This window comes from Vicugna pacos, chromosome 19 (assembly GCF_048564905.1).
Source record: "Vicugna pacos chromosome 19, VicPac4, whole genome shotgun sequence".
Taxonomy (NCBI): domain Eukaryota; kingdom Metazoa; phylum Chordata; class Mammalia; order Artiodactyla; family Camelidae; genus Vicugna; species Vicugna pacos.
This window is the reverse complement of record NC_133005.1, coordinates 25,670,663-25,792,558: the sequence shown is the minus strand read 5'-3', so window position 1 is coordinate 25,792,558 and position 121,896 is coordinate 25,670,663. Positions and strand designations below refer to the sequence as shown.

Sequence of the window (121,896 nt, the reverse complement as noted above, 5' to 3'; positions counted from 1 at the left end):
CTAACAGAAAAAAACCTACTCCCAAGGGAGACTTCTGACACTCATATACAGACTTGTTAAGGAAACAATCTAGTGGAATAAGACAAAGCAGATTTCATTGCTCTGTTAAATCTCATGTTAAGTAAAGTTTTGACTAGTCATTTGCAGATCTGATTTCTGGAAACGCTGAGAAGAAAGCCAGAATCACTAGGAGATAAATCTCAATGATAACATTAATTTACTTACACTCAAGATAACTCTCTAAACAGTCACAGTCCAATTTTATAACCAGATGTGCAATAGGCAGAGAAGGAAAAGGACAAACATTGCAAATAAGTTCTTTTCCTTTGGCGGTGCAAGTTCTCAGAAGTCACTCTTGTCCAAATCCTTCTGTTTCTTCAATGGCAAATAACAGCTTTTCCTTCAGTTGCTCATAGCTCTTATAGGGTGGCAGATCCAGGCGGTTAAAACTAAAAGTAAGAATTGTTAGCTTGAGAAAAGGAAATATACAAAGACTCATATGGGCAGTATAGTATATAACAACACTGGTTTTGAAGTCAGGCAAAATTGGGTTCAAATCCTAACTTCTGTCACTGGGCCTTCGACAAGTGCTTTTTACCTTTCCATTCCTTTGGTAAAATGGGAACAACATTTACCTCTCAGGATAGAGTGAAGAAGAAACAAGCATCTGTACAGCACAGTACCTGGTGCTCAGCAGTCACTAAGTCAAGTGTTAGATCTCTCAAGATCTCCCATCCACCCTAATCTAGATCACAGGACAGCAGGTTTTTTCTGTAAAGGGCTAGACAGTAAATATGGCTTTGTGGGCCATAGGTCTCTTATCCAAAGATTTTCAGTATACCACATTAAGATTAAAAATAATTTTCTGTTCTAATATCTAATATTCTGATCCTACTCAATTTCTCTGTCCAATTTTTAGCTGTGAGTTTTTAAAAGGCATCTTCTAATTTGGGGCCACATTAAGATCACCTTCACAAGGTAATAGGCAGTAAATCTGCCCTGAAGCCTTGGCCTTCTGCTGTATTTTTAGGATAAAGTGTAGGCAGATGTTTGACAACAGAAGAAATAATGCTACCCACAAAGGGAAAATAAATTTACATTTATGAAAATGAACAAAAGGAAACATGGAACTTGAAAAAGTAATGAGGCAGGTTTTCATGTATGACTGAGATAAGCTGTTCACAATTACATAATGGCACAGCCTATTCCAAGTTTGAAAAAAGGGACAAAAGATCAAACCAAAACACATGTATACAAGGTGAATGTACAAAAATCAACTGTATTTCTAAACAACTTTATACTGTATAGCACAGGGAACCATATTCAGTATCTTGTAGTAATCTATAGTGAAGAAGAATATGAGAACAAATGTATGTTCCTATGTGACTGAAGTATTGTGCTGTACAACAGAAACTGACACAACATTGTAAACTGTACTTCAATAAAAGCATATTTTTTTAAAAAATCAACTGAATTTTTATACATTAGCAATGAATAATCTGAAATGGAATTAAGAAAACAATTCCATTTATAATAGCTTTAAAAAGACTAAACTACTTAAGAATAAATTTAACAGAAGAAATGCAAGGCTTGTATAATGAAAAGTACAAAACATGGCTGAAATAAATTAAAGACAACCTAAATAAATGGAAAGACATCTGATGTCCATGAATCAGAAGACATAATACTGTTAAGATGACAAGACTCTCCCAAATTAATCAAAGCAATTCGTATCAAAATCCCAGCTGACCTCTTTGAAGAAATGGACAAGCTGATCCTAAAATTCAAATGGAAATCCAAAAGACCCAAAAGACCAGAAACAGTCTTGTAAAAGTTGGAGAAAGCATACCTAATTTCAAAACTTACCGAAAAGTTATAGTACTCAAGACAGTGTTACTGCCACTAAGGATAGACACATAGATCAATGGAATATAATTGAGAATCCAGAAATAAACCCATGTACTTATGGTCAATTGATTTTCAACGAAGGTGCAAAGTTGCTATTTTTAAAAAGCTATGTGTATGACAATACAAAGGAACAAACAATAAAACAAATAAAAAGGGCAGATAGGGAAAATAAAGGAGTATCCAGCAAGGTCTATATATGACCACAGAAATGTCTCACAAAATAAAGTTCAAATATTGTTGACAATAGGTTGAATTTCAACATATTACACTTAAGATTAGGGTTGATTTTTAGTTTTGCACATTTTTGCAAATGTGGTTAAACTACATTTATAGTTAGAAAATACTATTTCTGTTGCCATGTTAAGAGTAGCTCTCCGTATAGCTATCTAGATGTGATTTCTTCCTCTGCCTGCAAAATTTTAAGTTTTCTAAATATGACATTAAAAAAAAAATTCAGGGGTAAGAAAGGGGACTGACTATAAATGGGCCCAAAGGATTGTTCGGGGGTGATAGAAATACTCTAAAACTGGATTAACAAGATGGCTACTTCTCTGTAAATCTCCTACATATCACTGAATTAAAACGGGTAAGTTTTATGTTACATAAATTATACCTCACTAGAGATGTTAAAAATAATTCAGTATAATGGGGGAAATATTTCATTTCTAATCTCCAACATATTTTAATAACTACAGGATAATTGGGAAAAGGATATTTTTCTATATACTCTTCCTGATTTTACTTACCAGGTATGACTTCTGGGTAACCAGTTTTCTTTCCCAACTTTTTCAATGCAGAATTTCTGTGGTCCATTGCTCCCTAAAATATAGTGAACTCATCAACAGTGTGACAGGGCAATGGTTCTCAAATTGTTATCCCCAATCCAGCTGCAACAACATCACCAGGGAACATGTTAAAAATCACCCATAGGCCCTAACGCAAGCCTAATGAATTCAATCAAAACCTCTGGGGGTGAGGCTCAGCAATATGTGTTTTAAGAAACTTTCAGGTGATTCTGATGAGTGATAGAAGTTTGAGAACCATTTTGTTAATGTGTGCCCAAGAGAAAATGCAGTTTTATCCAGTATTCCTCAGAATAACAGTACTATAATAATAGCTCACATAAGAGAACACATACAAAACTTATTTTCAGTTTTAAACACAACAGGGAAGGGGGAGGGTATAGCTCAGCTGGTAGAGTGCTTGCTTCGCATGCATGAGGTCCTGAGTTCAATCCCCAATTAAAATAATAAGTAAATAAATAAGAACCTAATTACCTCCCCCAAAATTAAAAAAAAAAAAAGAATAAACACAACAGGGAAACTACAATCACCATCTTATACAACAAAACTTGACTTAAACAGAAAATCGTTAAAACTCTAGAAAATGTAAACAACCTGGTAAATATTAGTAATGCTTGCGTTTACTGGCCCTGTAGGGCGTACGTACCCTTACGCATACACACACCCAACTCTTGCCTCTCACTTACTCTGTGTTGGAGACAGCTGTGAATGGGTGATCTTTAAATACTGGTTTTCTAAAAAGTCACTACTGCTCCCTAGGAAGCATTTATTGGTAGGACTTTTTATTTGAGAAGGGGCCAGGCACGCAAAATGCCCTGCAACGTGTGCGACAGTCATTCCCAAGGAACTTTCTCATGTCCTACCTGACTAAACCCAGTACAAATATAAATTGGTAGTACTTTTATATCTAGTAACATCGAAGTGTTATCACAAATAGTTTTCACAAATGTGAAAAGCCAAGTAATATAGGAAATGGTCATTATGAAAAGAAACAGTTAAAATTATTAATTAAGCTTGAAAGTATTAAATAGTCTACTCACTCTGCACACTCTGTTTACTCAATGCATCACAGCATTTCTAACCACACAGGTGGAGAGTTTCATTTAATAGTTAATATGTAACAGCAGAGTCTGGATTGCTTTTAATAGACTTAGAATCGAATATTACTATCATCCTGGATGCTTTCTAAAACCGCATGGAATTTGAAAACTTCAAGTTGTAGACATTATATACCGAAAATAATTTTAGGTTGCCTGTTGTTTTCAATCTTACTTTGACACTGTCCCTACACCAAACAACTTCCATTTAGACTCTTACACCTCTGTTCCTATTGTCAGCTTGTTTCAACTTTCAAATTATATGGTCTCTGTTGCCTTTTCCCATATCAGAGCCTTGGCCTGTACTGGAATTTCATAATTAGACACTGTACTTTAAAATAAGACCTACCTCATTTTTTCTCTACTTTGATCACCTATAAATTATTTTGGCAGGCATACTATCCCTAATTCATTTAGATTATTTCCCTATTTTTCTCATATTTATTTAAATCTATTATTTGTTACCTTTTCTATCTGTTCTTTCATATTCCAGTGCTTCTTATACAGAAGGGCTTCTGACCTTAAACCCAAAACTTTCAAGTAGGTACAAGTATCTAGCCACTCACTTGTTTCTTCTAACATAGTTGTTCCCAAATATACAGGTATTGAAATAAACATTTCAGTGTAAATCACTTTGGAAAAAATTTCTTCTTTACAGTAAGTGTTATGTATCTGTATTTACTGCAGATTGTACATATGTGACTTCACATCTACCAATTTCATTCCAGAATATTAGTGAGGATATTCTGTTATTCAATGGGATGTTAGATCTGATAAGGTTGAGAACCACATTAAATTATTATATACATCACTCTTACAACTTTCTCCTCCTATACTTGGTGGAAGACTGAATCCAAAGTCCTCTAAAATTCTATGAACCACAATCTTGCTGTCTCTGCCTTCTACAGGTATCCTTCTGTGTTGTTTTAGACAGCTCCACCCAACCTCAAATACTATTTCCAAGAGCAGACCTAGTTCTCATTTCCTTAATAATCAGATTTCCAGTTTATACTGAGAAGCATATACCAATTTTTGTCTCATTTTGGTCACTATTCCTTACTTCCTCAATTCCCAACATGGTTTCTCTTTTTCAAATTAGACAGCATTCTCAAACGTGTCCCTCCCCAAAAACTTACTTAGAAATTATCCATTTGAGACCTCTCTCTCAGCAGCACTGGATAAAAATTTCCCTTCTATATTACCTTAGAGAGACTAGAATATTTATTTCTCCTCTTCTCTCTCTGGCCTGGCCTTTTAAGTCTGCCTCTAGGCTATTCCTGACTAATCCCTAAATACAGATGTTTCTAAGCATTAGCTCTCTACTCTTCTCTGTATTCTATTTCTGCATAAGCCCATCCATTCTCACAGTTTCAAATGTCACTGCTTCACTGCTCTTATGACTCTACTTTATCTCTCTCCTCTTACTTCTAAACTCATACTTTAGTTAACACCTGTATAACTGTCCCCCCATTGACGTTTCCTACTTGGTTGTCTGATAGTTACCTTAAACTCAGCAGGTTCCTTACAATTCACGCTTCACACTTCTCAATCTTTCACAACATAGTAATAATATTTTTGACATTCTTCCTTTATATTTTAATCTTATAATCAAGTCCTGTTTCTACCTTTGGAACCTCTCTAGCATTGATCTCTTCTTTTCCATCCTACTTCCATTTCCTAAGATCACATTCTTATCACTGCTTTAATAATTTATTTCCAGGCTCTCCCTATCTTTTAATGCACACTATACCTTGCTATCAAATCTTCCTAAAATACAGCTTCAACAAGTTCTTCTGTCTTCAAAAAGTTCCCACAGCTTCCAAAACCCTGAGTAATGTCCAAATTCTTTTGATCTGACTTTTGATATCTTTTAAACTGGTTCCACACTGTATCTAAAATTGCCTACTTGATTCTTTAACTCTCTCTGCTCTGCAGACTTAGGGATCACAACAACTCTTCTAACCTCCTACTTGCATAGTGTTGTTGTTAAAGACTCGAATTTACTTAACTTATTATTTAATCACAAAATAATATTCTTATGGTGATTGATTTCAAAACAACAGACATTTTAATCAGTGACTACTATGTGAAAGGCACTGTGGTAGGCACCAGAAATAAAAAGATTAATACATAGATCTGCATGTAAAGGAGCTCCAGGTATAAAAGGGAAAAGTGGTAAATATATCATTAAAACATAATACAAACAATGCCTGGCTCCTAGGAGACACTAAAATGTTTACCAAATGATTGAATGAAGAAACAGATTTACATACAGAAGACCACTATCCTACTGAGTTAAAATGTGGAGTTTAGCCTAAAACTTAATAATTTTTAAGGACTACAAAATTTAAAATTTATATAAATGCAGGATAACTGTTGACTAGTTAAGAAAATGGCTATACATGTCTTTGTTATTTCTGACACACTATATACACATTATATACATTAGTGTATATAGTGTGTCAGTGTGATGAACAACTTTCTATATAGCGAAAGTGATCCTGCAGACATACCCATGAGGTCAGCAAATCCTCCGACTGGTAATCGGCAGGTTCCAGTAACAAACTGCAAAAGTCTCATTCTCTTCTCATTATCGATTTCTTTAACAAACTGTTAAAAGCACATTAAAACATATAATATGTTTAGCGTACTAAAAAGGAAAGAAAAAAATCATTTTAAATCTTAACCATGAACTTCCGGGGTCACATGCACTAGAAAATGACTGTACCCACCACTGTGGATAACAGAGATTCTCCATGTTTGTCAAAGCCCACCAACCTTTCCCTATAAAAATCTTAGTAGCATATTCTTAATAGGAAGACAGAAAAAGAAGAGCACCCTGGGCCCAAGAGCTCCCTACTCAAACAGTCTCAAGATCATTTCTTTTAGAGCAACCCATCCTTTCCCCTCTATATCCTGTCCTATAGAATATTCACGTAGTTACATAGGACAAAGAGTTTGAGTCAGAACAGCCTTTTTGGTTTTACAAACCAATGATATACCAAGCTCACAAATTCTGATCCAGATATATATTCTTCTCTCAATGTTGTTTATGTTTTGGTGTAGCTATATGTTGTCAGAATTATTTGGATTTTAACTCCTACAATTCTGGCTCAAAACATTAAATTTCTGGAATATGCTTCCTAGCCTATAACACAAGTATTTTGGTTCAGCCAAATTTTTTTTTTGGTAAATAATTTTTATCCTTCTGTACTACTGTCAAGTATTTTAAAATGCTAATCGTATTCATTAAAGAACCTCAGTCATCTAAGTTTCCTATGTACTTCCTTATACAAATAGTAGGCATTAAACATTTTTTTATTGTGCTAAAATATATAACATAAAAATGCACCACTTAACATTTTAAGTGTATAATTCAATGGCATTAACTACATTCACACTGTTGAGTAACCATCACCACTGTTTCCAGAACTTGTATTATTTTCCCGAATAAAAACTCTGAATGCATTAAACTTACCTCCTCACTTCTGCCTCCTTCTCCCCGGTCCCTGGTAACCTCTATTCTACTTTCTGTCTCTATAAATTTGCCTATTTTAGATACCTCATAGAAGTGGAATCATGCAATATTTGTCCTTTTTATGGCTGGTGTATTTCACTTAGCATAAAATCCTTAAGGTTCACCCATGCTGCAGCTTATGTCAGAATTTCCTTTCTTTTTAAGGTTGGACAATATTCCATTTTATGTGTAATACCAAATTTTGTTTATCCATTCATCTGTTGATGTACACTTAGGTTGCTTCCACCTTGTAGCTATTGTGAATATTGCTGATACGAATATAGGTATACAAGTATCTGAGTCTCTGCTTTCAATTGTTTTGGGTATACCTAGGAGTACAATTGCTGGATCATATGATTCTATGTTTAACTTTTTGGGAGCCACCAAACTGTTACATCATTTTATAATTGCCACCAGCAACGTAGGGGAGTTCTAATTTCTCCATATCCTTACCAAGGATGATTATTTTCCATTTCTGATAACAGCCACTCTAATGAGTGTGTATCTCATTGTGGTTTTGATATGCACTACCCTAATGATGAGTAATGTTGAGCTTCTTTTCATGTACTTATAACAAGACATTTTTTAGGAGACACCATTATGATGTCAAACCAAGTCTCTCAAGTTTTGTCTTCTAAACATTAAATAATTCTTAATGAGATATGAATGATGAAAACCATACTTCAGACAGTTCAAATGCAGGGGAATCTTATCATCTGGACTTCTTACACTCTGGCCAAAGGTACAAGGTGTGTGTTGCTTACTTGGAAACAAACTTAAATGGATACTGTTATGATCTGTACTTATTTATTATAACAAATAGAACGGAATGAGGGGCCTCAACAAACTGGTACATTTTGTGCTGTGACTCTTTTCCATATGCAGTATAGGCAATTTCTTAAAAACCATGGTATGTCTGCCAAAAGAAATAAACTGAGACAAACCTGCCAAAACCACAAGATTTGTTTGCTTGTCCTAGTGTAATGACGGTAGATGGCATGTCTTTGCCAGTCATTCAAATCAATCTCTTGCATTCCACACAGAAGGACCTTTAGGGAAGGAAAAGACAAATGGTTTTTTCTTTAGGTAACTGTACAACCTATATAAAAATGCCAAACATAGGTAAGAAAAGACAAATATTAAACAACTTTCAAAAAACTTACGCAGGAGGCTTTGGCTTTTAAGCTGTGCATTAAGAATTTTATCAAAATTTTATCTATATTACTTGTGAAAATTGAGTTTCCATGTTTGGTGTCATATTTGCAAATATTCAGATAAATAAGTCACTCATTGGACAGAGGTTTTAATACTCTTTTTTTGTAATCCTTTATATATTTGGATAAATTATGGACTTTTTTTTATTAACCACTGAGGATGCTTCAGAAACATCCTGCCAGAATGAAAAATACTATTGCCATTGGAAAGATGGTAAAGTGAGCTGACAGCAGACACCTGAAGGCATTATTTACAGCATCATTCAGAGCAAAGAAGAAAAACTCATTACCTCTAATTCCTTTGCATCAAAATATTGCAAATACTGCTGGGGAAGAATTTCGTTAAAGCCCTCAAAGAAAGCTTGTGTCTGTTCTTCAACACCACGAGACAACCTCCATTCAGCTACCATTCTGGCAAATAAATATAAAAAAAGCTATAAGGAAGTTTAGATTTTACCTTTTAAATTCTAAGTATAAAAATAATTTTTTCAAAACTTCATTTATTAAAAATACCAAATACATAAGTAAAATAAATAAACCCATGTACGATATCTCAGCTTGAATACAATACCAATCTTATTTCATTATGCCCCATCCATCCCTAGATAGCATATGAATTCATTTTAAACATAAACATTTCAGTATACATCTCTACAAGATGAAGTCTTATTTTAAAAACAGAACTATAATTGCAACATCACACAAAAAAGTGACCAATAATTCCTTTATATCAAATATTCAGTGCTCAACATCTTACTGACTGACTCAATTTCCTCCACACTGATTGAATCAGAATTGCAAAAAGATTCATACATTGCAGAAGTCTCATAAGCTTCTTTTAACTTATAGGTTTCCCCCTAGAAATTTTTTTTTGAATGAAAAACTTCTACTAAACATACTAGATTTCAACTTTGACTTTCTTCTAATCTTCATCTGCATAGATGCATATTAACAGCATTAAAATTACATCAAATAACAAACTTTTTTGTTTTATTACAGAATATTTACTTTTTAACAATTTTAATGGGCAAACAAACGTATATATTAGGGACCTGATTACCTGTTGACAACTTAAGACAACTAAAGTCCTAAAGTTTATTAGAAGTCTGAATTTTGGAAAATGGCAATGTAGGTTGTATTGGACTAATCTTCCTGGTGACTTCAATTATAAACACTGGGCAAATTATAAAAAACAAATGTTTGAAGGCATCAGAGAGACACCAATTCTCGAAGGATGAAGGACACGAATTCTTGAAGGATGCAGGATGAGGATGAGGACAAGATTCTTGAAGGATGCTGGCATACTGGAACAGATCTGCATTTACTAGGTACTTCCCCATTTACACAGTGTACAGGGAAATGGAACTTGAATGAAAAGCAACAGTATTATTGGGCTGTGGAGACATGAGGTTGGGAGCTTCAAGCTGCCAACGCGGCTACAGAAAAATCGCTGAAAGAAAGACAAAGACAAGGAGCTCCCAAATCTGCAGACATTTACTTCAAACCCTTAGCTGACTCCTAAATATACATGTGGAAGATGATGAGATTCCAAGGAACCCTATGCAAAGCAATAAATGGAAAGCCAAAAACCCAAGCAGAAATTTCAGCAGCCACCTAGTGCAGGAGAGACATAATTAAATTTGTAAATCTGTACCTCACAAAGGTACATGGTAAAACACCTTGGGCTTTCTTTCCATTTTAAAGAATATGATCCATATTCTAGGAATAAAGGTTACATTTTAGAATTCAAAGCAAAATGAAATAGAGGAGCTCTAGCAAGCTTTCACACAATCAATGTGATCTGCCCTCAATTTCACAGCCTGTCAAAACAAAATTCTTCTTCATAGGAAACAAAAAGAATTCAGAGTCTCTACCATGTATCATTCACAATAAAAAAAAAAAGACCACATATGCAAAGAAGCAGGAAAATGTGACCCATAATCAAGAGAAAAAAATCTGTATGAATAAGGCCCGCCGACAGCCCAATGGTGAAGTTAGCAAACATTTTTTTAAAGCTATTAAAAATGTACTAAAGAATTTATAGAACAAGATGAACAAAATGTATGAAGCAGTGAAGATTCTCAACACATAAACTCTTAAAAGAAACAAACAGAAGTTAAATATCTGAAATGGAAATTTAATTGGATGAGCTTTAAGTGCAGTGAATTCAAAGGCAGATCAATTGAAATGGCCCAAACTGAAGCAAAAAGAAATATAAATAGCATCTGGGATATCAAAGGTTTAATATACATGTAACTGAAGTCTCTGAAGTATGTAAAGAGGGAATGGGGAGATGTATAGCTCAAGTGGTAGAGCGCATGCTTAGCATGCATGAGGTCCTGGGTTCAATTCCCAGTACCTCCTCTAAAAATAAGTAAACCAAATTACCTTCCCCCACCCCCACCCCTAAAAAAGAGCAACAACAACAACAACAAAAAAAGAGGAAATGAAACAAAAGGAACATCTATAGAGAAAAGGCACAAAAATTCTGCAAACTGCTGAAATAGAATTAATCACAGATAGAAGCTCAGAAAATGCTAAGCAGGATGAATACAAAAGCAATCACAATTAGGTACATCAGAGTCAACATGCTAAAAAACAAAATTAGAAAATCTTTTAAAAGCTACAGAAAAAAATTCATTCAGAAAACAATAAAAACAATGGTTCACATCATCAAAAAGAAAAGAAGCCAACAACTGAGTATTATTGGAAGAAAGTGCTTAAAAAAAAGAAAGAAAAAGCTATAAATCTACAATTCTAAATCTAGTGAAAATGTCCTTCAAAAACTGAAGGTGACATAACAGACGTTTTCAGACAAAAGCTGAGAGAATTTATTACCAGCAAGCACACACTAAGAGTAATGGTACAAGGAAGTTTTTAAAGCGGAAGGGAAATGATCCTAGATGGAAAAAATGGATCTGCAAGAAGAAATGAGGAGAACCAGAAATGGTAATGTGAAATTTAAAAATCTACTGCTTACTTAAAGCAAGAATATGGTATTATGGGGTTATAAACATAAGAAATAAAATGATAACAATAGCATAAATGGCTGAAGTGAAATAAACAGAATTATACTATTGAGCTTCTTATATTGTACAAGCAGTATAATAATTATGTTATAATGTTATATATAATATTAATGTATATTAATTATACATAAGGATGTATATATTCATTAAAGCAGTTGCTAAAATATTAAAGACATGGAGCTAAGGAAAAACCCAAAGAGATAAAACTAGAAATTACTCTTAACTCAAAAGAGGGCAGAAAAGGAAGAAGAAAGGAAATTGGGAAAAATAAGAAGCAAAAGCAAGGTGGCAGACTTAAGTTCAATCATATCAGTAATGACATTAAATGTACTAACTGCAATTAAAAACTGAATAAAAACAGTAAAATCTAAGAATATGCTGCTTGGGGGAAGAGTATAGTTCAGTGGTAAAGTAGCATGCACAAGGTCCTGGGTTCCATCCTCAGTACCTCCATCAAAATAAATAAATAATCTAAGTATCCCCCCCCAAATGCTGCTTATAAGAGACATAAACAGAAAGTCAGGGGATTGAAAATAAAGGATACAGAAAGATATACCATGCAAACTAATCACAAAAAAGCTAGAGTAGATATATTAATATTTAAAAAATATAAAACTAGGCAAGAGATTGAGAAACTGGAACTCAAGCAGCAGCAGCTATGTGAAATCTCAACCTGATCTGATAGAACTGGTCTTAAGAATATATGAAAGAACTAATAACTCTTGAAAATAAAAGTATTAACTAATGCAAAACATGAGAGAATAAATTCATAATCACTTTACTTGTAAATTTTACCAGATCTTACAATATTGCCCATGAAAATACCTGCATATAAATTTGAGATTCTTTTTAATGACACGATGTTACATGTTTAAAAAATTGGTATTTAGAAAGGTGATCTAGCAATACTTCTACCTTTGCAACTCCCACTTTTGGAGAGAAATTTAAAGTTCCATATGACCAAAATTCTTTTCTATCACTTTATAAATCTTCAAAATTCCGGTTAAATTTCAGTATTTCAGAAAGTGGGTATAAAACTCATTCGTACCCATGAGACTAATTCTTTGTAAGATTTTCAGTTTGAATTTATCTGCAGGATAGTCCCTCTAACCCTGCTGCCTCCACAAGAATCTGTCCTACCTCTCATGGTTTTACAGCCAAACTTGGTGAAAAAGAAATTTAGACTATGTACCGAATTTAGTCCTTAATTTCTTGTAACCTGGCTTCCGTATCTACCACTTGGCTATACTTCTATTTTCTTAAGGGTTATCACACTTATCAGCCTCCGTATCTTCTAAAGACTTCATTTTCCGTGGCTTCTGAAGAGCAGGACATGGCAAAATGGGCTGTAAACTCTGAGTTAGTTGCCTGACAGCACCACACACCAAGGCAACTCTTCTCTTATTTTCTATCTGTGACTTGTGCTTTCCAGCCTCCCTATCTTGCTCATAACTTTTGCTCTTATTGCTACATGACTGAATCTTCCCCAACCATCAGGGCTCAAAGTAACTATCATTAGATACTTGCTCCATGATAATAACTAAATGAAAGGATGTCTCCCATAACACTTTCCTTGTTCCTCTCTCAATGCACTAATAAGGTAGGAAGTGGTCAACTGTGTCCTTAATAATACACAGTAAGTTCTCATAATAATTAGTAAAAAGGCAAATATTTTTTGAAATACTGTCCACTAGCATTACTAGGCAATTATCAACATGCTATATAGTCTAACAGAAAGGCTAAACTATATCAAAAGGAGCATTCTCTTACCTGATATATTCCTCTTTATTTTCTTCTGTTACAAGAATATTGCCGCCATTGGGTTTCAAATCATGACTCTTGATTTCACCCAAAATTTCTTTATCGACGGAAAAATACATTTCCAAACCACACTCCTCAATATTGTTTTCTCTGCACAAATGAAACGAACAGTCACACTAATTCAATCATGTAAAAGTTTTTAACTAAAGGACAATGTTCTTTTTTTTTTTTGATGTTGAAAGGTTTATTCTCTTTGACACATAAAATTAATTCAATTTTATTTATTAGAACATGAAAATCATGTATTTTCTAATTCTTTTATATAGTTAATTTGCCACAGACGGATGGGTTAAGCACAAATTTCTCACCACAATGTTTTGGTAATTTTTCTCTTATTATTTTTCGAAGATTTTATTTATATTTCACAACGTGCTCTGTTTTCATTTGGTATTTAGTGTTATTCAGGATTTAAAAAATCTAATGTCAGCCTGACTTTTATCCAATTGTAGTCAAAAAGGACTATGTTCTTAGATAATTATTATTAAACTATAACATCAGAATTAGTAAGAAAACTGGAAAATCATGTTCTAAAGTCATATTTTCCTTAAGATCTCAGATGTATTTCTGTAAAATTTAACATACTGAGTAAGGTTTAATGTAGACCATTTAAATTCAATAAACCAATTACATGCTTACAGTTTGGGTAAGTTACCAACACCATAATGAAAGCACAGATGATATTTTAATAAATTAAAAGGAAACAAACTTACTTTACCCAGATGAGAGAATTGTAAAATTCTGGATCAATAGATTCTAAATCCTTGAGCCCAACTGGTTTGTTCAAGATACGCTTATAGAATGGCAAAGAAAAACCTGTGTCTATGAATTTCCCATGGAACAGAGCCTATGCAAGAAAAAAAAGTACCATTTAAGATAATTTTCTAAGAATCATTGTATTTCAGGAAGTTAGATGAGTCACTCAAAAGAAAAAGAAAAAAAAAGCTCCCCTGTAATATGATCTATTACAGCATATTTCTGGGAAAAGGGCAGGTATAACAAACCCAATCTTGGACATGGCTTAGTGATGAGAACATTTCAAGTAAGAAAGTTAAAGAAACAGTGCTTTAGTATTGCTGAATTAGCAAAGTAAACTCAGTTCTCCACCTGCACTTACCATAGCAATAAACCTGCCAATAAAACGAAAATATTTCAGGTGATCCGGATTGATGTAAGAAGCAGGATTTATCTGCAGGCAGTAGTTATCCTTCCCTGCATATTCAAACAGGCAATACATTGGGTTCAACACCTCATGTGACAAAAGAAAGAACCATTCTCTGAAATCAAAAGAAAATTTAGGATGAAAAATCCTGTAAGTAACAAATCATCGAGCAGTCCTACAAAGTTCACAGGAATCTATACTCCCCAGATGGTGATAGTTCTCTAATCTCATGGTGATTTTTACTGCTTCTGTTCAAACTGACATCTATTTTACAGATATTTACACACTGCTTATTATATTTCAAAGAATCTAAGACATCATCAACTTTAAAGACAAAATTATTTGATGAACTACTAAAATTTTTTTCCAATTATAATTGTGATATACATCCCAATCTCAGAGATGTTAAAATACAAAAATTTGAGCCTTAGAATCAATGAAATACTATATGTAGGTAAGTTTAAAATTCACTGTTGACTCATGTAGTCAGAGTAGCTAAAACAAGTTAAGCATTATTTCACCAATTAGTAGGCCCCTCAGTGATGCTCATTAAGTACTAGTGCACTCTAAATCTTAAATTAAGTAAGAAAATTTCACAGAGGCAATAAAACATTTAATTGAAACCACTCATTCATCAGGAAAATACTCTCACAGCTCTACTTTAAGTGCTGTGAAAATACAAACCAACATTAGTGTAAGATTATAATTACTAACTGAGTAACATGAGTGGGTCTGGCAGCAGAGTAGGGAGAGCAGATCTGGGGCAATACATGTGGTATCAGCTTGTGCCTGAGATTTCTTTTCCTGTTAATTCATGGCCTCTGGTGGTAATGTTGCTTACACTTTAATACTGCTAGTCAATTTTCTAATTAAGAATGAATGATTGTGTGCTTTACATTGGAATTTGACACAACATTATAAAGTGACTATAACTCAATAAAAAAAAGTTAAAAAAAAAGAATGAATGATTGCCTGCTTTCTGAATTAAAGACCTTTAACTTGTATACAATTAAATGTTTCCATAAACATTTACTATTTACTTGTGATTACTTCATACATTTTGAAATGTGAGCTGTGAAACACAACCTAAGGAAAAATCACTAAAATGCAGCCACCAGTTAGTGAGCACATGAAGACTCAGGGTCTCAACTAAGATATTAATAAACAGTACTTCTACTCTTCACGAAAATCCTAGAAATGTAAATAAGACTACTCTTTTTTGCAGATGAATATATTTTCCCCAAGACATACTACTGACTGCAGAAGAAGGATCGAAATCCAGTCTTGGCTGACCAAAGTCCTTGGCTTTCTGTATTGCCACTGCTGTGCAAATTTTTAACCTGGTATGATATATTGTTATGGAATAAGCAAAGAAATTTCTCACTTGAGTCTTCCTTCTAGGATTTGATTAGAACCTCCAATGATAAGAAAGCATAATTTAAAATTTCAACTCCTATTTTATACAACCTATTTTGTCAAAAAAAAAAAAAAGAATACATATATATAAATCTCTGCTGGGAACTGAATGACTATTATCTGTATGAGGAATCTGTGATGGGGAAAATGACCTGAACACTTTCGGTTGTTCTATGCTCCATGGAACAGATACAAGGTGGTGAACTGAACACTGGCTCTTGGTTTGATGATGCAAAGCTCACATCCAGGCTCTACAACTCAGTTACGTATGTCTTTGGTGGGTGGCTAAACCTATTTATTATCTGAAAATTGTCTCACAGGTTATCCTGAAGATTAAATGAGTGATGTGGGTGAAATCAACTAGCAGTACTTTAGAGAGAAAGTGCTGAACTAATGTTTCTTGAAATGTTATCGTTTGAGCACGAATAAGGAAAGGTATAGTAATTTGCTACATTTCATTTCCTGAAATATAAAATTGAGAAAATAATACTTGCAAGCAAAGTGTAATGATACCTTTGGAAGAAAGGAACTAAGTTCTGAGTATTCATATTATCACTACCTTGCTATACCTCCATAATCTAAACCTTCTTCTCCTGAAAAAATCACCCACAAACGTCTTCGCAGATCTTGGGCACTGAAGCTCATTATCTACAAACAAAAAAAGGAAAAGAATTGGTAAAAGTAGAAACACCATTCTACCACTTACTTCCAGGTTTGAAATCTCCTTCATTGTAAGTAACTTAAATTTGCCATGACACAGAATGGTCACACATAAAGAAAATATCTTAAAAGTTTCTTAATATTTTACAAATTATACATATATTCATTTCTATATACTTTATACATATGTAACTTTCTTTTAAAAGATTCTACTACTGACGTAAAGTTGCTTCCCTTACTTCCTTAGAGATAAGTAACTGTAGCCATAGGCAGAGGTTAGGTGCTTCAAGGGGTGTATGCGGGTGGGGTGGTTTGGGTAGGTTTAGGTCTTGCTTTGTAGCCAAAAGATACAATAGCCAATGGCTAACCTGGAGATGAAAAATAGATGCTGCAGAGAGAATACAGTTAACCTGAAAACTCAGTGGAAACCTGAAAAATTTTGCATTCTATTACAGTGGTTAGTAAGATTAGCTTCATATTTGAAGGATAGTTTCATTACTGAGCTACAATGAACAGGTCATTTGGGTTCTTCCTTTGTAAAACTATTTCATTACTTGCCCATAATTGGACTGATAGAACATTATAAATATTAATTACTCTTAGGGAAAAAATGACAGAGCCTAGGGGAAGAAAAAGAGAGAGACACAGAGAAGTCCATACAATGCCTCTACTTTATGAAAGGATAAGAATGAACAATCACATTTAAATATCCAGAGAGGCTCATTAAGTAACCTGGGCTAGGTTAGGGCTGTTTCAGTCCCATGAAACAGATGTATCTCTCACGAATTCATACCAACTCAAACAAGAAAATCCTAGATCTAACAAAAAATTCAATGCTTTATGACATGCTTATGACAAATATTCTAAAAACACTAAAGGCTGGATACATAGCAATGCAAATGAGAAATGTTACAGGCTAAAATTATGTTTTTTGCTTGTTCGTTCTGACTATTCTTTGTCCCTAAGGCTGCTCCCCAAGCCCTAGAGCTGTCCCTGATCTCACTTGCTGTTCCCATTAAAAAAAATCTGTTTAAATAATACCCTTTAACAAATGCCTAATAGGAAGGAAAAAAATGAAATGTTTCTCCTGCATCTGCCCCCATAAGCAACTGTGCTATGTCAACAAAAACACTATTCCAAACAACTTTATCTAACAGCTATGAAGAAAATCTGATTCTAATTTTGCTATAAGATGTATCACTCTTCCAAAGCAACCAAATTTTTCTTTTGTCTTTATTCCACATTTATTTGATGAATGTCAAGTCTAGGGTGAAACTTTTAAACAACTATTTTAAACAGCACCATCTAGCCTGTCATTCTGCAAAAAACTTTAGAAGTCAAAAGATAAAGGAACATTTAATCATATTTTGCATCTTTTCAGCACTGCTACCAGAAAGTTATATTCCAAGAAGCTGGCCAACCCAAGACTGACTACTCAGTGACTGCATACTGGTTATGAACATGAAAATTAGAAATAGGTAATGATTGGGAATGGCCTTAGTCAAAGTTTTCTACTAAAAAACTATCTGTTCCTACTTAGCAGGATGCCAACTGGCTTTTCCCTTCAATGTTAATAAATGAGGTTCCATTAGGAAAGAACGTTAACTGTTTCTGAAAGGAAGCAAACAGGTACGTACTGTCACCTGTCTCAAACAACCTCTTTTCCCTTTGCATTCAGTTTGGCACTTCTTGAAGCTGTAGCTACCAAAATTATTTTAAGGGCTTGATAAAAAAAGAATCACATCCACATCTGGCCATAAAACAAACTAGATGTTTGCACTTTAAGACTTTTTTTTTTTCTGGTCATTTTAATATAAAAAAATCATTTAATACTTAGCTGCAGTTGGTTGGTAAACAAAGTTGTAAAATAAAGGTAAGCACTAAATTAACTCAGGTTATGAGGACAATTTAAAAATTTGTTGGCTACTTTTTAAATTGAAGATTATATAGTGCTTTAAATTCTATAGTGAACAATTTTCAAAAGTTTCACACACGTTTCATATAATCCAAAAATAAGCCTTTTTCTCCCCTCTACCGCTATATTGCCTCTCCCCACTTCCCTTTTCCTACTGGGAACGACTAGTTTGTTCTCTATATCTGTGAGTCTGCTTCTTTTTTGTTTTACTCACTAGTTTTATTTTTTAGATGCCACATATAAATGGTATCATACAGTATTTATCTTTCTCTGACTTATTTCACTTAGCATAATGTCTCCCAGTTTGGAATGCATTGCTGACTACTACTTCTGAAAACATTTTTTAAATTATTTATTTATTTTTAATGGCAGTACTAGGGATTGAACCCAGGACCTCATGCATGCTATGCATGTGCTCTACCACTGACCTACACCCACCCCTCTAAAAACATTGTTTTTTAGATACTGTCATCAATGACAAATTACATTTTTTTGCTACATGTTTTTTTAAAATTGTAAGAGCAGTATATACCTACTGTAAATATGCAGGTAATACAGAAATATAAAATCTTCCCCTCTCCTCTCCTAACTGTATCCAATAATGTTCATATAGATATTTCCAGACTTGTCTACCAAAAGCCTATTTTCTTACTTAGGTATTTTTTTTTAATTTTATTTATTTGGGGGTGGGATTAGGTTTACTTATTTATCTGTTTATTTTTAGAGGTGACACTGGGGATTGAACCCAGGAACTCATGCATGCTAAACATGTGCTCTACTACTTAAGCTATACCCTTCACTGAGTATCTGTTTCAAGGCAAACACTTAGCTTAGAAATGGAAACCCGAAATTCAGTAATCACTAGGTTACTCTGACAGTTCAAAAGCACAGAACATATACATACACAAAATTCACATACAAAACTATCTGTATTTTTCTAAATTTTAAGTACTAAGCCACTCAAGTAGCTGGCAATGAGACTAGACTTAAAAATTCAAGGACTTTAACTCAAAAAGTTCTAAACTGTTTAAACTACCAGCACCAAAAGATGGTTCTGGGCTGGAATCCAGGGGGCAAACCATTGAACCATTGAGTGGATCAAACAGTACCTGCTGAAAAGAATCCTCAAACAATGTTTTTCTTGTCACGGTAATCTTTATATGCTGTGGCATGGCCAGTTGCTGAAATATAAGAATGTCTTAAGTCAACTCTCACCATTAAAATGGCCTATCAAAAGACCCAAAGGGTAAAGTTTTACTTATTTTGCTTACAGAAACAAGTAAACTATGGATATGAATTTATATTCAATAATGTTTAACTATGCATGTGTGAGTATTCATGCTAATTATATAGATCATTTGATATGTAAGAAACAGAAGGAAATAAGATCTTGTATGCACAGAGATTAATAAGTCAAATAAATCTGCTTAATTTTATTTTCAAAAACCTAATTCAAATTCTTTTTGCTTTCATGGGCCCAGTTAATTGTAAGAGTTTGAAGTTTAAAAATATTCATCATAACACTTTAGTGCATTAATTTTGTTTAGAACCCATAAAGAAATCATTAATTCAGTAAATCTATGTCAGAAAGTTGATCATATCTTCTAAAAATACTCTGAATATAACCATATATATGTACATATGTATTTACCAGTGTGATACATATATCTATGGACCTATCAAAGTCATTTATATCAAATGGTAGATATGAAACGGTTGGTTACAATTTATAAATCAGAAATGTTTTAATGCACTGAAGACTTCTGCCATCTGAAAGTAATGAGTACTAAAATGAGTAGCAATGTTTTCTTATTCAAATGGCTTCAAATTTATTCTTTTGGACAACTGAAGCCACAAATAATCTAAATGACAAAATCTATTTCTTTGACCTAAAAATAGAAGAAGGATATTCTAATGCTTTCATTTTATCAGTTTGTCTGTGGGTTATTTTCACAATTACTCACTGTGTAAGCAACATAATAAAAGAAAAGGAGTACAGAAATGCAGTCCCAATACTAACCTGACACCAGAACCGGAAATACTGAACCTTTGCCTTGAAGTCCCGTACATAGGCTATCTGGGGTCCATTGTCTCTGAGGAAGAAGGTTAACATACACAGCTGCATGTAAGATGAAATATTGAAAGAAAACACAATACCACACTCCTTAACTATTTACCAGTCAGCTACAAAAATACCCTACTACATCACATTCGTAACATCACTTTATAAAAAAGTATTTCCCAAGACTGTTTTTAAGAGACAGAAATAAATTTTTATCTTTTTGAAGCCACTATTGACATTTTTCTCTTACAAAAAAAAATCAAACATAACAGGGCTAGCTAATGGAGGTTCTGTCTGAGAATGGTGTCTATCCCCAAATCCATTCTCTCCTACTGTCCTTAAATGAGAATCTTGAAAATTGGGCAGGGCTGCTATCTAGGATAAAGACTACATTTCCCAGGGTGGCTGTGTGACTTAACTACGGCTAATAAGCTGTAAGTGGAATGGTTGGATAGGACTTTGAGGAAGGCTTTTTTAAAGAAAGAGCTGAGATAGCTAGAAGACTTTTTCTCCTTCCAATTTGTTCTTCCTCCATATCCCACCCTGGAACATGACTGTGATAGGTTAAGGTTCAGCAGCTATCAGAAACTATTAGGTGACCTTAATAGGGATGATGGTTTGGGATGGTAGAACAGAAAGAAAGAAGCCTAGATCACTGATGACATCATTGGGCTTCCAAGCATACCCTGGTCTTCACACCACTGGATTATTTGCTTTTTCCCCGGACTGCTAATTTCATTTTCTAAATTTCAATGCAGAAATACAATTGATTTTGTATATTGATTTTATATCCGACAACACTGTTTAATTCATTTATTAGTTCTAGTAGTTTTTTTTTCTAGATTCCAAATGATTTTTTATACAATTATGTTACCTATGATCTTTGAAAAGTAAGACAGTTTTTACTTCTTTCCTTCCAATCTGCATATCTACTTCTTGCCCACCTCACAGGACTACTAATACAATGTTGAATGGAAGCAGTGACAGTAGATATATTTGTCTTATTCTTGATCTTAAGTGGTATTTCATCATTAAGTGTGATGTTGGTCTTTTATAAGTACTATTTTTCAGATAAGAAAACTCCAGGGCAGCCGAGAGTTTATCATAAACTGGTACTGTATTTTGTCAAATGCTTTTCTGAAATGATTATGATTTTTCTTCTTTAATCTGTTAATGTGGGTGAATTACACTGATTTTTGTACATTAAATCAATCTTGCATTCTAGGGATAAACTCCACATGATGATACTGTAGTTATCCCTTTTATATATTGCTGGACTCAATTTGCCACTATTTTGTTGAAGATTTTTACCCCTGTGTTCATAAAAATATTAGTCAATAATTTTCTTAGACTGTTTTTTGTCTAATTTTGGTATCAGGGTTATAGGAGCCTCATAAAATAAGTTGGAAAGTAGTTCTAATTTCCTATATTTTATGAAAAAATTTGAATAGGATTGATATTACTTATAATTTGATAAAATTTACCAGTATAGTCATCTAGGCCAGAATCTTCTACATAGGAAATCATATAAATTCAATTTCTTTACCAGGTATAGAATTATTTAGATTTACTATTTCTTCTTGTGTCCATTTTTGTGACTTGTGTCTTTCAAGGAATTTGTCCATTTGATCTAAAATATAAAATTGATTGCCAAAAAGTTGTTTAAAATACACCCATCATTTTCTTAATGTCCATAGGATAGGTATAGGCTATCCTTCCACTTCCATGTTAGTAATTTGTGTTTTTCTTCCTCTCAGGTTAACTAGGGGTTATCAATATTATTAATCTTTTGCAAAGACTGAACTTCTATTTCTATTTTTCTATTCTTTATATTTTTGATTTTTCTATTCTTTTATTTCCACTTCATGATTTCTGCTTTTATTCTTATTTTCCTTCCTGAATTTATTTTGGGTTTAATTAACTTTTCTATTTCTAGCTTCTTATGGTGGAAGCAGGGATCAATGATTTTACACTTTACTTTATAATCTAGTCCTTTAAAGTAATAAATTTTCCTCCAAAGACTACTTCTGTTATATCCCACAAATTGTGATATGTCATACTTTTATCATGAGATACAAAATATTTCCTTATTTCTAGTGACTTCTTTGAGTCATGGATTATTCAGTAGTGTGCTATTTAAGTGCCAGTGGACTACTTTTAAATGATAGAGAGAAATATACTTCCATCTTATAGAAGCCACTACTGTTTTGGGGTTTTCTGTTATATGTACCCAAACTTAATTGTAACTAGAATGATACAACAGTATTTGTTTATAAGTTATTACCATACCTAAATCATGTTTAATTTCATTAATACCTAATTAGTCTAAACTCCCAGTTTTCTGAAACATGAACATTTTTAATATGCAGAAAATATAAAGTTAAAAAGTAATGAGAATCCAGCAGTGTCCTGATTATCAATGCCAGACAAAGATTCTACAAGAAAACAAAACTACATTATACAACTAAAACATTATATGTCAAGTATAACTTAATGACATTTTTAACAGTATGTTTACAAAATGCTTAACAAAATTTAAAAAAAGCATGACAGACTAGTATCTCTTGTGAACATGGATACAAGAATCCTCAAAGAAAAAAATACTGGCAAAATGAATTCAACAGTATATTAAAAGGATTAGTATCTTAATCCTTTTGACAAGAGGAATTTATTCTTGGAATGCAAGGATGATTCAACATATGAAAAGTCAATGTAATATGCCACACATTAATAAGGGGAGAATACAACGCACTATAATCTCAACTAGTGCAAAAAAGCAACTGACAAAATTTCATGATTAAAAAACATTCAACAAAGTAGAACTAAAAGGAAACCAATTCAGCATAATAAAGGCTATATAGGAAAATCCTACAGCTCACATCACATTCAATGGTGAAAGAATGAAAGCTTTCCCTCTAAGTCCAGGAACAAAGCAAGGATGCCTGCTTTCACCACTTCTATTTAACACAGCATTGGGAGCTCTAACCAGAGCAATTAGTCAAGAAAAAGAAATAAAAGGCATCCAAATTGAAAAGGATGAAGTAAAAATCATCTCTGAAGATGACCTTATATATAGAAAACCCTAAAGATTCCAGACCAAAAAGAACCTGTAAGAAGAAAATTGTAAATTCAACAAAAGTAATCTACAAAACATGCAAAAATCACTTGTATTTCTATACACTATCAACAATCTGAAAAAGAAATTTCAAAATTCCAGCAACTATACTTCAAAATACTATGAAAAAAATTCCATTTACAAACAGCATCAAAAACAATAAGAGACTCAGGAATCAATTTAAGCAATGGGGTCAAAGATCTACACACTGAAAACTACAAAACGTTACTGAGAGAAAATAAAGAAGACAAATAAATACAAAGACAACCTATGTCCATAGATTAGAAGACTTAATATTGTTAACACTAACCAAAGAAAACTTCAATGCAATCACTATCAAAATCTCAATGACTTTTTTTTTCCTTGCACAGAAACAGAAAAATCCATCCTAAAATTCATACAAAATCTCAAGGGACCCTGAAAAGCCAAAACAATCTTAAAAAAGGAGAACAAAGTTAGAGGACTCATGTTTCCTGATCTCAAAATTAAGTAAAAGCTACAGCAGTCAAAACAGTGGTACTACAATAAAGACAGACATACAGACTAATGGAATAGAAAGCCCTGGAATCAACCCTCGCATATATGGTCAAATAATTTGCAACAAGGGTGCCAAGACCACTCAACAAATGGTACTGAGAAAACTGGACATCCACCTGTGAGACAATGAAGGCAAATCCTTATCTAACACCGTTTATAAAAATTAACTGAAAATGGATCCTAGGCCTAAATGTAAGAGTTAAAGCTATAAAACTCTTAGGCAATGCACAGAATGGGAGAAAATATTTGCAAATGACTATCTGATAAGTGATTAATATCCAGAACATATAGAGACCTTCTAAAACTCAACAGCAACAAAAAACAACCTGATTCAAAAATGGGCAAAAGACTGAAATAGACATTTGTTCAAAGAAATAGAATAAGCACATGAAAAGATATTCAACATCATGAATGATTAGAGAAGTACAAATAAAAACCACGATGAGATGTCACTTCACACTAATTAGGATGGCATTATATAAACACATACACAAAGTAACAACTATTGGCATGGTTGTGGGAAAACTGGAATCCATCGCACTGCTAGTGGGAATGTAAAATAGTGTACTTACTGTGGAAAACAGTATGGCAAAACTTCAAAAAACACAGAATTACAATTTGATTCAGCAATTCTACTTTTGAGTATATAGACAAAAGAGTTAAAAGGACTTGAACAGATATTTCTATACTCATTCCACAGCAGCTCCATTCCCAATAGCCAAAAGGTGGAAACAACCCAAATTTCCATGAACAAGATGAATAAAATGTGGTAATACACAAAAGGATTATTATTCAGCCTTAAAAAGGAATGAAATTCTGACACAAGCTACCATATGGATGAACTTTGGAGACACCATGCTAAGTAAAATTCAGTCAGTCACACAAAGGACAAATACTGTATGATTCCACTTATATGAGTAGTCAAATTCATAGAGACAGAAAAAAAGAGTAGTAGTCATCAGGGGCTGGGGGTAGAAGAGAGGTTAGAGAGTTACTGTTTATTGTGTATAGAGTTTCATTATGGGATGATAAAAAAGAGTACTACAGATGGATGGTGGAGATGCAAAAAATGTGAAGGTTCTTAATGCCACCTACCTGTTCACATAACGAGATGTCTTTTTGGGGACGGTGTGAGGGGAGTATGTATGTAGGTATGTGTTTGGAGATAACAGGGATTGAACCCAGAACCTTGTGCATGCTACGCATACACTCTACCACTAAGCTATATGCTTCCTCTAAACTGTACACTTAAAATGGTAGACTTTGTTATGTTTCTTTCACCACAATTAAAAAAAAGACAACCTAAGCAAACGTATTAAACAAATCAACAAAACTCAAAGTTACTTTTCAACAAGGGAAAAGAAAAACAAAGTAATGGGAGCTTTTAAGTTGAAGGGTGACAGAAAGATTAAGTAGGTATGAGTTGGTAAGCAGTATTGTACTGATAATTTCTAAATAGTCACGTTTAGTGTTGTCTGAAAAGATGGTAACAAAACAGGAAAGGTCTCTAGGAGAAAATAATCAAGAAGTTAATAAAAATACAAAACATTTAGTGATCCGAGACCTATGGGCAAATCAACTCAAGAAATAATAAGTATTGCACTCTTTGATAATTGAGATCTTTATATCAAAGTCTTAGGAATCAATTTTACCGTCAATTAAAACATGAGAAAACTTACAAGGCAGATTTTCCAGTGCGGGGATCTATATAAGTGGTTGTTCTTCTATTGTGGTCCACAAAATATGGAATTCCATCCACTGTAAATCTCATTTCCCAGCCTTCAGGTAAGGGCTTTTCATTTAATTGACTATATAAAACATAGGAAAATACATAACAAGTAAATGTTGAAGACTTGCTTGTTTGCCAAGTACAAAAAGTAAAAATAGCCATAAATGCAGTAGAAACTTCCAGAAAACCATTTAGTCCAGTATTCTCAATTGTTTACTAATCTAGATATCCTACAAGCATATTAAACATGTCAACAGGTCCATCAACCGTCATTCTTCTCCCATTTACTCAGCCTGTCACACCTACCTAAACATTTCATGGTAACCAAGTTCTGCCAATTCTGCCTTAGAAGTCTTCATAACCATCAGGATTTTCAATCCCCAGTACCATTCTTACTCTGCCTTTATTCATCTCTCGTCTAAACTTTCACAAAGGCCACCTAACTGGTTTTCCTGCTTCTGATCTCACTCTGGTCCTATACTTTTATTTCATTATTGCTGACATAGTACTACAACAGAGATCTGAACACTATAACATTATTCACAACTACCAATGATAAGATCTAAAGTCCCTGATTTGTCACTTGCTCTGCCTCTATACTCTGTGCCTTCAATTTTCCCTTTCAGTTTTACCCCTGCACTCTACCTCCAACTTCCTTCCGTGAACCCTGTGATTTCATAGCGTATGGCTACTCACTATTTACTTACCTCCAAGTGAAGCCTTTCCCCTTGTTCAGAATCTTTCTATTTTACCTCCGTTAAGGCAACTCAAGTGTTTTTTATAGAGTATTCCTACCCACTACCTTAATACATCTTTAGACCTTTCTTAATCTCTCTGAACTTCAGTTTCTTTGCCCATAAAATGGAGATAAAAGATCTACGTAACAAGACTGAGGACAGAACTATAAAAGACAATTCAAGTAAAAACCTGACATAGTAAGTCCTCAAATTGTAACTACTGTCATTTCTCCTTACATGTATTGAGTATTTTCTTCAGGTCTTTCAAAGCATTTCCTTCATATTGCTAGCACAGCATTTATCAAGTATTTCAGCTTGTGTGTGTGGCGACAACTTCCCACTCTGCAATTGTCATGTAAGTTTTAAAACAAGAGACGTATAAATTTAGACTTAATTTGTTACATATTAAAATTGATGCATTAGCATAAATATTCAACATAACTCACTTGTAAACCTAAGAAATTTTTAGATTTCAAAATATTACACCAGAATGAGTAAGGAACTACTGAACACATCCTTTGCAATCTGTGTATTCTGCCATGATAGCAGCCAGTCTTGTTAGCTGGTTAGGTGTACTGAGTGTTTCAAGTTTTATCCACATTTGCCAGTTCATTTTTCCTCTATTCTACAGTTTCAATTTTCTCATCTGATAGGTCTGGTGAGAAAACAAAACAATGGAAATGTTCAAGTTCACAACAGAAAGGAAGAAAACGAGGGGTTGGAGGCATTCAATCTCACTGTTTTAGAGAGCCACTATTGCTGACAAGAGTGTCACTTTCCTTGAGTGTATTTCAGAAAAAAAAAAAGGCTGAGAACCATTGTCTAGAACACTATTTTGTGAATTATGTCAAAAGGTTAAGAACATTTAATTGTATTCACAGAACTAAATAGAAATGTCAGATAAAAGAGACTACCTAAAAATTTTAAAAGATAACACTTCTCATTTGTTGTAATCATATTTGCAAGTCAGTAATAAGTTGTCTTGAAAACAAATTGGAGAGAATAAGGTCATCTGTATTATTTATTAAAATATGGTTCTAAGTTTAACTCTAAAACTTTAAAGGTCCAAGGGGGAACAAAAAATGGTAGCAAATTACAGAAAGGTGATGTGGTCTATTCTATCCTTTGAGATAGAATTTTAAAGAGAAATCAGAAACGTTACCTATCAAATTCTTAATTATTTCTTCTTGAGAAATTGAATACATTAAGGTTAAACAACATAACTCCATAAAAAATGTTGCAATTTGTTGGTACCCCGAAAGATTTTAAATTTTAAGCATACCTTTAAAACAGAGGTTCTTAAAACTATGAATCATGGTGTATGTAAAGAGAAGAATTAATCATTTTAATCATACCTAAAGAGGGTCTGATCTTTGGCCTCAGCTACTGGGAGAGGATCTCTAGGCCTTTGGAATGTCCTGCCTCTCAAGAGTATCTTTGTTTGCTTGGAGGCTCTGAACACCAGAGTCAATAATGTGATTTATGATGGAGGCTTTAGGATATGCCATATCAGCTCTGACCTCTGGAGTAATGGGAAACTAATGAGAAACTAAAGGTATTAGCCTAAACTCTGGGGAAGGGCTGGAAATTAAAGGCTAGCCACTCGGGCAGTATATACTGGAGCCCCAATAAAAATTCTGGATCCCAGAGACTAAGTTGAGATTCCCTGGTTGGCAATACTCAACACATGATGTTCGTCATCGATTCTGGGCATTTGGAACCCTCCCAGACTGTGCCTTATGCATCTCTTCTGTTGGTTCTAATTTGCATCCTTCCCTGGTAATAAAGGTGGCGGTGAATGTAATAGTTTTCAGCAAGATCTAGTCTCTCTAGTGAGTTACTGAACCTGAAAGTGGCTGGGAAGATCCTGTAGCCAGACAGTCTGAAATGAGACTAGTCCTGAAGACCTCCCAGCTTGTGGATGATGTCTTAAGTGAGGACAATTCTGTGGGGACTATGCTTTCTGACTATATATTCTCTGCAGAATGGAACCATCTGGCAGTCGGATAAATACATAACATTACATATTGTTACAGGCTAAATTGTGTCAACACACAAATTCTTATATTGAAGTCCTAACCCTCAGTACCTCAGAATGCAACTTTATTTGGGAACAGGGTCATTACAGATGTAATTAGTTAAGATGAGATCAGGCTGGAGTAAGGTGGGGCACTAATCCAGTATGACTGATGTCCTTATTAAAAGGGGAAATGTGGACACTGAGATTTGCACACAGGAAGAATGCCACATGAAGACTGGCGTTATGCTGCCACAAACGAAGGAACTACCAAAAGCTAGAAGAGAGATCTGAAACACATCCTTTCCTAGAGCTTTCAGAGGGAGCATAGCTCTGCTGACACCTAGATCGCTGACACCCTGCCTGATCCAGCCTCCTGAACTGAGACAAGTTTCTATTGTTTAAATCACTCAATTTGTGGTACTTTGTTAAAGTAGTCCCAGCAAATTAATACATACGCTATCACATGTTTCAAAGAAATTATATATACACATAGTAAATATTACAAAGACAACCTTGTGATAAATAATGTATCTCTTTAACAGCATATTAATTACATTCTTATAATGTTACAGATATCTCAAAATATTGTTTACACGTAACTGCAGAATGATACAAAAAAACGTGATTTCTACTGATGGCCAAGACCTAGGCATTATTAATTCTACTAAGGTTGCAGCCTACAATCATAATGGAAGAACACTCAGTTTCAGGTAAAGGTTAGTGAAACTGAATATGTATTTTTCTCCTCTAAGTCACATACTCCCTGAATTCTATCCAGAGTCCCAGGTGGTAAAACCTTGCTTTAGAATTACTAATCTGGTCTAATAATAAGTAGGTTTTTTTGAATATACAAGTGTATTCATATATACAAGTGAGGTTTTTTTCCCCCTGTACTCAAGCCCACATCCATTATACGAAAGTAATAGTATAATTTTTTCTCTTTCTAAAGTTTAGGGGTGATTAATGCTTAAGGCCTTTGGGAAACGAATAATTAAGTTTGACCTTTTTCATAACAGAGTCAGAAATAGGGTACAATCTTTACGAGGTTATCTATATACTAATAACTGAAGGTTCTTACCCTTGATTTCTGGGGTCCTCCCATTGTGTAATACGAGTGTTGTGGTTGACAAAATATACTCTACCATTGCTGTCCGTTCTCTTCTCTTCAAAAAAAAAAAAAAAAGCAAAGCATTAGAGTTGGCATAGTCTTCTTCCTCAGACTAAAATAAGATGAGCTGACTTTGCCATTTCTCATTGCACTGTTGATTTTGTAGCTTTTAAATCACTATTTTGAAAGGTTCAATTTAATCTTTCACTATTAAATTTGCATACTTACTACAGTTACAAATATATCATTATATCCTAGAAGCTAAATAGACTTAATTCACAATATCCTGCATATAGGACCTTTCTGCTCATTCCAACCAAGAATAATTAACTGTTTTAACTTTGCACACATGTTCCATGGAATAGGCAGTTTTCACATACTTTAAAAATAAGGAATTTCAGACAGGTTGAGTGATCTGCCCCAACTTGCAAAATTAAGTAGCAGCTATAGGATGGAAACTCACATCTCCATTCAGAGGTTTTTTTCACAACACACCATCTCATTTTTAAAAAATGTAACGGGGGTGGGGGATATAACTTAATTGTTTCTTTGTTATATGCTAGATGTTATTCAACTGGAGAAGACACTATTTCAAAAAATATCTTGTTTCTTAATACAACCAGTTCCTAAATCCTAAGTATCTATAGTAACTTTCTACACAAGAGATGGGAAGCAGGGCTCAGCTCTTTAATTTACTGCATCTGAAGCAGCTGTTAGTTTCCTCACCTGCCTCTTGCTTTAGGATTCTCCTTGTTTTCTTATTCCCAAACTACAAAATTTTCCCTGCTTCCATGAGCTTTCTCATTAAGGTTGAGAAGGTGTGTGGATATCATTTTCTCTTTTAAAACCAAATGGTTTTGAAATTTTAATATTAACATTAGCTAATGCACTTAGGATATTAATTCTAATGTGAACTTTTAATATTAACATTAGTTCTGTTGTTTTGAACTATTGACGTCTCTGTTCCACTACAAATTAATTCAAATTCTCTAGAAGATAGGTCTCTTCATGAGTCTGAACTTTTAAAATTTGGCCAATATGTCTCAAAATGAATAACTGAAGTACTCAAGATTATAGAACAGATTTCAACTTTCTACAAAACACAGTTTCTAAAAATAGCAACTTTAAACAAAAATTTAAGCTTAACTCCATGGTGATAAAGCCAATTTTTATTCTCTCTGTTTCGAAAAGTTGGTATCTATTTCTCCAACAACATTTATTTAGATCCTTTGGATCTTTAAGTAAGATACTGCAGAATAAGTGTTAGGCCAAATTATATAGCCTTGTCAAATTAGTGTTCAGTACTTTTTAACTTATCCCCAGCACTGAATCCATGATTCCAAGTAGCAGTGATGATACGGGGAATCAAGAGGGGATATACTGGTGAGTATCATAAACCTGCTCCTGACATCTCAGCTACTTTCTACTTGAGCTGAGCCTAAAATTGAAATAGAACTTCTGATGTATATAATACACAGAAAAATGGGTGGCATCTTGTGACACACCCTGAATATTAACAGTGGCTTTCCCAGTCATGACATCTTGAGTGTGGGAACATGTAACCAACTTTAAGGTTGTCTCTGAGGCAAAAAGAAGCACCCACAGTGCTACAGCTAGCTACATGATAATAAAGTAAGTTAATGTTCCTGGCAATCACATTAAATTTAAATTTTAAAATATACTTGCAATCTGTAAGTTTCTTATATACACATCATTTTTAAATAACTTTTATAATCAAAAATTAATATCCTAAGTGCATAGCTGAGCATATATTCCTCTTTTAACTGCCATGTAAATTCAGATTTCAGGGCCTGATATGCTCTGTTCAAAAGCTAACGTGAGGGAAGATAAGGTTAATAGACAACTTATGTCTGTGCTAATTCTAAGTATATACTGCTGATATCAGCATTTCTTCGAAGAGGCTGTGAAAAACAAATTTTCAAAGGTAGATGCACTTGCAAACTAAAGGCTTATGTGCTTAATGAGAAGTACTGTGACTATAAAGCTGAGTTTTCACTTTGTTGAAAAATTACATGATAAACAATTCTGAAATTACTGAACATCAAACTTGTATGCACATCAGACCACTTCCTGACATGATAAGTAAAACACTACAAAAACAGAATCTTCTTGTTATTCTATGTATTCTTTCATAACAGCTCTGAAAATGAGAAAACAGCTTTACCCTTGATGGGTAAAAACAGCTATACAAAGCCCTTTTAGACTACATTGTTGAACCCAAAGCATTCTTTGTTCTCCAGCCTCTATGATTTGCATGTGTTAAAATTTCTTCACTGTCAGCTTATAAAGTGATAATGTCTAGTCCTAGCAAATAAAACTCTTAAACGGGTGAAGAAGTTGAATTTAAATATATATGGCATTACAGAAATAATGCTGACAATTTCAGAACATCAACACAGTAGGTTAACTAGGATTTTATTTCCTGGGTCAATCCTGCAGGTGTAGCAAGTGGTTCTCATCTGTTCTACTACCACTGCTGTCACTAGCTCCAACAAATAAAGCACATGCCCCAAAGACAGAGTCATAAAGCAGTGCTCAGTCTGAATACTAGGATGATCATGAACTCATTTAGGAAGAAGGACACTTTTCAATTCCTGGACTATGAAACCTAAAAATAAGCAGAATGTGAATAAAATAAGCAAGGCAAGATTCTGATAATGCAGATAAGCTGGGATTGGGTCTTTAGAGGAAATAGGGAGGTGGTGTTGGCTAAAGCAAAAATAAAAAAGATTCAGATGATGAGGATAATGATAAGCACAAAAGACAAGGATCAGGTTTACAGGAAAAGCTTTTCAAATAAAGGTGACATAGCCTGCAATTCATGCTTCCGTAAGCAAGAAGCAATTTTTCTTAAAGCTGCCCTGAAGAAGGAGTAAAATAGTTTGCATTTCTAACAAAAGCCAATCAGGTCATGGTTTTTCTGCAATAAAATTAAAAGGATAAATACATGACCTTCAGGTATATCCTTTCAGTGTATCAATTACTCCTCTGTAACATGAATGTAAGACAACTCTAGCAAGAAAGCTGTTAAGATCATCTATGTCTGAGAATGCAATCTCACAGCTCCAGTTCAGTATGCCTCATAAGAGCAATATCCCTCCTTCTAAAGTACTTCATACCAACCATACGCTTTCCACTCTAAGGCTCAAACAGAATCAAAAGGCTCTTTACCAGACTGCCAGACACTGGTGAAGACAGAAATTCACAACTTTCATATGCCTTCCCTTTGTTACAAGCTAGCAACAATAACAGTTCTAAGTATGAATTACTACATTTTTTACCTCTTTGTCTCACAGGAATGTCAGGGATAAATAACCTTAAGGGCAATGGGGTAACTGAAAGGCAGGTAAACTCACAGCCATTTATGACCCAGATTCATGTGACCTTGACATATCAATTTCATCCAACATTCTTCAGTATGTAATGCTAGAGCAATCTATCTTGGAGATCAATGCTTCCCAAGACTACCCAGAAATATCACTTTCTGACTTAACCCCAATATTATAAAATATCTGCAGCTCTTAAAGACAAAACTTACACTAGTTCCATAAACAGCTTTACTTTGCTGTTTTCCACTTTCTGTATTCTTTTTCTTCCAAGCAAAACTGTTTCTATATTGCTATATTTATTCTAGAAACTTGCTACAGCTCTATGACTTACATAATGGCTATAAAACAGAATCTGGTAGGGAGGCCTATCTTAAAGTCTATTAACATTAACAAAGTTTTAATAACTAAGGTCCTTGATAACCTTAACAAGCTCCCCCCTTCCACTGATCTTTCAGGTAACATCAACTCAATCAACTCAGCAACTTTAGAAGAGTAAAATTAAACTTTGGGGAAATTTAATGCCAATTTGGTACTGTGAATTAAGCAACACACCCAAAAAGCTTCCTAGAATTTCACTCAAGCAAGAGCAGAGTGTACCATCTACCCATAAACACCTGATCATTAAAATAACTGAATTCAATTTTAAAAATTCATGTGACTTACCCCATCCAGGTGGCAGGGGACCGAGGGGATCAAATTCTTTATTTTGTGATGTAGCAAACAAATCTTGATTCTAAAAAGAACAGCAACAACAACAAAAAAATGTGAAATAATGAACAACTTAAACAGATAACTCAAGAGCAAGCCTTATGAGTTCTGACATGCCTTTCCTGGCCATGTGCAACAAAACACACTCTTAACAGAGTTCTTAAGAGAAGTACTGCATAGTCATGGATAAATGCCAATACACGCTGGTGGAGAAAAAAATCTTCGTCAACATTTGAAATTATTTGAAATTCAAATATTACAAATAATTTTACACCCAGATGACCATTTTTTTCCTTCTTTAGCTACAAATCAGTAGATTAGAGAAATATATGACACTTGCCCAAAAGTCACTTATAAATAACAGTATTGAGCCATTAGCTGGCTAAGAAAAATCTTCTATTACTAACTCAAAAAGAAAGGATCATATACAGAATATGGGATATACAAAGAATTGTGGGAAAAGAGTTGGAGCAGGGAGAATAGGCTGTCAGATGAGTAACAGGAAACAATTCCAGTTGAAAGGAATTGACAAGCCCAGTACTTTACAGGAGACTTCTTAAATTTGTTTGCAATTATCACATGCATAGAGAGAGGTTTGGTTAGATAAAAGGAAAGTAGGAGTAAACCATTAGAGAAAGAGAAGTAAAAGTCATACTGACTGTGCATGGTGTAGGAATAATGAGTGCGTTTTAATTTATATGCATAATAAAGTGGGGAGTACTTTTTGGTCTCTCAGTAAGATGTAGTTATTAGCCCTTTCCTCTTTAGAAAGATAAGGCAAGTAGATTTTTTTTTTTAGGGAAAAAATACACAAGTAAAATAGGACAGTGCACCCCATATCCTCAGCACCAAGATTCAACAATTATCTAAAATGCCATATGTCTTATCTTTTTCCCCTATTCTTTGAGGAAGCAAAAATCAGTCATCATTTCACTCCTATGTATTTTAGTATGTCTTTCCAAAATTTGTGAACATTTTCTTATACAACCACAATATCATTATCACACTTAGCAAAGAATCTGTTAATTTTATCATCAAATATACAATCCCTAATTAAATGCCTCTAATTGTTTGGATTCTGATTTGATCCAGTAAGCAAAGTCCTCACATTGCATTTGGTTTAGTCTCAAGTCTCAATCTATAACAGCTCCCCAACTGTCTCTCTCTTTTTCTCCATGTCACTAACTTATAGAAACTGAGTTAACTAACTGAAAAAGTTTTAAAAGCGTAAGAGATATTTCATTTCTGATTTAAAAGTTCTTGGAAGATACGCTTGTCAAAAACTGACCTTGCTCCTCCCGATAAACACAATTATGAAAAGGAGAGTAGGGAAGACAAGGCGAAATACCATACAAGGTTTGAACCCTGATTGTAGAACAGGTCTGAGAAGTCTGGTATATAACAAGCTGCTCTGAAAACTGTCTAAGACCTAAGCCTATCCCACTGGCTCACTGTCCCCAGACAGATAAGGTTGAGACAGGCACAATGAAGCCATGGGCCACGAAGAGCCATTACACACGATCCATCATCAACTACATCCATTCTGAAGTTAAAAATGCTAGGCATATGAGCATCTATTGTCTTGTAACCAGGGTCAGAACAAAGCCCACTTCATATTCTCAACAAAAAGACATTCTAAGCAACACCCACCACTTTTTAAGTAGCTGGTATTAAGAATGTTTAATTCAGAATAAGGCTTCAAACCAGGTATGAGATCTTTTTGAAAACAGGGAGGTAGATATATGAAAGAAAGAGAAAGGGGGCGGGGGTTGGGGGAGGAAGGAAAAAAGAAAGTTCAATTCATTCACTTCAGTTCATATTGCTTGCTATATTATGCTAAGGGCAACTAAAATATGCTGTTTTAAGTTATTTATGATTTCAAAGCATCCTATAACACAGAGTAAGAATTTGGATGGGGGGAGGGAGGGAGAACATGGATGGTGAGTAAAAGCTGCAATTCAAGAAAAGTGCCAAAGACTCTGAGTACTGAATTGGTCGAGTTTACAAAGAAGCAATAGATATTCTAGGTTCTCCAGGAATTTGCTAAATCTGTCTTTAAAAAGAGCATTTTAAAAGATTGTGTACTAGACATACAGATGGCCAACAGGCACATGAAAAGATCTTCAACATCATTAATCAAAACCACAATGAGATATCACCTCATACCTATCAGAATGGTTATTATCATGAAGATCACAAATAACAAATGTTGGCAAGGATGTGGAGTAAAGGGACTCTTGTACACTGTTGGTGGAAATGTAAATTGGTACAACCACTTTGGAATACAGTATTGTGGTTCCTCAAAAAACTAAAAATAGAACCACCAAATGATCCAGCAGGTCCACTCCTGGGTAGACATCTGAAGAAAATAAAAACACTAATTCAAAAAGATACAGGCACCGCAATGTTCACAGTAGCATTATTTACAATAGCCATGATATGGAAGCAACCTGAGTGTCCATCAACAGATGAATGGCTAAAGACGATGTGTATATATACACTATGGAATACTACTCAGCCGTTTTTTAAAAAATGAAATTTTGCCATTTGCACTTGGAGGGTATTATGCCTAGTGAAACAGAGACAGAGAAAGACAAATACTATATGATATTATTTAAATATCATCTAAAAATACAAAAAATGAATGAACAAAACAAGAAGATTCACAGATACAGAGAACAAACTATGGGGAGTGGGGAGAGGGAAGGAGAGAGGGGCAAGATAGGGGTAAGGGATTAAGAGATACAACTACTATGTATAAAATAAACAAACTACAAGGATATATTGTATAGCACAAGGAATATAGCCAATATTTTATAACTTTAAGTGTAATATAATCTGTAAAAATTCTGAATAACCACATTGTACACCTGAGACTAATATAATATAAGCCAACTATACTTCAATAAAAATAAAGTAAAAGATCATGTATGGTAAAACTGAGATATAGTGCATCCCTACAATTGTGGATATGAGGGAGAAAAAAGATGAAAACTAACATTTCTATGCATCTAGCATGTGCCAAACATATTAGGAACTTAATTTTACAGAATCCTAAAAAAAAAAAAGAAAAAAGAAAAAACCCGCTGAGGTAATTATGTAAATATACATAAATTTTTTTTTAAATAAGGTAAATGAGTCTTGAGGAGTAACTTACTCAAAGTCTTATAGAGAAAGTAACTGTGGAACCAGGATTCGAACCCAGATGTGTCTGACTCCAAAGCCCATGCTCTTTCCACTGGACACCCATGTGGAAACTAGCTTTAAAGAAGGCAGGCAAGCCAGGCATTCACACCTAAAAGAAATTTGGCCAGGCATACCAAAGGTGATTATAATTTAGAAAGAAATGAAGGTGTAAAACAGCACTGGAATAAAATACGAAAAGGGTAAAGTAGATGAGACAAAAATTAATTTCACCTCTAAAACCACTGGAAATGGGAAGATAGTGACAGTTGTCTACAGATGGTGGCAGGAAAAACTGTTACATGAAAAAAGTTACCTTAACCATGATCAGGTGGTGAAGGAAAAGCGGCTGATAAAGGTGAAATTTGTCTACATCAGTGAGTGATAATTATTATGGTGGCGTGGTGCAAGAAATAGGAAAAGGGAAAAAAGCAAAAAAGGCAATGCCTAATGAGGACAGTAATTTACCCTGATGGATTCTAATGGGGATGATATTGATGGTACTAAAAGGGAAGAGGTGGCAATGGAGAGGGTCAGCTTCTTCTGAACTCTTGGAGAGTTGGTTTTCTTCTCTTTAAGTTCTATGTATTACCTAAACAAATCCTCCTTGTTTGGCACACAGAGTCAGATTTCTCCAAGGACTATTTGCCTCTCCTTAAACAAAGATCATTGATACTTCATGATTTGAGAGACTATAAAATTCCCAGCACCAACAGTGGCATAACAAAACAATACATTTTGGTGTACTTATCACTATTACTGCAACATTACGCTAAAGGAAAATGTGTGTAATTTAAACCATTTCCAGCAAGGAGATGTTTTTATATCAAAGTAATATGGTATTGAAGCCAGAGTAATATATTTAACATAATCCTATAAGAAAACAAGTTTCTTTAGTCTCCAAGGGCACTAAATAATTTATTAGATAAACTTTACATTTATATGTTACAAAATGATTCAATTCTATCATCAGTTCTGCACAACCACTTGAGTCAGGTGCTGTTAGACCCAAGCCATCTAATGTTCTGCTGAGTTGGACAGAATTAAATTTAGAACTGTTTTAAATTCTTTTCAAACTACTTGGATTTGTTTTTACTATTCTTTTGTAAATGAATTTTAAGTTGTCTTAACTGTTTTATTTTTGATAGTAACAAAGCAAAGGAGGTTGAACTACAGGAAATTTCAAAAAGAAAAGATCAATCACCTTACATAGAAAACGAGACAAGGTCTAAAAATAATATCTATTAACAGCAACAACTGGGTTGACATCCTACTTTTACCTTCTTTTTAGTGCTTTACACTTCATGTTCAGGAAAAGGTTAAAAATCAAACACTCCTTAAGTTTATAATGCAACAGGCCACTCACCCCATAAATGAATCTCTGGTTAAACTGCTGCATAGCTCCTTGAAGCTGACTTCGTTGGAGCTGCCATTGTTCATAGTTCCGGACAGATTCCAATGTTGGCCTCTGCCACGTCGTTGTTCTTGTGAAATGGTCAACGTAATAAATACGTCCCATGTTGTCAACCCGCCGTTCCCAACTACACCAGGACAAAAACAACCAGATTCAACAAATACTTGTGAAATAGGTAAGAATTAAACAGGACTTCATCTGAGCCTTTGTGCAGGTATTGTAAGATTTTACCTTTTAAAGCTACTTTTGGTTTACCTCAAGTCTTTGACGTACTTTAAAATGGTCTATAAGTGAACTTAAGAAGAATGTTTCTAAAAATTTCTTTCTTAAAAGTTAAGATCTATCTGTCAGGTTTGTAAAACAATGTATTTTAAGTCTCAAACAGTTATTAAGACAAAAGCTATAATTTTCCTTCCTCCAAATGTTCTTTTAACTGCTGCAATCCTTAAAGGGACACATTTGTATACGTAGCTTTTCACAGATGTCCAAAAAAGCACTTTTCCACAAGAACACAACTCATTCATCATTTCAAGTGGGTGTATAACATATAACACTAGGTAAATGTTGATAAAATATATTGGTGACTTCTACCTAGTTGATTGTTTAGGGTTTTTTTCAATATTCTAATAAAGAAATAGTTTCAGGACACCCCGGATTCTCAAGTCCCTTTTATAAAATGGCATAGTATTTGCATACAACCTATCCACGTCCTCCACACATCCTCCTGTATACTTCATCTCTAGATTACTTATAATACCTAATATGATATAAGTAATATGTAAATAGTTGTAAGTATAATGTTAATGTTATGTAAATAGTTGCCACGGCTTGGCAAATTCAAGCCTTGGCAATTTTTTTTTTCGTTTTGTATTTTGCGCTTTGGAACATCCCCAAAATTTCAACCTGTGCATGCAGAAGGCCAACTGTACTAAGATAATAAGCACGTTTTATGTAACAAAAATTTTTTTCTTCCTTTGCATTATTTCTTTATGATAAATTTGCTGGAGAGGACTACTAAGGGTATGTGTATTATTACAGTTACACACACTTTTTCTGTGAGAGCTGTAACTAATTTACACTGCCACCAGCAATGTTATGAGGTAAAGTTCCTCCACAACCTCATCAACACTGGATATTATCTGCTAATTTAACAAGTAAAGTTGTACCTCTTAGCTATGTATTTAAGATTACTGGCAAGATTAAATACTTTCCTTCCCATGTTTACTACTGACTTGCCTTGAATAAAAACTTTTTTCTTCCAATTATTTTTAGATAATTGAAATGCTAAATGCTTAACAGTATGTATTACTATATCTTTTATTTCCTCAACTATTTTGCAACAACTTCACTAGTATATATTAGCTTTTTATAATAAGGACTTTATCCTCATATATATGATGGGGCTATATAATTCTTATTCAGTTAAAAGAAACTAATCTTAAAAACCCTGCGGTTTGAGCCAGGTAAATGTTCACAAAGGAAAACTTGGAAATAACAAGACCTATGGACTCTTTAGATCAGAAAAGAGTAAAAACAGAAGTCACTCATCAGTGTCAATCAGTTCCCTGACTCTCTTCTTTCTAGTCTGCACCTACACCAAAAACAAAGTAGATAGAGAAAAGACTGACAGGAAGAGGAAAGCAGGAATGTAGGGAAGATTCTATACAGATAGAATCTATATTCTGAACAATACTTTTTTCTTCTTTAATTCAGATTACTTACCCAGGAGGTAGAGGTTCTGGTCTATCCCATGTTGTTCTTTTTTCAATATGATCTACATAGTAAACTCGTCCATGCTGGTCCACTCTCTGCTCCCAACTTAAACACAGAATTTAAAAGGCTGATATGGTACTTGTATGAGTAGCTTGGCTGTGGTTAATCCTGTCTTTGTCTTTTTCTCTTATATAACCATGTTACAGAAGTGAAACAAACAGGCTACTATATAAAGCAGATACCAAAAAAATTTACGAATAAAGTCGAGAAATGTAATCCTGAGAGTGACACACAGTGGATGAGATTTTTCTGCAGAAGTATGTGCCCTGAGAGATTTCTAAAGAGGCTTGAGGCAACGCACTGAAGAGACAAAGTCTATCTCAATTTCATCAGGTATACAAAGGACTTAAGTGGAAAAGAAAACCATAATCTATGTTTTAAAACCTGAACAAAGACTGAGTTGTTAACTGAAGGGCAAAGGACAGTTTGGATTCTGGAAAACCAAAGAATAAAACTTCATCAAATGTGTTCCTGCATAGTCTGATGGACAAGTCAGTCTCTAGTATTCTAGTCTCCTTGATGGGTTTATCCCCAAAATGAAAAAGACAGGAATAAATCATCAGAGTTTACAAGATACAATCATTTCTAACAGCACCCACTCAGTTTCTCTTTGCTAATCCCTTGTACAAACAACTTTCGAACCTGGCTTCAAATGTAGGCTTTCAAAAAGGAAAATGGCCTAACTACCCACATCAGTAATACAGTTTGTTCAGCAATCAAAATTCTCATCATGAAAGTTTCAATTAATTTTGATTAGCACTCTGAGCTCTGGATTAAATTGAATGTCACAATGTATATACATATATAAACTATTAGTATGCTATTCATTTTAAAGATAATCAGAGGATTTAAATGGGATTGAGAAGTAATTTTCTTAGTTTCCTAAATTATCATTACTTTGCTATGACTTTATGATGGAAAAAAAATTTAAGTGATTTTTCCCCCCTTCAAAGAAAAGGCAATCTGAATTAGGTAACTATTTTATTACTTGGCCTTGGTTAACTTTCTACGGCTCAGAGTCCTTCAATTAAAGTAAAAAAATTCTTCCACTTTGCTCTGAAAATGGAGAAATTTTAAATGTGGCAAGTATTTTTTTGTTCATTTTCACTTTAGACCTCACCACCACCACACACACACACATACATACACACACACACACACACACTCTCTCTCTCTCTCTCTCTCTCTTAATTATAAAACAGTTTTTAAAGAATGGAGTTCAGTACTATTTTCCTTATTAATAAATACATGCAGAAGTCTCAAAAAAACAAATGTTAACCAAAAACAATTACTCACCCAGGTGGGAGGGTAGCTTGAGGTACAGGATTTAATGGTCTAGGGCCTGAGCCTCCAGATATAGTAAGAGGAATTATTAATCCGGATGTTGCTCCTTCAGATGTATTTGAATTTGTATTCGTTGGTGGCAGAGAGCCCGTACTAGAGCCATCACTTTCAGAAGTGGTAGATGGTGAACCATTGACAGATGCTTTAAGATTTGAGGAAAATAGAAAAACAATCTCTTATTTTCACAAATCTACATTCAGGATAGAATTTTAAGTTAAAATAATAAAAAGGCAGATGACAAATGTAAAATTTAAGACATGGATATGCAGGTGAAAATTATTTAAATAAAATAAATAATGGGAAATAGACAATGGTTCCACTTAATAGGCTTCTTTACAACTTTTTAGGTTCTGTCTATCCTATTTCTCATTACAATACAGATGCTGATTTCCTGATGCTACAGGAAATAAAAACTTTTAGAATAGAAAAGTGCTGGTATCCCTTGGCATAAGTCCATATAGTAATTTTCCAGATCCTTAAAGTTGTCTTTCCTAAGAAACCCTATAGGTGTGAGACTACTTTTTTTTTTAAATGTAGGTACTGTAAGTACATGCTCTACCACTGAGTTATACTCACCCCCGATCTGAGACTAATTTTTGATGTTAGCTGTAGTACTGTAAGATCTGACTGATAAGCATAATATTCTTACAAACAGTTATTAAATTAAGTACATATTACATCTTCTAGAAATACTTGTTGACAAAACAATTCCTGGAGGAAGGAATCAATATTATGACAAAGTAGTATATGATCTTAAAGACTGGGAATATATTGTTAACACAATTATCTACAGAAAAAAGGGGAAGATGTGTAATTAAACACAGTCATTTAATAAAATGATCTGTGGACAACCAATTTACTTTTCTAATATTTGGTTTACTTAATTTACATTCCTGCCCACATACTAACAGATGAAAACAAACAAAGATTAAAGATTTATTCAGGCTAATCAGGAAAAATTATTTAAACTGTAAATGTTTATATTTTTACTATTTCATTTAATTTGTATACGGCTTTAAAATCTGAATAGTGTTTAGCATTTTTGGGTTATTTGTCATTTACTGATTTTTTTTAAAAAGATATAATGAGAATATGCAACCAGATCCCTCACTCTGAAATGCTTAGATCCACATAGTTACAAATCCTGACAGAAAATTTAACTATTATCTGTACTGCCTATAGTTTATATAGCACACATGTGATTTTCATTCTAAGTAGAGCATTTGCCTCAATAACTTCACCCCTAAGGGAAAAGCTTAGGGAAAGCACGTCTTGACCAAAATCTTAAATGTAGAAGTATAGCTAGAAAACCAACCCAGAAGGGTCTCCCGACACCTACTTGAGGATCAATTCCCCAACAGAATATTATTCACAATCACAGTACAGTGTGCTACATATAACCCTAGTATATGGACGGAATACATACCTGGTCTACGTGGGGTAGGTGGAGGTGGTCGTGAAGGTCTTGGAGGCCTAGAAGGTTTAAAACTGCCATTTGAGAGTGATGGAGAATTGTTCCCATTGACTCTCCTATTTTCACCAGACCCTGCATCCTCAGGTTCGTCAGATCCATTTGTGTTCATTCTGGGTAAGAAGAGGTGGAAAGAAAGGGAAAGGGGAAACGGGAAAAAAGTTCTTTGAATTTAACAAAAAGCCAGCAGGAAGAGCAAAAGTTTAGGAGCTTAAAAAAAGCTCCCTAGTTTCTGGCCAGCTTTCTCAAACACATAAACAGCCCTAAGGTGGAGTCTTACATACAGCCCTTAGAGCCCATTTAGAAATAGAGTGAGGGGTTACACAAGAGCACAGAAATCCTGGGGCCATTCAAAACTATTAGGTATGCTGGTTCAGATTTCAATAACTGCAGAGGTCCTTACACTGTATAAGCAGAAATAGTCAAATTCTCAAAACTCCAAATGCCTTAGAAAGGGCACTATTTTATCACAAGCACAGATAACTTAACCATCATTTTCTTAGTTCCCACTGGTTCTTAATATTATTTAGGTTTGAGGCAGGGATGACAGTCTGCAGCAGGAGAAAGAAGTACATTTATTTCCCAGGGACTGGGTGCTCTTCCCCAACCCAGCAAATGGTATACAAAATGTTCAAAGTTAGTGATCTAGAATAGAGGTGCCAACAGACTCTTTTTTTTTTTTTTTAAGGAGCTACCATTTCTTCAAAGCAGTGACATCAACTGAAGTGAAAGAAATTGGGTAAAACATTAACAGAAATGTCAGACTGAAAGTTACTACTACTGTCAGTTAAACACAGTTGATTCCTTCTCACAGGAGGATCCAGTCATGGACTAGAAGGCAGAGCATGAGTTAGCCACTTTGGAGATGCCTCAGGTAATGCTAATATCTACTACCTGGTAAATGGAAACCATTACAGAATATTAATCCATACTCCTAGACCTTCACAACAAGCCTAAGCAAAATCTAGTAGATTCAAGAAACCAAAACAGAGGCAATACCATGGATTAAATCATTTTCAAACTATGTTCCCCAGAAGTCTTTTGGGCTTTTCTACTCAAAGTATGGTATTTGGAGCAGAAGCAAGGGCAATACACAGTACCTTGTTAGAAATGAACAATCTGGGATTGCACTCCTGACCCCACTATATCAGAACAAGCATTTAACAAGATCTCCAGATAATCTGTGTGAACAGTAGTCCATGACAACTACGGCTTTAGAGGTTTCTCAAAATATTTATTTTGAATAAACGAACAGCTCAGTAATAGACAGTCAAGGCTTGGTTAGTGCTGACTGCCGGCAGGAAGGCCAAGGAACCGCAGAATATGAACTGAATGTAGCACAAGGGTCAGCTCTGCACTATTTACAATAGCCAAAACATGGAAACAACCTAAATGTCCATCAACAGGTGACTGGATAAAGAAGATGTGGTATTTTTATACAATGGAATACTACTCAGCCATAAAAACCGACAACATAATGCCATTTGCAGCAACATGGATGCTCCTAGAAGATTTGCAAATATTAACTACTATATATAAAATAAACAACAAATTTCTTCTGTATAGCACAGTGAACTTATTCAGTATCTTGTAATAATCTATAATAAAAGATTATGAAAATGAGTGTGTGTATATATGTATGACAAATATTATGCTGTACACCAGAAACTGACACATTGTAAACTGAGCATACATCAATTAAAAAAAAAGTCAGCACTGACACTGGTCCCCTTTCCCTAGGTGCTGAGTCGTATACCCCCCTTTTCAGTTGTGTGCCTCTTTGAGACTCAAGTATTGTTCTCTACACTATTTGAAGAGGCGACAAATTAGTTTGAAGGAAAGGTTCATGATGCTTTAAAAAAGACAGACAACTGGTAGAATGGACAAAAAATGGGAAACTGAGATTTATTTCTATCTCTGACTCTGCTACTGACAAGCTACGTGACCAAAGAAAAAGTTATTTAATCTCTCTAAACCTCAAAAGTTCATTGACTGAAAGTAAAATGAGTCCTTAAAACATTCTTAGTTAGAAGGCTGAAACTAAATTACACATCCACTGCTAGTCAAGTTTTAGGGACATGTGAGGGAGGGGGAACATTCAGGGCATAAGGTAAATCTGCTATGATAAGCAAAGGTACAGCAGAAAATGGATTCCAAAAGTGTTGTGCTCTGTTGTTGAAGATTAGTATCATGGGTATTTTAACATCCTGTTCACCCTTCTAATATTTTGGCCTGTTTCTCAACATAATTATTTGACAAGCTGGGTAATACAAGGACTCCTTAAGTTTCCTCTTCCTAGACCTTAAACTGAAATTCCTCTACCTACAATCTTCTATTCTTTCTACCTGCCTCCTGCTGTGTCTTTTATTCTGTCTCATCACGACCTTTAATCCCCTCTATTTCAGTCCATCAGTCCCCTTCAAGTCTCATATGGGCTCCATCACAGGCTACTTTCCCTCATATCTTTAATTCACTAGTTGCCCAACACTCCTGACCCCCACGTAATCTTTTACTACAACTAGTCCTTAATTTACTTTTTCCACTATTGTTCTCTGGAGCCAAGAAGTAATGTTGGAGAAAGTTCCAGTTGAGAAATCAGGTGTATACTGGTAGAGTAAATAAACTAGGTAAAATACCAACTTAAAAGGGCAGACAGTTCTACAAAGGGTCCTGATAAATTTTTCACTGGCCCCCAGTAACGAAAAGTCCTGAAGTTTTCATTTTCAATGACTTAAAAGATAAAAATTCTTTTTTGTGCTGCCAAAGTCAGTACTTTCCTTTCCTGTTTCAAAAAAGAAATCACAAATCAAGTCTCCTGGAAGCTAAAGAATGAGAAATGACAGATGATTATGACAATTTAAACCATAGGTTCAATGGGATTGGCATACTGGCATTAAAATTAACAGTAATAAAAAGTTTAATAGTAATTTGGTAGGGTAAAGAGCTTTTATTAGGTCCTGTACAATTATACAGATCTAGGTAAAAGACAAAAAAAGTTACTACTGTGCTTCTTCAGTCCATATCCTTTTAATCTGACAAACTACAATTTCCTAAAGCTTGATCACTTCAAAGAGACTGGGGCATCATGGGCTTTTTACAGTTCACATCATTCAACAACTTCAATTTGGGGTATCAATACTGCTTGAAAACCAGTCATTTTCTACATCTCTAATCTCCTCCTGGCCACATTCCCATTGCTCACTGAAAATTTTTTCCATCTCCTCAAACATCTAAAACCCAATTTGTAGATTATCCTGACTCCGCCTCTTCTCTAAAATGATTATTAGTGATCCTTCAACTATCTTCTCTACTTTAAAATTTCTCTGTGCCACTAATCATTTTGTTTGTTTCCCATCTATGGGGAAAAGAAAATTTCTCTTCACTTCTTCAGGACTAATCTGTCTGTGTTCTTGATTTCAGGACACATATATGTCCTCTAAGACTTTTCACCATTATTTAACACCTTACCTGTATCTTCCATCGTCTCCCTTCTTTTAGATCTTTCTTCTCAGTTCATAAATACAATTAAAATATTTCCTCAATCTTACTGCTCCTCAAGCTGTTCTCTCATTCTCCTTTCCTTCATTATAATTTATTGTGTTTATGCAATTAATGTATTTAGTGCATTTTAATTTTTAAAAGGTTTCAAAATAAAAAGTAGTTTCTAATTATAAAATAAAAATTACCTTCAATCCTACATTCTGGAGACTATTACCATTAAGAGATGGGAGTATCTCTTGCCAGTCCTTTTTCATTGGCTATTACTGTGATCATACAATGTTTCATATCCTGGGTGAATTTTTGTTTCTTTGTTTTATTACTCATTATATACCAAGCATTTCACCCAAATTATCCAAAAGCATTTTAATGCATGTAGAAGACTCTATCATATGGATATATCATAATTTAAACTTTTTTGGGAGGGGGTGGCATTTTTTTCATTTCCTTCAGATAGATTTCCAAAATAGAATAGCTTGGTTTTAGTATGCAAATATTTTGAAGACTGAACTACTGATTGCTAATTTTTTACAAATATTTTTAAAGGTAATAACTGACCTATTCTCTCATCAGCTAGATATGAAAATGTCCATTTCACCATAAAGTACTTACATATTTTAAAAATCTCTGCCAATTTGGTAAATCAAAACATTAATGTAAGGGGCGGGGTATAGCTCAGTGGTAGAGAGAATGCTTAGCATGCATGAGGTCCTGGGGTCAATCCCCAGTACCAGTGCCTCCATTAAAAAAAAAAAATGTTAATGTTCAACAATACTTCATTTATAGGCCGTCTGACTTTCCTGTTCTATGCACTGTATATTTGCCTATCGTTTGTAGTTTTTTTTGAAAAAAAAGTTTTACCAGAGATAAAACAAGAAGAAAACCTACGGAATGGGAGAAAATTTTTGCAAGTGAAACTGACAAAGGCTTGATCTCCAAAATATATAAGCAGCTCATACGACTCAATAAGAAAAAAATAAACAACCCAATCCAAAAATGGGCAGAAGACCTAAACAAGCAATTCGCCAAGGAAGACATACAAATGATCAAAAAACACATGAAAAAATGTTCAATATCACTAATTATCAGAGAAATGCAAATCAAAACTACAATGAGGTATCACCTCACACCAGTCAGAATGGCCGTCATTCAAAAATCCAAAAATGACAAATGCTGGAGAGGCTGTGGAGAAAGGGGAACCCTCCTACACTGCTGGTGGGAATGCAGTTTGGTGCAGCCACTATGGAAAACAATGTGGAGATTCCTCAAAAGACTAGGAATAGACTTACCATATGACCCAGGAATCCCACTCCTGGGCTTGTACCCAGAAGGAAATCTACTTCAGGACGACACCTGCACCCCAATGTTCATAGCAGCACTATTTACAATAGCCAAAACATGGAAACAACCTAAATGTCCATCAACAGGTGACTGGATAAAGAAGATGTGGTATATTTATACAATGGAATACTACTCAGCCATAAAAACCGACAACATAATGCCATTTGCAGCAACATGGATGCTCCTAGAGAATGTCATTCTAAGTGAAGTAAGCCAGAAAGAGAAAGAAAAATACCATATGAGATCGCTCATATGTGGAATCTAAAAAACAAAAACAAACAAACAAACAAAAACAAAGCATAAATACAGGACAGAAATGGACTCATGGACAGAGACTACAGACTTGTGGTTACCGGGGGGGGGGGGGGGGGGCGGGGTAGAGGGTGGGAAGGGATAGACTGGGATTTCAAAATTGTAGAACAGATAAACAAGATTACACTGTATAGCACAGGGAAATATACACAAAATGTTATGATAAATCACAGAGAAAAAAATGTGAAAAAAAATAAATAAAAAATAAAAATAAAAAAATAAAAAAAAAAAGTTTTGTCCTTATTTGTAAGAGCTTTTTACAATCTAAAGGTAATAATTTATCATCTTTCATATTGGTTAAATGTTTGTCATTTGCTTTTAATTCTGTATTTTTGAATATATAAGAGTTTTATATTTCTACATAATTAAATGTATTCAGAAATATTTTCTTCTAACTGTTTCATAGTTTCATTTTTAAAAATCAATTTTAAAACTCAATCTGGAGTCTACTCTGATTTGGGGATGAGCTAAAGTTCTAACCTGATATTTCATTTTCCATACAGCCAGTTTTCCCCGACTTGATTAGTCTAAGACCTCATTCTCTTCTGTAGTATTGAAAATTAAACCCCTCATCTTCTAAAAACACTTTTCTCTTAATTTCTGTGAAACTGCTTTTCTAATTTTGCGCTCCCACTTCTAAACATCCCTTCTTCGGTTTGTCCCTTTCCTCTTCACTAAATATAGGACCCTATGGTTCTGTTCTTGTCTTCCCTTTCATTCTCCACGAATTTCCCCCTGGGGTCTCAAATTCCATGATTTCAAAGTTTATCTCTAAAATAATTCCAAATCAGAATCTCTAACCTTTGCCTGGTTCTCATTTCTCTGGCACCAAATTATCAACTAAATGCAGGAGATCTAGAATAACTTTCCAGTCCTAAAGCTATTCTTCCTCCTATGTTCTAGTTCTACGGGTGACACTGCTATTTTCTTAGGCAATTTGACTTCTCTTCTGTGCCTCTTGACACTCAATGCTTAGTCCCACTGATTTCACTTCCACATTCTCTCTATTCGTCTACCACCACTGCTCCAACTTTCTCAGTGGATACTGTAACAAGTTTCCACATAGGTCTTCTAATCTTCACCACCACCATATAATCCAAACTATATACAACTGTTAAATAATTTTTCTTACAGAGTTTTGATCATATCAATGCCTTCTTCAAATATTTTAAAAGACAGTCCTCTCCATAGAAAATGATTCTATAAGCCTATACTTGCAAACCAAAATCTCCATCTGGCCCCAACCTCTGTAATATTAAAAATAACATTCATTGAGTTGGATAAGTACTTACTTACATGGTGGGGGGACCAGCATTTCACTTTAGGCAGCAGTGAAACACAGTAATTATAAGCTCAGGCTCTGAAGGTAAGGCAGTTCCAGGTTCAACTGTGCCACTTACACTGTTAACTCAGCCAAGTTCCTTTCCCTTTCTGAGCCTGTTTTCTCATCACCTATAAAAACGATACCTGCCCACTTCATAAAAATATTTAAAGATTAACTGAAATAACAGGAAACATGTTCGTCATACTGCCTGACACATCATAAAAGACAAATATTGATTGACTCTACTCTCAAATTCACCACCTGCCATTTCCCACTTTCAATTACTCTACTTTCAGCCAAACATTGTGACTGAAGATTTTCAATAAAACACTCTGTGTTCTTCCCCACCTCCATGACTGTTTTTCTTTTTTCCACTGAGAATTCCCTACAATTCCTTCAAGACATGTACATCCATTATAACTTGGTTTATGGTCTTAGGTCAAAGGCCATTACTTCCATGAAGCTTTTATACATTTTATACACTGTTTCACATTTAAAAAAACAATCATGTATCATTTTCTAATTTTAAAAAAAGCAGTTCAAAAAAGAAACAAGAAACAAGATTCAAACTACCTCTGAAGCAAAAAAGGATGAGATTAAGATGGAGTGACATTCCTGGCAAATTGTGCAATCCTGGATTTTCAAGAAATAGACTTCATTTATAACTGGAAAGATTTCCCATAATAGTTTGTTGTATTCTAAGAAATACCTGTATGTCTAACAAGAAGTGGTTCTCAAAGTGTAGGACCCTGTCTATCAGCATCACCTAGAAACCTGTGAAAAATGTTGGGCCCTACCCTACACCTAACTATTTGGGAACTGGAAATGAGACTCAGCATTCATGGTTGAACAAGTTCCCATGTCATTCTAATATACACTAAAGTTTGAGGAACACAGTGATACTAAAATAGCACTTGTGGTTTATTTTAGTTCCTTTAATATGTGGGTGTTAAGTTAAAACCTGAAGTGGATTTGGAAAACCAATAAGGAAAACTATATACTATACAGAATTGTCGGTGTGAACTTATCACCAATATACAACTAGCTACAAATTAGGTACTACTATGGCTTTGTTCTTTGCTTTAGTCTTATAAACCTCTGCTTTTCTCACCATACATATATATCTGATCTACACATAAGCTCAGATGTTTGTGGATAGGATAAAGAACCCTGGAGAACCAAGACACTAATACAATAGTCATAGAAAATACACAAATCAAAGATTAACAGTCAAGAAGGTACATCCAACAACAAAATTAACAAAAACACCAGGCACCAATCATCTTGGTACCTCATAAAAGTGACAGGAAGACAACACTGAGAAATATAAAACATCCAGACATGCTATAGGGGGAAAGGGTACCAAAAGGACTACATTTAAGATACACAGTGCATGAATTAAAACAAAAAGGTGAAAGAACCTAAAGCTATTTAGTAAACTTCTTAAATTATTGGGGGGTGGGGGGGCTTGCTCACTGGATATATGTTGCCCTGCCTTTTAGTCTTGTAGTTATGAAGTCTACAAACAAAACCAAAGGGGAAAAGCCAGTCACAGCCATGATTGTTGTGTAGTAACATTTAAATAGCATTTAACAGTTTACAAAACGCTTTTCAAATCACCATCTCAGAGGTATGCTCTCTGCAAAAGGCTAATACAAAGGAATTTAAGTTTAACACAAAAGACATGCTGAAAGATTAGTCTGGCAGTCTCAGAAACCTAGAAGACACTGTTTCTCAGATTATTTGTGACAGTGATTTACTTGGGAAAATGTAAAGCATTGATTAAATGAATTGCATGAAGCTAGGGCTCTAGCAATGCCTTTGTAAGAAGTTTATAACTGTCTAGAGGTGGTTTCATAAAGTATTACAAGAAAGATTTTCAAAAAAAGAAGCAACAGAGTGGCATAATAGAACCTTTCAATGAACTATAAAATTCTATCACATTCTCACTTATTAATGTAAAAATATGGGGTTATTATGCAAAAGAGGAGTTATGTGACCAAAGCAAACTGAAATATTAAAACATCTTTATGGGGGAAATTTCATGAATTGAAAAAATCTACGAGGGAGGGTATAGCTTAAGTGGTAGAGCCCATGTTTAGCATGAACAAGGTCCTGGGTTCAATCCCCAGTACCTACTCCAAAAATAAACTCAATTACCTCCCCCTCAAAAAAATAAATAAATAAATAAAAAGCACAAGAGGTATAAGCTGTCTTCCAGCCTACAGAGATGGTTATTGATTTTTAAAACCTTTTCTATTGCTGTTTAATCGGTGAGAAATAAAAGTAGTTTTCTCTGGGCAAGAAATTAACTACTCTTTAATATTCTACTTCTTGTGAGAGTAGTATAGGAGATAATTCTTTGTCACTGATAGATCTCTATTAGGTAAAACACAACAGCTTTATAAACTTTGATTTTCCCAAAAATCTTAGTAAGTTTTTCATATAGCACCAAAGTAGATCAGCTATTACAACAAACTCCTATGTGCCTATCAACTCGGCTTCTACAACTATCAAACATTTTGTTCTGTTTGCTCCACCTAACCTCCTCTGCAGCATCTGACACTGTAACACTCCATCCTTCTAGGTACTTTTCCTTTTGTTCTGTGACACTGCTTTTCTGGTTCTTCTCCTCCTCAGACTATTCCTTCCATGGTTCATGCTCTCCCTACCCACTGCTTAACCAGTTTGGAAAAAAACAAAGAATCCAATGGGATTTTGGAACTATTAAAGACATGTCACTTGCTGCTTTAAACTAGGATCACCTCTTTACCTAATTTTATCTCCCATTACCAGTTTCCAGGACAATCAGTAAACACTTAAAGTTTGTTAAGTGAGTTAACAAAACTCAAGGCACTCATCACTTTTTAGGCACTAGACCTGAAGGGAGACAGACACATGAAAATCCTGAATCTAGGCTAAGAGCAAACAGCTGGTATAAATCTCTGCCCCTTCTTAATGAAGGCCCAGAAGATACCACACCTAGTAGTGACCTTCACATATACCCAAAATTTATAGCCCAGCTTTCCTAAAGAAACTGAAGTATTAGCATTTGGGGATCTCCATCCTACTCCAGAGAACTGCAGTCAGATAAGCTAAGAATCTTGAATCTTCCATAAACATTTCCTTTCTTACCTTGAGCTCTGATTTTTTTTTTTTTTGGACCCTCATTTATTCTTATATCAATCTGAACTTTAAGTTTTGCCTAAAATGAAACTTTATTTATCTTCCCTTGTTTCTGCATTCTGTGGTACGTAATAGGTTAACAGGTGAACTCTTACCTTGTTTCATCCTTGGGTCTGGAGCCATCATCATTCTGTGAAGCACCTTTAACATCAACAAAATTTAGACAGAAAATGAGTTTTAAAAAGTGGTTTTCATGTGAACTCTTTCTTGAACATGCTATGTAGACAAAACTTTCATTAAATCTTTCTAGTAAAGAACATATTAGAATGGAATTAAATTCCAACATGATATTTAAAAGTAAAATGTGATAAATGTTCAAGTGATTGAAATTAGAAAAGTTTTAGCAAAAACTAATGGTGCAAATGATTATCATTTTTTGTGTATGCATATGATTATGTGTAAGAGATGATTAGTCAAGGTATATTACTCATTTGCTACTTCTGCCTTGTTTGAAATATATGTTGGCTTGATTCTAATTCAAATGTACTTTAGCCATCTTTTATATTCTAACTTCCTCCCCTAAAAAGTGCTGATTACTAACAGCATGATGGATAAAACAGATTTTTGAAAACAGAAAAACCAGTAATATCTTTCTTATGCAAAGGCCTTAAAAACAGCTTCAAGAACAGGAAAGTCACACATTGGTCTCAAAGTGGCCAAAATGAATGCCACAGCATTCATACTTTCTGCACATTTTATTTGGGGGAATATCCTTAGGATTCAGTGAGGGCCTGTGTACTATAAAAGTGATATAGAGGGAGGCTATTAGGTAGGCACACGGATTGCAGCAAAAACAGAACACAGAGAAGAAAAAACAAGAAAATGCAAAAAGAAGAACTCAAAACCTCAAAACAATACTAAGCAAAAGAATTCAGACACAGGTCATATACTATATAATTCATTTTTTATGATAAAACCAGAATAAGCAAATCCATAGAGACAGAAAGCAGATTAGTGGTTACCAGGAGATGAGGGAGAGGACAGTGGGGAGTGATTACTTAATGCGTAATAATTTGGTTTTTCTGGATGATGAAAAGATTTTGAAACTAGAGGTATTCACTGTGACTACACTAAGTGCCACTGAATTGTACACTTCATAAGGTTAATTGTATACTACGTAAAAGGCGAAATATTTATGTGATCTGAAGAAAACCAGGGTATTAATTGTATATTATGTAAATTTCATCTCAAAACAGTTTTTGAAGAAACAGCATTATAAAGCTGAAAATGCACATATCATTATATCCCGGCAATTCCACTCCCATGCATAAAATCTGCAAAAACCCTTCAACCTATATATCAGAAGATATATGAACATATAAAGGCAAAAATGTTCTATGTATCGCTGCATGTTCATTAAGGCAAAAAAAAAAATGGAAACATCTCAAATGTCCTTAGACATAAAAATGGATAAAGTGTAGTATATTCACCCAATAGATTATTAAATAAAATAAATGAGTTACAGATACATTAATATGAATAAACCTTAAAGGCAACATCGATATTTTTCATAGAACTCAAGAAAAAGCACAACTGTTTAAGGATACATGAATATGTGAAAAAAATTTTAAAGGAAATGATAAATTCAGCATAATAATAATCTCTAGGAAAAAAACAAGGAATGATACAGGGAAGACTTGTGTGGTAGTTCATGGGTGTTCACTTAATGACTCTGGTTTATATTTTATACATATCAAATATGAGAACATATGTTGTAGTACATGTATAAGAATATAAATCAAAGTACTTTTTAAACTGTAAAAATGAATAAAGAATAGTCTTAGCTGCAACCAACAATGATCATATTATAGAGTTTCTCTCTATAAAATATTTAGCTGGTACCCAGAGCCAGTTGAGATGTAGTAATCTCAAACAATATTTGGTAGAGCAAAAACTTTAGGCTAGTTTCTTAGAATTTATTTTACTGATAAAAAACACTATAGATATAACCACACATGAAAACGACTGTTTACCCTAAAATTAAAAGGAACCACAAAAACTAGATTCTAATGAGAAAGACTAAGAAAAAATGAGATAATGAGATAAAATCAGAACAGAATGGAACATATACAATAAGAACTGGAGGTTTTATATGCCAAAAACTATCCCCAAATTAAGTCCAGGGCACACACGGTAAAGAATGAAGATCTTTACAATAGTATGTTTCTATTTTATAATTATGAATTTAAAAGTAAAGAGACTTTTATTCCTCTTAAGGAAAACGAATGTCTCTGATGATGATACTTTTCAGTGTTTGTCAAATGTCATACTTGGGAAGACAGGTGTTAAACTAACAATCTTCCACCACCACCCGCCCAAGAAGTAAAAATAGATGAATGGGAAGTCTGTGCAGAAATGAACAACTGCCCCACACCCAATTTATTGAGTAAAGTGAGGACTGAGAGCTACAAGTCTACCTAATTAGCAAATTAAATAAAGGCTGCTTCTTTACAAAGACGCAAAAAAGAAGATTAACAGTTGTACTTAAGAAAAGGAAAACACCAAGACAGATTGTAATGTTACCTCCTAAACAGAAAAACAGGAACGTATCAAAGAAAATGTTACAACTCTCAGACTCAGCTGGAATACTAAACTTGTTCCTTGAGTAAGGATAGCAGTAGGGGTGGTAGAATGGGAATGTAAAGCTCTCTAATTTTTAAAGCTTGAAGAAGTGGGAAGAACAAACATGCTGAGTGATATTTGTAAAAGGCTTATTTATATAACTGATATTTTAAGAAAATTTATCCACCAAAAACAACGAAAATTTTTAAGTACCAAAAGAGATAATGCTGTCTCATCAGGAAAATCCAATCTTCACAGTACATCTAAATATAAAGCAAGCTATTATTTGGTGACTTTTAAATATGTCTGACCAAAATTCAGACATATTTCCTTTCATAAACATTGTTTTAAATTAACCAAAAAGTTAAAGTCTGAAAGAGCAGACTTCTTATAAGAATCATCCTATGTGTTCTTCCACAAAAAGTCTGACTGAATATGCACCAAAAAAGGAATCTAAAAGTCTGCAACATCAGAAAAATATCAGAATACAAAGGCAACCAACCAATGCACAGGTGCTAGAAATTCAACTTTAATGCTATGCTCTAATTCTCATTTCTTAAAGTTACAGAAATGAAACCAATCAAAAAACAACAAAAGTAGTTTCCACCACAGGTGCTTGTGGGCTTAACTAACTGGGTTTTGTCTGCTTACTTACAACAATTCACGATTTGATTTAAAGTTCCTAAGTTTTCAAGTGTGAAACCAAAAGCATACTGGAAAGAAAAGGAAGTAATAAATATTTGTGTTTCAGTCTTGACTCTGCACCATACTGGTTGGTGTGATACTGGACATACTACTTAAGCTCTCAGAGTCTCACTTTTCTTCATACACAAAACGCAGGTAATGACTTACAAAACTGTGATGGTCAAATTAGCATATACGTAAACACACTAACATAGTGCCTGGCACCTGGTAAACATTCAAAGAACAGCAGCTTTTTTATCTGGTAACTCCAACCCTAAAATCCACCACGACTTCCCAGTTAAAAGCTCTCTTTACTTCAAGGAATTAGGTTAAATTCTGTCAATTATTTTCCTACTTGAGTGGAAAACTGGTGACACAGAAATGTCCACTTACGTAGAAAATAAACAGTAACGTAAGTATAAATATGCAGCTTAGATTCTACTCTGATATATGAATACTAATATGCTTTACTAATTATTAAATATTCTGCATTAGCAGTAGTTTCAATTTATAGGGAAAAAACTTCGGAAGCTACAAATACTGAGGTTTTAGAGCAGTTTAACAATGTAATTTAACTTTTATTATCTTCCAGAATTCCAATTTATAGAAAAATGTAACCAATATAACCATTACAGCGTTCTTGTGAATAGCAGTCAATTAAAATGAACGTGTCAATACTGAAGCAGTATGACCATTTCAGAAATTTCTCTCCCATCCTCATTAACCCCAAAGAACCAACCTAGAAAACACACTAGGACTACCTTAAAGGACCTGCTATCAAAAAAAGGTTATGAGTTAAAGAGGAAGTATGAAGCCTTCCAAAGTAGAAACAGAAGTATGGCAGCATCTGACAGCTGCAAAATGTTTCAGAATGCAATTTCTAAATAAAAAGACCTTGTTAGACTAACAAGGAAACCATTAATCCACTCTTTGTCTTACCTCTAAAATCTACATTTCAAGTGAAAATACACTTAGTAGCACATTAGAAAGGTATGGAAATATCTAAAGGTAATCCACTGAGAAGTAGTTTTATTAAGTATGCTAGCTGTGCAGGCACTAATTCAGGTGCCAGCAAACTTCATTTAATCATATTTATTCCCTTTAACAAACACTACTAAATTATAAAATATACCAGCATGCATATAGTAAATTGGTTCTGTCATTATTTAACTCAAAAACATCTCAATAAATGTAGCCTACAAAAATGGAAGAGGACTGGCAAATGGATTCCAGCTTGTATTGGTTTGTCCAGTACAGTATTTAAAAGAATTTTGAATCAAATTTAAACTCAGACACTGCTACAGAAAATAAACTACGTTTGCCACTGGCACTGGAAGAGATGTGGCATTAAATATACCACATTAACTGCTATTGTTGGCTTACCAAATGAATACTTCATATATATCAATTCATCACTCATAGGGCCAGCTATATTCTGCTTTTATTTGGCTAGGTTTTCAACTTAAGGAAAAAGGTTTTCTTCATAGAAACAATGCACTAAAAGGAAATTTTTAAATGATCAATCTCTCTTCTTAAAAAGAAATAATTTCTTTAATGTGAAAAAGAAAAGCAGTAGCTACAACATACTACGGTGACTAATGTAAGAAGAATCATTAAAGATCCTATTCAAGAAGTGATTACTTACTTTGTGAACACGTAGTTTCACCGTTAGTAACAACTTCTGAATCTAACTGCAGTCCATCAAGACAAATCGACAAATCTCCTATTGTCTCTGTTGGTTCTTTGTCACCTACCAGCTGTAAAGTCACAACTACTTCCTCAACTGGAAGAGAATAAAATTACAGAAAACAGTCACTTTTTTTCCTTTAAGTCATCTTAACTGTTAAAAACAATGTCAGAAAAAATTTACATTTTTATGTATACAATTTGTTTTAATAAACTTCACCCAAGGTTTCAGACCTTTTAATGCCAAAATATTTTAAAAATAGAACAAAATTTGCTAATGTTTAATATCCACAGTGTAAAATACTGAATATGAATAGCTCAATCATCTTATTTATTATATTCATTCCCTCTTTATATAAAATGAGCCAGCAGGACATTTAAGACCACTCAAAAATATATGCTTGGCAGGGGAGGGTATAGCTCAAGTGGTAGAGTGCATGCTTAGCACCTCCTCTAAGAATAAATAAATAAACAAACCTAATTACCTTCCCCTAGCAAAAAAAAAAAAAACATGTCTGAATTATATTGAGTGAAAACATATAATTTAAGAATGAATTTTATCTCATAAATCCTAAGTGAGAAATAAAATTCTTAGAAGTATTTTTAGATAATCAAGGGTTTAAAAAAATCTGTTTTGAAATTATGACATTAAAACAAGCATGTTTCAAGTTTTTACGTATCTTTAGTATACACAGATATATATAAAGAGATATACACATATAAATAAAACCACAACCATCTAAAATGAGAAATTTAAAAAAATAATCATTGGGGGGGGAGGGTATGGTTCAGTGGTAGAGTATGTGCTTAGCATGCACAAGGTCCTGGGTTCATTCCCCAGTACCTTCATTAAGAAATATACAAATAAATAAGCCTAATTACCTGCCCCCCCTCAGCAATCATCATCATCTGAAAAGGAAACCTGTCAAAATATTAACCATATCTGTGTCTCTGTAGTGAGATTTTTCCTTTATTTCTGCTCTATATTTTTTAGTTTTCCATAACTGAATATACAGCACTTCAATAAGTATCTATTTACTAAATAAATATTCAAAATATTGGTTCCAAAAATGAATGGCCAAATCATGGTTACTGAGAATGCGTTAAACGGGTCAAGATTCATCTCCCTATTAATAGTCTAACAAAGAAAATCTTAAAAACAAATAGTGAACATAGTCATTCCCCACATTTAGCCTACGAATTTCTTAACAGAAAAACAAAACCTGAGCATACTTTCTATTATTTATACATACATACATTTCATATTGTTTGACTTTAATGTTTCATAGATATCTAATGCAGCAGTTCCCAACAAAACATCAGATTTCAGTGTCTGGTGACTCCACACACGAAAATGTAATTTACTCACAGGGGTAACAATACTGTGAAAAAAGATGAAAAAAAGATTATTTACATTAAATATCACAATGTAATCCTAAATAAATTACAATTAAGGTTTTCATTGCACCCCTTATAGTTTACTGTACAATCAATGTTACCTATATTCTGTCATCTTTTAAAAAAAATCTACATGCTACATGTTTGCAGTCTTCACTTGTGGCTGAACATTAGGGGCAACTTCATGCATGGATCAGCAACAAAAGCAAAAGTCTTCATAATCACAACTACTTTCTCAACTGGAAGAACTTGAGCTATGTGTTCCCCCAAATGCCTTGGCTTAAGAGCAGTAGTACTGATGCTGTGCAACAAAAACAAATACACTGTAAATCAACTCTATTTCAATTTAATTTTTTTTTTAAATTAAGAATAGCAGAATCATATAGGGCAGCAAGGAAAATTTCTTTTTCCTTAACTTTTAAACCACTAAGGAGTTCATGTTGTTATCAGCTTAAGATCCCTAGTACATATTTAGTGAGCACAGATAGCAGTTGATAGAAAATAAATGAGTAGTCTATTATTCTGAACTTCTCTAGTCATTATGGAGGCTGTAACCTTCTGAAGATTTTATTTGTTTTTTTAAAAAATGTTACTCACATATTGCTTAATATAGATTAAATCTCTAATGGGCCACTAATTAAAAACAAAGTCTAAGAAACAATGTTGAACTAAATACAGATAAGGAGCATTAGAATGAACTTCTGCGAATTTAAAAATTAAAGTGAGGTAATTCAACTGTACTTCAGTTTATATAAATATATATTCTTGTGTGTGTGTGTGTGTGTGTATGTGTGTGTATGTGTACTACTGCAAGGCCATAGAAAAAGTGAGCTACTCATAGCCCTCTATTTCAACCCTAAGGAAAGAGCTGCCAAGAATCTTTCTAGGCCCATGACGACCAGCTCTCCCAGCTGTTGTTCACTGGCAACAGTGATACTATCATCAACTAAATAGGAAAATGCAAAGAAAAGGAGAGGCTGGAAAAGCAAAGAACTAAAGAGAAAGGGGAATGGAAGAAGTAGTCTTAAGGGAAAAAGAAAAAACAAAAAAAGATGAGAGAGATAAGAAGAACATGAAAATACGTGAAAAACTTCTTTAAAATAGCATTTCTGCTCACCTACTGTACAAAATATACTGTAGAAAATATTTCCAAACCTACACTGTAAGAGGCTGCTTCCATTTGGGACTGTTCGTATTGTTGCATTTTTCTGTCTTCTTTGACTGTCCATCTACAGTGACTTCCACATACGGACTTGGTCCAAACCAATTCTTTTTATTTTCTTTAAGTTTTGCTGAAATGACTAAGTTAAAAAAAGGGGGGGAGGGGGATTTCAATATTTGAGATGTTAGTTCATCCTTCAATTTAATTTCATAAAGGTTCAACAGAACATTATTATTTTTATTATTTTAATGTTTTTAAGCAAAACATTTTATTTCAGATAAGCAGTTTGCCCTAAAATACTAATTCTATTCATGTATTACTTTTGTATTTCTTCCCAACCTACTAAAAAATATGAGACTTGCCCATACCAGCCACCCCAATTCCCATCAGTAGACCACCCCACTGTCAGCATCAGTAGTCTCAGAACTCTAAGGTCAATTTAAAAGTGCACTGACAAACTTAGTCAATACATATCAGAATGTCTATGGTGTCTCAGATATTGCTCTAAACTGTGGATAGAACAATTAGAGGCAAGTCCCCGTAATGAAAAATAGCCTAATGTGACAGAATATGACTTGGTACTAAAGAAATCTAAAGAAGTACTCTTAAGCAACCATCTAAATGACAAGGAGCCAGCCATGTGAAGATGGAAGGTAGAAAGAAGGGAAATGCCAGACAGAGGTACAAAAGCTTGGTATACCTGAGGAAAGGCACAGCAAAGAGGGGAAAATGGTAAATGAGGTGAGATCAAATTTAGCTTTGTTAAGCCAAGATAAGGAATTTGGACTTCATTCTAAGCATACTGAAAAGCCACTTAAGGAAGAGAGATACAAACAGATTATTTTTACCATCTCATATATCTCATTATCTTAGCAAGACCTTCTTACATCCTTAGCCTTCACCCTTGAGGCAGTAACCTTTGCCATAAAACAACCTTGTCCAAGCCCTGTGTGGAAGGTGCAATAAGTAGATTTGAATCTAGTAGAGCAACCCATGGTTGCCACAGGTGACATCTCATTGCTTCCCTATGAATGAGATGATCACAACCAAGGAAATATTCTACCACCTGGATATCTACTCCAGCAGCAAAGTTCAGAGAATGCCAGTACCCTTCAAGACTAAGGGGCCTTTGTGAGTTGCTAGGTAAGTTTATATAGCAGCTACCAAAGAAACTCAATATACAGTCCAACGCATAGATAGTCTAGGCACCCAGCTGGCACAGTCCCAGGTGGCGGTCCTGAATCTCTCGACTTCACGTACATCAAATACTTCTGTCCACTAGTGCTTGAGAGACTACTAGAGCCATCTAATTAAGAGATGACAATGATTTAGACTAGGGTGGTGAACATGAATATGGGGAGGGAAAAAGACAACCAACAGGATTAGACTGCATAGATGAATCAGTTGGGGAAAAGCAGCAGAAAGGATAACTCCCAGGTTTCTGGAGTGAATAACTGAATGGAAGGTGGTATCATTTAATAAAATGGAAAAGATCTGGGAAAGAACAAGTTTGAGGAGGGCAGCAAAGGCAGGAAATCAAGTGTATTATAATAAACGTACAAAATTTGAGATATTGTGAGAAGTCTTAAGTGGAAGCACTAAGTACGATGTCTTTTTCAGAAAAGAAAACATTCAAGTGGGGACCAGATTTATCTCTTGATTAGTATGTACCATAAAGCCCTAGCGCTTAACACAAAGCCTAATTTAATCACAAGATTATCACAGAAAAATAGAAAATTCCTATTTTTAATACATTTCTGGTCTGAGAAAAGGTGAAATAGCCCACACAATTATGCATAAGCTCATTTTATCTCAGGGGCTCTTATGGTCCTCTAAAATTGATTAAACCTAGAACCAAGAACAATGCAGATCTGACAGGAAGGAAATGATCTGCCCTCAGTGGCTCTTTTGGGGATGCAAACTTTTGAAAGCTAGTTTGTCACATAATCCCACCCAACCACATGAGAGCCATTTTAGGAAACTTTAAATGGGGAAATTAAAGGAGTAAGGGAAACTAACACCAACTGTTAGTGTTTACTGAGTCTGGCACTTGAATATGGTCATTTCAATACTCAAGATTATTCTATGACACAGGTATTATCATCTTAATTTTACACATGAAAAAACAAGCTCAACAGAATTTAAAAGTCTGTCCAAAGGTCACTGCAAAGCCTGGGCAAGAGAAATTACTTAAGGGTTCAAATCTCAAAGTTCAGAGGGGGAGGGTATAGCTCAGTGGTAGAGCACATGCCTAGCATGCCTGATGTTCTAGGTTCAATCCCCAGTACCTCCTTTAAAGAAAGAAACAAACAAACAAACAAACTTACCCCCCCAAAAAACCCAAAATAATTAAAAACCTCAAAGTTCAGATCACATAAAACTTTCATTATAGTCTCAATACTATGAAATATACCAATGTACTGCTTCCTAAAATCTAAATCCCCACAGTAAATTAAAAGATTAAAAGAACTACCACATGATGCAGCAATCCCACTCCTGGGGATACATCCAGAGGAAACTCTAACTCGAAAAGACACACGCATCCCAATGTTCAAGCCAGCACTATTTACAATAACCAAGATATGGAAGCAATCTAAGTGTCCAGTGACAGATGAATGAATAAAGAAGATGTGGTATATAAATACAGTGGAATATTACTCAGCCATAAAAAAGAATGAAATGCCATATGCGGCAACATGGATGGACCTAGAGCTTATTACACTAAGTGAGACAGAGAAAGACAAATATCATAGAATATCACTTTTATGTGGAATCTAAAAAAAAATGATACAAATGCACTCAGTTACAAAACAGAAAAGGACTCACAGACACAGAAAATAAAGTTAGTAGAGAGGAAAGGTGAGAAGGGATAAATTTGAAATTTGGGATTAACAGATACATACTACTATATATAAAAACAGATAAACAAGGACCTACTATGTAGTACAGGGAACTATAATATCCTGTAATAGTCTATAATTGAAAAGAATCTGAAAAAGAATACATATTTATATATGTATGTATATACATATGTATAACTGAATCACTTTGCTGTATACCTGAAACACTGTAAATCAATCATACTTGAATTTTTTTTTTTGAAGAGTAAAAAAACTAAAAATGACAAACTGGAAGAAAAGGAATCAGAAAAATGTCATTATTATCAGTCACCTGGGCTACTTCAAGAAGCCTACGCTATTCTTCAAGAAGCCTGTAATTGTCTGTTTTTATTTTAACTTCTGCAATCCAACCTCTCACAGCTTCTAGAAATTATCTTCCTAGAACAGATATGATCATGTCAATACTTTTCAATGATTCTCTAATGCCTGCAAAATGAAGTTTAAACCCTTCTGGGGCATTTTACATTGTTTACTATATACCTTCACAGACCCTTCCTAGATCAAATCCCACCAGGCCCCTGGTATTCTAACCACCTGTAGCTGTTTGCTGTCCTTCACAAGGGACATGTAATTTCAGGCCTCATATGTGCTACCCCCTCCACCATACTGATCCTTCTTCCTTGTCACCCAATAAAATCCTACTTCTTAAGAGACAAATGTCCCCTTCTCTTTGATTGAGTACTTCTTTAAACATAAGAAGTTAAATTGTTCTTGCCTCTCTGCTTCCACAGCATTTTCATATTTATGTATGGTTCCTACAGCTTTTTATTCTGTCTTAGTAAGTTTGTTAGTTTTTACCTGTTTAACTCACCCTGTAATTCTCTTCATGGCAAGGTTATAACCTGTCTTTATAACTTGCTATTGCACTCAGTGATTTAAACCTGAGAGACATTTAATACTTTTGTTGAACCAAATGATCAGTCATGATAGAAAACAAGTTGTCCTGCTTTATAGTTACTTACACAGACACACATACAATCTACTGCATATCTATCTGATCCTTCTGTTCTTAAAGTAAATGCTTTTGATCTGATTTCAATTCTTCATCCTACCTGTCCAACACAAAAAAACTTTGATAATTTAAAAATTAAGTAAAAGTGAATCTTTAGCTTATCCAACTTATTTTGAGAACCAGGAGGCTATAGTGAACAAGGGAAAACAAATAAGGGTGCTGAGACCAGTAAATTAGCAGAACAATGAACTGAAAAGAGATAAAACTAGTGAGGCAAGGGCTACCTCTGTGGTCACAAGTCTTGAGAGGCCACGTGAAGCCCCTGTGGCAGAACTATGTCTTCACTGGGCAGAACTGGATAATAAACTCTTGACTTTAAACTTTTAAGTATGAAGAACCCTTCCGGTCTCTGAGCATTGGAAGCTAAATATATGGTGTTTCTAGTAAATTTGGGGAAATGCAGTAATATTTAATTCTAATTAGTAATAACTAAAATAAGATGGTTTCTCTTCCTCAAATGATGAGTTTTAAATAAAGACTGAGACGAATAAATTTCCAGGAAATACCAAAGTATTTATTTTGCCCACAGAAGTATAATGCTAGCATACAGCAGGCATCAAAACACAGATAAATTCAGTCTAATAGCTTAAGTTATGTATAGAACATAATTAAACAGGAAGTGGCTAAAGACAGGGAAGGATGTAAGAAAACAGACTTATGTCCAAGGTAAAGGACCCAGGCCGTGGAATTAGAGATAAAGAATAGATGATCCAGGAAATGCAAGATTAAAAATCAACACAATTTGATAATGGATGGAGATGTAAAAGGTAAAGGACAAAGAGGCAAAGAAAATTTTAAATATGTGATCCACCAATTAGCTTCTTGGTAACAGTGTTAACACCTGCATTCTAGTCATAAATTAAATTTTTACTGTTAAACACCAATGATCTTTCACAAAACAGTATCATTCTTGCCATTCATTCTGGCCCCTTTTACATTTTAAGAAGATCAGAATGATAATGTTAAGAAAGAAGACAATGTAAAATAAGCAACCAACCTTATAAAAGATTTAAGCTTAGACTGCTATTAAGATATTAAATTAGATATGAGAAATCCTAGAGGGAGAAAGAAATAAGGAATTAGAAGAATAATTACTGTGCACTTATATACTGTTTTGAAGTTTTTCAACTCATATACACTGTTCTTTCAACAACCACGTGACAAAGGTGTTAATATACTCAGTTCACAGATAAGGAAACTGAGGATCAAAGATATTAGTGACATACACAAGGTTATACAACTATTAACGATCAGGACTAACGATCAGGAACCAGGACTAAAATTCAACATTAACTACCCTAAGATTGGAGTCACTAGTCTGTATAGATTTGTTGATTAAAACTGAGGGTGGAGGGCTAGATGACCTCAAGAGCTTAGCTGTAAAAGCTTTAATGGCACACTTGTCAAAACATTTGAGTTAAGTATTTATGATTTTGTGCTAAGATTTTTGCATTTATTTGTTAAATTATAGAGGAAAGCTACTGTCCAACACAAGGATCAATACAGACATATTCAATACCCAATAAAAGTGTTAAGAGATTGTTTAAATGTCAACAGAGGTTCTCAAAGGAGCTGCCTCCATCAATTACCTTGATCTATGAAAGATGGCACAAAAGACAATCTTTCTAATCCAACTGAAACTGAAATAGCGAAATGGCTATTCAGGTTACTTCCATAAATTAGTTAGAATCAAATTACAGAAAGTGTTACTAATGCACTGTTTTTTTTTTTAAGCTTAAGGTGTATAGCATTACAATTTGACTTACATATATCATGAAATGATTACCATAGTCAAGTTAAGTGAACATTCATCATCTATCTCATATAGATAAAAAGTTAGTTAGAAAAAATTTTTTTTCCTCATGATGAGAACTCTTAGGTATACTTTATTTATGTAAATACTGAAAAGGAAAAGTGAGGCTGCCTTTCCTTTGATGTCCCTATAAAGAATTAAGTGAAATTAAAACATACCCAAGTTCTCTAAACAATCCACTTATCAATAACATTATGAATTAACTTTTTAGAACTCTGTTTTTCTACAACTTATAATAGTTACCATTTCTCTGAAAGAGATTTTCTACTTGCCCTCAACTTCGTAAGGGAAAACAATCAGCAAATATATACTATAAACAAATAATGTATGTATGCATGTATGTATGATAGTTAAAAAAATACCAATTTGAGCAGAAACATAGAATAGGATTTTAAGTTTTGACACTAAATTCTATCAGTCTTTTACATCAATTTTCTAAAACATAAATCCAACTGATTGCTCTCTGTTAAAAACTCTTACTATTTTCCATCTCCCTTGGCAAAAAAAATTTTTTTTTAATTTGTATCCCTGACACACCTGAAGGAGATGACCCACTGCCATTAATTCTCATAGCTCCTGGATCTGCAGCAGTGGCTTTTAGGAACATCAAGGAAAGCCTTGTACATTTCCTTCCTTTAAGCCTCTTGCTCTTTGATATTTGCTCCTGATTCTTTTCTACCTTTCTACTGTTAAGTAGTAGCAATGCTTCAAACACCACCTCCTTTCACAACAACTCTATTCAAATGCTGATCTCTCTTTCCAGACCAGTCATTATTTCTTCTCACCATTACCATACACCCTGGCATTTATACTTTACACTTGTATATTTATGCCTTCCTTGATTCTAGAAGATGTTGAAGCACCTTACAAAAAAAAACAAATATTATAGCTGATCCATTAACACAGAATAAAAAATAACAATGTCAATTAAGGAGATTTGCACAAAATAAATTAGTTCTGAGGTTTCTGGCATCAAAAGCAAAGAAGTAAATAATAAATTATGGGGGGAAAGTATAGCTGAGTGGTAGAGCACATGTTTAGCATGCACGAAGTCCTGGGTTCAATCCCCAGTACCTCTTTTAAAAACAAATAAATCTAATTACCACCCCCCAAAAAATTTTTTAATAAAACAATATATTATGAAGGATACTTGATCCTATTCAATGTGGCACTTTACTAATTTATTATCTGATACTCTCCATTTGTCTCATATTTAACGATATATTTGTTAAATATATAACTTTTATCCATAATTCATGGTGTCTTTTTTTATTCAAATGGTTTTGCCCTATCGTTATACATTCTCAGAATTTTTAGACCCAAGATTAAAAGCTTTCAAATGGCTAAGAATGTTTTCTTGGGGTGTACTCAGGCATTTGTTAAATGTTTTTCTTACTGTGATAACAATGATAACAAATAAGACAGTCAGTTTATGCAGAGAAAAAGTCTAAAAGAATATAAACCTAAATCTACACCTAAAACAATGTAACAGTATTTATCTCTGAGGACTGAGATGATAAATAAGCACTTCTCATTTTATTTTACTCAGTTTTTAAAAATAAAATCATGTATATTACTTATGTAAGCTGAGAAGTTTAAAGAATTTTTAAAAGATTGTTCCAATCAAAGGTTTCAACATTAAGCTGCACCAAAAAACACAAGTCTTAAGAAGCGTGGCCCAATGTAAATAAGCTTACCCAGAGTACCGTGAGGATGGGGAAGGGAGAAACAACTAGAACCTGGCTTTAGCCAAGAAATATTACTCTTTCGTTGAGAATCAGACATGGCTAAGGAAAGAGATTAGAGTTAGTGAAAGAATTCCCCAAAATAAACTCTAGGACGCTGTCATCCTAAGAAGCTGTTTCCTTTGTATAATGCAATCACCTTTAGATTCTTGAGGAAAATAATAAGATACAGTTTGTAGCCTAATATTAAAAATCCAGAGTCAGATTTAAGTCAGGTATAGCAGAAACAAAAATATTATACAGAGGGTAACTGCTCTATAGACAATAAACGCCATTAAATTAAAATGAGAGAGACTGAAGTTTCACTGTGTGATAGACACATAAACATGTCTGAAGAAAATCCAGTGCCTCACCTTGGCTAGAGCAAATAGCTCCTATATAAAGCCTAGAGAGACCATAAGGAGAAAGACTGTAAAAAGTCTTAGCCTAGTTTAAAGAAATTCTACACCATAATCAAGGAGATGCACTGAAGGTTTCTAAGCAGGTGGCATATTAAGAACATTAATCTGAAAGTGATATACTTGGTTAGCATAGTTAGAGAAAGAAACAAAGACAGAGATAATAGTTTAGGTAAGTAACAACAGTAACCCCCAAAATTTAAAACAGACATTTCTCCAAAAAAAGATATATAAATGGATACTAAGCACAAGAAAAGATGCTTAACATCACTAACTGTAAGAGAAATGCAAATCAAACCCATGAGATACCACTTCACATCCATCAGGATGTCTCTAATCAAAAAGAAAAGCACTGCAAAGATGTGGAGAAACTGTAACCCTTACACATGGCTGATGGTAATATAAAATGGTGTGGATGCTTTTAAAAATAATTTGGAATTCTTCACAATGTTAAGTGTGGATATTATATGACCCAGTGATTCTACTCCTAGGTATATACACAAGAAAACTGAAAACATACACCTTCACAAAAGCTTGTATACAAATGTTCACAGCACTATTCCTAATAGCCAAAAAAGTGGAAGCAACCTGAACATCCATCAACAGATAAATGGATAAAGTTATGTCCAGACATGGCATATTATTTGGCAATAAAAAGAAGTTATATACTAACACATGCTAAAACATGGATGAATGTTGGGAACAATATTATGATAAGAGAAAAAAGTCCAAGACAAAAGGCCACGCATTTTATGATTCTATTTATATGAGACATCCAGAATAGGCAAAGCTACAGAGACTGAAAGTAAATTAATGGTTAGCTAGGGCTGAGGGTGGTTGGGGAACATGGAGCAGGGCTTTCTTTCTGGAGTGGTAAAAATGTTCTAAAGTTGACTGTGGTGATGGTTGCACAACTCTGAGTATATACTAACAACCATTGACCTCTAAAAGGGTAAACTGTATGGTATGTGAATTATCTCTCAACAAAGCTGTTAATAAAATCCAAAACAAAACAAAATACAATAGCAATTGTCCAAGCATGTTTAACGAAAAAAAAAAAAACCCCAAATCCTGTATGATATACACAAGAATATTTTGAAATAAAAAGTGTAATTTTTACATACCTTAACATTATGTTCATTCATTCAGCAAATATTAATTCAGCACCTGATATGTAACAGCCACTAAAGACTTTCTTAGGATTTTTTTTTTAATATTTGGGGGTAAAAAAAGTAAAGCAATAAATCTTTTTAAGACTTACCAGTAATCTGAAGTTGTGATTTCATGGTCAGGCTACCCATTGAACCAAGCTGTGATCCACTGTCAGACATACCACAAACAGTACGGCAAACCTGAAAACAGCAAAGAAGGCACTATAAACGTCAAAAATTCCTACTTAAATAATATATAAATAGTGCTAACTAGGCCATTTCCATGTTCCACTGAAGGCCATATAATAACTAGTGGCCTTCACATTGCTAAATTCAATTTTCAATTCTAGTATTCCTCCTGCCTACCCGGTCAGCAAAATCTGACATGGCTGATCATTCCTTTTTCCATGGTTTACTTTCTTCCTTTGAGTTCCCGAGACATTCTCTAGGTTTCTGTCCTACCTACCTAATGTTCCTTCTCAGTCTCCTTTGATGATTCCTTCTGTTCTCTCCATTCTCTTAATATTGCAGTGTCCTAAGGGCTCAGTTCTCAGTTCCCTCTTCTCTCATCTCTCCATACTCATTTTCTCAAGGATATCATCCAGTGTTATTACGACTTTAAGTATCATCTATATACCAACAAGTCCCAACTTTATATATTTCTATCTCCGACTTCACTCCTGAAGTAAACAACTTCACTTGTGTATCTAAAAGACATTCCAAACTGAACACATCCGAAACTGAACTCCTAGATGAATATAAAGACATCCAACGCTCGTCGATTAGAAGACTTAACAGCATTAAGACAGCAATAGTCCCCGAAATGATCTACAGATTAAACACATTCACTATTAAAATCCCAACTGTCTATTCTATAGACATTCACAAGTCAATACATGGAAATACAAAGGACCAGGAATAGTCAAAACAATCTTGAAAAAAATAAAATAAAATTGGAGGACTCACACTTTTCAATTTCAAAACTTACTGCAAAGCTACAGTAATCAAGACAGTATAGTATTGGCATAAGCACAGATATACAGATTAATGAAATAGAACTGAGCCCAGAAATAAATCCAAATATCTATGGCCAACTGATTTTTGATAGGCGTACTAAGACAAACATTTCAACAAATAGATATTCATGTGCAAGAGATCCCTACCTCACAACCATGGATAAAAGTTAATTCACAGTAGATCACACACCTAAATGTAAGAGCTAAAACTATAAATCTCTTAGAAGAAAACAGGTATAATTCTATGTGACCCTGCACATTAGATAGTTCCTTAGATACCACACTAAAAGCAACAAAAGGAAAAAAATGATAAATTGGATATAAAAATCAAAAATTTAAACTTTCATTTTCCAAAAACACCATCAAGAGAGAAACCAACCCACAAAATGGAAGAAAAATTTTGTAAATCATGTATCTGATAAAAGTATCTAGAATAAAGAACTGTTACAACTCAGCACAAAAAGACAAATAACTGAAAAACTGCAAAAGAACTGAACAGGCATTTCTCCAAATAAGATATTACAAATGGCCAATAAGTATATGAAAAGATGCTAAACATCATTAGCCATCAGAGACGTGCAAATCAAAACCATAAGGAAATAATACTTTACACCTACTAGGATGGCAATAATCAAAATGACAGATAACAAATGTTGACAAGGATGAAACTAGAATGCTCACACTGTGCTGGTAAAAAATGTAAAATGGTGCAGCTGCAGCAGAATATAGTTTTATGGTTCCTCAGGAAGTTAAACACTGAATTACCATATGATCTAGCAATTATACCCCTAGGTATATAACCAAGGGAAATGAAAACATGTCCACACAAAAATTTGAACATGAATGTTCACAGTAGCATTATTCATAAGAGCCAAATATAGAAACACAAATGTCCATCAACTAATGAGCAGATAAATAAAATGTGGTATAGTCATACAATGGAGTATTATTCAGCAATGAAAAAACACTAGTAAATGCTATATCATGGATAAATCTTGAAGTATTATGCTAAGTGAAAGAAGCCAGTCACAAAGGACCATATACTGTATGATTTCACTTACATGAAATGTCCAGAGTAGACAAATCTATGGAGATGGTAAGTCAGTCATTGGTGGGCTAGGGTTAGGGCTGAGTGGATGGGGTATTGAGTGACAGCTAAGGGGCACAAGGATTCTTTTGTAGGTAATGATGTTTAAAATTGATTGTGGTGATGGATGCACAACTCTGAATATACTAAAAGCTATTGAACTGTATGTTTTAAATGGGTATACTATATGGTATGTGAAATATATCTCAATAAAGCTGTTAAAAACAAAAAAATTAGGGAAAAAAATTTTCTAGACTAAATAATTTTAATACCAATGGACTATCACTAGAAGAATTTCTACAGAATGTACTTGAGGAATAAGAATGATCCTCAAAGGAAGTTCTGCAACTAAAGACACAAAAGTGACTAAGAAAGGGGTAACATTAGGTAAAGCTAAAATACACATAATGATGTCTAATTTGGGGATTTAAAAATAAAAATAAAATACTGAATAACAGCATTAAAGTCAGGAATGAAGGTAACTGGAGTTAACTGTTCCAAGATCCTTGTAGTGAGCAAGGCAAAGACATTGATTAATTTTTGTGAAGTTAATATGCAAGATTTCAAAAGAATGCAAAAAGTAAAACCAAAAAAGAAAATAAAGTATGTGGGGAATGAATTTTCACAAAAAGATGATAGAGTACACAAGTGTATCTGAATTCCCTTTCAAATTCTCCCTAAACTCTGGTGAAGGAACTTCAAAAATTAAAAAAGCAGTAATAATGAAGGCCAGGAAAAACAGAAGTAGAGATAACAATCAAGTAACTTGCTCCAAACAGATGGACCAATGCTAACTATAGCACACTCAAGAAAGTGGACTCCTATCCTGTTGGTAATTGGGAAAAGCCAAGAACCAAGATGGTTTACTTATAGCAGCCTCAAGAGAATGCACCAAGTGATTAATCACTGGAAGTAGGAAGTAAAGTTGGGACACAGAAACAGAATTGGCTGAAAGCTTCTTACCAAGCATTCTGATTGCTAAATTCCCTACTTGACAACACAAGGCTTGGGTTTTTCCCCCTCTATAGAGGGGAAAATAGAGCATGCCTGGAATGGGAAATGCCAGGCACAGGTGAAGGCTGAAGAACAGTAACAAGAACAGGAAAATTAAAGGAATATATGCAAACTGAATGACAAAATTCCCATCCTCTTTTCCCACTAGGCTCCCAACCCACTGCAGACAAGACTTAACCCACCAGGCAGGAGATTGGGTAACTTCATAAGAAGACTGGTCCCAACAGTACACCTGACAGCACTATAGTCCTCTCCTCCCTACATGCACACTCAGAGCTCCCAGTCTGATTTTAAGTCTCCCACCCTTAAACATGAAAAAGTTGTGAAAAGCTTCTATCATGAAAAGCAAAAGAAACTTTATAAAATATATCAACATTTCTCAGAGAGATGAAAAGATACTACCTACATTCATCAGACAAAAACAGGATGCCATTAAAAAAGTACATTTAGGGAAAAGTTAACTAGCATGAAAGCTCTTTCCAACAGAAACAGCCTAAACTATGGAGATGGGCTACATCAATCTGGTCAGCTCTTGAGCAGCCTAAAATTGCAAGCTCTGTACATAGATTTCATTTTATCAGAGCACTGGAATTGGGATCAACTAATACCTGTACTGCCAGGCTGACAAATTAACTTGATTGCCAGGGCTATGCTATAATTTTAAACAATTGTGCAGCTTTAAACTACATTTTGGTCCTTATGAGGACTGACTAGCAACATGTCCTGTTTTTCCTTGAGACCAGACTACACAGTTGAGTTTTCCATTCTTTCTTTACATAAATATCTTTACCTTAAACCTCCATTATCTAAGAAAACTTATAATTTTGGAGAGTTTTCCAAATACATTATGGGTAGAATATGAATGACTCATGCGGTCAATGTCATCTAATTTACAATGACCAACATATAGTACTAAGTAAGCACTATCACATGCACTTTAGTTCTTAGATCACAGAATGTCTTAAATTTGATACCCTGCAAAGTTCTTTTGCAAAGGGCCAGAAAGTATATATTTTAGACCTTGTGGGCCATATGATCTTTCTCACAACTGCACAACTGTCATTGCAGTGTGACAGCAGTCACAGAAAATACATAAAATGAATTAATGAGACTGTGTTCCAGTAAAACTTTACTTATAAAAACAGGCAGAGAGCCAGATTCCTCCCATGGGCTGTACTGCACCTGCAACCATCAAATTTAAAAAAACTTGATAGCACCCTATATACATTACCATTATGGCTAAACACTGAGAAATATGAAGAGGCAAAAAATTTCTTGAGACATTAGAATAAAACAGTTGGGTGAGAAAAATCTGACTTTTTTTTTTTTACATCCTCCTCTTTATTCCCATTACTACTGTTTTCATTTGGCTCTCCCTGTACTATCACTCATTTCAGTATTTCTCCTTGCACCCCAATCTGTCCACAGTGTTGTCAAAGGATTTTTGAGATGAACTCTCTATACCTCTGATGATCCTCCCTGATCTTGGCTTGCCTATTCTCTTATTTCACATGCCACTCTCCAGTACACACCCCACGCTCCAACCACATAAAATTTACTCATCATATCCCCAAATGACATCTGTTTAACACTTCTGTGATTTACTCTTCGTTTTTTCTGTTCAAATTTTGCCCTGCTACTTCCCCAAATTCCCATTCATCTGGTCTTCTCTCATTCTTCAATGTTCTGTTTAAGTATCTCATCTGGTAGCCTTCCCTAAACTTCAAGGCAGAAATAGCGAACTTCTTCTTCTTGTCAACTCTATAGCTTATATTCCAGGAAATATTATAACACATTAAGTTTGCAGACTTTGGAGTCTGATAGATCTAGATCCACATCTCAGCAATGAAAATTTAAAATCTGTCCGAAGGACAATATCAACAGAGTGAAAAGGTAACCTACAAAATAAGGTTTGCAAATCATTCATCCAAGGGATTAATATTCAAAATATTTAGAGAACTCCTAAAACTCAACAAGAAAAAAAAAACTCAATGCAAAAATGGACAAAAGATTTGAACAGACATTTCTCCAAAGAAGGCCAGTAAGTACATGAAAAGATACTCAACACTTCTATGCAAATTAAAACCACAATGAGATGCTACCTCACACCCATCAGGATGGCTACTATCAAGAAATTCCAGAAAATAACAAACGTTCTCAAGGATATGGAGAAACTGGAACCCTTATGCATTGTTGGTAGGAATGTAAAACAGTACAGCTACTATGGGAAACAGTATGGCAGTTCCTAAAAAAATTTTAAATAGAATTACCATATGATCCAGCAATACCACTTCTTGGTACATACCCCAAAGAACTGAAAGCAGGATGTTGAAGAATTATTTGTACATCCATGTTCATACCAGCATTATTCATCATAGCTACAATGTGGAAGCAACCCAAGTGTCTATTAATGAATGAATGAATAAGTAAAATGTGATATATACACACAATAGGTTATTATTCAGCCTCAGAAGGGAAGGAGATTCTGACACATGCTACAACATAAATGAACCTTGAGGACATTATGCTAAGTGAAATAAGCTAGCCACAAAAAAATGATTCCACTTACATGAGGTACCAAGAGTAGTCAAAATTAGACACAGAAATTAAATGAACGGCGGTTAACAAGGACTCAGGGAGGAGGAAGTGGGGAGTTATTGTTCATTGAGTACAGAGTTTCAATTCTGCAAGATGAAAAGTGTTCTGGGGGTGGATGATGGTCAAGACTGCACAATGATATGAATGTGCTTAATACCACTGAAACGTATACTTTAAAATGGTTACTGTGATAGATTTAATGTTATGCGTACTATACCACAATTTAAAAAAAAAAGGCAATGTCATTTGCTCTTTTGGTTTACTGGTTCTCAGGGAAACAGGGTGCCAATTTGTGAGGAGACTTAAGCAGCCCTATAAAAAGATCTATGTGGCAAAGAAATGAGTGCTTCCGTCAACAGACAGCACCAACCTGCCAGCCAAGCAAGAAAGACACCTTAGAGGCTGATCCTCCAGCCCTAGTAGCCTTCAGTCAACATCTTGACTGTAACCTCAAGAGACCCAGGGTCAGAACCATCCAGCTATGTATGCCATTTTTGAATTTCTGTCCCAGAGAAACTATGTAAGACAAAAAGTTTTTATTTTAAGTAGCTACATTTTGGGATAATTTTTATGCACCAACAGATAACTAATAAAATAGTAAAACCGATGGATAAAAGGTTATTAGAAAACAGGTATTTATGATTTATATGGTCTCAGAGTATTACCACACATTTTATTAATTACAAAGGGAAATGTATACTATTATAATAGAAAGCTGACAGTATCACACTAACCAAGCAAATAAACTTACCAACACCATTTAGCATGACAACCTGCCATTACTGTGTCTCCTGATATAATGAAGGAAAAAAAAAAAAAAACAGTACAGAACATGACCTAGACTAGTATTCTTGCCCCAAAAATGTTTAACTTGAATTTGATAGAAAGGAAATAATTATAACCAAAATACATGACACTATACAATCAACTGGCCTGGATGTTGAAAAATATTAAACTTGAAAATCTAAAAAGGCAAGAGGACTGTTCAAGATCAAGATGCTAAAGAGGCAAAACAACAAAATGTGTGACCCTTGATTAGATCCTAGATCTGGGGATAAAAAAACTTTTGGTGACAACTGGGAAAATATGAATATGAATATTAGATGACATTTTCAAATTGTTAATTTTCTTCAAAGTGTTAACACATACTATTTGGTTACATAGGAAAATATCCTTTTTCTTGGAAGAAGTAATGCAAAAGTGTTTAGGGGCCATATCATAATGGCTACAAATGACTTTCTTGTAGTTCAGCAAAACTGAAAGTACATCTATCTAGAAAAAGAAAGTAAATGTGGCAAGAGGTTATTAACTGGTCAATCTAGGCAAGGTGTTTACAGGTATTCACTATACTATTTTTTTGAACTTTTCTATAGATTTGATTTTTTCAAAATACAGAACTGATTTCTTTTAAATTATAAAGTATCCCATCACAATCAGATACCATAACACTCCTATTAGAATGATTAAAAAAGAAAATATTGATAATACCAAGGGCTGATAAGGACGCTAAGCGTCCTCATATACTGCTGGCTGAAATGCAAAATGGTACAGACAATGTGGACATTCTGACCATTTATAAAGTTTAACACATTTATCAGATGACCTAACAACTCCATTCTTACCCCATTCTTAGGTATTTGCCTTAGTGTGGAGGGTCTCAATCAGAGACTATTTTGTCCTCTGAGATTCTTTTTTTTTTAATTTAACAGTGGCAGGGTGAGAAGCAGGGAGTTCCTACTGTTATCTAATGGGCAAAAGCCAGTAATGTTGCTAAACATCCTACAATATACAGGACAGTCCTCCACAACAAAGAATTATCCAGCCCAACATGGCACAGTGCCAAGATTGAGAAACCCTGCCTAGGGAAATAAAAACATTATGTCCATATAAAATCTGTATAGGAATGTTTATATCAGCTCTATTCATAGTTGCCAATAATGTGAAACAACCCAATCTCCCTCATTAGGGTACATTCATACATTGGAATACTACTCACCAAAAAAAAAGAAAAAGAAAAAAAGGAACATGCAACAACTTGGATGACTCTCACAGGCATCACACTGAGTGAAACTGTCTCAAAAAGTTTACATATGTACTATTGCATTTATGTAACAGTCTCCAAAAGACAAAACTAAAAGAACAGAGAACCAATTTGTGGTCGCCAGGGGTTAAGAGCCGAGGGTGGACTGACTACAAAAAAATGCAGCACAAGGATTTCTGGTGTGATGAATTGTATCCTGATTGTGGTGTTAGTTATAAGAATCAATAAATGTGTTAAAATTCATATAACTGTGCAACCCCCAAAAATGCCAGTTTTATTGTATGATGAATTTTTTTTTATTTTTTATTTTTTGATTTACAATGTTGTATTAGTTTCTGGTAACAGCATACTGATTCAGTTTTATTTATTTATTTATTTATTTATTTTTATTTATTTATTTGTATGCATGTTTGTATGTATGTATATACATACACACACACACACACACACACACACACACATACACACATATTCTTTTTCATTACAGGTTACTACAAGCCATTGAATATAGTTCCCTGTGCTATATTATAAGACTGTTGTTTTATATATTTTGTACATAGTAGTCTGCATCAGCCAATCCCAAACTCCCAATTTATCCCCTCCTCACCCCTCTCCCCCATAACTGTTAAGTTTGTTTTCTCTTTCTATTTTATAAGTAAGTTCATTTGTGTCATTTTTTTAAGATTCCACATGTAAGTGATATCATGTGATGTTTGTCTTTCTTTGACTTACTTCACTTAGTAAGATAACCTCTACGTCTATCCATGTTGCTGCAAATGACATTATTTCATTCCTTTTTATGGCTGAATAGTGTTCCATTGTATACTATATCATATTTTCTTTATTCACTCATCTGTCAATGGACATTTAGGTTGCTTCCATGCCTTGGTTATTGTAAAAAGTGCTGCTATGAACATTGGGGTGTATGTGTCTTTTCTGTTTAGTTTTCTCCAGATATATGCCCAGGAGTGGAATTGCTGGATCTGTATTATGAATTTTAAGAACAACATTTAAAACGTTAATAAAAAAATGTAGAAGGCTACATATACTACGTACTGGGTTGAACAATGGTCTCCCATAAAATTCACATCTACCTAGAACCCAGAATGTGACTTTATTTGGTTTTATAAGGTCTTCACAGAGTTTATCAAGTTAAGATGAAGTTATACAGAATCAAGGTGAAGATGTAGGCAGAGACAGGAAAGATGTACACACAAGCCAAGGAATGCCAAGGATTGCAAGCAACCATCAGAAGCTAGGAGAGAGGCATAGAACAGATTCTCCCTCTGAGAGGTTCCAATTCTACTGACACGTTATTTTGGCCTTTTGGACTCCTTAACTATGAAGAATAAAGTTCTACTGTTTTAAACTACCCAGTTGATGGCAATTTGTTATGGCAGTCCTACAAAATTAGTATACCCTATGATTCTATTCACATGACACTCTAGAAAAAGCAAAGCTATTGGGACAGGAGATACATCAGTGCTTCCTAGGGGATGGGTTTGGGGAGAGATGAATGACTACAAAAAAGCACAAGTAAAGACTCCCAAGTGTTTGTCAAAATTCAAAGACCTGATACCTGAAAAGGATGCATTTTGCTATGTGTAAGTTACAGTTCAACAAACCTGACTACAAAGTGTATTCCCAATGTGAATGACCAAAAAAAAAAAAATTGCTCTTAATCTAGTTTCTACAATAAAAAGAGAAAACAACAAAAAAAAAAAAACTGACATCAGATCTCCTGCTTGAGGAGTATCTTGGGGTCCAGGACCCATCCTTCCTGTCTAGCATCTCCCTTCCACCTCCATACCTCACTGCTAGATTAACTTATCTTTTTTAATGTTCCTTTCATTTTATAATTTATTCTTCTTTCACCTCCTCTACCTCCTCCTAACACTCAATTTCTAAAGCCAGTTTCAACAGTGCCTCCATCTACAGCTTTAAAATTTGTAAGATACAGAGACGAAGATAGATGACTCTACATGAATTTCCCATGGAAAACAACTGATTTTTCACATGATTTTTAAAAAAATCTTTCACAATCAAATATAGTGGTTTAGAGTCTGTATCTTCACCTACTAAACTACTGTAACTTGAACCACGGAAGGTATCAGTATGAATCTAAGATCTAGTACCATATTAAAATATCTATTACCTATTAGTCACTTACAAAGAAACTTAAAATAGGGTCAATTCCTAATACTTTTATATCATTTATTTTAAGTAATGTTTACTATCACACTAGAAAAATGTGACAGAATGTCTAATGTAAAAAGAAGGTGCTAAAACATTGCCAGCAGTAAAAACTAACCTTAACATCTTCCTGAAAGGCAGTGGAAAGAAAAATGTGGAAAGAGACACATTTCACAAGATTATTTCAGTAACACCCTGTCCCATAAGCAACAAACAAACTACATTTCTAGGCTTATTTTAAAATACATATCCTATTTATAGATAAATTATTAAACAGCCAAGGTATTATGGAGTTTGTCTGGTTTATTTTCAGAAATAACATACCCAACATAATCAGTTATTTTTATAGGCCATGTCTATTTTGACCTAGAAAACCTTTCAATAATTTCACATAGGCCTAGAATTTCTTAAAAGAAGCCACCAAAAAGATATTTCAGAGAACACACAAAACCAATAAGGAAAAAAACTGCTTGTTGAAGCAGAAAGTACAGAGTTCAAAGAGCTAAAGTACACAGTGGTATTCAGAGAACTAAAACCAAATGAAGCGAAACTCTCAAAGAGCCTTACTAAAATACAGAAGCATACATGGTAACTGTAAATACTGAGTAGTCTCCTGTGGATAGGGCCACTCAACCATGTTCCCAAATGAAACAGTGGCATACCAAAGGACTTGTTTTGAAAAATCTGTCTTCATTCACCAGTCACTACTAGTGACTGCCTTCAATCCAGCTGGAAGTGGAACCACGGAGTTAGTAATAATTCTTGTGTATGCAACCAGTAGCCATATTACTCAGCTACGTTAAAAACAAATTCTGGTTCACTGGAGCCACACTAGCAGAGACTACGGAGCGATGTTTAGATCCCATTCTCCAAAGGGGAGCAAAGGAGCTGGCCTTGATATATTAGTTGACAAGGGTAATACCAGAGAGGATAAGAGTTCTTTGAGTTGGGGTAGAAGGTAAATATTCATTTCCATAACTTACTTTCTCAACAAAAGAAGAGGAAATGAATTCAAACCCACTCATGATGGGGAAGAAAATTTCCTATTTACTGGAGAGGAAGGCAGGATGTGGACCATCCTCTCTCCCCCAACAACAGTGACACCTTGGCTCTGAACATCATGTAATGATCTCAGATCATTCAAAGTTCTTTCACATTTTCCAACCAAAGGGAAATCCAGTATGGATTCTAAAGCATATACATAAAAAGGCAGTTATCTTATTCAAAGAGAAAAACAGGAAGGTACAACTTTCAAGTTTGATACAATGAAAGAGCTTAAGGAAACCTGCACCAAAATCAGAATTTGTAGCATTCATTTGCTGGTTTGAACTCTGTACCCAGCATTTTAGAAGGCAATTTTTTCTCTGTTCTCCCCAAGGTTTTCTGATGAACATTTTAATATTAACTACTATCACTAGTTGTGTCCTGGCTTTGATTGACTATTTACTGCTAGAGTTTAAAGGATGTTACATGCCACAATAAATATAGCTACTGTTGTGCTACTATAAATACTGTTCTCTTTTGCAAACAACCCTTGTGTGAAATTATACAGCCTACTTAAATATAAAGTTGAATTTCCTGGCTCCCAAGAAACTCTTTTGTTTCTGATCATCTCTTAAAACCCATTAATTCTCCTCAAAATATAAGACCCTAGATAGCCACCATCCCTATCCTTCCAACAAATCTTTCTCAGATCATTTTTATACATTATTTAAGAACTATCTAGATTTCAATACTAATGAGTTACTGAGTAATGTCTATATATAATTTATAAACAAATTCATGCATTTTTATTAAAAGAAGTCAAAAATCATTTTTGAGATTGTATTAAAAACCCAGAGGGAAAAAAAATCAGAAAAAGAATCATGTACTTCCAAAAGCCCTAAATACTGGGAGGAGGGAAACAAACTACCACCTATTCATGAAAGCAGAGCCAATTCTACACTCCAATTTGGGTCTGCAGATTTTCACCTTAGTATTCTATTCCAACACTACCTCCTCCACTTTGACTGAATCCTAAAAGGAACTGAACAAAAATACCATATCAAAGAAGGCAAAACACTACACACATCTTATTTGTTCTCACAGATACACAAATGGAAATCCAAAAAAGTTAAATGGATTGCCCAGTTAGGCAGAGTTCTTAGGTATGACGCCAAAAGTACCATCTGTAAAAGAAAAAATTGAAAAAATTAAGCCTCATTAGAATTAGGAACTTCTACTCTTCAAAAGACTTTAAGAAAATGAAAAGACAAGCAAAAGGCAGGGAGAATGTATCTGTAAAATGCAATGCATATCCGATAAAGGACATATCTAGAGTTCACAAGGAACTCTTATTAATCAAAATGGATTGTCCAAGGTTAGAACAGAAAATGCAACCCAAAACTGAGATCTCTAGCCTTGCTCAATAATTTCATGATTTAAAACCACAGTTCTACAAAAGAGCCAAAAACAAAAAAAAACTGGGAAACAAATTTTTAAAAATATACTTATGTCATTGCTGTACGTGAACTTACTCAGTTTGGTCCTTTTCACAATTATTAAAATATATAGAGTCTAGGACCACTTCCAAATCCCTCTTGAATAAAAACAAAAAATCCTAACAAATAGCAGTCTCAAAATAAGAAATTCAAAATCATCACACAAAATCAAGTAAGTGAATCACTGAAATGATTAAAACATTTTCTTCCCTTCAGAATTACAAAAGGTAAACCTTTTGTCTGGATTCCTCAGGCTGACTTGTATTTTCTTAGGCAAACAGTAACAAGAGCAGGCCCTGTAAGAGCCAAAATTCTTTCATAAAATCCTACATTTTCCTTCTCCAAAATGAAATTTAGATGACACAGGGCCTTCTTTGCTTAATAGCTTAATCCTTTACAAATGTTTACCCCACCAAGTAAATGTTTAAAAGAGAACAGAGAATTCCAAAACTAGAGAAAAACATAATAAAGGTCCTGCCCCAACCAACCTTCACCTTTCCAGAAAGCGCTACTTTTAACCTTTCATCAAACATTTAGGACTATATTAGAGGGACAAGAGGAACTTATTAGAGAACGGTTCTAGCCACTTTGGCAACAGTAGTAAAGAAGGAGGAACAACAAGAGACCCAGAAGATGTGGGCATCAGCCTACAAAATAATTAAGACACCAAAAAGGCCACACAACATAATTAAAAAATGGGCAAAGAACTTTGGACAATTCTCCAAAGAAGATATACAAACAGCCAATGAGCACATGAAAAGACATTCAATATCACTAATCTAGAGAAACGCAAATCAAAATCACAATGAGATACTACTTTTCCCATTAGGATGACTATCCTTGAAGGAAGGAGGAAAGAAAGGAAAACAAGAAAAAAGAAAAGAAAAATGAAATGTTGGCATGAGTGTAGAAAACTGGAACTCTTGTGCACTGCTGGTGGGAATGTAAAACAGTATAGATGCTGCCAAAAACAGTATGGTGGATCCTCAAAAAATTAAACATGATTTCAAAATGTAGAATAGATAAACAAGATTATACTATATAGCACAGGGAAATATATACAAGATCTTGTGGTAGCTCACAGCGAAAAAAAAATGTGTGACAATGAATGTATGTATGTTATGTATAACTGAAAAATTGTGCTCTACATTGGAACTTGACACAACATTGTAAAATGACTGTTACTCAATAAAAAAATGTTAAAAAAATTAAACATGGAATTACTATGTGGTCCACCAATTCCACTTCTGGGAATATACCTAAGAGAAATGAAAGGAGAGACTAGAACAGACATTTGTACAGCCACAGTCATAGCAGCAATATTTACAAGAGTCAAAACGCAACCCAAGTGTCCATCAATAGACAAACTGATAAACAAAATGTGGTATACATATAAAATGGATTATTCAGCCTGTAAAAAGGAATGAAATTCTGGGACATGCTACAAGATGAAATTTGAAGACATTATGTTAAGTTAAATAAGCCAGACACAAAGGACAAATATTGTACGATTTCACTTAGAATAGTCAAATTCTATACAGAGACAGAAAGTAGCATGGTGGTTATCAGGAAAGGGGAATGGTGAGTTACTGTTTAATAACAGGTACAGAGTCTCAGTTTGGGATGAAGAAGTTCTGGAGATACATAGTGGTATTACCTGCACAACAATGTGAATGTATTTAAGGTCACTGAACAGAACACTTAAAAATGGTTAAAACTGTAAATTTTACATTATGTCTGTTTTACCACAATAAGAAACAAACAACCAAAAATAATCAGGACAGATAAGTTCATTATTTTCTTTGCCCTTAGAAATGAACACATCATTCTGTATAGTAAAATCAACTAACAGGGCAGACTGAACAGACACACTACACGCCCATATCCTCCCAAAACCCGAGCAAAATGAAATAAAGGAAAAAAGTTTAAACCCTGAAGGGCAAAGACAAAAGGAGAGCAAATGACAGCAAATAAATGTCAGCAACATTCTGGTCAATGAAAAGCAGCAGTAGACAGGTTCTGCATGTTTTAATATATATAGAATATAGTTTTTAATTAAGACCTATAGTAACTATCTTTCCTCCCAAAAATTCAAGAAAAAAAAAAAAGATAATCTAACATTTCCTTTTGATTACTAATTTTCCTTAGGAGTAAATGCAGCTAATCCCTCTTCCATGTTCCTTTCCTTCCAAAGCAGACCTATAATTAAATGAACCACCTAAAATCCCCTTTTAATTTTCAGAACTAATGAACCCCCAAAACTAGGTTAGACCAGGCTTCAAAAGTTTAAAAACAAAAACAAAAACAAAAACAAAAACAAAAACCCCAAATCCCTTCTCCATTAAATGAGATTTAGATTTAGCTCAGTTTGAAGCTGTTGCTATATCTCTATGATGGCAGCAACTCTGTATAATTTTCAGAGGCTCAGTTCAGTATTCTTATTCATCAATAAAGGAAATGTTGCTACATCTGAAATATTCTTAATACTCAGGGTATATCTAACAATATTCAGCTTACTTACTAAAAAGACTACTTATAATAACTACATTTCACATTTTAGTCAAGAATAAGGAATAATTTAACTGTTTATGTCAAGAAAATGTTAATGAGAACATATAAACAGAACAAAAGACCTGGTGAAAATTAAATCCTAAAAATCACTTTCTCAGGTTATACAGAATAAACACATTCCACCTTTCTACATTTATCAGTTTCATTAAACATTCTGAATCATGAGTTAATTATTATGCCAAGTTTCTGCAACGAAATTCTACATCTTTTCCATGAAAAAACTGTCGGTGCTTCCAAATCTTGGCAAATACAAAAATTCCACATATAAACTAAGTCTACAGATATTTATCAGAGCTTAACTGAGATCACCAAAAAACCGAAAATCTGAAACTAGAAATGTGATAAGCAGTTGAATTACTTTGATTTTTCCTTTTCTTTCTATTCTTCTTACCCAAGCTAGGAAATCATAAGACTATGTTATCTATCATTAAGGAGGGCTCTGGGGCTGAGAGTAACAAAGATCCACATTCCAACATGAAAAAAAGGGATACCCTCTTAACTATTACCTTTGCATATGCTAGTTTTTACAGAAGAAAGAATAGGGGAAAAGCTTTCAAAATGTGCCCTCTTTACTGTAGGGTCCCATTGTTACAGGGTGACCCAAATACAAGCTTTTGTCCCTCCTCTTCCATTCCCACTACCACCTCCCTAGCCTGGCTTCCCTGCCTTCAAACCCTACCAAACCTACTAATACTGGAGAACTCAATACTACCCAACAAATCTTCATAAAATATCATTTCATCCTGTCATTCAATAGGACTCAAGCTTATCTCAAAATAAGAAAGCTGGTGAAGGGGAGCAGAATTTGTCACCCCAAAATGTGCCACTTCGGGCATAAGGATTATTTTGCACTGAAGACAGTCAAAAGCCAACAGATTCAGGAAAAGCCCTTTACCTACCCCCTCAACTGCCTAAATTTACATTGGAAAGTAGGCCTCTACCCGAAGAGAACTATTACTTGAGATATCTTTTTACCTAAGAAACTTAGCTGTATTACAGGGCAACCTTTGTTTTCCAAATATCTCTCCTCTTCCAGTGAAAGGTCTCTTCCTTCCCTTTTTGTATCCCCAGACACTTAACCCTTTCCTTAGCTCAGGATGTTTACATAAAATAAACCTCTATTATTTGGCTGCCCTTTGAGTCTCATACTTTAATGGGATTCCTGTACTATACTTAAGAAATCGATCTGTCTCTCTCCTATTAATCTGTCTTTATTATTAGACCAGCCAAAGAACCTAAAAAGGAATAGAAACTATTCTGCCATCACTGGTCTCTTAATTTTTCCTAACTTTCTCTTCTTACCAGAGTCACACAAACTCTCTTCAGACTAATCTAAATTCCAACTATCTGTTCACTGCACTTGCACTGTCACAAGTCCATTCCTGCCTCTACAGTTTTGCCCATTCTGAAACCCAGTCTTAACTTCCCTCATCCTCTTTGCCTTAATAATTATTCTGTATACCCCTCATTCAGCCCTAGACTGCTGTAAGGTATTGCTTACTTTTAAAATCTCTATGTGGGTAAGAACTTTATTCCCAAAGGGCAGGGAACACAAGTTATGCTGCAAAAAGTCAAGCCCCAGATCAGAGGTTGCAGAGCAGCAACCAATAAGACAAATTCTGTCCACAGTGGTGATCTGTTTGGCCCACAGAGTTTTTATGAATTCATTAAGTTGCCAACATTTAAAAATAAAAATTTCCCACAAAATCTGGAATTCTAGCTCCTCTTTAGAAAAAGATGTTCAGGCCACACTCTGTCTACACACACCTCTAGAACAAGTGACACAGACAGAATTATCTATTTTAAAATGATGAGTTTCACCTCAATTTAAAAAAAAAAAGTAAGCCAAAGCTGTGTAACAGCTGTACCACTGCAATGACATGAATTCCCTAATTCACTTAAGTCTCAATCTGATCTAGCTTTACTACTCAAAATATTCATCTAGCCCTTGTAGGCATCTGATTTCATGGTGCTCACCCTGGCTAAATTTACTGAATGAATTTATAAATTGAGAAGATAATTTTAAGAAAGACAAGGTTGGTGATGATGATAATGTGATAATGACAACAACAATGGTAACAACATAATAATGGTAATTAACATTTCATACTTGTTTTGAGACAACTATTGTTCATGCAAAAATACATTATTTCATTTAATCCACACAACCCTATGGGTATATGCTATTATTATAGCCAATTTACAGATGAGGAAACTAAGGCACAAAGAAGTTAAGCAACTTAGCCAAGTCATAATGCCAGTACATGGTAAAACCAAAATTCAAAAATCAGACAATCTAACTCCAGCATACACTGTTAACCCCTACAATATGATTCCTTTAGACTACCATCCTTTCCTCTGTGACCAGCTGAATTGACTGTCTGGAACAAAGACTCAAAAGACTAAATTTTAGAGCCTACTCTTTCTTTGCACAAATGACTAAGAAACAACCCAAAGTTCACCTAAATGTAGATGGCATTTCTGGCTTTTTTTCCTTGTTCTTAAAAGAAAAATTTCTCTGTAATTTAAAGAGGAAAGTTTGGGGAATCCAATAAAACCACATATATTTGTTATCAGACTATTTCTGGAGTAAGAGAAGCTCAATATGCAGATGAATTCTTAGTTTAAAACTATAAAGTGATGATAAAGCACAAAATTTCCTCTCTTTCCCGGGGCAGAAGGGTATATCTATTAGGATAAACAGTTTGCAAATGTGGAAACAACTGTAAGTTTCTCAAGGACAGATACTGCTTTTTCCATCATGAGTCCCAGTAATGCCTCCCACAAAGCAGCTCTTGGCATATATTCAGCTATATTAATGGAATACACTAAGAAATCCAAATATCCAAAATTGCAACGTAATGAAACCCTTATTACAGCATTTATCATTTTGCTTTTTACAACAGTTACTAGTGAACAAGTTTGTTTTCCTGACAAAAAACACAAAATCCTTTAGATAGAGTACCCCTTGGAACCTAGCCTAACGGGCTCAATAAATGCTTGCTGAATATTACAAACTTAACAATTCCACACTTAGGTCTCCTACAAGTCTCTCCACCAATGTTTAAAGAAGAACTTAAAATGGCTTCTCATTTATAAAGCACTGGGTATTATGAAGTCTTATTATAAGATATTTCTGAGACCAGTCCTATACTGTGATATAAACAAAGCCCTGAAAAATTAGTGAGCCGGCATATGAGGCACAAAGAATAATCAAAGAGTGAGCCAGAAAGAACTTGAAAGAGCATTATGTTCATACTGTCAATAGACAAGTAATGAAGTCTACAGATTTAAGTGGATTGGTCCAGCTCACAGAATTTAAGTAACAATACCAAGGCTAGAACCCAGGCTCCTGTATGTTGGACTAGTTCTCCTTTGACAAAGATGAGTTCAAGATGAAGTGGATACTTTTAGAAATATTTTAAAGGTATTTGGTATGAAGAATGATCTTTTCCAGCACACAACTTTTTGGGAGGTAGTATATCACCATTAAAGATATGAAAGTTGCTTTGTTCCTTTAACTGCAAATAACACGATCTCTTTATTGTTCTACATATTTTTTTAATTTTCATGTCTTTCATTATCCTGAGAATTCTTCCTCTTACCATCTCTTATTTATCTACTTTTTGTCTTTTCCTTTCCTAGTATCTATCACACCCAACCATCTCCTTCCCTTCTCTGCATAATTATAAAAAAGAACAAATTAAGCGCACAGTGGATTATAGCACAAGTCTGAGACACCATCATAAGCAAATCACAGCCTTGGTCTCTTGGCATTTATAAGGCAATTAGTTAACAAAAATACAAACTGAACACAAAGGATCACACAGTTGAATGAATAATAAATGTTGATGTTTACAGTGGAGATACAAATCCAGGTATGGATGGAACACTTAAGTGAAGGGAAGTGGTAATGACAATGACAATAAGGTTAGGGATAGGCAAATGAAAGGGACCATTCTCTTCCTAGTCAGCTTTCTCACCTACCAATTCCTGTGCTCTACTTCATTCACTCCCTATTCTCTTACTGTTTAACTTTTTCTATCCTTTATTTTTTTTCTTAGCCAGTAGTCTTCCTTTTCTCTCTCCTGATATTTTTCTCTCTTGCTTGATCTTTTAAAGTGAGTCTGTCCTGTCCTTGTGTTTTATTTTTCACTATTATTGCTAACTTCTCTAGATTATGCCTTAAATTGTGAACTCACTTTTCTCAAAAGATTTAATGTATTATTTTATTTGATCCTCACAACAATGCCAGGGAGGCAGGTAGGAATCAGCACATCTATTTTACAGCTATGTTAACTGGGTCAAGATTAAATAATTTGCTAACAGAGTTTGTCAACAGCAGAATCAAACCAGAACCCAGACCTTTCCTTTCCATGCTCTCTGCTCTTTTCCCACTGCACCATATTGCCTTCTTCTTAATTCCTATACTTTTAAACTATATACATGCACATGTCTTGACAAGTCTACAGAGATAAATGTTTATAAAAAGTACAAGTGGGAAAAGTGTGTGCATGTGTAAGGAAGCTAGAAAAACACAGAAGTCAGAGGACCCAAATTAAGAATTCCAAGTGGCTCACAGGCTAATCCTTGTAGAATAGAAGCAGCTTTGGGTTTTAGATCCTAGCGGAAACTGCCTATATCGTCAATCAACTGATGTAACCAGCATCAACACTGGTCTCTCCCCACACCTTCCTACAGCAGTTAATATGACCAAGGCTCACCCTCAGCACCATGCCTGCCCCCCAATCTCCCTCACAAACATGCCACTATACCTGAAGTTTTCACCGTTCGGAGTCACTTCTTTGGGTTAAGGCGCTGTCTCCAGAAGGCCACTGTTACATGCATGTTACCTGAGAGGGGAGGGAGGTCCATTAACACATTATTCGTATAGTTAAACACACTGGATCAGCGATGACCTTGGAAATCTGACAACACAATGTCCTTTCAAAATTTTCATGGGATGGATAATTTTTGATGGAGCAAGCAGGATAAGAATGTGAGTTGAGGGGAAAATGACTCATACACAGTATGAGGTGGTCTCCATCTGAGTATGATGGCTGCATGGCAAAATGAGGATAGCCATATAAACACATATTCTACGTACTGGGGTCACGCTAAGGACAGTCTCTATAATTTGGAAGCTCCTAGGATAAGAAAATACAAAGCACTTCAAGGATCTGAGCATAGTCAGTTCTGAAAAGACAAAAAAAAAAAAAAAAGCTGAGCTGGCAGCAGTTCTTCAAGGACAGAATGCTGTCAGACTGAAGGAGGAGAGAGGCAAGAACAGCAGCTTTTGGTTAACTACTTCTAGTAGTGAGACTAGTTTCCAACCAAACATTTTTAACTGAGGACTGACCTGTCAACCAGAGAAATGCTGCAATTCAATTCTGCAACCTCTCGCTTGCTAATTTATATTGACTCAAAGCCAGTATCGTTTACAGCCACAAAAATCAACATGCCTTTACTGAGCGCTTATTATGAGCCCAGAATTTGTCTAAGTGCTATAAATAGAGGAGGAAAAAAAACTTTATATACTTTTGCTTTAACTCATATAAAGGAAACCAATTCCAAAACCCAAAATTGAGGAAGTGGGGGGCAGGGGAGGTGACTATTTCCTACTAACACAAACTTCTTAAGCCAGAATGAATCCAACAAAACTCACTTCTGGGCCAAAGTTCCTTGTTAAACTCTTGCCTAAACAGTCAAGAGGCACAGGCTAGAAATACTTTTTTCTTTTGGTCTAATACCAAAAGCTCTTTAGTGGCACACTTTCATCTCAGCACACTGGAGAACAACAGCCTAAGAGTTACAAAACTTGGTTCTATTTCTAGTTCTGATTCTTAGATAGTTTTAGACAAATAATTTAACTTGCTTAGGACTTTTTTTTAACAAACAGAAAACTAACAGGTTGGACAAGGCTCAGAATAGCACATACCTGGCATATATACCACCCACTAAATAACTGTGCCCACAGGAGGCATCATTAATCAATCATAACTCACTTCTCCAGAGAACCCATATGACCAAAATCTTTCTCAAAACAGGGTTTCTGGCAGCTACTTCAAAGGAAAGCTGGCCCATAAAACAAAATATCTGACACTGTGGACTAGATAATCTCTGCAATCCCTTCCAACTCTAAAATTCTAATGGGAGAGGGGAAGAATAGCTCAGTGGTAGAGTGTGTGCTTAGTATTCATAAGGTCCTAGGTTCAATCTCCAGTACCTCCATTAAAAAAAATAACAAATAAATACATAAACCTAGTTACCTTCTCCCTTCCCACCCCCCAAAAAAACCACTGTCTTTAAAAACAAAAAAATTATAATACCAAGATTCTGAGGGTGGGAGAAAAACAATTCTAACAAGCTTAGATCAATGGTATCTACAGTCATAAATTTCAGTCTAATTTCCAAATTCTCCTCCAAACTACACCTGACCTGGTTCTAATTTTTCAAGGATGCTAATAAACAATACTATCCGATACCATTAACATATATAACCTGGCAGTATTATTTAGATCTGCTAATGGGTTCTTCTGACAGAAAAAGTCCTTTATCCAGACTGGCACTAAAAAAAAATCGTCATACAAAAACAGGGCAACAATATTGCACTAGTCAAGAACTAAATCCAATCCCTTGATCTTCCCCACAGCCTCTCTACAAGGTCAAGCCTTTTCACTTACCACCTAGACCTCTGCAACAGCCACTCTTCCATCCTCTCAACCTTATCACCAGAGCAATCTTTCTAAAACAAACATGTACTCATACCACTTCCCTGTTTAAAAACCTGTATCAATTGGTAACAATATAAAACAAGTTTTTTTGCACTATACTTAGAACTTTTTATATAGTTGCCTCCTATCACCTTTCTGGTTTCACATCCCACTCTTTGCTCCCTTTTTCTTCCACAATCCTCTGCATTTACACACAGCATTACATGTTTCCTCGGTCTGCTCTGTCCTTCCCTTTCCCCATCCCAGTCACACTCCTACTCATCACCTAAGACCCAACTTAGGTCCAGGGGCAGGTCCTTCCCCTTCCTCCTTCTCAGGTCAACCAAGACAGAACGAGTTACTTCCTTTTCCGTCTCAAAACTTTTTGTTTACAGTATTATTTGCCTCAGTGGTTCCCAAGACCATAAGAATTGCCTGAGGCAAGTTTCAGAAATAAATTTGTCAAGGCTGCCCCAAACATCAAAATCAATCTTAGGAGATAAGACCTCAGAATTTCTACTTTTCAAAAAAGTTCCCCTATTATTCTAATTGCCAGATTTGGGGAGTACTGGTTTGTCTCTTCCAATAAGTCTAAAGATGTTTCTTTAAAGAATGCAGAAATAATATACTCTAGAATACAGTGAAGAAGTATCCTGCATTTGTTTATTTTATATCACATCTTTGTTGACTCGACACATGTTGAAGATGAAGGAATTCCTTTTGGATTCACACCCAAAAAAAAAACTTACATTCAACTGTTCAAAAAAGTAGTTGACTTTCCACCTTCACTTAAAAATCTTAAAAATGAAGTAATTGTACCTTGAGTAAACCTATGAAAACACAGTGCAGCTTCTCACCAGATCCGTCATGAGAACTTTATTTTGGCTGAGAAACAAATCCTTAGCCCATTTTGAAGGTGGAGATACGCTGCCTTTAGTACTTCCTTAAGATCTAATTATATTAGGAATAGATGCGGAGACTCCTAAATACAATGATAGGCGGCTGGCTCCGGTGCCTCGTTAACTTTCAAAGAAAAATCCCACTCTCCCTTACCCACCCTTCTCCCAAAAAAGTATACCGAAGCTGTAGAATAATGGCAGAAAATCTAACAATATTAAGATACGAATATAAACAAGAAAACAAGTTGAGTTGTTATTGTATGTATTTCGAGTAGTTTGCCATTTCACCTGGTTCCATCTCGAACTTTAGGCCGTACGTCTACCTGGGGGCGCCCAGACCCTGTGTTTCTTTCAGCCACATCCCGGAGCTAAGCCTGAAAACTTGACTTCTTCCCCATAGTCCCCATTAAGTCATGTCCTCATCATGTTTCGACCCTTAGAATACGTTCACGACTACTTTTTTCTTCTCTCTGCTAAAGTAAAAGGGCACTCAGAAGAAGGGCAGTGACAGCTCCACGTCCGCAAACTCTGCGCCGGGAGGCGCCGGCGGAGCCCGGGCGGCGACGGGCGCCGAGTAAGGCGCGGGGGCCGGGACCACCACGCTGGGGGACAATGGAGGGAGGAGGGGAATGGAAGAGAGAAAGGGAGGCAGCCGCTGTGCTGGGCACCCCCTCGCGACGGAAAGCGCCACAAATTCTCCGCAAAGCCAGCCGGGTGGCAGGTGGGCCCGGCCGCCGCCCCTTGCAGGGCCACGTCGTCCACGCCGGCCGCTGCTGCCGGGCCCCGCGCGTAGGCCGGGCCGCGGGAGAGTGGACCCCGGGCGGGGCTGAGGGGCGCGGGGCCGGACCCTGCCGGCGCCCGCCCCGGCCCAGCGCTCTCACAACTTGGCGCTCCCAGAAGCGAGGGGCTCTGGACGCCGGAACCCAACTGTGGCCTCTCGGCCATCCGGCCGACCCACCCCCCCGCCGGTCCCCTGCCACTTGCCCGAGCTCCCCATGTCCCCCACGGGCACCGGCTCCGATAAGAGGAAGCAGCCCTGGCTCCGGAGTCCCGGTGGTCGCGCCGCACTCCTCCACCCCTCGTTCTCCTCAGACACCCTCATCCAAGATACCTCCTCTCCCCAGAACTGCCTCCAGTCCGCCCGCGGGTTTTTACCGGGACTCGGGGCGGCGGCGACTCTCCAGTCCCTCGACTAAGATGGCAGCCGGTCCCGAGCCCCGACCACAGCAACCGGAGCGAGTTGGCGGACAACGCGCAGGCGCCTCCAGCTTGGGAGAGATCCGAACTACAAGCCCCAGAAGGCCTTGCGCACTAGCCAGCCATCGGCTCGAAATGCTAGCAGAGGCTTGTGAGCACTGCCAGGTCGGAGTTTGCTCTCCCCTCGGTGGGAGGGACTCTTGGATTGCTCCCAGTAGCTCTAGGTTTTGTTTTGGTTTTTGTTTTTGAAACCCTCTCTGCCACACACCAGGACCCCTAAAGACTGTAGCTGCAATTCCCAAACTCTAGTGTACATTAGAATCACATGAAGGGTTTGTTAAAACTTATAGACTACTGGGCCCAACCCCACAGTTTCGAATTCAGCAGATCTGGGATACGATGTAATATTTGCATTTCTAACAAGCTTTCTGGTGTGCTACTGGTGAAGGGATCTCTTTTAGAACCACTGAACTACAGCTTAGTCCTTAATAAAGTACACCCAGAAATTACAGTGATTGGGTTCAAACCCACTTTTAACAGGGTGCTGCTTAGGGATGATGAAAATAGCTTACACGTAAGTGGTGCTAACATGGCAAGTGTTCTAAGAGCTGATCAATAAACTTTAATCCTCACAACACATCTATAAGGGAAATACCTTAATGATTATGAATCAATAATTCATTTCCCCCACTTTACAGATGCATGAACCAAGTCACAAGCTGGATAAGAACCCAGGCAGTCTGGCTTCAGAGCCCACCCTCTTTAAGTTCCTTCACGGGTTGTTCATGAGAATTAATAGGCTGTGCAAGTAGAGTCAGAGGCACAACTAAGTGCTCAGTAATTAGTGACCTTTGCTAATATTCTTTACCGTGTTTCCTCCTAATAAAAATAGTATTTTACCGTCTGGAAAGTCACTTACACTTTTCAAAGTTCTTTCAAAATCCTCCATGTCAAAGTTTCCTTCAAAGTACCTTAGGAGAGCTTGTTAAAGATAGAAATTCCTATAACCCTACCCCATTCAGATTGTCTAGGGCAGTGGTTCTCAAACTTTAGTGCCCATCAGAATCACCTGGAGGGCTTATTAAATCATAGATTGCTGGGCCCCACCCCCAGAATTTCCAATTTGGTAACTCTGGGGTTGGGTGAGGGTGAGAATTTGTACTTTTAACCACAGACCACACTTGGAGAATCACTGCTGTAGAACAGTGTTTCTCAACATTTTTTGAAATTATCATCTAAGGACTATTTTTAGACATTTTCCACCTAAGCTCCCCCATGAAATTTTAATATCACAAATAGACTTTTTATGGATTTATGTACCATATATATTATCTCTATGCTTACAAAGTTGTCTAATTCCTCTTCACCCCTAACCAACTGTCCTATTAAGAATGTATGTATGCTCTGAGGAAAGACAAATACTGTAAGATATCACTTACATGTGGAATCTAAAAAAATACAACAAATTAGTGAATATAACAGAAAAAAAACAGACTCAAAGATGTAGGGAAGGAGCTTGTGGTTACCAGTGGGGAGAGGGATAGGGGAGGGGCAAGATGGAGGTGGAGGATTAAAAGCACAAACTATCAGGTATAAAACAAGCTACAAGGATGTATTGTACAACATGGGGAATATAGCCAATAATTTATATTAACTATAACTGTAGTATAAACTTTAAAAATTGTGAATCACTATATTATATACCTATAACATATAATATTAAACATCAACTATACTTCAATTTTAAATATGGTATTGTAAAATAAATACATAAAGTTTTTTTAAAAAGACAAGAATCAAAAAAATAAATAAAGTCAATCAATTTCAAAATAAAATTTCTGTGAGAAGAATAAAGGCAAAGTACTACTGAATCTCACACACACACACAAAATAATGTATGCTACGGGGAATGTGGGGTTTTTTTACTTATGCTCTAGGTGACTCTTGTCACTAGGCAAGATTGGGGAACATAGTATGACTTTAAGATTTTATACATTATACAGAGAAGGAAATGAGTCTCAAGGAGATTAGATGACTGGTCCAAGATCACTCAACCAGGAACCAAGAATCCAACCAAAGTCCTCTGGCTCCAGATTCTGTCTTCATCTACAATTTTTAAGCTATATGCTAGGCAAAACTAAATGCACAGTGATTGAAGTCATGATAGTGACTACCTTCGAGGGGAGATAATACCAGGAAGGAGACACAAAGGGGCTTCTTCGGGCTGCTAAAAATGTTCTGTGTCTTGATCTGGGTGCTGGTACACAGACATGTTCACTTTGTGAAAATTCATCAAGCTGCATATTTATGATTTGTGTGTTTTTCTGTATTTATATTATATATATCAATAAAAGTTTACTTAAAACAAACAAAAAAAAAGTTTTAAATGTATACTCATTTTATTCCAAAAATGCATCTCTTTCTATCACATGCCAACTTCTCAAACATTAGAGTGCATCAGAATCACTTGGAGAGCTTATTAAAACTCAGATTGCCAGGTAACACCCCCAGAATTTCTTAGAAAGTTCTGGAATTAGGCTCAAGAATTTGCATTTCTAACAAGTTTCCAGGTGATCTTGATGCCCAGGGATCACATTTTGAGAACTACTATGCTGGGTCAACTATGCTATCCTAACCTTTTTGCTAATTCCAACAGAGTGGATTAGCTCTGATCTGGGAGGCAGAACCTAGCAGAATTAATAATCCAGGCTTCTTCAGAGGCACAGGCATCAAGAATTGAGTACTGACTGTCAAAAACTTGCTGCAGGGGTTCCTAGGGAATTCTGAACGTCAATGGCAAAATCTGTAAGTGAGAATAATAGATCCTACCTCCGAGGATGTTGTAAAGATTCTAGGAAATCCAGGGTATGTAGGTACTTGGTGGTTCTCCAAGAGAAGGTGAGTTGGTGAGGCCAGAGAATCCAAGTCTTGGCATTTCCTCATCTCCCATGCTGTGTGGCTGTGGTTCCCAGGTTCCCTGATCCAGAAGCCAGTCTAGTCTCGGCCCGGTCAGAATGCAGGACTGGTGGCTAATAAAGCCATGAGCCACCTACACCTCCTTCTGCCTTGGACAGTGAGCTCAGCCTGGACAGGGCCTAGCCTGCTGGAGCAGGAGCAGGAAGCCTGGGGGAGTCCTTCCACCACCAACAAAGGAAGGAGTTTCCCAGGCCTCTGGGTAGAGAAGGAAAGAAGAAAGCAGGGATGCAGAGCTGGAATGAGTGGGGAGAGAAACCCCAGCAGCCCACATGCCACCTGTCACTTACTGGCTTCCCCTGCAGAACACTCAGTCACGCTGCTAGTCATGCTGCTATCCCCCTTTTCCTGGGGCCAGTCTGCATGCAACTGCCAGAGGCAGGGAAAGACTTGAAAAGTGGCAAAACTGTGGGTTGATAGAGAGAAGACACTGGATGAGTCTTCTGGGAGCCTCAGATCTGGATCTAAAGAAACCACTTAAGACTCAACTTTTGGCTCATCATTTTCCCTCTTTAAGACTGTTATGTCATCTGCAAAATGAGGTACACAAGTTCCGTCCCTAGTCACCTCTGTCACTCCCTCTCAGGTAGGATTGCCAGATTTAGAAAATTAAAATATAGGATGCTCAGTTAAATTCGAATTTCAGGTAAACAATACATTTTTTTTGTATAAATATGTGATACAAATATTGCATGTAACATACTTACACTAATTTTTTTCATTGTTTTTCTAAAATTCAAATTTAATTGGGCATCCTGTATTTTATTTGGAAGCCCTACTCCCAGGGATTTATATACTTTCCCTAGTTGGGTAGTAAACTTAAATGCTTCCAAGGGCCAGTAAGGTAAAATAAAAAACAATAGCCAATGTTTACTTTTACATTTTAATTACCAAATAGCATCCTGTGTTTTTCACATGCCCTATCTCATTGAATTATCCCAGCAACCCAGGTGGGGTACTCAAGTTTCCCCATCGATGAAATGGGAGTAGTAATATACCCCATCTCATGGATTATTGTAAGGATTAAATGAGCTAATGCATGTGAAACACTTAGAACAGTGCCAGGCAAGTACATAGTAAGCACTCAATAAGCAATAGCTACAATTTGTCCCATTATGCAGATAGGGAAACAGAGCCTCAGAGAGGTAAAGTAACCAGCTGATGGTCACACATAGGAAGCAGCAAAGGCAGGATTTGAACTCAGGTCTAAAACATTGGCAACAAATACAAAATATTTAAAACACCTGTGGGTTCCATCAACAAGAAAATGGATAAACTGTGGTTTATTCACACAATGCAATACTACAAAACAATAGTACAAAACAATAAGAAAAAACAAATCACTAATACACAATATAAAATAGATAATATAGAATAGACGTTACGCTAAAAGATACCTTCTACAAAAGAATACAAACTGCATGATTCTATTTGTATGATATTCTAGAACAGGTAAAACCTAATCAATGGTGAAAAAATAATCACAATAGTGGTGGCCTCTGGAGGAAGGAAATTTTCTGGAGTGTTGAAAATGTTCTTTTTTTTTTTAAGATTTTATTTATTCATTTTTTTACCTGACTAAATTCAACGCATAAAACAAAGTTTAGATGATAAGTGAAACAGTCAATGTACAGTGTTCACACAAAAATGTTCTTTTAATATTTTATTAGGAATATGTGTATGTATATGTACAGCTAAAACATTTTGCTGCACACCAGAAACTGACACAACATTGTAAACTGACTATACTTCAATGAAAAAAAATGGGAAATATTTTATTTGGGGTGTGGATTACATGGCTGTATGCATTTGTCAAGACTCAGCAAATGTACACTTGAGATCCATGCTTATCATTGTACGTAAATTTAACCTAAAAAAAAGCTAAAAATACAGAACTCTAGTTAATGATAGGCATATTTAAGTGTTTAAAGGTAGAGTGAACTCTGCAGCTTCTTTGCAATGCATCAAAAAACAAGATGGATGGGTGGAGAGATGAATGAATAAATATATGACAAAGCATATGTAACAAATGATTAACCACTGTAGAACCTAGGAGGTGGGTAGATGGTTGTTCACTGTACAATTCTTTCAACTGCTCTATATGTTTGAAATTTTTCATGATAAAGTATTAGTGGAGGTGGGGGAAATCCTACACAGGTAAAATGCAGTCTATCCTCAGGACTAGATTTGTAACCTCTTACTCATTCACAGGCATCTTCACCTCTTACCTGTTTTTCTCCTTTGAGTACCAAAACAGCCCGATTTTAATTCAAAAGTCCTTCTTTCATTGCCTCTGTCCCAGTATTTCTCCTAAATGGGTTCTAGTCCCCTCCCTACTATTTACTTGATGGCCTCTCCAGGCCTCTTCTGACATCTGAAGATTAGGGCCACATGTCTTGTATCTAAAGGCAGCAGACAGAATATTAAAAAAGATTTTTTTCTTAAATAAAGGCAGCAGACTGGACCACACAATCTAATAAAATTTCCTCTCTCCCTAAACCGTAAGGACTTCAAGGGTAAAGATCCCATCTTATCCATCCCTGTATTTCCTCTGGCATGAAGTAACACCTTAAAGGTGCTCAGAAAACACTTGTATTAAAACTGCTTTGTAAGTGAAAGAACAGACACATTTATTGAGTGCCCACTGTATGCCCTGAACTAGATGGACTTATATTCATCCCCAGTGAGGTAGGAAGTATTTTGATTACCACTTTTCTAGAGGAGGAAACAGAGTTTCAGAAGGGTTAAGTGACTTGCCAAAACTCACTGGAATGCAAGCAATAGACCTGGGATTTAAACTCAGAACTGTCTCTTTCAACTATTTCACAACTGCCTCCTCTTGAATCACAGTGAAAAAAGCAACTGTGCTTCTCTGTATCCTTCAGATTTTCTATACTGAATATAGAAGTGAAAAAATAAGTTCTAAAAATACATAGCCATAAGGAGCTCTCAAGCACCTCCTCCTGCATTTTTTGGGAGGACTTGGATTCAGATGAGCAATTGCAGGACTGAAGAACTCTCTTAGATAGTAAACAGCATGTCAGAGCTGCTTCTAGTCCTCCCCATTATCCTCACTTCCCTCTTTTCTGGCTCTCAAACATACAGTTGTCCTTCTCCTAGGAAAGCCCCACTGGCCCATCTCTACAGATTGCAGACTAGAGTTATTTCTTACCTGCAGTTCTCACTGGACATTTCTGCCCTAAACTGGAATGGAATATACATTTCTTTAAAAAAGGAAAAAATTAAAGCCATGCCTGCAAATTCCTCAAGCAAAGATAGAATCAAGCGGCAAGCATCCAGGTCACATTATGCAAGCTGGGAAGGTGTCATCAGACCAGAAACACTCCAGGGAGTCTTAGAACTCAGCCTTGATTCATGTGAACTTCTGAAGTGGTAATGGCTGCAATTAGAAATATAGGGACATGTGACTTTGTTTTCAGTCCTTGAGGACCTTCTAAACTTGGAGGGAGGAGGAGCAGGTCCCAAAAGGTCAAATGTGTTCAGGCTGCTTACTCATCTGTGAGACAGGATTAACAGTAGTAACTCACCTCTTAGGGTTGTGGGCAGGATAAAATGAGAGATCATTAACACAGTACAGGACCATAGTAGTGTTCAATTAAAATTAGTGCTCCATTATTCATATGAGGCAACTGTGTCTCAGAGAGGTTTGAGGACTTGCCTGAGATCAGCTAGTAACTGGTAGAAGCAAGATCCAAAGTTGATCAGCCTGACTTTAGAGCTCTCACTCTTAACATTTAAGTTAGTGTCTTCCAAGAAGTTGTGCACTGATGGATGTACGCAAAATGATTTTAGGTGGTGCCATAAGTGGTCATCAAAAAGAAAAACAAAACCCTTTCATTATGAAAAATTTCAAAGATAGATAAAGAAAAAAATAGTACAATGAATTGCCAGCTTCTAGTATCAACTCATTAACAACAGCTTGCATCCACTACCTCTGCTGATGGCTTCTTTTGAAGCAAATCCCAGGAATCATATTATTTCATATGTAATGATTTTGGTAGACTGATGGTAATTTTTAATCTCAGTAGTTGTGTTTCTTATTCAATAATATATACTGAAACAGTAGGTAGCTAATACATCAACTCTATCCTGTCACAGATAATGCTTAGAATGTGGCTAAAGTAGGAATTTAGCAAATTAAAACTATGAGATGCTATGTTTTCACTATTAGATTGGCCAAGAACAAAAAGGTTGATGTGTCAGTTGTGTTATCACGGGTATGAGAAAACAGTCATGCTCACTGCTGATCAGCGTGATGCCAATTGTGTGGCGGGAAGACAATTTGGCCATATCTATTGGAATTAAAAATACTTATGCTGGAAATGAATATACTACAAGTATATATTGTACAGCACAGGAAATACAGACAGTATTTTATAATAGCTATAAATGGAGTATAATCTACAAAAATTTGGGAGGGGAGGGTACAGCTCAGTAGTAGAGTGCATGCCTAGTGTGCATGAAGTCCTGGGTTCAATTCCCAGTACCTCCATTATAAACAAACAAACAAACAAACATTCAACTATACCTCAATTTTTAAAAATAAAATAAAAATAAATAAATAAATAAAAATAAAAGTACATATGTCAAGATAGATTACTTGTAAAAAGATGAACTTATACCCCTATTTCACACCATACACAAAAGATAACTCAAAATGGATTAGAAACCTATAAAGAACAGTCAAACTATAAGATTTTTAGAAAAATAGATTGGAGAAAAACCTTCAAGACCTAAGGTTAGGCAAAGATTTCTTTGCTATGACACCAAAAGCATTATCCATAAAAGAAAAAAACTGATAAATTAGACCATCAAATCAAAATATTTGTCCTACAAAAGACACCATTAATGAATTGCTCAGTTATAAATGGTTACTTTTACGGTATGTGAATTTCACTTCAATAAAATTTTTTGAGATACTACTAAGAAAGTGAAAGACAAAGTAGAGACTGAGAGAAAATATTTGCAAAACATAGATATGATAAAGGAATTGTATCCAGAATATACAAAGATCTCTTAAAACTCTATAGTAAGAAGACAAACAACCCCATTTAAAAACAGGCAAAAAATCTGAATAAACATTTCACTAAAGAAGATATAGGAACAAGCACATGAAAGATGCCCACTATCATTAGTCATCAGTGAAATGCAAATTAAAACCACAATGAGATGCCATTTTACACCCACTAGAGGAGTTATTAAAAAAAAAACAACAGATTAATAACAAAGTCGGCAAGAATGTGGAGAAACAGGAAGTGTCATACCTTGCTGACAGGAATTTAAAACAGTACAGCTGACCTTTCCCCTTCTATGTACGTACCAAGAAAAATGAAAAAAATATGTCTGCCAATGACTTGCATGTGAATGTTCACAGCAGCATTATTCCTAATGGCCAAAAAGTGGTGGGGGGAAACCTTCAAATATCCATCAATTGGTGATGGGATTTTAAAAATGTGCTATATCCATACAATGAAATATTATTCAGTAGTAAAAAAGAATGAACTATTCATACATGCTATGTCATGAATGAACATCAAAAACAGTAAGCTAAATGAAAGAAGCCAAATACAAAAGATCATATATTGTGTATATAATTCCATGTATATGAAATATCCAGAAAAGGCAAATCTATGGGAACATAAAGTAGATGAGTGGTTGCCTGGGACAGGAGGAAGGAATGGGAATTAACTGTAAACAATCATGTGCAGTCTTATTGGAGTGATGAAAATATTCTAAAAATAGTTTATGATAATGATTGTAAAACTCAATAAATTTGCTAAAAATAATTGAATTATACCTTTAAAACTGGTAAATTTTAAGGTATGTCAATTACACTTTCATAAAGTTGTTTTTAAAACACATATACCAGTTGTTCCAGCAGTTCCATTTCTAAAAATTTATCCTTTAGATAAATATCCAATGAGCAAAATAGCAAATTAATGTGCTGTTCATCATAACATTGTTTGTAATAGGAAAAGATTAGAAATAAGGACAATGTCCATCAGTAGAGGATAAGATCACTTATGGTACTGGAAAACAATGCAGCCTTAAGAAAAAAAGAGCAAGGCAAATCTACATGTACTGATATGAAACAGTCTCCAACTTATTTTATTTAGAAAATAAAAAGTCTAGACATTTCATAAAAACACCCAGGGCAATCCCTCAGTCCCGGAGAATAAGAAGAGGAAGGGTCTTTCTCTCATTCCTTTGCAACTGAGGTGCAGAGCTCAGGATGTAGAGCTAGTCTTGGTTTGGCTACTTATTTGCTATGTGACTTCATGCAAATCACCTAACTTCACTGAGCCTCAGTTTCCTCAGTTTTAAACATGATACTTTTAGAAATACAGATAGATGAAATAAAGCAATATACAAAGAAAAGTGAGAGAACAATCTCAATGTTATCAATAGGAGAATGAATAAAATAAATTATGGTATATTCACACAATGGAATATATATAACAATAAAAAGAACAAACTTGCTACAGGCAAAAGCATAGATGAATTGCACAAACATAACAATGAGCGAAAGAAGGCAGACAAAAAAAAAAAAAGACACTACAAAAAGTGTACTTTTTTTTTAAACATTTGAGAACAAGCAAAAGAAACCTAAGGTGATAGAGGTAAGAATACTGGTTTCCCTGGAGCGTCAGGAATTAGATGGGAGGGGTCAGAGAAAGCCTTCTGGGGCATGGGAAATGTTCTATACGTTAATCTGGTTATACAAAAATCCAAATGCGTGTATAAATTTGAACTGTATACTTAATATTTGTGCAGTTTGCTATATATATGTTATAGTTCAATAGAAATTTTAAAAGATAAAAAAAAGGGAATGATGAACAAGAAGACGGTTACCTTGGCCAGGGAAAGGGTTGGGTGGGGAGGAGGGCATAGGATTAGATGCAGGTTATTGTGGAGTTTCTGCATTTTATTTTGGGATGGTGGATTCACAGGTGCCTATATCATTACTTTTAAAAACTAATTAAATAGGTAAAAAGTAATTTTTAAATAATACAAATAATAGACCTACCTGACAGAGTTGTTACAGGGTGTATCAATCAGGATTCCTAACTGCAAATAAAAGAGACCAATTCTCGTCAGTTTGGGCAGAAAACACATTTATTAAAGGATGTTGGTGAGAACGAATGTGTTTGTTCCTATGTGACTGAAGTATTGTGCTATACACCAGAAATTGACACAACATTGTAAACTGACTGTACTTCAATAAAAATATATTTTTTAAAAAAGATTAAAAAAAAAAGATGTTGGGTGGCTCATAGAATCTCTGTGAGAGCCAGAGGGCCAAGTTTGGGGACCATATACAGTTAGGAACAACTCCCAGATTCACCCCGAGGATTCAGGCCAGGAGAGACACCAAGGTCACTGCTGCAGGGCACAGACACTACAGCTTTCTCTGCCAACCCTGAAATCTGGATGCTATTAACAGCTACTACTCTCACTTCTCTGTGTCTGTTTTGTGACATAGAAAGAATACTGGGGGTGTGTGGACATGTAAATTACATCATGTGTGTAAAGTGTTAGTCCAGATGCCAGAAACACTGCCAAGTGCCTACTCAGGGTTAGCCATGGTAAGGTCATGTGGCAGCTGACAGGACTTGTTCTGGAATGCAGGTAGGACGCCCCCAGAGATTCTGAGGAATTCTTGGACAAGACTTGACAGAGAATGCCAGCTGCATTGGCAGATGGTGGCCAGGAAACATGGAATTGTCTTAAAAAGTTATTTTACTAAGGCTGTGCTATACTGGTACAAAAGCTACATTGTACATTATCTTATTTAATTTTCATGATCTGCAAAGGGTAAGGATGGTGAGAGCCAGAAATACTCAGGATTGACTCCAGTTCTGCAACATCCTAGCTGTGTGATCTTGGACAAGTAACATAATCTGAGTCTTGGTGTTCTTATCTATAAAATGAGGACAATAATGAGATGTCATGAGACTCAAATGAAACATAAATGCCAAGCTTGGCAGAGAGTGGGTGCCTGATAGAGGTAATAGAAGCAGATGTTGTTATTTTCTTTAGCATTATCATTTCTCCTATAGTCCATGTCAGAAGAAGCCTACCCATGGGACAGACTATGAATAGCAGGATCTGGAGCTGTAGATTCAGCCACCAGGGTAGAACGGGTTCTGGAGACAGCTAACTAAAGGTGAGGAGAAGTCCATGACAGTGGGCAGAATGCAGGATTCAGAGGTCATAGGGCAGGTGCCTGGGGTAACCCATGTTGGCCATTGGCATGAGGTGACCTGGCAGAGCAACTTAGGGCCTCAGCCCCAGTAGCTTAACTCACTGATTCAGCAGTAGAATAACGGTTTGACCCAGGCTCTGAGGTTAGGCAGAGCTGGCCTCAAATTCCAGCCCCAATGACAAGATCACTGAATGACCCTGAGAATGTTCCTCAACATTTCTAACCTCTGTTTCCTCCCCTGTAGGAAGACTGATTGTTTTACTTCTCACTTCTACTCCTGTCATCTTTCCAGGATGATTGATTCAATATCAGAGCCTTCTTTGGTCTCCTGACTTCCACAGATCCACTGACCCTGACACACTGTCCACCCATCTCCTCTGCTTCCGTGTGCCCCCTGGTCCATCTGGATTCTCTGCTCCAACATTGTGACCAACTCCTTGCCCCACCCTCCCCTGGGTAATTCTCAATGCAGAATGAGCCCTATCATCTGTCCACAGTCTCTCTCTCTCTTTTTTTTAAGTAGAATCCTTTTTTATTAGGAAAAAAAAAAAAACCAAAACAAAAAAGTTTTCCAACCACACACAGGAAGGGTATGGGTAGGGGGAGGTGTCCATCCAGCCCTGGCCCCCTGCCCATGTGGTTTTGGCAGCAATAAGGGGTGTGGGGTAATGGCCCAAAAAATAAAAATGGTGTATGTATGTGTGTGGGAAGGAGAGGGGTGCAAAAGCACAACTGGAGAAAACCATACATCTTAGCTTTGCTTTACTGTAAATTCAAGTTGCAAACCCTAGTAGGGTCTCAACTTTACTGGGATAATTCCTTTGGCTCACTCTATCAGATAACTCATACGTTTTCCTTTCCTTCAAACTTCTCTCACAGACTTCTCTCACAGACTTCTCTCATCTTTCAGGGGGCAATGTTGTCTCAAGCTTTTTGAGGAAATGGAAGTCAAGAGAACTCCCCTACTTTCCCATCTGTTCTGTATAAATATCTCTCACCTGTCTAAAACCGTCCCCTCAACTGATGTTCTGGGGCTTGGGGTCCCACCCCTTTCACCTTCTTAATTCTCCTCTCTCTCCTGCATCACTGTTTCTCCCTCCCTATTGGCTTTTTCTATCAGCAAACATGTTTTGGAACCTACTATATTAAAGTAAGCAAGCAACTCTCCTTTGACCCTACATTCTACCACCACCCCCTGCCCCCATCTGTGTTTCCATCCTTTGTTCCCTTTCACAGCTAAGCTTCTTCAAGGAACTGACTCAATTTGGTGTCTCCACTTTCTCACCCCAAATTCACTCTATCATACTCCAATCTACTTTCTCTGCTTTCCTCTGAAAATGCTTTTATCAAGGCTACCAACAGCTGCCATGGTTCAAATTCAATGAATATCCATGGTAAACAACTTGCTCTAGTGACAAACTGCCTGGGTGAGAAACCAGGTTCCCTCAATTGCTTGTGTGGCTTTAAGCAAGTTACTTAATCTCTCTCTGTAATTCAATTTCTCCTGTTTAGAATGATATGATAATAGTGTCAAATCCATAGGCTTACTACATGGGTAAATGTGTGTAAAGCACTAAATATAGTGTCTGACTGTCTCAGCAAAACTCACTATTTTCCTTTAGTCTCATGCTACCAGACTCACAACAATCTGACACTAGATGTGTGGGTTTTCCACACCAGGGAATTCCCTGACACTAACTGCCTGAAGTTAGCACAGATCCAGTGGGTTAAAATCTGAGTCCCATAAGACTGCTCCCCACTTCAGTCACCTATCACATGTAGTGAGTCCCCAGGTTACCACTTCCTTTGAACTTGGCTACAAAATGAAGGTTCCCACAACCTCCTCCTCCAGTTTGATCATTTGCTAGAGGGGCTCAGAGAACCAAGGAAAAAGATTTACTTACTACTGCTGATGTATTACAAAGAATATTCTAAAGGATACAAATGAATAGCTGGATGAAGATTTACATAGGGTAAGGTCTGAAAAGTCCTGAGCGTACAATTTCTGTCCCCGTGGACTTGGAGTGCACTGTGATTGTGTTTAGCAACTTGGAAGCACTCCAAACTCCATACTTTTGGGATTTTTATGGAGGCTCCATCATGTAGTTAATGATGATCAACCATTAACTCAATCTCCAGCCCTTCTTCTCTCCCTGAAGATAGAGTAGGGCTGAAAGTTCCAAGCTTCTAATCCTGACTCGGTCTTTCTGGTGAGCAGCCCCTATCCTGAAGCTATCCAGGAGCCCACCAATGGTGGACTCATTAGAATAAAGATGCTCCTATCACCTAGGTGGTTCCAAGGAATTTAGGAGCTCTGTGTCAGGAACCAGAGTCCAAGACCAAATCTTAGAACAAAAGATGCTCCCAGTGCTCTTATCACTTACGAAATTAAAGGGTTTTAGGAGCTCTCACCAGGAACTGGGGCCACAGACCAATATACATATTTTCTATTTTTTCACACTGGCATGTAGAAAAGTACTCAATACATTTTTGTGTGTGTTATTATTAGGAGTATCTGTCTGTATCATGTTCGAGCTCTCAGCAGCTGTCGATACAATTGTGGACTCTCCATTGGTAACGAAAAACTTTCCTCTCTGAGTCCCTGAGATACCCAAATTCCTACTTTGCTTCCTACCAACTGTTCTACCTGACATCTAAATACTGCTGTCCTCAGGCACCTGTTTTCTTCTCCTTCTAAGTAATATAATTCATTCCCATGGCTTAAAATGAGTAAAGAACAGTGAAGTCACCTTTGAATGCAGAAGGTCTACATATTTAAAAGGATATATTCTTAGGATCAAAACTTCCTCTGGTATTTTTATTGTTACTATTAATATTGGCAGAGTAATTTTGGAACTACTGCATGTATAGTGTAGGAAAAGCAAATATGTAAATTTGTTAGTATTAGGAATAAAAATTTTTCATATAAGAGAAAAGAAATCTGAATATAAAGTCAAATAAGTTCAGAAAAAAAAAACACCTATGAGTTGAAAATAAAAATACAGCCTCATGATTTTATATATATATGTTCATTCCTAGATTCACCCAATGAAAGGGAGGGCCTGGAAGTAATAAAAAGCCAGTAGCAATGAGCATACCTAGAACCCAAATTTTTTTTCTTTAAATACTTTTCTCCATTAAAATTGGCCAGGGCTCTTTGGAGAAATGGCTGATTCTAGAGCTTGGGCAGGGTAAGTTTAAGTAGAGCCTGGAACATCTTGTTATGCCAAAAAATATGGATGTACTCAAGATTAATAAGAGTGTGTCAATAAGAGAAAAAATACAGTTTAAAGAGGCTTCCAATTTGAGACAATGTGAGTATTAACGACAAAAAAAATGAATGTAATTTTAAAACATTAAATAAATAAGAATCTATGAGTTTAGAAAACAACAGAAAAGGAGAAAAAGAGAACTCATTTGCCACTGTTGGAGATGACTATTGTATTGGCTATTTACTCTGATTATTGGTTATTAAAAGGAAAGAGTTAAGCATTTAACCTGTCTTCCTAGTAGGAGAAAGGAAAACTTTTCTTTACAGAAAAGTGATGCTAATAACTATAGAAGGAGTGATAGAAACAAAGAATTTAATTACTATTTTGCAACTCCCGCTGAAATAACTGATGAAAGATAACCAACTGCTGCTAAGACTGAAACTGAGTCCCCCTAAGACCGAGGTCCCCTGCTGAGTTTATGATTAACTGCTCAATCCAAAACTTTATTGCCTTTCTTGTCCCTGTTCCCCTCAGGATTGAGAAGTATCAAAGGAAAGGGGGAATTGAAACCAAGCAGTACCCTTCCTGGGTACAAAAGCCCCACCGTGTCCGACATTTCTTGTTTGTAGAAAAAAGGCTTTAGTCTCCTACACAGCCCCCAAGTTCCAAAGAGCAGACTCAAGCAATTACTAATTAGAGAAGTGAGGAAATGTAGAAACAAAGGAAAATCAGTTAAGCAAGAAAAGTAATGATAGCTTGACCAACAGATAAAATAGAGTCCTAGTTTCTCCTCAAGAGATATGGATAGCAATCTGATACATATCTTTGAGTTGTTCTGCAGAAACTAAGACTCCCGCTAATGTAGATGATGGTGAGTACATGCTGACCATAAGCACTAGATCCCAGACGGGTTGGAACCAGAAAGTTGATGATTAAGATTCCTGAAACACCACCCTGTTATCTCACCACCAACCAATCAGAAGAAAGTCCATGAACTGCAATTGTCTTTAAAAACCCTTTCCTATGCCCCGCTCCCTGCCAAAAAACAAACAAGCAAACAATAAAAATCTTTCCTCGAAAGCAATCACGGAGTTTGGGTCTTTTGAGCAAGAGCTGCCCATTCTCCTTGCTTGGCACCCTGCAATAAATACTGTACTTTTCTTCACCACAAGCTGGTGTCAGTGGATTGGCTTTGCTATGAGAGAGGTGAGTGGACCCAATTTGGTTCAGTAACAAAACCACTAGGTAAAAGGCTGTTGGACAACAAGATACTTCCACCACAATAATGTATCACTTCACAGATTATTTGCTAATTGGAAAGGAGAAATAGATCTTTTTCTAATAGAGAGATCTGGCAGTTGGTTACCACCTTAACCTATAGATCAACATTAGCATCACTTATAGAGGGACAGTGTGACGTGATGTGCCAACAGAAGTGGTACAACATGAAGTACCCAACATGACCTATGAAGCACTATACTTTGGCCCAAAATACTTATTCTAAACATAGTGAGATCTTTAGACCTAGTTTCTAATATATAGGAAACATAAAAGACAGAGGAATAAATTAAATAACACCACCGATTATTACATAATGACAGAATGTCCTCAAGACAATTGGCCTTATTGTTTCAAAATATCAAAGCCATAGTAAGTAAGAGGGGATATGGGGCGAGGGTATAGATCAATGGTAGAGCACATGCTTAGCATGTGGGAGGTCCTGGGTTTAATTCCCAGTACCTCCATTAAAAAAACAAACAAACAAACAAACAAACCCAATTACCTCTCCCCCTGCCAAAATAAAATAAAATAAAGAGAAAGAGAAAGAAAGAAAGAAAAAAAGAGGGGATGGGGAACTGCTCTTCTAGATTAGACAGACTAAAGGGATATAAAACCAAAATACACTGACTCAAACTTCAGTGGATTGTGGTTCAAAAAAAGCTATAAAATGGGCAATTAAGAACATCTGATTATAGACTGGAAATTAGATATTAGGGAGTCATTATTCATTTTCCTCTGTGAGATAATGGTATGGTTATGATGGAAAACATCCTTCTTTTTAGGGCATACATGCTGAAGTACATAGGACTGAAGTTTCATATTGTCTGACACTCATTTTTAAAAAGCTTAGCAAAAAAAAAATACACACATTCACTCACACACACACACACACACACACACACATCCCTATGTATAGGTAAAGCATAGACAGCAAAATGTTAACAATTGTTCAATCTGGATGTTGAGTATTGGGGTGACCATTGCACTATTTTCTCAACTTTTCTCTATATTTAAACATTTTCAAAATTAAAATTTGTATTAAAAAATTAAAATTACCTTCCCTGTGCCAGTGACTCCAAATTTTATTTCTTAGCTCAGACCCTTCCTCTTGAGTCTAGAGGGGAACACATTAAAAATGTTAATAGGGTTATATTTGGGTAGTGTAATTAGGGGTGATTTTATTTCTTCTTTCTATTTTTATATTTTTTCCAGATTGTATTAAGCATATGTTTCTCTTCTGGCTAAAATTAAAAACAAAACAAAACAAAAACTTGACATAAGTAAATGTACACAATTTGAAGACAAGCTTAGATGATCTACCAGAACGCCAACAGTAGATTTGTTGGGACTGTGTGGGATATTGGGTTTCTTTGAAGCTTTAAATGCTTTGTAACAGTAATCTAAAACTTTGTAGGGTCTTAAAATCACTTAGGTAACTTTAAAAAATGGCTTTATTAAGGTATATTGATATAAACTTTTCATATTTAAAGCATGAAATTTGATAAATTTTGACATATAAAGACCTATGAGGCCAAACATATCCATCACTCCCCCAGTTTTTCCTCTTATCCTTTGGTAATCCCTTCTGCCCCTCCCCAGGCAACCACTGATCTGCATTCTTTCAATATAGATTCGTTTGTATTTTTTAGAATTTTATGTAAATAGAAACATATAGTATGTACTATTTTGTGTCTGGTTTCTTTCACTCAGCATCTTTATTCTGAGATTCATCCATACTGTAGTGTGTGTCAATGGTTCATTTGTTTTTACTGATGAGTAGTATACTATTGCATGAATATACCATCCTTTATCTATTCACCAGTTGATGGATATTTGGATTGTTTCCAGTTTGTGGAACATATATTTATTGGAATAAAGCTGCAACACAAATCTTTGTGAGGATATATGCTTTCATTTCTCTTGGATACATGCCTAGGAATAGAATTTCTATGTAGTATATGGTAAATGTACCTTCAACTCTAAGAAACTGCCAAATTATCTTCCAAAGTGATTGCACCATTTTGTATTCCCAACTAGCAGTATTTAAAAGCTCCAGCCCCTCCAACACTTGGTATGGTCAGTTTTATTAATTTTAGCCATTCTAGTAAGTGTGTAGTGGTTTATAATTGCAGTTTTAAGTTGCATTTCCCTAGTAATTAATTACATTAAGCATATTTTTATGTACTTATTTATTGTTCCTATATTTTCTTTGGTGAAGTATCCATTTAAATTGTTTGCTCAATTTTGAGTTATTCTCTTAATGAGTCGGTGAGAGTTATTTTCATGTTCTGGTACCTTATTTTTTATATGTATTCTTTATTTTTTGTGATTTACAAATATTTTCTGTGACTTTATAGATTGTGCTTTTGGTATGGTACTTAAGAAAAATTTGTTTAACCCAATGTCATAAAGGTTTTATTGTTGGTTTTTTTTTTTTGAGAAGTCTTAGATTTTACATTTAGTTCTATAATTTGAGTTAAGTTTTGTATAAAATGTGAATAGATCAAAGTTCTTTCTAAATTTTATTATTTTTTCTTTTGCAAAGAGATAACCAGTTGTTTCAACACCAGTTGCAGAAAGACTCTCCTATCTCCACTCAATTGCCTTAGAATCTTTGTAGAAAATCAATTGTCCATACATGATTGGATGTGTTTCTGAACTCCCTATTCCACTCATTAATCTATTTCTCAATTGTTATGCCAAGTCCACATTGATATGACTACTTTAGCTTTATATTGTCTGCATTTCCATATGAATTTTAGAACCAGGTTGTCAACTTCTACAAAAGCTTATTGGAATTTATTAGGATTGCTTTAAATCTGTAGGTCATTTTATGGAGAATTGACACATTAACACTTATTAAGTCTTCTGACCTGCAGTATATTTCTCCACTTACTTAGGTCTTCTTTAGTCTCTCAGCAATGCTCTGTAGTTTTCAGCATACAGAGATATTTCATATCCTTTATCGTATTTGTTCCTAAATATGTCATAGTTTTGGATGCTATTGTAAATGATATTTCTATTCTAATTTCCATATTCATTGCTAGTATACAGAAGTACAATTTATTTTTGTATACTGATCTTTTTATTAGTTCTACTAGTTTTTTTAAAAAATAGATGTCATTGAACTTTCTGCATCGACCATTATATCATTATATTCGGAAACTTTTCAGCCAGTGCTGCTTCAAATAATCTCGAAAACTCACCTTTAGAGACTTCAATTAATACATGTATTAGACTACTTGAAGTTATCTCACAGATCGCTGTTGCCCTGTTCATTATTTTAAAATTCTCTTTTCTCTCTCTGTTTCATTTTGGATGTTTTCTATTGCTACATCTTCAAGTTTACTAATCTTTCTTCTGCAGTGTCTTAATATGCTGTTAATGCCATCTGTGTATTTTTTTAATCTGACTTATCTCTAGAAGATAGACTTCTTTTTTATATTTTCCATGTCTCTGCTTAACTTTTTGGAAATACGTAATACAGTTAGAATAACTGTTTTAATGCCTTTGTCTGCTAATTTTAACATCTATGTCAGTTCGGGGTCAGCTTCATTTTTCTCATTATTTCTTGCTTTGTATTTCTTGGTACATTTTTCTATTGGTTGCCAGATGTTGTGAATGTTATCTCTTGGCTAATGGACTTTTTTGTAATCCTATAATTCTTGAAATTTAATCTGGGATGCAGTTTAGTTATTGAAAATGTGATCCTTTTGGGTCTTGCTTTTAAGATTAGGTGGGTCCAAAGCTGTGCTTAGTCTAGGGCTAATTTTTCTCCAGTACTGTGTACTCCACCTAATGCCCTGTGAACCATGAGGCTTTATAGTCTGGCTGATGGAAACACACTATTCCTGCCCTTCATGAGCACTGGACTCTGTTACTTCCAGTCCTTTTGGGTGGTTCTTTCCCTGTCCTTGGATATTTTTTCACAAGCATGTGCTAGTGAGTACTCGGCTGAATACTTGAGTAGATCTCCAGAGTTCTCTAAGCAATTCCCTCCTCTCTGGTACTCTTCCAACTCTAGCCTTTTGGTCTCCCCAGACTCTCAGCTCTGCCTTCCCAACTCAGAGAGTCTTCTGGGCTCACCTGGGTTCCCCCTCCCTGCACCATGGCCCAAAAACTCTCTCTCAAGAGAGTAATTTTGGGGAATCATAGGGCTCACCTCATTTGTTTCCAGTCTCTCAGGGATCACTGTCCTTCATTACCTGATGTCCAATGTCAAGAGTCAAGTCTCTTGAAAACAGTTGTGTCATTAAGGGGAGTAAAGCAGGAGAGCTTTTAAAAATTCCAAAGCCCAAGCCTCACCCCAGATAATTAAATCCAGATCTCTAGAGTTGGGATCCAGGTATCAGCATTAACCCTTTAGGCTGATTCCAATGTATATCCCTTAAAGATCAATATTCTATACTGTGATTTTATTACTTCAGCAAATTAAAAATAATTTATTTTAAACTAGTCTTGGACATAGGAAGAAGGCAGTAAGGCACATTTTTCAATTTATAGCTGAGCCCCTGATTAAAGAGATAAAGTCTCTTTAAAATCCCTTAATTAAAAAACAAAGTTGGTCTCAAGCCCAGAGCAGGGCAGAGCCTACATTTGAGAAATTAAAGTGGCTCCAGCTGTGGGGAGAAGCCTAAGGGGGTAGGGCAGTGAGCTGAGCAGCGAGCTAGGCAGCACCAGACAGAATGGGGCTATTTACAGTTTATTATTTCCATTTAACAAAGCATTCATATCTCAGGGTTATCTTGCTTCATTTTCCCCCCAACAACCCCAAGGCAAAATTCACTATCCCTGTTTGGCAGATAAGGAAAGGGGACTCAAGAGACTGAGTGACTGATAAAAAGCAAATCAATAGCAGAGTTAAAATTTAAACTCAGTTCTGAGAGATAGATTAAGGAGCAAAGCAATCCTTAGCTGGGGAGCCGCCAGGGGTAAGGGAACACCCCTGGAAAGTGCTGAGATGAAGCAAATTCTGCTGATAGGGCCTCCAAGCAGACGAGCAAGAAATTACCTGATAAGCTGCAGGGGTGGGGGTGGTAGAGACTGAGACACGCAAGGGGAATGCTCCTGGAGCAATAAATAGTACCCCCTCTGCCTTCCAAGGAGAGGGGACTGAGGTTTCCTGAAGGCCTTCTGTTGGGAAAGGGTATATAAGTGTAGAATCGAGCTGAATTGCCTGGAAAATAAGGAAAGAAGAAACTGAGTGTTGCTATTTCTTCCTCCTTCCTGGCCCTTCCTCACACAGCGCTTAGCCTCTGCTCTCAATTAACGAAGATTGTAGAATAATACAGCAATATTGGCTCCCATCTACTAGTGTTTGCTGGGAGTCAGACTCACCCCATTATCATCCTATTCAATCCTCCCTATGATTCTATGAAACTGGTATGATCATTCCCATACCCCCCTTTTAAAAACAAGAAAAAGTAGGCAAAAAGTGACTGTCTTTATTATCTATTGCTGCAAAACAAATTACCCCCAAACTTGCCTCAGTTTACAACTACAATAAGCATTTATTATCTCAAACATCTGCTGTGAGTCAGGAATTTCAAAACTGAGTGATTCTGGCCTGGAGCACCTTGTGAGGTTCCAGCCAAGATGTCAACCAGGGCTGCAGTCATCTTAAAGCCTGGCTAGGCCTGGAGGATGCAGTTCCAAAGTGGCCCATGCACATGGCTGGCAAATCACTTGGTAGTCGGCAAGGGGTCTCAGTTACTTGCCATATAGGTCTCTCCATGGGGCTGCTTGAGGGACCTTGTAATATGGCAGCCGACATCCCCCAGAGAGCAAAGTCTCTTCTGACTTAGCCTCAGAAGTCATACCATCATTTCTGCAATATCCTACGGGTTACTCAGGTCAGCCTTAATCACAGTGGGAGGGGACTGGCTAAACAAGGGTATAAATACCAGGAGACAAAAACCACCTAAGGCTGGCGACCGCAGTGACAAAATGATTTACCCATGATCATGCACAAGGCAAGTACTAGAGGTGGGCTTTGAACCTAGGCCATAGCTATGTCCCAGTAAATACTGGCTTGAAGGAGTAGAGCCAGACAGCTGCTCACAGGTCTCTCCTGTCCTGGTAGTATTCTTACCTCAAGTCCTGGGAATCTCATTCCAATGATCAGGTAGGTCAGACGCTTAATCTGATGTGTCAGACAGATACTTTGTCACAGCAACATGACCTGGGCATGTTTATAAAAGATGGCACAAGTCATCTCTTGATAGTGAGTCAAAGGGAACCTGGATTCTGGCACTGACTTACTGTGTGACCTAGGGCAAATTAAGGGCCCTTTGGGGCCTTTGTTTTTCCTGTCTGTATTACGGGGGCAGTTTGGTTCCATGGGCCCTGAGGTCCTCTGGCTGAGAGATTCTAGATTCCAGGCATAGAGTTGTTCACCAGGAATGTTGATGGAATTCCCTCTTCACTCTCCCTGGATCTCTCAGACCTTTGCCCAAGTGGGATGGATCTCTCAGGTGCAAGGGTCACTTTTCTGGACCCAGGCCAGGCTGCTCGGCCCAGCTTCACCCGCAGCTGGCTGGCACCATTGTTCCCCCATAAAGCTGGGCCTCTTTCCAGCTGCTGCTGCCCTCGGGGCAGGGGAGAGGCTCAAAGGACTCAGTTGTGTGGCTTCCCCCCTCCCCCAGGGCAGCCCTGGGTCACCCAACAGGCTGACTCAGCCCATGCAGGGGAACAAAGGAGATGAGATATGGTTTAGGGAAAGAATTTGACATTTACCATTTCCCCCAAAAAACTTCAAAGTAATCATCACTGGGAAAATCCTCTCACACTTGTTTTACAGTTTAGTGGGATATTAAAAAATTGGGGTGAAGAAATTATAATCATTTAGTGCTTTAGGAACCCACATTTTAATGATTCTACAATACATACTTATTTGTCTTTAATATCTTTGAATATCTAGAACAGTTGATGACAAGTCATAAATTACTTGCAGCATTTTTTAAAAGTAGGTAGTGTTATATAAAATGATGGTACATACCACAATAATGGATCTTAAATTTGGTGACATACGGTAATTAGGCCCTATTCTTGGAGCCTGGTCCCTACTGCTACCCCTCCCCGACCCTTACCTACAGGCCCACTCCTTTCCAACACCCACAGGCTGGTCCTTACCCTAGAGTCTTTGTCTTAACCCTGTGTGTCCAATACAATCCTTCAAACTTTTTAAAGCTTTTTCTCTGCCTGAGTCCCTGAGGGAGTTGTGAGGGGGAGGCTGTCCCCACTTCTGACCAAGACAGAGAAGTTATTTAGTACAGTGAAAGGGCACAGAAGAATGAAAAGAAATTTAATTCCATGAGCAATGGCTAACAGTTCTCTTACACTGTGTGGCAGGCACTATTCCTAGTGTTTTATGTGTGTTAACTCATTTAATTCTTACAACCATTTATCAGGTAGCTACTAGGGTACCCCCATTTTAAAGATGGGGAAACTGAGGCACAGAGAGGCAATAGAACTTGCCCAAATCACCACACTAGTAAGTGGCAGAACCTGGGGTAAAAAGCAAAATTTTTTCCTTTGCCCCGGAGGTCATAAATGTGGTGCATATCCTGACAGATTTTCTTTTTATGCATTTGTGGCACAAATATATATTGAAATATATCATCTCACTTTCCAAGAGGGTCATGTTGTTCTACAAATAGCTTTTCCTACTTCACCAAAAGACTTAGAGGTTTCTTTTCCATACAATTAAATATTAATTGTGAAAATTAATAAATATTAAAATTTATTTAATAAGGTAAATATTGTGAAAATACACCCAAGTACCTACAAGGTACCAGGACCCATCTTCCATGCTTCACATGTGTCTCATTTTAACCCTACAGATTGTGATCACTAGCATTCTTTCCATATTTAAAGATGAAAGAAGTGAGGACTAGAAAGATCAAAATATATTAACTGAGTTAAGGAAGCAGGATTTGAACTGAGCCCACACTTTCAACCACTGGACTTCTCAGTGCCACCCTAGACAGAATAACTTGTTTAGCTCATAACGCTATTGGTGGATATTTGGGCCCTTTCTACTTTTTCCCCATTACAAACAATGCTGAAGTGAACATCCTTGCTCATGCCTCTTTATGTCCACATGGATGTTTCCCAGGATGAGTTGTGATGGTAACTGGTGGAGTCAAAGACCACCATATTTTTAATATTGATGTGGCCAAACCCCACTCAGAAAAGCCTTTCTAATTATACTCTCACCAACTGGAGATCCTGTTTCCTCTACGAAGCACAGGATTCGGAATCATTCTACATGGGTTTGAATCCTACCTTGGCAACATGACCTTGGACAAGTCATGTTGTTGTGTGTATTTGTAGTTTTTTTCCTCTCTTCTTTTTTCTCCTTCTCTTTTTATGTAGTGTTCCATTGTATGAGTATTTCACAATTGATCTGTTCTGCTGTTGATGGGTGTTTGAATTGTTTTCAGTGAAGAAGGCTGCTGCAAACACTCATGACATGTCATTTGGTAGACATCTGCATTCACTCCTCTTGGGTACAAAAACCTAGGAGTGTTGCTGAATCATAAAGGAGGTGTATATTTGTTACTGAATGCAAGTTTGTGTGGCCAAATGCACTGTGAGGCCAAACAAACCAAAACATCAGAGTTTGGAGTGGAGAAAGGTTTATTGCAGGACAGAGCAAGAAGGGCAGGGTGGCTCATGCCCAGGAAACCTGAACTCCCTAAAGGGTTTCAGCAAAGCATATGTAAAGGCCAGGTGAGGGAACGGGGTTGCAGGCTACTTGATCAGCTCGTTCACAATTCTCTGACTGGTTGATGTTGCGGTAATAGTGTGGTCTACACTATCAACCCCTAGGTACCAGAGGGTCTGGAGCCTATGTGCTTATGGTCATCAAGTAGTTAATTTCTTCCATTTGGTGGTTTTTTGCATCTGAATAACTCAGGAAATATGTGTGAGATACTATTATCTGGGTACTTCAGAGAGGAACTACAGCAGAGGATATGGGGGAGGGGGTCTGTCCTAGGAAGGCCCCATAGGGTCCTGCTTGGTTACATATTTAGCTTTAGTATGTATTGTCATATAGTTTTCCAAAGAGGTTGTATTCACTCATTCTCCTACCAGCAATGTATGAAAGTTCTAATTGCTCCATATTCTTGTCAACACTTGATATTGTCAGTCTTTTAAATTTTAGCTATTCTGGTGGCACTATGTTCCTTAAATCCTTATATCACCCCTGAGAGATAGATGTGTGTGTAGACACTATTGGTTAGTGATTTACTTCATCAACATCCTCCTCTCTAGCTACCTTCCAGCTAAGGGGGGCCCTCTGAACAACATAGGGTTAGGAGTGTCAACCCTTTGTGTAGTCAAAAATCCCCACATAACTTTACAGTCAACTCTCCGTATCTATGTTCTTCATCCGTGGATTCAACGAATGCTGGATCATAGTACTATATTACATATGTATTGAAAAAAATCTGCATATAAGTGATTCCATGCAGTTCAAACCCAGGTTGTTCAAGGATTAAATGTAGTTCTGGCCAATGAGGCAAAAGAGAATGTCCTCTGGGAAACTGTTGGCTTTCTTGAGAAAAGAAGAGAATCAGGTTACTCATCTATCATTCTTTTACCTTTCTTTCTTCTTCTGCCTAGAAAATGGATATGATGTCATCCATGGAACAACATCTTCCATGAGGCCACAAAATGAGGAACAGGCCAAGAGAGTCACAGAAACACTGGCCATGACATGATTAAGCCAGTGAAACAACACGAGCAGCTCCCCATGTTGAGACTTTCTGTAAGACAAAGAAGTCTAAAACTACTACTGGTCAGATTTTCTATCACTTGCAACCAACGGCTTCCTTTGGCAATACTTTGACTACCTCCACTTTGCAACTGAGGAAACAGAGGTTCGGACAGTTTAATGGACTTGGCCAGAGGAAGGATTCAAGTCCAAATCTATGAGTTTTTTTCTTGGTTTCCCAGGAGACCAAGGAAAGGAAGTTGGGGTTAGATAAAGGTATGGCAGTAAATTTTTAGCGAGGCATCTAGCTTCATGAAATAAAAGACTATTATTTCAGAATCTTTTGCAACTGGCTGTGGCCATTTGACTAAGTCTGGACAGTGACATGTAGGCTATGAGATGCTTTGGTGATTTCTAGGATATTTGGAAGTGGTGGTATCATACGTCTCTTCTTTCTTTTCTTCCTTCCTTCTGCCAAGAAAGAGGATGTAATGACTGGAACTCAAGCAACCATCCTTAACTATAAGATGAGTTTAATGAAGGAACTGAGAATGTGGAATAGGAAGATAAGTTCCTGGGTTTCTGATGACACTAAGAAGCTGCCATAACAACCCTGGCCAGCCTACCTCCAAGGCTTCCTCCAAACTTTTTACACATATGAAAAATTTCTTTTTTTTATTCATAACCAGTTGAACAGTCTTCAGAGCTTCTGAGAGTCTGTCTCCAGGTTGTAATCATCAGTTTGGTTCAAATAAAATTCTCTTTTTTTTCTTCTTAGCTTGATTGTTGATTTTTTTTTTTTTTTGGCGACACATTTTTAAATGAGTACCTGCTCATTTATTTTGCCAATCTTACAGATGTAAAATTATTTTTCATTTTAGTTTTAATTTGCGTTTCCCTGATAAAGGGTGTCTTCATCAGTTTGGGCCGCCATAGACATGGTGGCTTATCAAAAGATGGAAATTTATTTCTCACATTTCTGGAGGCTGCAAATCTGAGATCGATGTGACAGCATGATGAGGTTAGGGAGAGGGACTTCTTCCAGGTTGCAGAATCCTAACTTCTTGTATTCTCACATGGCAGAAAGACAGCAAGCTATCGCTTTGGCTTCTTGCTATAAGGGTACTAATCCCATTCATGAGGGCTCCATCCTTATGACCTATTTACCTCCCAAAGACCCCACCTCCAAATACCATTACATTGGGGATTAGATTTCAACCTATGAATTTTGGGGAGACACAAATGTTCGGTCCATAACATTCTGCCCCTTCCCCTCCCCTCCATTCATGTCCTTCTAACTTGCAAAATATTCATTCCATCGCAACAGCTTGTGGATTGAAAAAAACAAAACAAAAACCACACAACCTAAAAGTTGAGAATTGCCTTATTTTGAGGACTTACTGAGGACTTAAACCCAGGATGCAGCCTCTCAGATAGTTCCAAAGAAGTTAGGGAGGTGGGAGAGTATAGCTCAAGTGATAGACCACATACTTAGCATGCACAAGATCTTGGGTTTAATCCCCAGCATCTCCATTAAAAAAAAAAAACTAATAATAAATTAATAAATAGACCTAATAATGTTCCCCCCAAAATAAATAAAATAAAAATTAAAAAAATAAATAAAAATAAAACAAAGAAATAAGAGAAAAATACCAAAAGAAAGAAGGGAGGAGCCAGGATATATAGGAATTTTTGCTGAGAATAAAAAATGTAGTGGAATAATCAAAAGATTACTGCTAATCACAAAAAACCAGACATTACAAGTTAATCATTTTAGTGCGTTTCTATGTATGGAAAGATGCAGGAGTCTGGGCTCATTGAAATCATTCCTTTGATATGCATCTTAACTATCTAGGGCCAGTACCCTGTTTTTCTTCATCTTGAATTCCCCTCAGGGTGCACCACTGGGGGTTGGCTACAGTGGCTGATGGCATTGGGCAATCTGTTTTTCTCTATCCTAAATGCAACATGCTCCTCTCTATCCTGAACTCCCCTCAGGGTGCACCTTCTGTGGCTGCAGTGGCTGATGGCTTTATGGCTGCCACATCCTTTGTTACTGAAATGGCAGGTGACATTCTTTTTCCATAGCCCCAAGAATCTTAACTTGTCCCAGTAACAACTCCAAAGTCTAAAATCCAAAGTCTCATCTAAATAAATCTAAATCAGATATGGGTGAGATTCCAGGTGTGATTCATACTGAGAAGGCAAATTTCTCTCCAGATGTGAGCCTATAAAACCAGACAAGATATGTGCTGCTAAAATACATTGGTGGGACAGGCATAGGACAGAACTTCCACATTCAAAGGGGAAGAATAGGGAATAAGTAAGGGCTGAAGGGTCTCAAGCAAGTCCAAAATCTAGCAAGGCCAACTCCATGAGACCCTAGGCCTCTTTGGCTCCATAATCTGCTCTCCAGGCCCAGTGGGGTAGCCATCCTACCCCTTAGTTATACTGGGTAGGGGTGCTGTCCCAGGGTTCTTCCTGGCAGAAGTTGAGCCCCTACAGCTTTGGGCAGAGGTCATGTGGTCTATAGAAAGTGAGGCAATCCCCTCTCCCCACTTCGGAAATTGAGGCAGCCCTGGTGGTCTCTGTATCACCTGCAGTGTCACTGATTCCTTAAAGAACAGAGCTAATTTGCAGCTGAATAGCTTTTATGGTCCCTTCCTGTAAAATCAAGAAGTCTAACAACTTTCTTCATTCCTGTCCATCTCCTTCCTCTTTGGCTCAAATTGGCTGTTTTCCTTCTGGGGTAGCAGGTTAAATTCATGGTTCACATATTGTACCTCACCATCAGGGCCCTGCTGGGACTTGAATCTAGTTATAAGCTTGGAAGCAAAGAAGGATGGTGAGATGGTGGGTCCTGAAGAGACTCTTCATTGTCTTGCATGGCAGTTGCCTCTAGGGAGGCCATTACTAAAGGGAGCAGGACCCTGTGGGCCCTCCCTGGTACAAATTCTTTCTGTCCCCTATTCCTCTTTGATAAGGAAATAGGCTTCATGCAGCCTCCTTGAACCTTCTCTGAGTTTCAAAGGGCAAGTTCAAACAGCTGCTAATCAGGGAAGGGAGGAACAGTCAGGAAACAACAGTGCAGCCTTGGGGCACGGCCTGTCTGTGGAATATACATAACAATATCTTTAAGTTCTTCTGCAGGAACTTAAACCCCTCCTTCTTTGTTTATGGCTGAGCAGAATCTTCGGAGACTTTTTTGTGGTGGTGGTGGGGGGGTGACACTGGGTCTACCAGACTGTAGGCATTCTGATTAAAAGCAATTTTTCCATTTTGTTACCAAGGCTGTTGCTACCAGGATCATACCCCTGCCTCTCCCTCAAACAGAAACCAATTACTCTTATCTAAGTCTCAGGAGAAGAAACAAGAACTGGTTAGAAGTCCAAGATGGTGGAGAATTTGACT

The 121,896-nt window shown here is 35.9% G+C and overlaps 2 protein-coding genes across 5 annotated transcripts; one reads left to right on the top strand and one right to left on the bottom strand.

Moving 5' to 3' along the window:
• Positions 1-200: 200 nt before the first annotated feature.
• On the bottom strand, positions 201-93,123 carry ITCH (itchy E3 ubiquitin protein ligase). Of its 4 annotated transcripts, none has more exons than XM_072944052.1 (25): positions 93,030-93,123; positions 89,038-89,115; positions 69,373-69,463; positions 60,241-60,382; positions 58,941-59,065; positions 57,643-57,780; positions 52,847-52,892; positions 43,046-43,203; positions 41,572-41,761; positions 40,225-40,320; positions 38,455-38,629; positions 33,861-33,930; positions 29,818-29,902; positions 25,933-26,061; positions 20,560-20,632; positions 19,649-19,720; positions 16,524-16,612; positions 14,504-14,663; positions 14,100-14,233; positions 13,339-13,479; positions 8,830-8,950; positions 8,270-8,374; positions 6,322-6,418; positions 2,655-2,727; positions 201-449 (listed from the first exon to the last, which is right to left on the bottom strand). In XM_072944052.1, exons 3-25 carry the CDS (start codon positions 69,440-69,442, stop codon positions 350-352), a joined length of 2,589 nt encoding a protein of 862 aa, XP_072800153.1. In that variant the 5' UTR covers positions 69,443-69,463; positions 89,038-89,115; positions 93,030-93,123; the 3' UTR covers positions 201-349. The 4 variants fall into 4 exon arrangements, with proteins under 4 accessions (XP_072800153.1, XP_072800154.1, XP_072800155.1 ...); XM_072944053.1 differs by having other exon boundaries at positions 92,986-93,115; XM_072944054.1 differs by lacking the exon at positions 89,038-89,115 and having other exon boundaries at positions 93,030-93,108.
• Positions 83,247-93,985, top strand: LOC140687511 (uncharacterized). Its single transcript, XM_072944644.1, has 3 exons — positions 83,247-83,272; positions 92,354-93,236; positions 93,770-93,985. The coding sequence occupies exons 1-3, from the start codon at positions 83,247-83,249 to the stop codon at positions 93,881-93,883; spliced, it is 1,023 nt and encodes a 340-aa protein (XP_072800745.1). The 3' UTR covers positions 93,884-93,985.
• The last annotated feature ends 27,911 nt before the right edge of the window (positions 93,986-121,896 follow it).

Bases quoted from the DNA above. Each gene is read 5' to 3' on its own strand.
- ITCH (XM_072944052.1), bottom strand. From the start codon at position 69,442: ATGTCTGACAGTGGATCACAGCTTGGTTCAATGGGTAGCCTGACCATG. The intron at 26,062-29,817 runs GTAAGAACCTTC...TGTTTTATATAG, and splicing joins GAGGACCCCAGAAATCAAGG to TCAATTAAATGAAAAGCCCT. The intron at 19,721-20,559 runs GTTAGTATTGGG...CTTATATTTCAG, and splicing joins ATTTCCGGTTCTGGTGTCAG to CAACTGGCCATGCCACAGCA.
- LOC140687511 (XM_072944644.1), top strand. From the start codon at position 83,247: ATGGTGGTTATCAGGAAAGGGGAATG. The intron at 83,273-92,353 runs GTGAGTTACTGT...TCTCTGCTAAAG, and splicing joins GTTATCAGGAAAGGGGAATG to TAAAAGGGCACTCAGAAGAA. The intron at 93,237-93,769 runs GTCGGAGTTTGC...CCCACTTTACAG, and splicing joins AGGCTTGTGAGCACTGCCAG to ATGCATGAACCAAGTCACAA.